We start from the raw sequence: 121014 nt of genomic DNA, 5'->3' as shown, positions 1-121014 counted from the left end.
CCTATTATTTTTTTGGGCTTAGGATAGTAGTACTGTTGGGTACTGTCACGGAAGTAGATTAGATACAGAGACAAGCAATGAGTACTAACACATTAAATACAGTACAATGAGGGGCAGTTTCCTCAGGAAACCTAAACATTATATACACATGTGCACACTACTTTGTTCAAAAAAGTAAGTACTTGCAGCTATAATTTTGCTTCTTCCTAACCGACAGGAGGGGGGAGGAACAACATCAACTCCAAGATGACCTGTTGGATCACATCACAAGCAAACATGGGACCAACAATCACCCCTCATGAAGTAAAACAAACTATATTGAATTAATTTTAATTTCATTCATCATCAAATATAAAGCAGGGCAATGTTTTACAAGTTACGTGACTACACAAAGTTACTTCCTAAGCCACAGCGCACACTGCAGACATCACACATTTTAGAACCATACTAAGTTAAAACATATGTGTCCTTAACCCAGAGTGATTTTTATTTAAAATTTTCGTACCATAATAGGGTGTGATAACATCACGCGGCAACATATACCACATGTAGATATTAAAAACAAAATATAGCAGCATTAAGGTGGCCATACACAGAGAGAATTGATCATTTGGCGATTGCAGATCTCTCCCCTATATGCTGATCTGATTGTGGGCCCTAGGGAAAGGTATATTGGCGGTCGGATTAACGAACAAATGCAGTCCGTGATTCAATGGGCTTTTAACCCCTGCCTGATCTACATCTGCCTGACTCTCGGCCAGATATCGATCGGGGATGCCGGTCGGAAGGCCCCATACACGGGCCAATAAGCTGCCGACCTGCTTATATTGGCCGTGTATGGCCACCTTTAGACATGCATATAAAGATATCCTAGCTTAAAATACATACAGTACATTTAGTATCAAGTCACAGTACAGTCAAACAATATGACCAAGGACCCAGACTACAGACAATTAAACCATGCGAAATTGTATATATCCAAATAATATATATGTGCAAAAGTGCAATCAGGATGATGAATATGGTAGCAAATTTATAAATAAATATGTAATCAAATCAACATAGGATCCCCAATGCAATCATATACGATATACAGAACAACCCACCTAAACTGAAAGGAGAAGAGGATTAGTCCACTCTTATATATGTATTACTGCTGTGGAATTAACATCACTCCACTGAACAATTCAATTTCCACTCACTGTTCAATCCTTTAAGTGAAATGGTGTCCAAAGTAAATATCCAGAAGGCCTTTCCTACTTATAAGGGAGAGACCTCTGTATCACCTTTCCTGATGCTAGGCACAATTCTATCAGTAATCTGGAAGAAAATGCACAACTTAACTTTATGATGTTCAACAAGTAGTGATGAGCGAATCTGTCCTGTTATGCTAAGCAAAAGATTTACGAAATGGCAAAAAATTCACAAACGCATTTAAGTCAATAGGCGTCAACATTTTTTTACGGACAACAATTATTTTTTCTCACTCCAAATGCATTAAAGTCAATGGGCATTTTTCTTGTGGTGACTTTTTTGTCTCTGCGATATTTTGCTGACATAATGTAGGACATATTCACATGTGGAGGCAGAGAACAACACTGATGTGATAAATACAGTATGTACATTTAAACTGCTGTCATTGTGCACTTCACCCGCTTGCTTGCAAGGTTATAAAGTAAGATACAGTGTTCCATTGCACCACTGCTGCACCACCAACCCCAGACCACTGGCCCAGAACATTAAAGATTTTCAATGAAATGACAACACACTACTCACCTCTTTTGTTGTTTCTTCTTGTCTGCTTTTTCTGTTCTTTCCCTTCTCTTATAACAATGATTGTTTTATTTCTTCAAGAATTATCCAATTTCTTTGTCAATTCTTAATCCTTTTTTTCTCCCCTCCTCAACTTTCACTTGAATCACACACCTTCCCTCAATCTACCCCTTGTGTCCTGTACTGGACACTGGACTAGATTTCCTCACTTTTTGCATTTTCCATCCTCTTCAACCATGCCTATTAGAAATTCACCATTATTTTCTGTTTAGTACTACCACCACCCCCCCACTATTCCACTTTTCTAATCAAATATTGGCTTCAAATACTAATTTATGCCTGAAATATTTCACAAGGTGGTGAAATACTGTCATATGGACAGACTGTGGTCCCACTTTTTAAAGTGATACTGGTACTAAAAAACTACTTTTTCAAATATGAATGTACATTAAAAGTTACCTATAAGTCATGTTGATCGTTTGTTGCTGAGAGATTTGCTTTTGTAGTTATTGTTAGTTGAAGTTTCTATATCTGACTGTTTTGCCAACCTAACTGCCCCATCTAATCCTGTCAATTAAAGTTTGTAATGCTACTGCTGCACAAATATGGTAGCCCTCTCATACAGGAATATGGGGCATCAGACAGGTAATGTAAAAGCATTGTGCAAATACTTTATGGCAAAGTTATAAGTTGCTTTCAAAGGCAATATAATGATAGATGTAATTTCTGGTGTCAGTATCTCTTTAAAATCAGTTATAAAAAGACTATGGAAGAAATGTAATAAAATCTGCAAAGAGAAGAACTTTGCAAATAAAAATATGCCTGTCGCAATGTGATATTCTTCGTTGGGATTTTATTGCTGTAATAAAATTACCTGGTGGTCTAGTGGTGCGGCAGCGTGGACGGCCGCCACGCCGCCGCGCTCCTGTTCCGGCCTCCAGCGCTGGCGCCATCTTGGTTCTCGAGGGCGCGCGCGGTGCGCCTGCACGCCTCTTAAAGGTACAGGCGCGCTGGCGCGATTACGCCAGCGCGCATTTGGCACGTTTTGGCGCGAAATTTGGAGGTATTTAAGGCCCATTCTTACTCCCAGCCAGTGCCCGTGATAGAAGCTTGATTCTGGTGGTTCCTGAAGCCTTGTGCTGTCTGTTCCTGTGAAATTTGTATCTGTTATTCCGGTTTTGATCCCAGCCTGTTCCTGACTATTCTGATATCCGAATCCTGACCTTTGCCTGCATCTCGACTACTCTTTCTGCCTGACCCCATCTGTTTGATTACCCGGTTTGACCCTTGCCTGCCTGACGATTCTTGATATCTGCCTGCCTCGACCCTGCCTGTCTGACGATTCTCTTGCCTGCTCCATTTGTACCGTGACCTTCGGCCCAAAAGACTATCTACCTGCCGTGCCCCTCTGCTAGCCAGAACATCTCGCCTTGTACCCCTCGTTAAGTCCAGGTGGCACCCAAGTAAGCTGAGGGCTCCTCCCAAAGCCCAACGGTGGTCACACTACTGGTGAAGCCGAGCCGAGACCAGGGTACTTGGCACCTGTTCTGGTATTGGGTGCCGGCCGTGACAATTGCATTGCGAATCTTAATTGCTCACTGCGGACCTTTAGTGCTCACTGCGGACCAACACCTGCTCTTGAGTTTTGTTAAATATTTTGTTGCAAAAAATTACATGCACATTTTTATTACATACACCGTAAACTTTCACAAAAGCAATTGGGTTGAAAACTTTGTGAGTAAGTTGTTCAGTCAAAAATGGCACAGACATGGTCACTAACATTTGCAAAGGTCTTTATAAACTTTTTTGCGCTAATGAAACATATTACATACCCCATTGTATTTTTAAATTGTCATATATGCACTGGCCTAAATATTGAATATGCAGTACAGGTTAGGGATCAGTTATCTAGAAACCCGTTTTCCGGAAAGCTCCGACTTACGGAAAGACTCTGTAATAATAAAACAGTAGCTTGTACATGATCCAAACTAAATTTAAAGTTTACATTATTTTCTAGTAGACTTTTAAGTCTTAGGGGCAAAGGGGCGAAGTGACTAACGCTGGCGTAAATTTGCTAGTGAAAAAAGATAGACTCTAGCGCTACTTCACACTCTAATGCCAGGCGAATAGAGTAGATAGGAGTTCCTCAAAAAAAAATTTAAAATTTTTCTAAGTCCCAAAAAACGCTGGCAACTTCAGTTTTTCAGGGTGATAAGCTGCAAAAGATCGTCAATTTTTTTTAGGGTACCCAGCTTCGCATTATAACAACTCTATTTTCTTTTATTAAGGTTCCCTGGGCTTATGTAGTGTAATGTATTTGCTGCAACATATACGTCTATTGAAATTTAACTTCCCGCCGTATGCAAATTAGCCAACGCTAGTGCAACTTCGCTTTGCTTGCTGAATTATCGCTAGCAAAACTTCGCCATCGTTCGGCGCCCTGGACACAACTTCGCATTATAGTGAATTTTCGCCTGGCAAAGTGTGGGGATGTGAGTGAAGACGTTGCTGGTGAATTTCCGGAGGGTAGTGAATTTGCCCCTGTAAGATCCGTTATATGGAAAGCCCGGCGTATCATACCTGTATATGCTTTGGTCGTAACTTATTGGACATTCTATAAGTAAATACACAAAAATAACAACCAATAATAAATATAATAACCAAATAAAAAAAATCATTTAGCACCTAATCCTGAGAACAGTGTATGTAAATATTAGCTTTAATCACAAAAAGCACCTAGCTGATGTTTTAGATGTTGTTCAGTTTATTAATTCCCAGCAGGGGCATTAAATATTCATACTTCAAAGGGCAGAGAAAAACAATTTGTCAGCACTTTAGTCAGGATAATAAAATATTATTATTATTATACAAATAAGACCTTCATATTAAAAGGTCACAGATAACACAGGGGACTAAAATAATTCCCAGTGTGTGCCGATAATGTCCCTGTGTGAGTTTAAAATTCTCACAATCTCATGCCATTAATTAGATGAGAACAAATATGAACAAGGTTATCCAGGGCAATATGTTATCTTTTTCTTGTTTTTTAGGCCGTTACATAAGATTCCAAAATATTCCCCAGCCAATGTCACCATGGGTGTTTTAATAAAAGACAAATAGAAAAGGTACTTGCCTAGCAGCACTTACTGTTGCACCCTATATACATGCCCATTCTGCCTACCCCTAGTTCCAGCCCTAATTCAAAGGACAAGCTTGTTAATTATTTAACTTTATTTTACATTAGACTGTGATTGTTCATGGATATGTTGTATAAGTCATCATACAGTAACTTTATTTAATAATAATCAAAATGTTTTCATTTATTCTTCTACAACACCTTTTCATGTAGGTTTAAGGGGGATAAATGAGAGCAGCTACCTGAAATGACTGCCAAGCCCCTTGTATGCTGCTTCAGGATTGGGTAGAATCTAGGCGTATGCATGTTTAACAAAGATATGATATCATTTGTAAGCTACTGTATTTTTAGCCTGCCAAAATAAAAAAATTGTTTACCGCACATGGGGAGGAACATTTATCAGAGGTCAAATTCATGTGAGTTTTTAAAAACTCCTATAAACTCCCATGAACTCGAAATGTATTTAAAATTTTTTTATTTTTTCAACTCGGATGAATTGGATCGACCCAAAAACTCAAGTCGAATTTGAATCGAATTCGATTCGAATTCTAAAAACTCGAAAAAAACTTGAATGTCAGGAATGCTGCAAACAACTCCAAATTGATCCCAGGACAGCGTATAGTCGAATTCGAGTTCTTAAATCGAATTCAAATTTTAAAAAAAACTTGAATCAAATTTGAATAATTCCCTAGTCAAATTTGACAGATTTGTCCATAAAAAAATCAAAAATTTGAATTTCGAGTTTTAGAAAAAAAATTGGGTGATGGAGAGATGGTATGGGTGCTGTGCATAGCGTGCTACAATTATAAACCACGCCCTCTGTTAAATTAAGCCTCTCTTACTTTTTAAAGCAAATCCATATTGCTATTTCCGTTCTCTTATCATCCCTCAATCTGCTACTGTTCTCTACCCTAATCTTATCTTTTTGATTCCCCTATTTTCTTATTCTACAATGTTTTGTATAACCTGATCTGATGCCTCCTCCTCCTTTATCCTGGCATATTATATATAAAATTCTTATTATGTCCTTCAGAGCCCTCTCTATGGGGAAGACTTACTAAAGGGCGAAGTGCCCATCGCTAGCGAAAATTCGCCAGAAATCCCATCTGCAGGCATGTCGCCAATTAACCAACAGGCGTAGAGGACAATTCACTAGTGAAAGAGATCGCCGCTAATGTTGTTTCGCACCCTATCACCAGGCGAACTATTGTTACTCCACAAATTCACTAAAGTGAGAATTTTATTCATCCTTTACCACCTTAGACCTGGCGAACTGATAAAATGAAGCTACATCCTCCTCAATCTTATGTCAGTGACATAATATCCTGTATGCCGGAAAGTCATAAAAGTTCTAAAAAACACTGGCGTTTTTTCATATTTGAAAGCTGGGTTGCTTTCAAAAGTTCTAACTTTTAAAGATTTTTAACCAATTTGAGGGGCATGCCACATTTGTTTTAGGGTGGGCTCACGTCTAGGTCATTAGAGGATCTCTTTAGTCTTTATATTGCTTCCTTTGACATTTGTTATAAGTGGCCACTTTAAGCATTTGCACCAACATCTCTATTAAAGACATACTGTATATATGGCCTATATGTACCCACCCTATTCAAATTGACCTAAGTGTAAGAATACTATTGAGTACTAGGCAGAACTGACCGCTAGGAAAGATCGATATAAAATGCCCGCACTGACAAATTAACAATAGCAAAACTTCACCAGCGTTCGGCTGCTGAGATGCAACTTTGCATTTTAATGAATTAGCGTAGTGGTAATGAATTTGCGCCTGACGAAGTGGCGCGAAGTTTGGCAGAGCGTTTAGTGAATTTGCCCCTATATCTTTGCTCTCGTTTACCCATACACTCCCTCCCGTCCCTGCATTTAACTTGGTACAATCTTTTGATAACATAGTTCACCCCAAGAGATGAGTAGTGCAGAAAACCTTTCTTGCCGATTGCACTTAACCTCTGGAATGCACAGCCACCTTGGGGTAAATTTATCAAAGAGTGAAGTTCCGCCACTAGAGTGAAATTCTGCAGCTCTCAATTCATTTCTATGGGATTTTGAAAGGCGTTTTTATCAATGGGAGAAGTGAAAGTTCACCCTTTGATAAATACGCCTATAAAAATCCCATAGAAATGAATGGAGAGTGGCGGAATTTCACTCTAGTGGCGGAACTTCACTATTAACTTCATTCTTTGATAAATATACCCCCTTGTGTCAATTAAGCTCCCTCACTAACATTTTTCTCAAAGCTTCTAAAGATCACTTTCTAGAGAAAGAATTTAGCTGGTCTTCATCTGTAGCAACAAGTCCTTGATTTATGCATTTGTTCCCACCCCAGTTTTTCCTGTCTCTTTTCCTCCTGATAGATAATGTAAGTTCTTTGGACAAGGACTTTATCCTAACTGTGCATTGAAACTGTTTACAGCAGACCTTCTGCACAAAACAACATGACCCCTGTTTACACATATTTACACAGAAGTACATGCATTAACATATACACAATACACATTTTTAAAATGATAGCTGCCCATTTCAGATTCGCAGAATGCATTATTTACAAAAATGTATGCTTTCCTGGAGTAAACCTACTGTTCATGGAATTTATGGCCTTGAAATCTAAAAACCACTAATTTCTGAAATGGTATATTGTGCTATTGGGAATTTTTGACCCATTCTATTCAGAAAGTCTATGAAACTATACAAGTTTGCATCTGACATGTTTACGAGACCCAATGACATACAGTTTTTCATGTGTAATATTAGCTCTATTAATATATTGTTTATTTAGGGTCTTGGCCAGGACAGTTTTTGCACATGTATCAGAATGCTTAAGTATTTGCTTTAATTGAATGCTGAGAGATAAGACTTTCCAAATCAGTTGTACTTGTACGCATAAAATATGGTTGTGTATATGTGTCTGTATTATGGAAATCACGTTTTTTAATTAATTAGGGATTAAGAAACCTACATTTTGTTACAAGATTGGAATTTACACAAAATTTCCATAATATTTAGAAAGCTTAGGTTGTCCTAATATATATATATTATATATAAATCTTTCCTTAGTAAACTAAAAGTGCTCTCAATGAAATGCCCTGGCAGTGAAAGGGTTAAAGAGTGATTCACCTCTCCCCCATACTGCACCATCTGTATTTCTCTAAACCTTTTCTTCTGGAAGTTGCACCTCTGAAGTTGTGGTTGGAGCAGCAGTAGTCTTGTTCTCTCCGAAATTGATCAAGTTCGAGCAAAACTATGACATGGCCAACCATGAACTACTTGACATTAAATTTGCTCTTGAGCAAAGATGTCTCCTAGAAGGCTCTATTCATCCTAAGGCTCTATTCATCCTACAATCATCTGCATGGATCATCTTGAATATCTGTGCTTGGCCAAGAGACTCAAACAAATCAAATAAGCCATATTTTTGGAATGCATTTTCACTTTACCTACTGACCTTGATCGAAAAAAACCTCAGTGATGCTCGTTCTTATCCAAACATAATTTTTTGACCAACTCAAAGAGTTTACTGCTTATTTTCAATCCTGTACCTGGCCTCACATGTAGATATAATTCATATGTTTAGATGATTACATGATTTTGCTTTCCGGAGCAACCCCATCTTGAAGCTTTCAAGACAGTTTATGGCTCAACAATAATCCTAGCAAAAGCTAGGCTTAAGTTTTCTGTTAACTGTGAGAAGCATGTCAAATCCTGTCAAGTGTGTGCCTGGGTTAAAAGCTCCCATGCAAACCAACTTGGCAGTCTTCAACATCTGCTGATCTCTCTAGGCTTTGGGTATCTGTATCTCTTTACTTTATTATAGATCTGCTTCCTTCTCAGAAGTAGCGTCGGACTGTGCATAGGGGGACCAACGGGGCTGGGATCCCAGGGGCCCTCCTGGTAACCACCAGGGCCTCCCTTCCAACCTCAAGAAATTTTGTAATATAAATGCAGCAAATGGCAATAATTTTAGATAAGCTTTGCGACTCACTAGTTCGGAGAAGAAAAAAATGCATGGATTGCTAGGGTAAACCTGTTATGGCCTTGAAATCTTAAGTATGCTGATTCATGAAGTAAAGCTTTGGAAATTTGAAAATACTGCTGGGTTTTTGACCTATTCAAAAATGTCCATAAAACTGCAGTAGAATCCCCATTTATGTTGCTCAGGGGACCAGACAAAAATGGTGTAAAATCCAAAAAAAAAAAAATTTAAATTAGGAAAATATATTTATTATGCGTAATATATGAGTGGGATCACATGAAACGATGTTAAATTAGGGGAAAACTTAAATCAGGGGATATCAAATTGAGGGTTCACTGTATACATATTTGGTGTTGGTGCATTTAGGAGACATGGGACTTTCTAAGTCAGTTGTATTTTCATGAATAAAATAGATTCTGATATGGATCTTCATATTGAGATTTTTTTCATCTTTTAGGCATTTACAGGCCTATATATTATTACAGGAGTTGATTTGCTCGTTTGGCGATTTCCCCAAACAAGTGGATCTCTCCCTGATATGCCCACCTTCAAGGTGGGTGAGGTCGGGCTGATCGGATCGTGTGCCCTAGTGCCCAACGATAGGATCATAATGAAAGCAATACGGTCAGTCGGATCGTGGGACTGCATCAACGAACAGATGTGGGCCTCGATTGGACAGGATTTTTACCCCTGCCCGATCAACATCTAGCCGACTCTCGGCCAGATATCGGTAGGGTTGCCACCTTTTCTAAAATATTTTACCGTCTGGTGGGGGGGACAGGAACAAAAAGGGGCGGTCCGTGCCGTTAAAGGGGGTGGATTCACACACAGTGCCGCAAAAGGGGGCAGAACAACATGCGCGATGCACAGAACCTGAAAAAAAAGGTAAGCGAATTGGGGGCGGGCCAAAGGCTTTTTCCTTAAGGGTATTACAAATTACCGGCAACTACAGTGCCGTTAAATTTGTAATACTGTCCCCGGCTTTGGCAGTTGTTTTACCAGCCAAGCCGGTAAAATACCTGCCGGGTGGCTATTGATCGCGGAAACCTGACGGAGGTCCCCACACATGGACCTATAAGCTGCCGACTCTGTCGGCAGCTTTTATTGGCCTGTGTATGGCCACCTTTACACGAAAATTTGAGAGTAATTTTGAGAAAAATACCAGCTATCCTTTAGCTTTAACTTTCCTGCTAACAGTGGCACCAAGAATCATTTCCACTCTGACAATGCAGCACTGGTGAAAGAGACAAATGAAAAAATCCAGTCTTGTAAGATCTAAACTTTTTAGCAAGTACAATTTCATTAAAATGTGACAGTCCAGACATTTCTAACTGTTGGCATTGTAGTTTCCTATTTCAAAAAACGTCAACACGTTCCTTGAACTGTGCCCCGTCTAAAATAACTGAGCACTCACTATTGAAGCGCTTTTTCTACCCTTGCGTTCGCTTTCCCACAGTCGCGGGAATGTGACGTCACCACGACATATAATGTATGCGCGAAGACGCTGTACGCGGCCTCCAGGGGAGAGACATATTGGCGTAACATCAATAATCAAGCTGTACGAGGTTGTTTGTGAGGGGTACGGAAGGCCTTACATTTTTTAATACATGCTCACATCTGCTACTTGTGCTAGGCGGCGGGAACTATTTCCTGTGATGGTTGCCGGCAATAGCCGCTACCACTAGATCTTCGTTTCCAAAATTTGACTAAAACACAGTAGTAATTATTTTTTTATCTGTTCGTAAGTGTACCAGGGAACTAGAAAACTACTTTATTTTATTTCCTGGCTGTTGGCAGTAGAACCTCTGCTTCAGAGATTTGACTAAAGGTAATTGTATTTTTTCCTCTGCTCATGAGTGCTCGTATTGGTGCCATGGAACTAAAATATTGTTTTCTTACTGGTTGCCTGCCATACCCTCACCCAGTCTTCACCCCTAAATGTTTTTTTTCTCTCTTCAGAACTCTTTAATTGTCCTAGGAAATAAAAAAAGCACATTTGTTTGTGACTACGAACAATACCTAAGTGAAATGAAGGAATTTTTTTCACCTACTCTGGTGTTAAAGGGTTGCATGGATTTTCAAGATTCTTCAAGGAAGATTTTAGGAGAAGTGGTTGAAATTGATAGAACTAAAGCATTTTTTAGACTGTATGTTGCCTTTTGTATCCGATGCCCTACATTTTTGTGTGCAGACTTTTCATAACCACTTAAAGGAATTGTTCAGTATAAAAATTCAAAACTGGCTGTGCAAAATAAAAAAAAAAATGTTCAATATAGTTAAATAGCCAAAAATGTAATGTATAAAGGCTGGAGTCACTGGATATCTAACATAATAGCCAGAACACTACTTCCTGCTTTGCAGCTCACATTGTTTCCACTGATTGGTTACCAGGCAGCAACCAATCAGTGACTTGAAGGTGGCCATATGGGTCATAACTGTTTGCTTTGGAATCTGAGCTGCATGCTAAGGAACAGTTGCAAACTGATCACTGAACAGGTGACTCCCCTTAAAGTTAATTAAATACAGTAAGATTGTTTAACTCTAATAAAGATAAAATTAATCTTAGTTGGAATCAAGTAAGAGGTACTGGAAGGTGGGAGATGACATCCCTCAATTTGGATCTTTCCAGATAACCGGTTTCTGCACTGGAACCCATAGCTATATTCTGCATTTGTATGGAACTTAATTGGAGGATTGCAAAAACAATTGTCTAATAGAACCCAAATATATTTATATTGTTACTTGAAATTTTTAAAGATGCTGCTGTTTTGATCTTGACATCTGTAAATAATTGCCATTGTTATTTTGCAGTTTTCTTATCAAGCCATTTCATGAGATTGATCACCGTAACCTTCATCCTGGAACATTAAAGGGGACGATGCAAGTACATTTCGAGAAGACTGGACCCGGGTTGCTGCAGCAGGCATTCAGTTTCTGTTCAGAGTGAGTGTGTAGTTTTTGTTTTGTTTACAGCATGTACCAGATGATACAGTTGCCCAATTAACCTACCTGTATGCTTTTGGTGCGAGCGAGATTGATATGCCCCAGTGCTGCAAGGCAGCAGTAAAAAGCACTTTGTCAGCATGTTTTTTTCTGTGGAGCAGACATTTTCATTGTCCTAGACCAAGTGTTGGCTTATTTTTAACTAAATAGAAAAAATTACCAAACATTAAGCAAAATGTGTGTCAACATGCCACTTGTTTTAACTTATCATTCTTCCCTTGTTCTCCATACTTTTTAAGCAAACACTTATCTTAAAGGGATACTGTCATGGAAAAAAAAAATCAAAATGAATCTGTTAATAGTGCTGTTCCAGCAGAATTCTGCACTGAAATCCATTTCTCAAAAGAGCAAACAGATTTTTTTTTTTATATTCAATTTTGAAATCTGACATGGGGCTAGACATTTTGTCAATTTCCCAGCTGCCCCAAGTCATGTGACTTGTGCTCTGATAAACTTCAATCACTCTTTACTGCTGTACTGCAAGTTGGAGTGATATCACCCCCAGCAGCCAAACAAAAGAACAACGGAAAGGTAACCAGATAACAGCTCCCTAACAAAAGATAACAGCTGCCTGGTAGATCTAAGAACAACACTAAATAGTAAAAACCCATGTCCCACTGAGACACATTCAGTTACATTGAGAAGGAAAAACAACAGCCTGCCAGAAAGCAGTTCCATCCTAAAGTGCAGGCACAAGTCACATGACCAGGGGCAGCTGGGAAATTGACAAAATGTCTAGCCCCATGTCAGATTTCAAAATTGAATATAAATAATCTGTTTGCTCTTTTGAGAAATGGATGTCAGTGCAGAATTCTGCTGGAGTAGCACTATTAATTGATGCGTTTTGAAAAAAAACATGTTTTCCGATGACAGGATCCCTTTAATGTTGCAACACAGCTATAGAACTTGTTATCCAAAATCGCAATATTTAAAAAAATCTCGAAGTTTTAAGTACAGGTAAGAGCCCTTATCCAGAAACCCCAAGGTCCCAAGCATTCCACATAATAGGATCAAGTACAGTTATGGGATCTAACTAAGCTTTCATTAATATATGCTGGTGGCAAAAAAAGTCTGGCTGACCTACTAACATACAAGAGAGGATTGATAAGAATATTACTAGCCCCTAGTTTCATTAGTTTTTCTTGTATGATTGTTACTACTTTGGCCTGATTAGTTGCACTTCCTTTGACTTATATATCTTATGTAGCTGCGGAGTGCCCCTGCAACCCTACCTTATCATTGTTTTGAAAGGTATTTATTACATTTCTACACATTTATTATGTTTTTTTTTATCTAGGCACCCCTGCTTCTGAGCAGAAAAGATACTGTATCTCTTATATACAGTAGTAGGTAAGTAAAATGTGGCTTCCTCCTGTGGTTTTAAGCAATAGTCATTGCACCAAGAATGGTAAAAGTTGTGAAAATATGTTCTACATTAGAAATAAATACAATTATCAGTAAAAAAAAAAAAAAAGATGATTAGTTCAGTCAATGTGTATGCCTGATCTAGTATTTCATTGTCTAATTGATTGGGCCAGTAAAAACTGACATCCGTTACCAAGATCCATCACTATATCTCCACTAAATGAAGTTTACTTGAATTTGAAAGTAGGAATTCTGCAAGGAGAGAGAATGTGATAACTCCAGCTACATTCAAAACATATGCTGCTGAATCTGCACATTTTATTTTGCAAGGATCTTCATGATATGCCTCACCTTTCTGTATCCTATTACACGACTGTTGAACTTCAGATGAACTTCAAACTTTAGTGTCAAGACATTGAGACATTTTGTGCTTTATGCTAAGAAAAAATGCCTTACCCTTTAAACAAAACAGGGATTGTTTGTCCATATATTGCAATATTTTTAAGATGGCCAACTATGTCGGCCAGTCCTACACTCAATTTTAATCTGATTTATTAAGAATTATATTTCTTCATTATATATTTTACACAGGGGACTGACTACGTTTTAACTTTAACTTACTTGCTGCAAAGGCATTTTTTGGTAGCTTAAAGGACCAGTAACATAAAAAAAAATGTTTAAAAATTCGTTAGACCACAACAAAAAATTAACACCAAGACAAATGAAACTTTTAAATAGCAAAGACTTTATTAAGAAATAATTTGCAGAAAGTCCACTTCCTGTCCTCTTCAGAAAAGGCGACCATCCACACTGCAGCGATCGATTTATCCTCCCTGGCCATTCACTGACATCTTCCTACCGGCATCCAGCAGCAGCAGTGTCTGTCACAGGCTCTTCTCTCCTTCACCGTAGATCGGCTTCCCTCCTCTGCTCGCCTCACCTCCCTCTTACAAAAGACGTCTGAAGAACCATCAGAAGTGGCGCCTGCTGAGGGATCCTGATCAGTTAGCAGCGATAGGGTTAATCCTTTGTCTCTGTGTTCATTTTTTGTTGTGCTCTAACGAATTTTTAAACATTTTTTTTTTATGTTACTGGTCCTTTAAGGCACACACCCCCATATGTAATAAAAGGCACTAAGTTTGCCCAGGAGCATTATCCCATTGCAACCAATAAGATATTTGCTTTTAAACAGGTGACCAGTGAATGCTATCTGGTTGCAATGGGTTACTGCTCCTGGACAAACTTAGTGCCTTTTATCACAGAACCCCTAAAATGCCTCAGTCTTAAACATATTGATAATGGGTTTAGTGCAGAGGACCTCTTGTATTTGTCTGTATGAATTTTGTGGTCACAGCCTCATTGCACCCCGCTTAATGTTTTAAAATTTAAGGTGAACACAACTTTCCCTTGTCTAGTGTGAAGATACCTAAACATAGTAAGTTCCCAAGTTGTAGGCAGATTGTTCAGAGGATCTAGGGAGTACCAAACTAATCTTTTATCATTTCTAAATGGTGAATAGATAACTTCTAACTGAAGTTTTCCTGGCCTAAGTATACAATAAGTGGCAAACTTGCACAGTTCATCTGTCTGGTGCCTCATAGTAATGCTTTGAGTGAGAGGTTTAGTGCAGTACAAGTTGCATGTAGCAGCAACTACAGAAATACACTGCAGTTTCTGCCTCAAAGGTGAATTGTTCTGCCAGATAAAGTTTCAGCAGTATCAGCCTCCCTTCTCCCTGTCTGCTTGTAAAGTGAAGAATCTGCCACTTTTCAGTCTTTCCAGCCAAAGACAGCCTTCCTCTGAATTTGGTTTGATCCCCCATCTGCTTGAAGTGAATGCTTATGAGTCTAGCATTGAACCAGCAACTCTTAATATCCACATCCATGTAGCAGAGAACCAACTGATGCTGCTAAGTGCATTTCAGCTGTATCTAGCAAGGAACCATATGCTTTGCTGTAAGGGAATCTTCATCTGGTTCTAGCAGGGAACCATTTTCTGTTTGGGGAAACCTTCAGCTAGATTTAGAAAGGAAACATCTGTTGCTGCTTCTGGAGTATCCAAACTTCAGTTTAGCAAAAGGTAAATAAATGTCCATAGCAGGATCTTCAAAATAGGGATGCACTTAATTCACTATTTTGGCATACACCCGTATTCAGAATCTTTTGGGAAGGATTCAGCCAAGTCCAGGACCAAATTTGTACCATAATTTTCATTCAAATTAGGGTAAGAACCATACATACAGCATTTAGAAAAAAAATCTTGATCTTGTATTGTGACAAAGTAATGGAAATACAATTTATTATTGCCATGTACTGGTAAAACTGGTGTGTTTGCTACAGAAATTGTACTATAGTTTTATATAAAACAAGTTGCTGTGTAGCCATGGGGGCAGCCATTCAGTGCTGAAAAGGAAGAAAATGCACGTTACACAGCAGATAACAAATAAGTTCCATAGTAACCAGCTGGACCCTACAAGGTTTATCTATTATTTACTGTGTGGTGCTAGGAATAAGGGTATGCCTACTGCAGCAAATGTTCCTGTGTTGTAGTGTACCTTATAGGGGTCTCTGGTCAGTAGAGGAAGCTGGTCCTTTAATCACCCCATCTTTATATAAGGCCTCAGATTTTTACTCTGTACAACTTGGCATTTAAACCATGCCTTTCAGTTTACGGTGATTTAATTTGGTTGACATTGCTAACTTGCTTTGTTAATGCCTGATTCAGAAAGAATCTTTCAATAACTGTATTATACTCCCAGACTTTTTGCCATTAAATTTTTTTCATTGTTGGGTATAAAAAAAAAATCGAATATTTGTGTTTGAACAAAAATGTACAGTGGCCCAGTTTCAGATTTTTTTTAAGATGTTTACACCATAATCACACGTTCCAATAACTTTCCTAAAAACATGAAATGTATTTCAAGCAAAATCACATCATGAATGTTGGTGTATGGTGATTTACCACAAAAGGTTAACAAAGTAAAACGAGCATTACCGTTTAGGAAAAAAATTATCAAAAAAAGGGCATGTGTATATCTAACTTCAACATGTCTAGTATAAGTAACTCTAAAACAACTGGGCTTGCTGAGTAATCATTGAACACTATTGGCTGGCAATAACATGTTGTATTTGAGGTACTTTGAAACATGTCATTAACACACTATTCACATTTTTTTTCCCAATTCACTTAGGTACTTCAATAAATCAAGTTGCACTGTAAAAGACTAGGTCAAGCTTGTGTCTCTTGTGCTGAGGTGCTGGGAGTTGTAACTCGTACAGATAAGCTTTTTATGTTTCCTACAATTGTAAGTGCAATACATCTTTAAAGGAGAAGGAAACCCCCTGGGTGCAAAACCCCTCCTCTGTGTTGCCCCCCCTCCCTCCTCCCCCCTGGCCTACCTGTCCCCCTTGGCAAATGCCCCTAACTTGTTACTCACCCCTCTGCGCAGGTCCTGTCCACGGAGTTCACAGTCGCCATCTTCTCCCACACGCGTCTTCTTCCTGCTTTGACCGGCGTCTTCTGGCTCATGCGCAGTAGGAACATTTACCGGTACGGCTCTACTGTGCATGCTCCGAATGTCACGAAGCATGCGCAGTAGATCCGTATCGGTAAATGTTCCTACTGCGCATGCGCCAGAGGACGCCGGTCAAAGCAAGAAGAAGACGCGCGTGGGAGAAGATGGCGACTGTGAACTCCGTGGACAGGACCTGCGCAGAGGGGTGAGTAACAAATTAGGGGCATTTGCCCAGGGGGGAGGAGGGAGGGGGGCAACACGGGGAGGGGTTTTGCGCCCAGGGGGTTTCCTTCTCCTTTAAGTTTATTTGACATAATGCATGTGGGGTGCTATTTTGTTTGTATCGATGGATTGTTCCATTTCTTTAACATTGGTTGGGGAAATGATCTAATTTACCATCTGTGCTGCAAATGATTTATACAATAAAAACTTAAATTCAGATCCCCATTAGATTACAATGTATGCTTGTATGTAGGTAAGGGCTCCCTTATCCAGATAGCTGTTAAGCAGAACGCTTCATATTACAGGATTTTTTTATATATTATTTATGATGGTTCTCTGTAATATTAAAACAATATTAAAACTTGATAGTTACTTGTATGTAACTAAGCAGCATAAATGCACACTGGTGGTAAAGCAATCCAAACGGGTTTATTTAATGTTGAATGTATTATAATTGTTGTTGTTATTTTGTTATGTATTTTTTTAGTAGACTTAAGGTATGGTGATCCAAATTATGAAAAAAAACGTATCTGGAAAATGCAGTTTTCAAGCATTCCAGATAGTAGATCCCATACCTGTACTAGCAATGAGGATTATAGACGAGAGATCTCTCTGTATCAGCAGTGCCAAAGGGGTAATTTAAAGAGAAAAAAACAATATGTATAGTTTTTTTTTTTTTTTTTTTTAAAGATAATTTTTATTGAGTTTATAAACATAACATAAAGTAAGAGAAGAAAAGTGAGGAAAGAATGGGAGATAGATAGAGGAATGTCATTAATAATTTTTATCCAGAATGCTAAGGTAGGAGGTTCCAGGGCTTTCCATGTAAGCAAAATAGCTTTCTTTGGATAGTGTAGAAGTTGCTGACACAACCTGTCAGAAGATCAAATGGTAAGTCCCTCAAGATGTCCCAGAAGGCAGAATGCTGGTGTCCGAATATCTGGGAGTCCCAGAGAAGCATTAAGAATTGCAGTCCAGTCCAGTACTGTTGAATTTTATGGCACTACCAAAATACATGCATATAAGTACCACTATCAGCTTTACATTTGAAACACAAGTCTGGGTACCCTTTGTATATTTGTGCCAGTCTGGGTGGGTCAGGTACACTCTATTTAGAAATTTGGTGTGTATGTAACGTCCCTTACAGATATATTGGTTTCTGGTATTTGTTCAAGAATGTCTGCCAAGATCCCATCTTGTGCCCATTTATGACAAATATGTTTTATAGGATCAAAGCTATCTTGTACCAGAATAGTGTATAACCAGCTTGGGGAGTTTTGGTTTACGTAGGTACCCTTCTAGGGTTGATTGGGTAATGTACGGGACGCCCTCCGGGAATTGGGAATAAAAGGCATGCCGCAATTGGAGGAGTCTGAAAAGCATATAGTTCTGTAGCCCATACTCCTCTTTCAGTTGTGCAAACTGTTACAGCTCCCCTGCACTCACCAAGTCACCCAGATGTTTGATTCTGGCCGTGGCCCAGACACTGACATCTGGAAGGGATTGAAACTGTGACCGAGATTTGTTGCCCCAAAGTGGGGACCAGTTGCCTATTGCCTTATAGGCAGACACTACCGTTTTGTGAAAAATTAGGGTGACTGTTCATGGGAGGTGTTAAGTTATAGAAGGGTGACCTCTATGCAACTGATTGGTCAGGGCTTCAAAGGATGTGGCCATTGCCGTTTTCGGGGTCATAACCACCAGACATACACCAATTAACTGGCATAATAGTAAAGTATAAATTTAGGAAGGGCCAGTCCCCCTGTTTTAACTGGCGCATGAAGCATCTGCATGCTAAATCTTGGGTGCTCACCCACCCAGAAGAACCCTTTGACACAGGCATCTAGCTGTTTGAAAAACACCTTGGGGAGTATACATGGTGCATTATGGAAAGCGTACAGGAATTAGGGTAGAAAGATAATTTTAAGGATATTTATTCGACCTGGAAGGGTTAGTGGCAGACTTAAACCAGTGTTGTATTTTCATTTTCAAAGAATGTACTACTGGGGCTAGATTCGATTCCAAAAATTGCCTGGGGTAAATATGAATCACAATACCTAAATAGGTAAAAGAGGACACCCACTGCAGTTGGGTTCCATGTAGTTGCTCCCTAGCATTCCCAGGGTCAATGGGAAAAACTACAGATTTTGCCCAGTTGATCCGGAGGCCTGAAAAGTTCCCACATTTCGTAACCTAAGTATGGCGCTCAGAGAGAGAGAGGCCTTGGCATTGGCTAGATATACCAACATGTCATCTGCATAAAGTGATATTTTTTCCTTCTGCCTCTGAATTAAGTCCCTCAATTCCTGGGTTTTTACGTATTTTGATGGCCAATGGTTCTATAGCTAGGGCGAATAAAAAAGGGGATAAGGGGCACCCCTGTCTGGTTCCCCTAGCTAGAGGGAATTCCTGAGACAGCTCTGTATTTACCAATAGTCTGGCTCTCGGAGAGTCATATAATGCTTTCACCCACTATATGTACTTATCACCAAGCACATATCGCTGTAGAAGGGTCCAGAGGAAGGGCCACTCCACAGTGTCAAAGGCATTCTCCATATCCAATGGTACACCACCCCTTCCCCTGTGGTACTATGGTTTGCCCAAATATTTGTAAAGAGACACCTGATGTGAATATCGGTGGTTCTACTGGGCATAAACCCCGTCTGGTCAGGGTGTATTAGGTGCTCAATTACTTTTTTGAGTCTGTTCGCCAGAGCTTTAGCTCGTATCTTGATGTCCGAATTTAGGAGTGAAATAGGTCTATAAGAGCCGCATCTATCGTGTGGTTTGCCATTTTTAAAAATTAGTTATGGTGGCAAGTTTGCTACTATCAGGGAGACGTGCTCCCTGTGGTATAGCATTGAATAATGAACTGAGCCTGGGCTCTAGGTCTTTATGTGTTTTGTACCATTCAATGGAAAGTCCCTCCGGATGCACAATTGAAGCAGTCTTCTGGTTTGAACTGACTGTGAATGCACCAAATGTGCGAGAAATTGCCGAAGAGTACCCAAAGAAATTTGAAGAGATGGCACCCACAAGCTCTGCTGCACTTAACTCTGCACTGATTTTCAGGGGGACTATCTAGGTTAGTAGGTAGGGGTTTTTCTTAAATTGGGGGTTTGAGTTCTTCTTTTAAAGGAACAGTAACAAAAAATTTTTACACTAAAAGTGTTTTTAAATAATGTAGTGTTGCCCTGCACTGTTAAAACTGGGGTGTTTGCTTCGGAAAGATTATTATAGTTTATATAAACAAACTGCTGTGTAGCTATGGGGGCAGCCATTCAAACACAAGACAAATAGTAGACAACAGATAAGCTATGTAGAATTGCATTGTATTCTTCAGAGCTTATTTGTTATCAGATGTGTATCCTGGGCCTTTTCTCCTTTTTCAGTTTTGAATCGCTGCACCCATGGCTACACAGCAGCATGTTTATAGAAACAATAGTTTTACTAGTGCAGGCCAACAGTGTATTATATTATCATTAATTGACATTGACATGACATTACTAGTCCTTTAATCTATGTATATTTATATCATTATAAATTATATGCTTGTCCTCCCTATTTGTACTTTTGTACAATGTAAGATTGTACATTGTATCTGTACACTGTGTATCCTTGCACTGCTTTATAAATACATACATGTATACATAAAGGGTAACCTGAGGCATTCGGTAAAAAGATGCCTGTGCCTTCTCGCTGTAACTAAGTAACTACAAACACTGGATTTCTGGACTGTTCCCACACTGCTTTAAGATGCTAAAATTTAGTTATTTTACTAAGCATCAAAGCACCCTTTAGTTATTTAATTTTTTTGTCTTCTTCAAATTACCCCTTTGTCCATTTTATCATTACACTGGCTTTTATATAGGTTTAGACCATTGCTTTAGAGCATTTTGTAGTTAAAATTAAGATGAAATCGGGAATTCACAAAAAGGCTTTTTGTTTATTGGGCTCTACAGTGTCTTGCTATAATCTTTCTTTATTTGTGTTCGTAGAGATCTTGTGCACGTGGGACTTCCACCCCTGCCGATAATTACATGTTGGCAAGACGCAGGACACTGCAGGTGGTGGTCAGTTCTCTGCTTACAGAAGCTGGATTTGATAGTGCAGAGAAAGCAGCTGTAGAAAGTTTAACTGAAATGCTACAGAGCTGTAAGTATGACTTGAGGGATCTTACACATGGGTGTTTCTCTGTATGTGTTGCATGCTGAATGTAAAATGCATATATTTTGTTTAAAATGCATCTCTATTCCACTGCACTATGAACCAGTCAGGTGCAAAAATGCAGCATGTTGTGCTTAAAGAACACAATGAAATTTGACTGCAATAAAGTGCATGAAAAATGCAATTTTTAAGTGACCTGAATACTGTGAATGTGACATGGATATGGGTAGAGTTTGAGATTAAGTGATCTGGGACATCCTATAAATGCAACTTGAAGTTTATTGCTCCAAAGAGGTTCACTAGTTCCTCAACCTGCTTTTTAGGGTAATCTAAAACTGGGAGATCCACTGTAGCATATTTTTACCACGGGCAACAAATCTCGCCCCACGGCACACAAAATATTTTCCCAACTGCAGTAATGTAAATCGCCAGTGAGTAAACATTCATATCTTTGTTTTCCAAATTCAACTTTGGTTGATCTAGGAAAGCCAAATGGTTTTGATGGTTTCCCACCAAAGATTTACATTATCGCCAGTGGAACAACATTTAGGGACATTTGTCACCCACATTAATGCAGATATAACCACGGGTGACAAATCTTCTCGTGTGCCATTGCCCATGCTCACACTTTAAATGTTATTTATACAAAACTAAATGAGCATTTACTCGCACATTGTCATTCTCATATATACATAAGTACACTATTCACACTTAGCTTCCTAGAAAGAGAGCTCTGCTACAGACATTAATTGACTCATTAATTGCAGCTCCTGCATTGGCTCCCCCAGCCTGATTAGCCACAACCTCTGTGATTTGTTTAATCCACCTTGCAGACATACCCTCTACAGTTTTCCAAATCACTATGCAACTACAGTTTTTTATTATTTTTTTTAACATATGTGGACATCTATAATGTCATCTTCCGTCAAACAGTGTATAAAGATAACAATGATGTGATTGAACAGAATAAGAAGTTAATTAGAAAACCTATATACAGCAAATAATTTAAAAAGTAAGTGCAAAGTAAGGTTTTTGCCTACTGTGGGTGTCTTGACTCTAGACTTGCCCTGATTTACTTCATGAATAGTAAAGGTTTTCTACTGGCACACCTCCCATGTAGATATAAATTGTGTAGCTTCTTTCTAGAGAGATCCAGGCTTTGACAGGTCCTAGGGTGAATAGATTCCCTAGACATTGATAGAACCGATATGGGTGCGGATTAAAGTTCTTTGGGTGAGGAATGCAAGAGGATTACAAGTCAGCATTCAAATTTGCAATGTTACCACCTCTGGTGAGAGCAGTTAAAGGGCACGAAGTCATCATGAAGATGATCTGCCTGTGGTCACAAAAAAGTCACCGACCTTCCCATTTATCAGGAACAGGGCCGCCATCAGGGGGGAACAGGGGTTACTGTTGTCCCAGGCCCGGGTGATTTCGAGTTCTATGGGGGGCGGCCGTTCTGCAGAAGCCGCAACAGCACTATTTGAAACTACAATGATGTCTTCTGTTTGGCATCTAACTTAAGACTGTATTCTTAGTGGTTGTCTGCCAAAAGTGGGTGAACTGCAGCTACTGAAAATATATTCCTTCCTGATAGAGTTGTCTTGAGGTTTGCACCTTCATTCAAAGATGGTTGCACAATATCAAGGAGCAGCCACAGGTCAAGAGCAGACTTCTTGATGTCTACATGTTGGTAGGAGCATCAAAGCCTATTTCAACCTATGAAGAGCTTTAGGAAGGTTCAGAAGTCGTTTGTACTCCCAAGAGATATTTAAAAGAGGGGAGAGTGGTTATAGTTGTACCATCTCCATGTTGATAAGGCTGGTCACCAGGTGAACAATACTTATGCTTCATACTTTTCATTTCCTGCTTTCTGTCCATATTGGGAAAACCTGGATAGTGCAGATATGGAGAGGTAACCGGAAAGAAAAGTAACAGAAGTATAAAGCAAATTTTCTTTATCTGAATGCTAAAAATATATGTTAAAAAAGTAAAATATTCATGAGTCGCAACACCTGAAAAAGTCAGAAGTTGCCATTGATCTTACTTTTTACATGGTTGTTTAAATGATCACTATAACTTTAAATGTCACCTTCTTTAAGTATATAGAGATCATTAAAGTACTGAAAATCAGGCAGAATAGAAAAGGTTATTTATATCCGTAAATGTTAGGATGTAAAAGTAAAACTTTAGTAAGGCTAAAGCAACATTTTTTGGTTGTTTTTTTTCTATTTATAGTTTTTCCTTTTTATCTTTTGATTTTTTTTTTGCCCTATCACAGATCTGTCAGAGATTGGACGAAGTGCAAAGTCATACTGTGAACACACTGCACGGACACAGCCCACATTGCCAGACATTGTGGTGACTCTGATAGAAATGGGTAAGAGGGGACATTGTTTAGTTGAGGAAAGGAGAAATGATTTACATTGCAATGTCATTCTGTTACTTTTTCTTTTTGCAGGGTTTAATGTAGACAGTTTGCCTGCCTATGCCAAGCGGTCCCAGCGGATGGTGATAACAGCACGTAGGTTGTATTGTGATCTGGTACACAAAACAAGATTGCACTCACTATAATAAATGTGTGTGTATATATGTGTGTGTGTGTGTGTGTGTGTGTCATGAATGTGGTTGGGGCAATACACAAACGTAAAAACAACAATAAAGTGGGTGAAATATACAAAAAACAGTTTGCAAACACAAAAGGTGACAGAAAACAACATTGCATGTACAGAAACTGAGGAGTAGTCAGTAAAGCTGCAATAATGTACAATGTTGCCAAAACAATGATAGTGACATGTAACAATGTATACATAGTAAAGATTAGAACTTCCTGTTCTAGTGAACTCTTTCTAGAAGTACTGATTAGTAGTGCAATGTATCAATCTTAGTACATAAACTCATCCTAAAATGTGCAGCCGCTAAATAGAGCTGATATGTGGCAGCATGTAAAGCTATTAATGGTATATAGCAAGAAAGGTTAAGATCGCTAAATCGTTAAACACAATAACCGCTAAGGAAACAGAGAAGCGGTAAAGTGTATCAATACGTATAAAATATATTAAAGGGAGTCTGCACTTACGTGTTGTTTGGCGAGGCAGCAGCTTGAAGGAGCAAGCAGTCAAGGCCCATTCATTTTGCCTGTAACTGTAACAGGAGGTGTGGCTTAGGAGGAGGATCATTAAAGGAGTATGGCCAGGAGAGGGCGCTTTAGAAATCAAGTATGTCCAGTGCTGGTTGCTAGGAAAACGCAGCATGGCAACGCTTTAGTTATCAAGTATGCCAAGTGCTGGTTACTAGGAAAATGCAGCATGGTAACTATGTACTGTAGGGGGCGCTTGTAGTATACAAAGGATGAATAAGGGCGTGGAAACAGAGAAATAGTGGGGATAATGGGGGGTAAAAAAGAGTAGACCGAGCCATTGTAAATACTAATACATAGCTCTGCACCCAGGCACCTTATACCAGTATACGTGCTGTGCCGCCATTTCCAGATATAGATATAGATATACACACACACACACACACACACTACATAAGTTCAGTGTGAGTATCTATTTTAAAGGTGCAGTATGTTGACCTTGAACTTTATCTTCAAAGAAACATCTTTCTTGCAGCTCCTGTAACAAACAATCCTGTGGTTCCTAAAGCTCTGAGTGCAGGAGATAACAAGCCACACCCTGCTCACATTCCAAGTCATTTTCCAGAGTTTCCAGATCCTCATACCTACATTAAAACACCGGTAAGGCCTCTTTCCTTCAAGAAGGAAGTGGTGTGCTTTTGCCTTAAATGAAGAGGCATTCAGGAGTTCTGAATGGGTTCTATAATATGAAATATTTTGTTTATCTCTAATTTCCTCTCATTAGACTTATCGTGAACCAGTGTGTGATTACCAGGTCTTGCGTGAGAAGGCAGCATCACAGCGTAGAGATGTGGAAAGGGCCCTCACTCGATTTATGGCTAAAACAGGCGAGACACAGAGCTTGTTCAAAGATGACACAAGCACTTTTCCATGTGAGTTACTTCTGTTTATATAAACCAAAAAGAACACAAGGGACTTCTCCCCACACTACATGTGTCTGAAAAAATCTATCAGCAAAATGATAATAATTAAATGTCAATGTAAAGTAAAAAGCAATTTTTATTCACCACCATGCCATATTGAAACAGTGAAATTAAAACCATTTAAAATAATAAGCAGCGCTGCATATAGAGCTGAAGGGATCCCTTCTAAGAGGACAGAAACCCAAAAGCTGGTTATATTAACCAACTCAGGGAAAAATTAGCATGCTATTAAGTATGGTAATAAATTTATGATAAGAAATGTAATGGAGAAGCTTAGGAACAAGATTGTGGGTGGACACTTGTAAACACAATGATTCGATAGGGTTCAGTTGAATGATTCCATCTTGATCCTAAACGAAAGAAAGGTTCCAAAGCTCTTGAATAAACAGCATGCGAATGTTCCCCTAATTCATATAATATGAAACAGATTTGCGGGGGGGGGGAACCCCTGAGTCTTTGATGTTTGTGGATCAGTATTAAGATAACTCCAATCCGTGGGTTAATGCTTGCTGGACGTGCTGGGGTCTGTATGGGTCTGGGGAAGGAGTTAACTCGCCTGCAGTAAGCAATGGCGATTAAACAGTCCAGGTAAGAGTTTCACCGCATGTATTCCCAAGGACATACCGAATGTTCACAAGTGCTAAATCCACCGCTCTCTATAGCGGTTCTGTAGCCCTCATAAGAAATGTTAGTTATACAGACCGTGTCACGGGTTATGCTCACGGATGATTCCCCCCCCCCCCGCAAATCTGTTTCATATTATATGAAGTAGGGGAACATTATTATCATTTTGCTCATAGATTTTTTCAGACACATGTAGTGTGGGGAGAAGTCCCTTGTGTTCTTTTTGGTTTATATATTGCTAATTTAGTGGACACCTCAACACTACAAGTCTGTTATTACCTCATTAAGCCTCATCTGAGTCTCTTTTGCACATATTACTTCTGTTTATAACTATAATCTTTAAAAAGCCAGCATATATTATAATGCTATATTTTATTATGCAAGTTCATTATTTTTCCCATTAAGATTTATCTGTTACTGGGGGGCGTGGCCAACGCTGTAAGGGAATGGTCGCATAGAGCAGAGCTCCGCTCTACAATCGGCCCACTGACACTCTTTTACAGCATTACCATGGAGAAATCACAAGGAGCCAAGCTGAATAAAGACAGCGGAAAGACCCCGAAGCATTCCGGGCACCATAAGGACATTCAGTCTCTCTTTTCCAAGAAAAGCCGCGAGGCAGCACAAGCCAAGCCAAGCACAAGCCAAGCCGATTCTTCTGATGTGGACAGTGAGACGGACAGCACGATGGATGTCCAAACGTATCTGAAAAGGTTACCTTCAAAAAGCGACATCAAAGAGATGCTGCACACGATGACGGATGAGATCCGCAACGAGCTCCATGGTATTAAGCAGGAACTGGAGAGCGTGGGAGCCAGGACCGACTCGCTAGAACGGAACCAAACGAAAGTGGTGAGCAATCATAAACTACACAGAGCAATAATACTTAAACAGTCAAAAGAGATTGAGGAATTGCATAGACAAGTGGAGGACTTACAAAATAGGGGCCGGAGAAATAATATTAGGGTAAGAGGTGTACCAGAAACCGTACAGAAAGAAGCAATATTACCCACACTTCTCCAGATTTTTAATGGCATCCTAGAAAGAGAAGCCCACACTATAATTCCTATTGATAGAGCGCACAGAGTGTACAAGCCGCGAAATGCGCCGCCTGATGCACCGAAAGACATACTGTGCTGTATAAGCGACTTCCCAACTAAAGAGGAAATTTTGCTAAAAGCGAGAAAGATAAAACAACTCACATTTGAAGACAATGCCATCATATTATTACAGGACTTATCTCTGACAACGCTAATTAAGAGAAAGCAACTTAAGCCACTAACAGACCAACTCAAGTCGAAGGGAATACAGTTCAGATGGGGCTATCCCTTTAGTCTGACGGCCACCAATGACGGGACCCAAGCAACATTGCGAATACCAGCCGACTTGAAAGACTTCATGAGAAAACTTCAATTAGAAGACGTCGCCATTGTGGGCTGGACTGACGAGGAGAAAGACCAAAGAGAACCAACCACGGAGATCGACAATACATGGCAGGAGGAGCCTCTGCTGCAGAGAACCCCAAAATCTTACCCAATAAGAGAACACCAAATAAAGACTGGTCGGAGTCGTGAGTATGTAATGATTGGACTGTGTATGTTTAATTATGCATGGACTATATATGAACACTCACTCATTGCTCCCATTAAAGAACATTACTAAAAAGTCAGTGGGCCACGAAACAATGACTGTTGTTCCTTAAAACTTGCTAACCACCCCCCCACAGTGGTATACCGCAACTACAGGCGGTTTGGACCCATTTTCATTTGAGGTTGTTTTAGAAAATAACTGTTTATTTACATTTCAATGTATGCTATGTTATGTATGTTATGGTTTTACCCCCACCCCCCTCTCCACTGGAAGCAGGTCATAAAGAGTAATTGTCAGGCTAAAGCACTTCAGGCATATTATTATGGGACGTAACATCTCTTTGACAATATGGTCACAAAATGTCAATGGGATCAATAATCCCAGGAAGAGAGCACAGATAATAAGTAACTGTAGAAAGTACGACGCGAAAATTATATATTTACAGGAAACCCACATTAAATCCGCTCACGCATCCGTAATTAAAAACAAGTGGTATGATAAAATATTTTCTAGTACGAATCCAGAAGCAAAAGTAAAGGGAACATCGATCCTCATACATAAAGATGTGCCATTTACTCTCCTCGACTCAAAGATTGATGCAGATGGCCACTATGTTATACTGAAAGCAAACATTTACAGTGTTAGAGTGACTCTGTGCTCGGTGTATATACCGAACAAAAACCAGCATAGTTATATTAGAAAAGTGGCGCAAATCTTATCCGATTTTGCAGAGGGTATCCTCCTAGTTGGAGGCGATTTTAATGTAGCCTTCAACCCCATCATGGACTGCTCATCCAAGAAATCAGCCATCGCATACAAAGCATTAAAGACTATTAAAGGACACCTAAACCGACTCAACCTAATTGATATTTGGAGGACACATAACCCTAAAGGTAGAGATTACACTTTTTTCTCCAACTCGCATAATAGCTACACGAGGATAGACCACATGTTCATAAATCAAAAATGGTTGCATACCATCAAGCACATACAAATTGAACCAATACTACTATCAGATCATGCTCCATATGTAACTAAAATAGACATTCCCAATACTATGAAGGCAGCCTTCACATGGAGGTTTAATGAGCGGCTTCTTCTGAACAAAACTAACAGAAACACTATACGAGAACGGTTAAACGAAACAATAATGTACAATAATTTACCAGGAACAGACCCATCTACATTGTGGGAAACAATAAAAGTTGTTACAAGAGGCAACCTAATAGCCTTAAGTTCCAAACTAAAAAGGGAACACAACTCTAAAACGCAAACATTAATACAGGCAATCAAACTTTTGGAAGATAAACACAAAGAATCTTTGGCAAAACAAGTACAAACAGAGCTGGACTTAAAACGAATGCAATTGAAACATCTTCTGGATTCCTATACAGAACAAGCATATCTGAAATGCAAAAGAGATTACTACGAATTCAGCAACAAATCATCCAAAACCTTAGCTCAGTTAATCAAAGCACAAAAAAATAGAACGTATATTGCGCAAATGAAGGACACTCATCAACAGTTACATCACAATTATCCAGATATAGCGAGATGCTTCCAGGAATTTTATCAAGATTTATATAACTTAAAACCAGCGACACCGATTGAAAACAAGAAAAAGAAGATAGAAAACTATTTAAAGCAACTAAAAAGGTACCAGAGAAGATGTATCAGCAATTGGAAGCACCGTTTTCCATGGCAGAATTAACTAAAGTGATTCATGGGCTGCCTTCCAACAAGAGTCCAGGCCCAGACGGTTATAGTGCAGGGTTCTATAAAGAGTTCCAACTTCAACTTGCACCCATCCTTCACCAGCACTTCAACTCAATTACAGCGGAAAAACATTTCTATAGACAGGCTCAAGAGGCGCAAATCACAGTTCTCTATAAGGCCAATAAAGACCCGGCGTCCTGTGGCAGCTACAGGCCAATATCATTGATTAACTTAGACCAAAAGCTGTTTGCGAAAATGATAGCGAATAGACTCCAGAATATCATTCCACTGCTGATCCACCCGGACCAAACGGGATTTGTGAAAGGGAGAGAGGGAAAAGACAACTCGGTCAAAATAATCAACTTAATATCATATGCTACTAAGAAAAATACACCAATGCTTTTGTTAACGACTGATGCGGAAAAAGCATTTGACAGAGTTGACTGGGCCTTCCTCGAAGCCACTTTGGGAGTGTTTGGCTTTGGTCCAGTGACTACAGCACAGATTATGGCTTTATACAATGCTCCATACGCACGCATAAAGGTGAATGGAATTCTTTCCTCACCCTTTGAAATATCTAATGGAACACGGCAGGGCTGCCCTCTATCTCCGATTTTGTTTGTTTTGGTGATGGAGACGTTAATAACTGCAATTCGGCAAAATGAGAACATATCTGGTCTAATTGTAGCCGCACAAGAACATAAAGCAGCCGCGTTTGCTGACGATTTATTGTTAGTGATAACGAAGCCTGAAATATCACTTCCAAATATAATACAAGAATTCACAAAATTTGGTACTGTATCCAACTTCAACATAAATTATTCTAAGTCTGAAGTATTGAATATCAATATTCCTCCCGTGAGAGCAAACAATATACAAACATCGTTCCCATTTAAATGGACGAACCAAGCTATCAAGTACTTGGGAATTAATCTACCAGCTCAGCTGGAGAGGATATATGAGATGAATCACATCCCACTACTTAAAGAAATCGGTTCTACCCTAATTCGATGGCAATCCAAGCCTATTTCGTGGATTGGAAGAGTAAACGTTCTGAAGATGGTAATGCCCAGGTTACTATACTTATTCCAAATGACCCCAATTAAACTGCCTAAAATATTCTTCAGCAACGTCAGAAGGGAATTTTCATCTTTTTTATGGGCAAAAAAACATCCGAGGATAAGTTATAAACAATTAACGAGACAAAAAATAGACGGCGGCTTAGCCCTCCCTTGCCCAGAACAATACTACGTAGCTACTCACCTGCACAGGATCTGGCTCTGGAAGAGAGACTCCATTGCCAAACTGTGGAAAGACATTGAACAAAATGAGATACAAGGTAGCTTGAGAAATATTATGAACATACAATATGTGGACTTACCTCAACCGACGAAGAAATACCCCACCATAGGGGCTACATTGGAGATCTGGAACCAGTTGCAAGAAGACATAAAGATTTCACCATTCCCATCTCCAGAATTGGAACTGTTAAACAATCCAGGCTTCCTGCCCAGCTGCGAAAAAGGATTGTTAGACAGATGGGCCACAACTAATGACGAACCCACAAAATTGTACCACTTTGTGGAAAATGGGGACATCATATCTTTAAGCAAGGTGAATGAACAATGGGGACACCATCCTAGAAACCATTGGAACTATTTACAAATATCCAGTTATATACAGTCTACGGGAACAACACAGAAGCTAAGACCATCAACTGATTGGGAAAAATTGCTACAGAAACCTGACTTGTTACGTCCTGTCTCACAGTTCTATAAAAAACTGGTTAAAGGGGAAAGAGAAGTCTTCATGAGACAATGGGAACAAGAACTCAGTATAGACTTACATTACGCCACCTGGAACAAGATTATGGAGAGAGCACACAAAGGTGCAAAATCGACAAGAGCACAGGAGGCAAATTACAAACTAATAAGCCGATGGTATAGAACACCCCAGAGTCTACATAAAATATATCACAATGTGTCAGCTAACTGCTGGAGATGTGATAGGGCGGAAGGCTCATTCAGCCATATCTGGTTCTCTTGTGACAGCATAAAAGAGTACTGGAAAGTAATATTTTCTTTTCTCCCCCACTTGTACGTTTACCCAGTATTCGATAGATGGCTGGCAATATGCATAACTAGAAGTCAGATGTTTATGTCTCAAAGGATAAGCATTGCCAGTTAGCAAAGTAGCAGTGATGTACTATAATCTGCTGAACATTTTATAGAAGAATATTGTTGGAATTTTGATGACTTATGTACGAATCTGACCCCCCCCTTTTTTTCTTCTTCTGTACCCCCAGTTAATATGAAAAGTAAAATAAAGACTTACAAAAAAAGATTTATCTGTTACCTACTAAAAGAATAACCCTCCCTTATACGCTTTCCTTTGTGGTTTATTGTACCTCATCCAACATGTTGCTTTATGTTAAATTTCAGGTTTTCTTTTCTCTTGCCAGTGATTGCAGCGCGTCCACTCTCAATACCTTATCTGAATGCCCTCCTACCATCAGAACTGGAACTGCAGCAGGTAGATGAGACTGATTCCTCGGAGCAAGATGATCAGACGGACACAGAGAATCTGTCTCTGCATCTGCAAGGGGTATGTGGATAAATTCCTTGTATTTCTATGTGCAACCTATTATTTTGGCTTTATATTTAAAGGAATACTATACCTTCAAAATGAATACTTGAGCAAAAGATTGTACAGTATATCAAAGTAAGGGGCATATTAAAGAATCTTGCCAAACTGGAATATATATTTAAGTAAATATTGCCTTGAACCACCATTCAGTGATGGTCTTTGTGCTGCCTCCGAAATCACCTAACCAGAAATACTGCAACTCTTTAACTGTAACAGGAAGAAGTGTGGAAGCAAAAGATAGAACTCTGTTAATTGGCTCAAGTGACCTAATATGTATGGTTTGTTTGTGTGCACCGTGAATCCTACGATCCGAGGGGGCGGCCCTTATTTTTTTAAAATGACCATTTTCTATTTATGATTATCCAATGGCACATACTACTAAAATTATTATGAAAATGGTTTATTTACATGAAGCAGGATTATACAGCTGTTTTATGCAATATCTTTTTTCGGGGGAGTGTAGTTTTCCTTTAACTGTGATATTCCCAGTTTTTGTTAATCCAATTTTATTTTGCTCAATACTGTAGTTTTTATTTAAAGTGATTCTATCATGATTTTTATGGTATAGCTTTTCTTACTAAATTACACCGTGTACATTGCATTTAATTAATTCTACCATTTAAAATTTAATTCTAATCATAAATTAAATTTTTTAGCTGTAACATTGGTGTGTAGGCATCCATCAATTTGCCTGGTCATGTGATTTCAGGAAGAGCCAGCACTTCACATTGGAACTACTTTCAGGCAGGCTATTGTTTGTCCTACTCAATGTAAAGGTGGCCATACACGGGTCGATAAAAGCTGCCGACAGACCGTGTCGGCAGCTTATTGGCCCGTGTATGGGGCCCCCCGACGGGCTTCACCGATCGAGATCTGGCCGAAAGTCGGCCAGATCTCGATCGGATGGGACAGAAAATACCGTCGGATCGCGGCCGCATCTATTCGTTGTTGCGGTCCCGCGATCCGACCGCCCGTTTGGGCATCGTTAGGATCCTATCGTTGGGCCCTAGGGCCCATGATCGGATCAGCCCGATATTGCCCACCTCAAGGTGGGCATATCGGAGGGAGATCCGCTCGTTTGGCGACATCGCCAAACGAGCGGATCTCTCCATGTATGGCCACCTTAACTACTACTCGAGTCTCACCTTGCAAGTGTCCGGGAGCTGTTATCTAGTAACTTTCCCGTTGTTTTGTTGATAGGCTTTTTTTGGGGAGAGGAAGGTTGTTAATATCTATCCAACTTGTAGTGCAGCAGTAAAGTGTGACTGAAGTTTATCAGAGCAAAAGTCACATGTATGGGTGCCCCTGGGAAACTGACATGTCTAGCCCCATGTCAGAATTCAATATGAAATATATAAAAACATCTTTTCTCCTTTTTGAAGAATGGATTTCAATGCCGGATTTTGCTGGAAGAGCACTATTAATGGATTCTTGTTGTAAAAAAATTCCATGACTGAATCCCTTAATTACTTCATCTGTTCATTCTTTTAACATGTTTCCACTCATCCACTACCTGCCTTAGAATGCTTTAGCCTTTTTTAACCTGAACCATTATCATTCTCAATGCCCTGTATTTTTTGATATTCTTCTTCTTGGCTTTCTATTGTACTTGTATCTCTCCTAGGATGAAGTGGGGATGGAGAAAGAAAATGCATCTGTATTACAGCAGAATTCAATGAAGGGTGGAGAGGAAACACTTATAGATAATCCCTATCTGCGACCCGTGAAAAAACCTAAATTAAGGCGTAAGAAATAGAACTACAAACCCTGAGATTCTTTATGGAAGCTGCAGAATATTGAATCGGAGTGACTCCATTTGCCAGAGCTTGAATTAGGATGCTGCTCTTGAAGATGGTTGCTCTGTTGGTTAAAAGTTATACTAACCTTTAAAATAAGAGTTTTATATGGGCTACTTTAGTTTGTCTTGACAGGCAATGTTTGAACCTTACAAGGATCCTTAAATACTGGAAAACATATCCTTTAATTTCATGCCCTGTTTTGATGACACTGTCCATCATGAGCTGTTTCATAATAAAAATAGATTTTTGAAAATATAAATGGTATAGTTTTGTTTGTTTTGCCAAATTTTGTTCACAATAACATATAAGACAAATGTATCCATGAAAAGTAGTAAATGTGCTTATCTGCAATATTCATTACAGGCAATTAGGTAGTAAAATAAGATTGACTGGTAAGTTAAAGAGATACTGACACCTGAAATTAAACTTTTTTTTACATCTATTATAATATTGGCTTTGCAAGCTACTTCTAACTTTGCCATAAAGTATTTGCATGATGCTTTTACATTACCTGTCTGATCCCCCATGTTCCTGTATGAGGGGGCTGCCATATTTGTGCAGCAGGAGTCCGTTCGTATTAGAAAATGTAACTAACAGGCTGAGATGGGACAGTCAGGTTGGCAAAGTCAGAGTGTCAGAGAGTCAGGCTTAGGAACTTCAACTAACAATTATATACAAAAACAAACCTCTCCGCAAAAAATGATCACCATGACCTATAGGTAACATTTAATGTACATTCATATGCTAAAATTCATTTTTTAGTGTCAGTATTACTTTAATACTATGCACAAACCTTGACAAAGAGATTGATTTTGAAATAGTCTTGTGATTGGTTGAGCACAAGCAAATTAATGTATGAATGGGTATACTGCTGATAGCAGGGTTTAAACAGTCAATGATACTCTTGCCCTTCAAAAAAGGCCAAGCCTGCTGTTAGCAGTCTAAAACTGCTACTAGCCCAATCCACGAAGAAAAGACCACTCTATGGGGGTTATTTACTAAAACTTTTTTTTCTCCTATTTTACCAGAAACAAAGTCAGCCTAACTCCCATCCACAAATTTGGCTTATTTACTAATATTTCAGGTCGAAAATTTATTTTTTTTCAACTTTACAAATAATAATAAAAAAAAACTCGAAAAATTTCAGTTTCAGCTCAAATTGCCACTGGAAAAACGTCAATCTATTGAGTAAAATCCAGAGTCAAGCACCCCAAAATTCATTAAGGTGAAAAACCTCTTCAAATGGTTAAAAGTATTTTTGGATTTTAGACTTTTGGCATAATAAATGTATTTTTTCACTAAAAATTAACTAATTTATTTTTGGGGGGTTTAGATTCCTTGTAAGACAATTAAAATGAATATGCTGTGTAAATATGCACACGTCATAACTAATTTGTAATCACTTGTCCAGAGTAATTCTATAGTAAGTTGAAGAGATCATATTGTCTAGGGACATGGATGAAGTGTAGTTGACTAAAACAGCTGACTAAAAGATTTTTGTATTCGTCTAGACAGTCTGTAGTACATGTGCTTTGCCTGTAAACAATGAAATTTAGATTTTCTTTCTACAATTGCAATTTCCCAAAGTCCCTTGTGTCAGATGTAACTTCACTTTGTGCTGATTTATAGCAACCAAGAGCTGACTGAGCATATGCTGTGCCTCCGCTAACAATGACGGGCAGCTACTGGGAAATTCAGTAGTCCAGATTCGCACATCTTGACTACTGAAGTTCTCAGATGGAATATCAAAAAAGAAGGTTGGTCTGCAACTGAAAAATGCTTTGTTGAAAGAGCCCACATTAAGATGGAAACCAGCCTTTCTCTAAATGGAATAATAACTTACAACATAGGGCAGGGCAGACCAACTGGCAGCCCCAGCATAGGACTGGGGGGCCCACCGGGCCACAGCCTCAGGGGCCCCCCACACAGTCCTCCGGGCCCCCCAGCCGCAAAGTCAATCTTCCGGCAAACCACCTCCCCTACCACCTCTCAAGCGCATGCACGCACATACCTACCATAGGTGAAAGGGCAGGGAGCAGGTCTGACCCGGGGTTGCCCCCCCCATGCGCGCGCTGCGCGCATACTATTTGCTGCCACCTGGTCCGGGAGGAAGTACAGGGAGCGGATCTGGACTGGCGGGGCCCAAAAGAGCTGGGGGACAACCAGGTTTGTACCTGCTGTGTTTGCTTACCATGTGTAAAACTTAATTGGTATCACTACAGAGATTAACTGACCCCACTGTCCTCCGGGCCCCCCCAGCCGCAAAGTCAATCTTCTGGCAAACCACCTCCCCTACCTCCTCTCAAGCGCATGCATGCACGCACATACCTACCATAGGGGAAAGGGCAGTGAGCAAATTCAGACTAATCCCCTGTATTGTTCACACCTGTGATCCCCCCTGCATTGTTCACACTTGTGACACCTCTATTGTTCACATCCTAAAGCCCTGTACTGTTCACACCTGAGACCCAGACTGAAACTGCCCACATTGTTCACCTGTTCACACTTTATACAAAATGCTAATGGGGCACCAGCCCTATGTCACTGTATGTAGTACATATTAGAGTGGTCCTGATAGATTCCCCGGTCTCTCGCTCTTTTCTGCCTTCCATATGCTCCCTGCGTGTGCCATGCTCTGCCTGCCCTATTATCCCTGTGTGCCATGCTCTACCTTGCCCTATGATCCCTGCGTGTGCCCTGCTCTTCCTGCATGTGCCCTGCTCTTCCTGTGTGCCCTACTCTGCCTATGGAACATAAGCCTGGTATTCTGGGGGTTTGTTAGCATTTGAAATTAAATTGTTAGGGGCCCTAATGAGCTTAATCATGTGCAGGGGTTGCAGTGTTATCTAAGGGGAAGAGGAGGCATATGGATTTAAGGGTATGTCTTAATATGACAACTTTTTTCACATAGGAGTGATGTAATATCACTGGATTGAGCATCAACCATTTAGTTTTTTGGTGTGCTACCACAATTAATGTGGACATGGTCTTGTGGTAACATGGTGTGGTTTAAAAAAAGGGAGTGGTCAACATTGGCTTCCATTATCGGCTCTCCACTATCTAGGCTGGAAAAATTTCGGTCCCCGGTACCACAGAAGTTGTATAGCAGGTCTAGCCAAGTTCATTTTGAACTTAAATTTCTCTTAAGATGAGTACGCATAGGCAGATGCAATTATAAAATACCCTCTCACACAGATTTTTCTGTCAATCATAGACCAGTTAATATGATGATAGATGTGTTTAGTCACTGATCAAATGAGCAGGTGTAAATCATTAATCGTAATTTCTATATTTCATAGCACAAAAAGCCCTAAACCTATATTCACAGATATAAACACAAGTTTACCATCTCTACAGTCTTGCACCACTTCAGGCCAAATCACTTACTTAAAGGAAAACTATACCCCCAAAATGAATACTTAAGCAACATATTGTTTATATCAAATTAAGTGGCATATTAAAGAATCTTACCAAGCTGGTATATATATTTGAGTAAATATTGCCCTTTTACATCTCTTGCCTCGTACCACCATTTCATGATGGTCTGTGTGCTGCCTCAGAGATCAACTGACCAGAAATACTGCAGCTCTAACTGTAACAGGAAGAAGTGTGGAAGCAAAAGACAGAACTCTATTAATTGTTAGTTCTTGTGACCTAACATGTATGTGTGCGCAACGAACCATAATTAATGGACTGTTTTTTTTTTTTTAATGATATATCCGAATTGTATTTTTAACATTATGCTACTAAAGGGTTAACTATGAAAACGAATGGGAGGGGTTAACTGGGGTTAAAACAGGGATTTGTCAGTAGGAAGTGAGGTCTCTGATGAAGTGCAGCGACACGAAACGCGTCAGACCTCATGGCGCAGGGTTTAACAGTTTGTTAAAGATGTTTGATATTTAATAAAATTCAAGTTTTTTACCAACAATATAATGACCAAGCGATTCCTTGACGTGAACCGAAGAGTGCGCTGTCCAGAAATTTTCGGTGTGTGCACAGTGAATACTAGGATCCCAGGGGACGGCCCTTATATTTTAAAATGGCACATACGACTTAAAAAGTATATTATGAAAATGGTTTATTTACATTAGGCAGGGTTTTACATATGAGCTATGTTATGCAATATATTTTTGTAGAGACTTGCATTGTTCAGGGGGGTATAGTTTTCCTTCAGTTGTGATCCAGATTTCTTTGAGTGCTTTATTGAAGATAGACAGGGATGCAAGGATTTTCCAGTACTGGATTTTTTGCTGTAAAATTAATAATAGGAATGCACCTAATCCACTATTTTAGGATTGATCTGAATCCAATTCCTAATTTGTGCATGCAAATTAGGGAAACGAGCAGGGGAAGAGAACTGCAAGAGAAAACATTTTCTTTACTTCCTGGTTGTGTGATGAAAAGTCAAAACTTTTAGGAGTCCGTTTGATCAGATGCTTGAATTTGGCAGAATCCTGCTGAAAAGGCAGAATCCTGGATTCGGTGCATCCCTAATTAATAAGGGTAGTGCAAAACCTGGATCAGTGGAAAGGCCACCAAAGGCCGGGCCTAGGGCAGCAGGATTTTAGGGGGCGACATGCTGCCCAACCACACCCACATTGGTTCAGAAACACAGCAGATACAATCATTTTAAAATTTCCTGTGCACCAATACCAATCGCTCCTGTCCCAATAATGAAAATTTGTGCGAATAAAGGGGAGAGGATGGGGGGTGATGAACGTCAGCAGGCCTAGGGGCACACGCTATGTAAATCTGGCCCTGAGAGGGGAATTTAATTTCAGAATGTATCTGCATGTGAATTTAAGTGATGTAATAAATACATATTGTGTAAATTAGTGCACATGAAGCACCTCCCACTGTTAGTTTCTTCTTTATACCCATGGTAATATGACTGCTGGTGTTGGTTAATATTATATAGTGAATAAAGTGCCCCTTATTGTAAAATATAAGGATATAAAAAGCCACAGAGGAGTTCCATGACCATATCAAGGCCAAAGGACAAGTGTTTTTATACAGGTCATGGAACGCCTTGGTTACTTCTAATATCCTCATATTTTCCAACAAGGTTACAGTATTTATTATAATACATAAGTTTTAGTGAGTCGTGTGACAAAAATGACATCATTAAGCTTCATTTATAACTGATAACATCACTTAGAGCTTTTTATAAGGACATAATTTACAGGATATTCATGGCTTTTGTGTATTATAAATTAGGGATGCACCGAATCCACTATTTTGGATTCGGCCGAACCCCCGAATCCTTTGTGAAAGATTCGGCCGAATACCGAACCGAATCCGAACCCTAATTTGCATATGCAAATTAGGGGTGGGAAGGGGAAAAAAATTGACTTCCTTGTTTTGTGAAGAAAAGTCACGTGATTTCCCTCCCTATCCCTAATTTGCATATGCAAATTAGGATTCGGATTCGGTTCGGCCGGGCAGAAGGATTCGGCCGAATCCGAATCCTGCTGAAAAAGGCCGAATCTTGGCCGAATCCCGAACCGAATCCTGGATTCGGTGCATCCCTATTATAAATATATGTATATACACGCACACACAGTATATATCTCAGCGATGGGCATCCAAGTGCAGTGTATTGAACATTTTTGTTTAAGATCTTGAACAGAAGAAACTTCCTGTGAGTTTTTCTTACTGGAATGTGTAACTATGTTATGCATCCTTTATGTCCAGCTTCATTAGCCAGTTATCTGGATCCAAAAATTGTGTGATGAAGTTTAAAGTTTCCATCTTGAAAGAATGGACTTTTAATTGTCAGGTTAGTCTTCTGAGATTGAGGATAACCCTGAATTCTCCTTTCTGTTATCGCCTGTGAAAAAGGTGGGAGTATATTCTCGAATAGTTTTGACCTCGAGGAACCCTTAAAATAACTTTGTTTTTAAATAGGTCTTGAATGATGGATTTCAGGAAATTAGATTTTTCTGTGGATCTAGGCTTGTCTGAAGATACAAACTGATTTTTTTTACAAACTGTTTTTTTTTCTGAAGGTCTATCCTGAAGCCTCTTGAGATGACATCCAAGACATATTTGTCCAAGCATACTCAAAATGCAAACAACCTTTTCTTCAATTGAAGAAAAGGTTGTTTGCATTTTGGTCGATCTGAGGGAGAACAGGTCATATACCGGCAAAGGGAGTGAACTGCAGAACCTTGGGATCTTGCCTTCCATTTACAAGCATACTCAAGCCCACATCGGACCGCATCTCGTTAATCTTCCCCCTCACGTGCAATGGGACACCAACACCTTAATGCTCTAGGCTTTTCAGATTTGTTATTATTGGTTCTTTTAGACTGAAAGGGCTGGTTCCTAGTCTCCCACTGTCTTGAAAAAGATTTCTCAGGCTTGTATTGTCTGCCATCTCTAAAGGATCCTTTAGAAATTCTAGTGGAGTTTCTCTTTTCTCTGCATTCTTGTATTGGCTCTAGTAACTGACATAATGGCAATTGCTACTTTGCAGGTTGCTCCACCAGCCACAGAGACTCATTGTAAGGCTCCATCCTGTCATCTTTCCATAGTATCCTTTAACGATGCTCCCTCAACTACAGGAAGAGCAGTTTTCATGGCCATTCTGGTTAAAGCCACATCTACTTGTGGGGGTTTCCCAGGGTTTAGAAAGCTCTGCTGGAAAGGGGAACATCTTTTTAAACTTTCTGGGAATTACTTGTTTTTTGTCTGGATTTTCCCATTCCACATGAATAGCTGATTTGGTGACATCATGAATCGGAAAGAGGTGATTATTTTTGGAGACAGATTTGAACATCTTGTCCTGCTTAACAGTGGATTTTCCCCGATCTTCATGATCCAAGGAATTCCTAATAGCCTTAATGAAAGATTCAATAACAGTACTGAAGGCTGAATCCCCATCTTCCCCCGAATCCTTATCTGAAACTTCTCCTTCGAATTTATCTGACTACAAATTTCTAGATAGAATGAGTCTATCTGGGCTAATTTTGCCCCCTGCAGAAGAAGATCTGCTAGCAACAGGACCTAAATTCTTCATAATATTGTCCGTAACTTGCGACACTTTAGTAGTCATGGATTGATTATATGTCTCCTTCATCCAGTTCATTAAATCAGACATTTGTGTTGGAACAGCTCCCGGAGCCTCCTGCAGGCATTTTGCACATAGCCTCTTGTCTGGAAGAGCATACAGGAAACACACTCTCTTCTAGCTGACTTTCTTCTGCTTTCTTCTCTATTTGGAGAACTCCTGTTAAGAAAGATACCACAATTAATTTGGTAGCAGTTCCCAAATGTAAAGATTTTTTTTTAAAATCTTCTACTTGCCCCAGCCGATCTACATTCCGTTTTTCACCTCTCATAAAAACACTTGTCCCCTTGCGCCCGAGTGAGACCTTCTCGCGCTCATCATGCAGATGGGGATACACTCCAACAGATGTAGTTATCCAGTCTAAAAGATTCCACAGTAGATTATTCCTGTCCCAGGAGGGTCCCTGTGGGCCTGTCCCAGCATTAGTAGTCAGGGAAACATACTTACAACAGTACCCTCCTGACAGCACAATGGCACAAAGACACCTTACCAGACACAATCTGCCAATCACAGTCTTTCTAAATCCAGGCGCCCAGCCTCAAGCCACATTTCCTTAGAGCGTGTCCACTTCCGGGTTTATGTAGTTTGCGCATGCTCAGACACGCCGGTGCCATCTTGGAGGCTCTTATGGTGCACAGTGTCTGGGGAGTCTTTTGTGACTTACAGCACTGGTGGGACACATGGCCCAAGCCTCCTCGGTCCTGGAGCTTCAGAAAGGAAAAGGCACCCATCTGGCACTACAGTGTGAGTGACAAGAGGGAAAAAATGGTGGGGGGGGGGAAGAAGCAGGTTTTTTTACTGGTATTTTGTGTCCCATTTGCATGGCAGGGGGGATTTACCCGTTGTTGTCCACTTCCATGTAAAAGGAACAGGAACAACATTAAGGAGTGACCGCCTATCCGCCGGACCTTAAGCCAGTAGAAAACGTGGGGTGACATAAAAAAAATGTTGTTTCTTAGGCAAAACCAAGAAATGCAGAGTAATTGTGGAAATTCCTTTGTTATGTCATAATCAATGAAACAGATAAAAGCCCTGGAGTTGATTTGGGGGGGGGGGGTTGTGTAAGATTTTGCTGTGAATAGACAACATGTGGTCAAAGGAGCTCTCCATGCAGGTAAAAAAAAAGCCATCTTTAAGCTGCAAAAAAATAAAAAAACATCCGAGAAATATTAGGAGTGGCAAAATCTACAGTTTGGTACATCCTGAGAAAGAAAGCACTGGTGAACTCAGCAATGCAAAAAGACCTGGACATTCACGTAAGACAACAGTGGTGGATGATCGCAGAATAATTTCCATGGTGAAGTGAAACCCCTTCACAACAGCCAAGTTAACAACACTATCCAGGAGGTAAGCGTATCAATATCCAAGTCTACCATAAAGAGAAGACTGCATGAAAGTAAATACAGAGGGTGCACTGCAAGGTGCAAGCCACTCATAAGCCTCAAGAATAGAAAGGCTAGATTGGACTTTGCTAAAAAAGAAAAAATCTAAAAAAGCCAGTACTGTTCTGGAAAAACAGGAGTTTATTAAAGCAAAGAAGTGGAATATTATTGAATGGTCAAGTCAGCCACCTGATCTGATCCCAATTGAACATGCATTTCACTTGTTGAAGACAAGACAACTTTGGACAGAAAAGCTCACAAACAAACAGCAACTGAAAGCCGCTGCAGTAAAGGCCTGGCAGAGCATTAAAAAGGAGGAAACCCAGAATCTGGTGATGCCCATGAGTTCAAGACTTCAGGCTGTCTTTGCCAGCAAAGGGTTTTCAACCAAGTATTAGAAATTAACTTCTTATTTTCAGTTTTTTAATTTGTCCACTTACCGTTGAGCCCCTGAAACTAAGTGATTGTGTTGAAAAAAGTTGTTTCTGTCCAACAAGCCCTCTGCACTCAACCCATTATCAATATATTTAAGACATTTTGTGCCTTAAGCTACCAGAAATGCCCTCTCCTTTAAACAACTCAGGAATTTTTTGTCCATATATTGCAAAATATTTAAACTAGCTAACCATGTCAAAGTCACCCCTGATCTGGCCAGTCCTTCACTTAACTTTTATTTGATTTATTTAGAATTATATTGCTTCATTATACATTTTTTACATGCAACTCACTTGCATGTTTCGGTGAAAACTCCGAAACATGATTGGCCACCACTGGAATCACCTAATGGTAGCGGGAAAGGGTGGGAGCTACAACATGCAGTTAACCACTGTTTAAATGTATACATATTTTGCATATATTATAAGTAGTGATGCACCAAATCCAGGATTCAGTTTAGGATTCAGCCGTTTCCAGCAGGAACCAAATCCTAATCATCTGTCTATTCGTGACACAACAAGGTAGTATGCTCGCAGATCTTTTACCCCTCATTTTCCTAATCCGCATATGTAAATTATTATTCAGACTCAGTTCAGTATTCAGCCAAATCTTTTGTGAAGGATGCAGGATTCAAGCGAATCCTAAAACAGTGGATTTGGTGCATCCCTTATTATAACCAGAAAGTCCATAGAGGTCCACTCCCTTCAAATCAAATAGTATACACTTGCCTTGGTGCAGAAACTAAACAGCAAAACATAAGCACTGCACTCTGTAGGACTTAAAGGAAAAAAAAACTATTATTTGTGAAAAATTTGTGGTCCAACTAGGTAGTGGGACCACAGCAGACTCACTCATTGGACTTGTGATGGTAAGCAGAATGTTAAATAATAAACAATTAATAATACAATAACTTTGCTCACAATTACAAGCCTCATAAATGCTCCTATTGTTATTATATAATAGACAGATAGAAGTGGATCCTGATCGCACAGTTTCATTGAGTGCACACTTGGTAAGCAGAAGTTAATAACAACCAGAAATGTTTGACGTTACAACATTACCGGTTCACGGGTTGCGTGACTATGCAGAACTCCTACAGGGGTGCATGATTAAGCACTGGTCTTGCATACTTTGGAAAGTCCCATTTTTCAGAATATAAAATAGAGTTTCCTGGTAATCTGGGGAAGGCACATGCTGAGACTCAATGACTAGAGCATCTTCAGAGGTAAAAAGAAACACAAGTGAGATTTTAAACATCTTTATATCCAATGTTTAACAAATTAATTTGCCTTTCTTTTGACACTGCTAAGTAATTTATATGATATTTATCAAAACTGAAATGTTTACCTAATTTTTATTCTGACACTGAACTGTTCCTTTAAGTTCTATTGCATGGACAGCAAAGTGTAAGCTACAAGCTTATATTTATTCAAAAACGTTTCTGCCTGATGCTTTTATTTCTACAATTATTATTTATTAAGTAGCTGGCATGGTGCTTGCTTCAGTTGAGGCATTCTCACCAGACTGACTTAGCTTAGCAGCACAATATGGTAATTATTATGCTTTATGTTATATACTGTAGCTACAAATGCAAAGATATGATGGCTTTTTTAAAAAATAAACATTTTATTTTGTTTATAAATTTACGGAGGTAGCGGCCTTCTATCCTCACAGTAACTTATTACCTACAAAAGGAAACAGAAATGAATGATGAACACATTTAATTACCTTTAAATGTGTAATTGTTAAGAGTTTAAAGTACTGATCATTCTCTGTTAATGGGATTATTGAACCCATCTTGCTGTTCTATAAGGCTGGTGCCACACACAACCATTGTCGGCTCGAGTTCAGTCACATGCAGCGGATTTTGGTGCTGAAACTTTTCAAGCTGCAGATTGGTAATAAGCAGAAAAGAGATATGTTTGGTATGTTTGCATACAAATGCAAACAGAATAAATAAAGAATTACTTGCTTTTAATACATACATTAATTTAATACATTTAAAAGTTGACCTCTCCTTTAAATGAGCATTTTCTCTGTAGCTGCCAGGATTCAGTTGGACTGAGGTACCAGCTTTTCTTTCCCAGCCCTGCATATCTGTTATATCTGTTATCTCACAGCTGCCCTAGTCCCACACTGATAACTGTCAATTTTGCATTATAAAGGCGCATATTGAACTGGGCGCAGTGCTGAGACGGACATAGACATGGGGAAAATGTTGCTTTGGGCGGGTGAGTCCACTGTCTTTTCTGACAGTTCTTCCAATTTTTATATAAAATTGACATATATTTGAAATGTTATGTTTAATCAGTTTTATCAGACTGACTAGGAACCATATAAACAACTCAATGGTTTTAAAATGGTTATTCATTTCAGACCAGGAACATTGGGTTACATATGTATAAATGTAACGGACAGGAATATGAGGGTTATGTAAGTGTCAGTGGCGTAACTATAGAGGAAGCAGGAGGATGGCCCAGACTCCGGGGTATGATTTCTCTATAGCTAATAAGAAAAAAAAGCCTCCCCAGTCGCTGTCTTACCTGCGGCATGGAAGGGGGGCGCAAGTCGGGTTCGGGAAGTGTTTGGGAGGGTTGGGGGTCTGAGTGCGCCAGGCCCCTCTGAAGATTCTTTCGCAGGGGGACCGGCACACTCTAGTTACGCCACTGGTAAGTGTCACAAAGGAGCAAATATTTAGGCATGGTTAGGAATTTTATGGGTCTTGTCCAATGGTCAGGCAACAAGGACAAGTAACAGAATTGTAAAATGCAGATATTTCAGGGCCAGAAAACGCAAGCCTGAGCATGGGTGTGCTAGAATGGTGTTTTTCAAACTGCGAGACTCTTAAACATTCATTGAGCCTTACTTTTTTTTCCAGATGAAAATGTAACTATAAGCAGGGCTGTGTTAAGGGCTTGTTGGGCCCTGGGCAAAGAGCCAAATGGTGTACCCGCATTATTGTACTGTGCATGGTGCGGCAACATTTTTGAAACAGCACAACTCAGATAAGTAGTATAATTGCTATATAAAATGCATGGTGAGGATATAAACCTCAGATGTGCCAATTTAATCCCTAAGGAAAATGGATAATGGGCAAATTAACTATATATTAGCTATGAAATTATGCAAATTATACCTAGACGTGCCAGTATAATAATATAGAAATTTAATATTCAGCAGATTTACTCCAGGAGTGTCAGTATAAACACTACAGAAGATAAATAATCAGCATAATTACCCCAGACATGCTAGTACAATTATTACAGAAAATAGATAACATACAGTATTAACCCCAGCTGTGCCAGTATAATCACTGTAGAACTGGCAAATAAACAATCCAAGACATGCCAGTATGATCAAAGAAAACATGGCCAATTGTTATTAACTCCATACATGCTAGTAAGATCAGTGGGTAGTTTGAAAGCATTACTTTACTCTTGCATAAGCAAAATACCACTAAAGCAAAGTTTTCTTCTTTCCTTGTTTTCCCACAGTTGCTTGGTTGCTCTCTGTCTGCCTGCTCAATATGCTCCAGAAAGACAGAAGAGTAGCAGGGGTAAGGAGGGCAGTGAGAGGGAAATACATTTTAAAACAACTTTCTAGCACAGTGTGCCCTTGCAGATGCCCAATTGGCCCTGTGGTTAAAGTAATAAGCACGAATAATTCCACCGGCACACAGGTCTTTAGTTGCAAGCAGGGATAACCCTTGCTAAATTTTTATTTGCGTGATGCATCACGCAAATAAAAATTTAGCAAGGGTTATTTGGAATTATTCATGCTGGAAGTTTGTGGGTTTCCGAAGCCCTCTCGGCCGGGCACCGGGCAATACACGTTTTGGAGAGCCAGGGTGTGCAAGCTGGTAACTATATTTGTGTCTATAAAGTAATAAGCAACCTTCCAATATGCATTTAAAAATATTATGTAATTGTAATTGCAAACAGAATCTTGTTTTGAGGAGAGCTGGCTTCTGTTACATTATTTTAACAGTCAGAACTACATCTGGAAAAAAGGACAAACTGCTCTCAGCTGCAATTACATTTGCAAATACTAAAACTAAATAACAAGCCTGACTTTTTCAACTTTTTGGAAAGTTGTTTTAACTAACATTAATGGGCATTGCAGATATGTTTGAAGGCACTTCTAACTCAGATTGTTATATACTAATGGTACCTGCAGCTAAGCGATAGGCATTAATCTGAGTGCTGCCCTGAGATGTTTGTAATCTCTGCACTGGAAGAGCCGAAATTAAATTTCTAGTCTCAAAGTTACCAAAAGCAGCTTCCCCCCCCCCCCGTAACTTGCAGTGTGCCACAGCTCAAGGAAAGTTTCCACTCCGGATATTTTGAGTCCTTATTTCATATTACTGTTTTATGTGAAACTGAATTAGGTTTCAGAACTGTAAGCTCAGTGTGACACAAATGTTTGTTCTTCCACAGGTCTGTTCCTGCTGTTGCATTTCCATCATGGTAAGGAAGGCTTTGTATTCAATGAAAATATAAAAAAATGGAAACTTAAACAGCCTAACTGCTATTCATTTAATTTTTCTCCAATTTAGAAAAAAGTACTGAACAGGGGGAGAGAGAAACTGAATTAAAGGGGAACTGTCACTCAGACATAAAGAAACTGTATAATAAAAGGCCTTTTACATTAAAAAAAACCAACCAAAATTCTTTTTATAGGTAAATAGTCCATACCTGTTGTTAATGTAGTTAAAATTTTCAGCTGTCAATCATATACTGCCTGCTCTGCCTCTATGCCGAAGGCAGTCAATTACTTTCACTTTTCATTCTGCACTTGCTAGATGTCACTGCACTACTCGCATTTCCCCTCCCTTCCCACTAACTAATTGTGTAGCTAATGCAGGGTCGGACTGGGCCAGCAGAACACTGGGAAAAAACCCGGTGGGCCCCAGTCCTCATCGCTCCCCACTGGCCAAGAACCTCTCCCCGATCAGCTTGCCTCCCCCCAAAAAAGCTATATGTGGCCCAGCGTGCCGGCGTTCACGCATGCGCTGGGACCCGGCAGTTTTGAAACCCCATGGGCCCCCAATGCTCCAATCTGACCCTTAGCCCATGTATGGAGATGGTCAAGTTTGTCCTAATAACAGTGTCCACAGAATGGCTCCAGCCTTCTTGCTGTGATTTTATAATTCCAAGACTGAAGAAAACACCATTTAAAAATCTATATAGTGTAAGCAAAGTTTATTTTGCTTGATGAACCCAATTATTTCTTAGGGTGACAGGTCCTCTTTAAGCTCAGTTCACACAGTGCATTTGTCCACTGGTGTTTAATTTGCCCCGTGTGTGCTGTGACAGATGGATCTCATCCATTCCTGCCACTTTGCATACACAACGAGGCATATTTGTCAAATGTCGGATTTTGAATTCATGGGAGCTTTTCAAAACGCCCATAAACTCCCATGAACTTGAAATTCAACCAAAAATCAAAATGTATTTAAAAAAAATCTAATTTTCTGAACTAGGGTGAATAGGATCGATCCAAATCGAATTCCATTTGAGTTTTAAAAACTCAATTCAAATTTTTTTCTCTGAAAAAAACTCAAATGTCAGGAAGGCTCCAAATTGATCGCAAGATGTCTCCCATTGACTAAAACAGCTATTTGACATGTTTTCGGTGGCGAATAGTCAAATTTGAGTTCTTAAAGGGTCAGAGTATGATAAATCTAAAAAATTTAATTTACATCTTTTAAAATACTAGAATCTAATTTTAATAATTCCCTAGTCTAATTTTATAATAGTTTTGTTCATAAAAAAATTTGAAAATTCGATTTCAAAATTTGAATTTTCAATTTGACCCTTGATAAATATGCCCCAACATATCAGTCTGTTCTCTAGCACAGCAAATCTACATTAGCTTTATAGTGACAAGATTAAAACTTGTTCCTTTTATCACATCCTTAGGATTTGCCTACAAACTGGTATGCTACTTCACAAACTGGTCCCAGTACCGGCCTGAGCCTGCTAAGTACATGCCAGGGAATATTGACCCGAAGCTCTGCACACACCTCGTCTATGCCTTTGCCACCATGAGCAGCAACAAGATCGCACCTTATGAATGGAATGATGATGTTCTCTACAAGCAGTACAATGCCCTGAAACAACAGTCAGTATTCTATGTTACCATATACCTTTAAAATACCAAAAGTTACAATTTAAAAACATAGCAGAAAAAAGACAATATTAGACTAAAAATTCAGTACTTTGCAGACCAGTTTAACCTACGCTGTGGCATGACAGAATACACAGATATACATTTACATTACATTACAAAATACCATTTGTAAGACACTTTTAGCAACATGTTCAGTGTTATGATATTTTAATACAATAGAATTATATGTATTTAAACATTTAACCTTTCCCACCAGTATTAACTTGCCAACCAGATTGTTAAAGGAAAACTATACCTCCAAAATGAACACTTAAGCAACAGATAGTTCATATCATATTAAGTGGCATATTAAAGAATCTTACAAAACTGGTATATATATTTTAAGTAAATATTGCCCTTTTACATCTCTTGCCTTGAGCCACTATTTCGTGATGGTCTCTGTGCTGCCTCAGAGATCACCTGACCAGAAATACTACAACTCTTAACTGTAACAGGAAGAAGTGTGGAAGCAAAAGACACAACTCTGTCTGTTAATTGGCTCATGTGACCTAACATGTATGGTTTGTTGGTATGTTTGTGAGAACAGTGAATCTTACGATCCCAGGGGGCAGCCCTTATTTTTTAAAATGGCAATTTTCTATTTATGATTACCCAATGGCACATACTACTAGAAAAGTATATTATTATGAAAATGGTTTATTTACATGAAGCAGGATTTTACATATGAGCTGTTTTATGCAATATCTTTTTATAGAGACCTACATTGTTTGGGGGGGTATAGTTTTCCTTTAATCTGAATGACTACCTTGTTTAAATTTTTAACTGTTGCACCTTCTACAACTACTTGCATCATTCCTGACACTGCTCTTGTTCTTTCATCCCAGAAATCCAAATCTGGTGACATTATTAGCTATTGGTGGCTGGAACTTTGGAACACAGAAGTAAGTGCAACATTCTATATTCTACAGTGGTTATAGAGAATATTCTACTGGCCTTTTAGGAAAAATTCAAAATAAACCTTTTTACTTTTCCTTTCACTTTAGGTTCACAGAGATGGTCTCCAGCGCTGCCAACCGTAAAACATTCATTGACTCTGTGATTTCATATCTCCGGCTCTATGGGTTTGATGGCATTGACCTAGACTTTGAGTATCCAGGATCTCGAGGCAGTCCCCCTGAGGACAAACGCAGATTTACTATCTTAACTCAGGTCAGGACAGACAACTGGAGAGTTTGGCTAATGTTTAAATATTAATATTGGTCAAAGTTATTGGTCAATATTAAGACACAAGATATATATATATATATATATATATATATATATATATATAGATATATATATATATATATAGATATATATATAGATAGATAGATACAGTATATGACCTATTTTTGTTGGAGCTCTGTATTGCTTAATTTATCTTGCCCTTGAATTTCATAGGAAATGCTTAAGGCATTTGAAGAGGAAGGAGCAACCACAAATCAGTCACGTCTCCTAATGACTGCAGCTGTGTCTGCAGGAAAAGGAACCATTGATGCAGGATATGAAATTGCTGAAATTGGAAAGTAAGTAAAGCATTTGAGAATGGGAATAAAGAGATATACCAAAATTGGTGTACTTGGTGTATATCCCCTTGCCCATAATGCATTTTGTCCCTTTTTGCTTCTCAGGACCCTGGACTTCATTAGCATTATGACCTATGATTTTCATGGTGGCTGGGATTCTGTGTCTGGACACAACAGCCCTCTGTGCAAGGGATCCAAGGACTTTGGAGACTTTCAGTATTTCAACATAGTAAGAGAGCTTTAACACCACTAACCCATACTAATGAAACGTATCATATCGGCTAAAATATTTCCATATTTTCACCATTGTTGCTTAGTGCAGCTCACATAACTGCTTGTGAGAAAATATTTTATTGAGCATTGGTCGGCATTCTTCAACTGTTAGATTGCCAACTTTCTTGGAAACCTTTGTCGAAATTTAAAGGGGAACTATCGTGAAGATGAAAATTTAATACGAGCTTCCACATAGTGAAATACGAAACTTTCGCATTTATTTCTTATTTCAGTATGATTTAAGATCATATTACATTTAATTCTGAATTCTTATTACGTAATCTTTAGATTGGAGAAGGTATCTGTACTATGTAAGATGAAAAATCTAAGCAAAAGACTTTTCAGAGGTGCTCTGTAGCATCATTCCGAACATTTTTGAATAAAGTGGAGGATATCAATAAAACATTTACTGCATGGACATAAGCATAAATACATATGCACAATATTTTTTAGTCCGTGTTTTCATTTGTTGCATCCGTGTGTGTCCATGTATGTGACTTTTCCCCTCCTGTCCCACAGAGATATGCTATGAATTACTGGAAAGATAATGGAGTCCCTGCACAGAAGCTTCTTATAGGTTTCCCAACTTATGGACGGACATTCAGAAACCCAAATCCTAGCAACTGCGATGTGGGGATCCCTGTATCTGGAGCAGGCTCTGCTGGGCAATACACTCGCGAGGCTGGCTTCTGGGCCTACTATGAGGTAACAATTGATACAGTAACCGGAACAGTAACACCAAAAATGAAAGTGTATTAAAGTAATGAATATAAAATGTACTGATCTGAATTAACTGGTACGACTAGTGTGTTTCTTTCAGGAAGTTTGTATAAACAAGCTGTTGTGTAGCCATGTGGGCAGCCATTTAAAGCTGAAAAAGGAGAAAAGGCACAGTATACACAACAGATTATATATATTCTCTCTAGTATACAAAGGGATTCTTCAGAACTTATCTGTTGTCTACTACATCTCCTGTACGTGAATGGCTGCCCCCATGGCTGCACAGCAGCTTGTTTATATAAAATATAGTTGTGCTTCTGTACCAAACACACCAGTTTTACCAGTTCAGGGCAACACTACATTATATCATCATTCCATTAAAAAACTTTCATTTTTTGGTGTGTTAAAATGCCTAATAAATGCCAAAGAAATGTTAATTTTGTGATTTGATTTGGATTGTAACATTGATCACTGTACTAATTACTTTTTACATGAAAAAGAGTTTATATAGCATGTGCACAGTATATGTATGTCAGTTATAATGCAAACGCCAGAGTAGAAATTGCCAAACTGTATTAAAAATACATAGCAATGTGAATTACAGTACCTGCTACCTAAAGGTTAAGTCAAAGTCGTTTTTGATGTACTATTTTACTCTTTAATACTGATATAGATTTAGAGAGAGACATTTCTGCAAGTATAAAGAATTTGGTATTCACACTCATCCTGGTCATAAATTCTCTACAATTAAAATAAGTAAAAAAAAAATATTAAATGCAGCTCATAGACAAGCACGGTGAGTTAGATGGGTAATGTAAAAGCTTTGAGAAAATACTTTATGGCAAAAATATAAGTAGCAAACAAAGCCAATACTATGATAGATTAAAAAATTGTTTAATTTCTGGTGTCAGTATCTCTTTAACAATAATTACACATTTTGCTGTATTGCGATATAGTGAAAAAAGTGTATCTTTTTTTGTCATAGAAAAATTAAAGGGGTAGTTTAGCTTTAAATTAACTTTTAGTATGGTGCATACATTATTATTATGAGACAATCTGCATGTGGTCTTCATTTGTTTATTTTTTGTGTTTTTTCTTTTATTTAGCTTTTTGTGCAGTAGCTGTATATGGTTTGCTATGGTGTTCAATAGACTGGAATATGAATAGGGAATTTTCAATAAATTTGAATGTACTCACAACACGAATGGGAGGTTAGTTAAGAAAAAACTCGAATATCTACTTTTCGATCGAATAGTGTCGACCCAAAAATTTTAATCGTATTCGAAATTTATTCGAATTGAGTTCTCTGAAAAAAAACCCTCAAATGTCAGGAAGGCAATTAACATATTCAAATGGTTCAACAGACCTCTGCCAATTGACCATGAACTCGGCAGGTTTTAGGTGCCGAATATTTGAATTAGAACTGTTGCGATGGTCGAGGTGTGATAAATCTCACATTCTAATTTACAATCTAATAAAATTTAAAATTTGAATTTGTGTGTTTTGACACAAAAAATTAAAAAATTCAAATTTACCATTTAAACCTTAAGAAATCTGCCCCTAAAAGTTAACTTCAAGGTGAACCCTTTTATATACTTCTGTGCAGCTGTAAAGTTTTATAATTAAAAAAAACGTTTTTTGAAGGTAAAAGTTACTGGGACAGATACAGTTAAGGAATATACCCTGCCGTCAATTTTATATTCACTTATTTTAAAGGTTTACTTATCCTTTAATGTTCCTGTCTCTAATGTTTCAGTTGTCTGGAGGAAGAAAGAGGCTGCTCTGATGTTCTTTTGCATAGGAATAAAATTAGAAACCTTGCTCAAATCTTTCCTAAGAAGAACATCAGAGCAGCCACTTTCTTCCTCCAGACAACTTCCTTGACTACTAGGTGGTCAGACTGGAGGGAAAATGACCAGCAGGTGGAGCTGTTGTAACACAATTCATTCATATTAACAGTACATGTATCCCTTAAATACAGGGCTGTCCAACAGGCAGCCCGCGGGCCGACCCCCCCCTCCCCCGTGTGTGGCCCCACCTTCCTGTTGTGTTTGATTCCAATGTGTAAGATTTAAATGGTATCACTACAGAGATTAACTGGCCCCTGTATTGTTTAAACCTCACATTCAGACTAATCCCCTGTATTGTTCACACCTGTGATCCCCCTACATTGTTCACACTTGTGACACCTCTATTGTTCACACCCCCACAGCCCTGTACTGTTCACAGCTGAGACCCAGACTGAAACTGCCCACATTGTTCACCTGTTCACACTTTATACAAAATGCTTATGGGGCACCAGCACTGTGTCACTGTATGTAGAGTGGTTCTGCTAGGTTTCCCTGTCTTTTGCTCTGTTCTGCCTTCCATATGCTCCCTGTGTGTGTCATACTCTGCCTGTGTGTGACATACTCTGCCCGTGTGTGATATACTCTGCCTGTGTGTGACATGCTCTGCCTGTGTGTGCCCTGCTCTGCATGTGTGTGACATACTCTGCCTAGAGAATATTCGGACAAGCAGCCTTTAGAAGAGCTATTTATTTTAAATGTTTTTCTGACTTAGTTAAGACCTCTTTATTTTGACTGCTTATAGCATTAACTCTTTTCTTCTAGATCTGCACATGGCTCAGTGGCACTACAGTTAACTGGATTAAAGACCAGAAGGTGCCATATGCCTGCAAGGGAAATGAATGGGTTGGATTTGACAACCAAGAAAGTTATGAATGCAAAGTAAGAAGATAAAATGTTTATTATTGTATATGCAGCTTTTTGGATTGTAATATCATATAATATATATATATGTGTATTAGTGATGAATCATCCAGGATTTGGTTCGGGATTCGGCCAGGATTCGGCCAATTCCTCTGCCAGGCAGAACCGAATACACATATGCAAATTAGGGACTTTTTGTCACAAAACAAGGAAGTAAAAAATGTTTTCCCCCCTCCTTTGCATATGCAAATTAGGATTCAGTTCAGTATTGGGCCAAATCTTTCGCAAAGGATTCAGAGTGTGGCCGAATACAAAATAGTGGATTCCGTGCACCCCTAATATGGTTTTAAAAATTAGTGGTGAGCACAACTTTCCCTTGTTTGTGTATACAGGAGCAGTGACCAGCTCCATGTTGTAGCTCCCACCCTTCCCAACTATAGTCAGGTGATACCACTGGTGTCTAATAAAAGGGCAGCCAAGTTTGGGAGTTTTACTTTGAAAGCAGCTAGTAAGTTGCAGGTAAAATTTGGTCTTCCCTTTGTAAAATGTATAATGAAGAAATAGAATTCTTAATGAATCAGATGAAAATTGAGCATAGGACTGGCCAGATATGGGATGACTTTGACGTAGTTGGCCAGCTTAAATATATTGCAATATATGGACAAACAATCCTTGTTTTGTTTAAAGGGTAAGGCATTTTTTAGTAGCAGTATGCACAAAATGTCTCTGTCTTAAATATATTGATAATGGGTTGAGTGCAGAGGACTCTTGTATTTGTCTATATATATAAATATATATATATATATATATATATATATATATATATATATATATGCGTCCTGTGGGTATCAGCACTCGATACTTATATGAGTTTGAGGTGCAGGATCAAATTAATGATACAGGTGATGCAAGGATCAGCACACTCATTTGTAGAAAAGCAAAGTGTATTTTATTTCAACACAGCATTGTGTCCAACGTTTCGGTTCCTCCTTGATAAAGGTTCCCAGGAGGAACCGAAACGTTGGACACAATGCTGTGTTGAAATAAAATACACTTTGCTTTTCTACAAATGAGTGTGCTGATCCTTGCATCACCTATATATATATATATATATATATATATATATATATATATAATCATATATAAGCATCAAATAATCTAGTAGAAAGATCCAGCAAGATTATGTCAACTTGCAAGCACCAATGATTTCAATAGTGTGTCCATCATTTCCCTGGTGGCCTATGTTAGATACATTATTTGATGGCATATTTTGCTCCTTAGGTTAAGTTCTTGAAGGAAAGTGGCTTTGGTGGTGCCATGGTCTGGGCTATTGATCTGGATGATTTCTCAGGAACCTTCTGCAACCAAGGAAAATATCCTCTCATCAGTCACTTAAAATCCATCCTCAACGGTAAAAGGTTTTTAATTATCCTGTCAGCATCTAAACCCTCTATTTTATTACAAATTTTTTATTTAGGTTCTAATTAGAACATAGCATCGCAGTGGCATAACTGGATGTTACTGGGCCCCAGTGCAAAATTCATTTTAAGGCCCCCGACATATCCAGAGGTTGCACTGTTTTACTAATATATGTTGAAATTGCTCATTAAGGCCTCATGGGCCCCCCTGTACTTCCTGGGTCCCATGTGTTTGCTTCCTCTGTAGTTACACTAAAGAACATAGATAGGCATAAAAAATTGTAACTAAAGCTGACTTAAACAAATGTATAAGGTACCCATATGATTGTTGCCATGTTTCCTCATTTTCTTGAAGACAAATGTAAAGGAAATAAAAAAGAGTTTGTTGTCAACAGCAAATACCTTTTGCTGATAAGTTATTTAATGCTCATGATGGTACACATTAGTCAAAACCTATGCATCGCTTTGTTCTTCCAGAGTTGCCCAAAGTTGCCTTACGAGGAAACTTTGGGAAACTTTGGAATGCGTAGGTTTTACCACCAGCACTTTCAATTATTCCCGGTGGAGAAGCATTTTGGGAAATTTGTCACCTGCAGTCGTGCAGAGTTAGAATATAATGGGTGACAAATCTACCTGTCGGCCATCACCCTTAGTAGCTAAATTCCCAAAGAAAACTGTAGTAAATGCATTTCAGTGAAAGAGAATCCAAAAATGCTACAATTCTCCAATTTAATTAATTCAGTCATGTAGTTATCATCTATGAATTTGTAGGTAGCACACATGATGTAGGTGGGAATTAAACACCACTTTACTGGTATGTCTCCACTTGTATGGAATGAAATGCAGAGACTTAGACCATACTAGGAAGAATGCTGTAGTACTATTGGCTGATGGATGCACTTCTATCTATAGCAATGTCAATACATATGCTATCATAAAATGTTATATTATGAAATAAAAATATTCATTTACTCCCGCATTTTGAATCGTTCCTGGGACATGAGTATTTTTTTGTAGGGCATAGTTTGCTTGGCACCATTTGTGTGATTTGTATGTGTTCAGCCTGGCCAACTAATCATCACTTTTTCTGAGACAAGAAAATGACATGAGGTGATTCACTGCGCACAGATTTACTTCACAGATAACCTTTTTCCTTGAACACACTAATGTATGTGTCTGGCTGCATAAGTTGCCTGTAAAGTGCAGATCTACAGTGCCACAATTACAGTGTAACAAAAAGTATTGTATTTCATTGTTTTAGGCTCAGTCACAAAGTGTCCCGGAAATCCTTGTGGAATCGATCCAACTGTAGCCCCAACAAGTCCAACAAACCCTGAAGAAACAACTACATCTCAAACAACCTCCACACCTGCGTCTACAACTACAACTACAACCCCCTCTGGCGATGAAGTTGACCCTAACTTTTGTGCAGGAAAAAGTGACGGACTGCATGTAAATCTTGTGAATTCTAACCGTTTCTACATATGTGCTGGAGGAAATACATATCCAATGCAGTGTGCAGATGGGTTGGTGTTTGATAAGGCATGCAACTGCTGCAACTGGCCATAAGCCAATCTGTTTTAGTCTTAGGGCTTTCTAAATAAACACCTTCTATTAAACTGCATATAAGTCTTTATGTGATGGGGATGTTACAAGTACAATTTTTTTAAACACAGCATAAAAGAAAAGTGTTGAAATACCAGTGTATGGAAATGTCATTTGATTGGACAACTTTTGTGGTCAGCTGTAATGCTATATGAACACCTTCACTACAAGTTGTTTCAAACACTGTTTTTTAGTTTAGTTTAGGCCGAGAAAGATGAGGGTTGGGGGGGAAAACTAACTTAGTACCTCAACGCATTTGTTTCAGATTTGTTTGAGAAAATTCCACAAATTTAAAGGGATACTGTCATCAGAAAACATGTTTTTTTCAAAACACATCAGTTAATAGTGCTACTCCAGCAGACTTCTGCACTGAAATCCATTTCTCAAAAGAGCAAACAGATTTTTTTATATTCAATTTTGAGATCTGACATGGGGCTAGACATTTTGTCAATTTCCAAGCTGCCCCTGGTCATGTGACTTGTGCCTGCACTTTAGGAGAGAAATGCTTTCTGTCAGGCTGCTGTTTTTCCTTCTCAATGTAACTGAATGTGTCCCAGTGAGACATGGGTTTTTACTATTGAGTGCTGTTCTTAGATCTACCAGGCAGCTGTTATCTTGTGTTAGGGAGCTGCTATATGGTTACCTTCCCATTGTTCTTTTGTTTGGCTGCTGGGGGGGGGAAAGGGAGGGGGTGATATCATTTCAACTTGCATTACAGCAGTAAAGAGTGATTGAAGTTTTTCAGAGCACAAGTCACATGACTTGGGGCAGCTGGGAAATTGACAATATGTCTAGCCCCATGTCAGATTTCAAAATTGAATATAAAAAAATCTGTTTGCTCTTTTGAGAAATAGATTTCAGTGGCAAATTCTGCTGGAGCAGCACTATTAACTGATTCATTTTGAAAAAATTTTTTTCCCCATGACAGTATCCCTTTAATGGCACAAATCGGGGGCAAAATTGTTTCCCACAACAGAGGCACATGCTAAAAAGCCAATACTGAGGGAAATGATACTGTTTTGTGCAAAAAATGCTAGAGGGGTATGATATCCACAATGGGAGGAGGCTCCCAGTGTAGGCAACCATTACCACACAGACATCAGAAACACAGTGATTTATTTCCCCTCTCTCTTAGGATACTGACTCAGTAGTAGTAATTTAGTTCAAGACATCTCCATTGAGTTCAATGGTTGAAACCTCCTCCCTCAACCCTAGTCCTGCAACCATTGACAACTATCCTATTTACAGTATCCTTTAGCCAGTTTGCTATCTGTTTGTAAACAACATTATTAAGACCAACAGACTTCAGTTTAGGAATCAGTTGTTTATGCTGCACTATATAGTACAGTCTTCTCATTGCTTGGACCCAGAGAAAAACCCCAAGGTGTGCCCACCCCCATTTAAGTGCTACAGCTCTACATCCACCTGAAATGTAACTACCTGGTAGAGTTACCACCTGAACTGTATGTGCAACCATGCAGAATGCATCTAAATGAATTGCTAACTAGTCGTGCAGGGTGTGGATTTGATATGTGGCTGGTATTAAAGGTGTGAGGAACTCTGTTACCTGGCAACAGCGAAAATGAACCATTCATTGTCTCTTACGTGGGATACAGACACATTTCTCTACTTGCCAAACTTTTCCCCATGTAGTGGGCCAGAATATTGCTATTACAGAAAAGTCATGGGTTCATTTTAAACTTCAAGGTTTAGTGATTCCACCTAAACATTTGCTTCCATTCCTGTAGTGACACTGTGCTAACAAATGCTGCAAATCGTTACATCCCAGTCAGGATACCTTTGACCAACAGTTCCTTCTGGAGTTTTTTCAGTTAGGAATGCCCATAGCATTTGGTATGTTGGACGTTTATTCCTATTTGAAGTGGTTCTGAAAGGGAATTACACTCATTGATCCAGCACATGACAATGTCTCTTTAGTGCTCCTGGATACCTGACAGGGCATCAAATGTGTGTTTACATGTGTTTGTAGTAGGGCATGTCTCTTTGTACTAGCTTTTTGGGTTTTATTGCAGCAGATAAGTATGCCTTTCTTTCTACCGAATCTAAGCCAACATTTTATAAACAGTCTAGCTCTCATAATGGTCCCAATAATCACTTTTGGGGAAAATGTCATTATGATAATTATTGTTATTATAATATACCTTTTTACTGCAGACACCGCCAAGGGTTAGTCTTCCCTTGCTATCTGGTTGCTAGTTTCACTCACACTAGCAATCAACCAACTATTATTTTTCTGAATGTCAGAATAAGGATGAATAGAATATAAAAAAAAATACAAATGAATTTAAAAAAAAACAAGGTATAAAAGATGGGCACCTGTAAAGTTGTTTAGCCACTCCCAACTCACTGGCAATATATTAATAAACACCACAATAATAACATAATGTCCGGTAATGTACAGAGCATTTATTTGCATCCTTTATTATCTTTGCTGAGATCTTATTATCATGCTGAGATCCAATTAGCTGTAGTACAAGCTTAGATATGCCATACGGTTTCTTTTTTTCCGAAATTCTTTATCAGTTTCAAGCTGTAAAAGTTACACAATAACGTATTAATATTAAAAGGTACAAACAATGTTTACAAGTATTTTCCATTGCATTATACACCTCTAATGATGGAAGCAATGTGCTAAACTTTATTTTTTGTGTTACTCAAAAGTTTGCATAAAACTGGGCACTTCTGTACTAGCACTACCCAGCTTTTCCACTTTGTGCAGACTGTTCAGGAAATCTGTGGCTCACTGTACCTTTCACTGTGGTATGTGAGTCAATCCACAGCTAGACAGACCTGACAGAGTACTGCAGCCTATACTTCTCAGTGAAGAAGCAGACTGGCTGCCTCCCTGCTACTGTGGCCCTGGGCAAGGATAATTAGCAAATAGCCACCACTCATTTGTAACAAGCTCCAATAAAGGTGTCATTTTAAAAGTTTCAGCTTTGTTTAACACTAATTATATATATTTTTCATCACATCCTACATGATGAGTGGTTTTAATAAATGCTATGTGTTTCTCAAAGTAACATACATACAAAAAACACACATCCTTCAAGTTCAACCGTTTAAGACTATATATAACCTGCCTAACACAGAAGTATATGTGTATCTATAACTGAGAGCAAAGTATTGCACCCAGCAGGATTGAGCAGCAAGAAAAGGTATGCATATAGGAGAAACAATCAATAAAATTCTGTTTCACTGTTTGATTCCTGACTAAACGATGAGCAAAATAAACCTTTGGAAGATTGATTCAGCAAGTCCTGTGAGTGCCGTTCTTCTGCATTGCTTATATATATATATATATATATATATATCTCTATATATATATATATATATATATATATATATATATATATATATATATATAGGTAATGTAAGGATCAGCACACTCATTTGTAGAAAAGCAAAGTGTATTTTATTTCAACACAGCATTGTGGACACAATGCTGTGTTGAAATAAAATACACTTTGCTTTTCTACAAATGAGTGTGCTGATCCTTACATTACCTGTATCATTAATTTGATCCTGCACCTCAAACTCATCCAAGTATCGAGTGCTGATACCCACAGGACGCATATATATATATATATATATATATATATATATATATATATATATATATATATATATATATATATATATAGACAAATACAAGAGTCCTCTGCACTCAACCCATTATCAATATATTTAAGACACAGACATTTTGTGCATACTGCTACTGAAAAATGCTTTACCCTTTAAACAAAACAGGGATTGTTTGTCCATATATTATTGCAATATATTTAAGCTGGCCAACTACGTCAAAGTCATCCCATATCTGGCCAGTCCTATGCTCAATTTTCATCTGATTCATTAAGAATTCTATTGCTTCATTATACATTTTACAAAGGGACTAATTTTTACCTGCAACTTACTAGCTGTTTCAAAGTAAAACTCCCATACTTGGCTGCCCTTTTATTAGACACCAGTGGGATCACCTGACTATAGCTGGGAAGGGTGGGAGCTAGAACATGGAGCTGGTCACTGCTCCTGTATAAACTATAACAAACAAGGGAAAGTTGTGCTCACCACTAGCACAACTTTCCCTTGTTTTATATATATATATATATATATATATATATATATATATATATATATATATATATATATAGTTGCAATTAGGAGCACTCACGGTTATGATAATAAAGGAATGTCTTTTATTGGAGTGTTACAAACTACCCCACATCAACGCGGTTCTGAGAGAGCTGAAACGCGTTGATGTGGGGTAGTTTGTAACACTCCAATAAAAGACATTCCTTTATTATCATAACCGTGAGTGCTCCTAATTGCAACTATTTGTTTCCCCTTGAGGAGCACCCGGGACTCGATTTACTGAGGGTGAGTGCCGGTGAAGCATCTGTCTATATATATATATATATATACAATATCAAAACAGGGGGGTTGTGGGAGCACTCTAAAGGCTTTAAAGTATATATAAGTATAATACATGCTATTGCATATGTACCCAAAACAGGGGTTATTTTGTTACAAAGTTATGATCATAAAATTGATAAGCCACCATACCACGTCAAGGTAAACCCCGAATGGCGGTCCCTAACTTGTTTTATATTTTATGTGCATTTTAGCATTACCTGTAATCAATGTCCGTTGAACACGGTTTTTTCACTAAGGGCTAAATCTATATATATATATTTATTTTTTTTAAAACACTGCCATATCTAAATCTAGAGCCATTTGAGTCTATCTACATTCCCCAAGCGTCAAGGAGTCTGCCAGTGAGAGTATCTCTGATGAAATAGCCATCTTGTAAAGCTCATGGAGTTGTACATACCGCCCTTTATGGTATTTGTAATTGTGATTATATGGAATGGTTGATAGATTTTTCTTATGTGCTAATATTGAAACACAAAAAAACAAAACAAAATAAAGCCTTGTTACCTCTGATCTAAATGCCCTCTTCTCCAAAGCTGGCACCAGTGACCAGTCAGGGGAACCAAATCTGCCAGGCCAAGACACCTTTCGGCTCTGAGTTGAGACAATGTTATATGTTCCAGGGCTATAGATGAAAAAAAATGAAAATCTATAAAGCAGGATCCAAAAATTTGCTATATAATAAAATCAAAAAGGTTTTGTTTAACTCATTCACATTATAGGATTTCAGGAAACTGGAATTCCCCCCAGTAAATAAAATTGTTTACCCTTAGCCCTGGCCCGGCAATTATTTTCAATGAAACACCGACCCTGGGTATATGCCTAGAACTGCTGTGCCAATATCTTCTTTTTCCTCACAGCATGTGCAGTAGAGTAAAGTTGGAAATTTTGTTCTATTTCACATGCCCACTTTCCATGATGCATGGAAAGGACTGCAAGGATGAGAAAGAAGATGGCAATGTGGCACTTCTAGGTTAGCAAATGGATTCACAGGGGAATGCCTAACAGGTTGGCAACCGCTAGTGAATTTTCTTGTTCTATTATTATACACGTGATGATGATTAAAATTTCTGTGCAGCCAGGTAAAAAAGTTACATTAAACAATTCAAACCACAAAACATATATATTCATGCATTTATATTTGTAAAATCGCATTTATTTAAACATGTTAAAATCTATTAGTCCCCCCCAAAAAAACGCATCTCATGCTTACCCAGCAATTAGTCAAAGGCATCCAGAAAGCAAGTGTATAGGCTTACATATATATATATATATATTCTCAAGAAGACCCAGGCAAGGCCACAACGGCGGCACGATTTCAGGGGCGGCATGCCGCTCAGCTGCACCATCTGCCAATGCACTGAGGACTGCACACATGGAAAATTGCCTACAGTTTCTTACAGTAAATAACAAAAATGTATTATCAAAAGTCAAATACCAATAAATATCTCACCACATTGAAGCATACAAAACACATCAAAAGTAAAATTCAAACCTAATGGCAAACGTGTCTGTATATGAAATCACTCCCTGCAATTAATAAATTGTTTTATTTTATATCTGTAACCATAGATTGGAACACCCATGATAAAGTAAAAAAATGGGTTTGCTTCACAGGTTCACTAGCATACAGACTGGGCGATAATAAATCGGGCAGTGTGTATGCCCTTCTAGTCACTTTGCTCACACCTTGATTAAGGGTACCAAGGAAATCCTCATCGGCATACAAAATGGGCAGAAATTTCTTAACTATAAGCACTATTTTGTTGTAATGTCTACTATATATTGCAATAGAAGACACTCTGTTGCTAAACTTTTTCTCTTGTTTCTTACTTTCAGGCACTTGTAGCAAGTGACACTGGCGTGTGACGTCAGGTGCCTAGAAGCTGGCGTTGTGACACTGGGCGTCATTACATCACCTCTCAGCGCCGGTTTTGAATCTTTTGGCGCCAAAGCTCCTTTAAAAGCTTGTTCCACCTTTCTGTGACTGCCCAAGCTAGGCTTCAGTTTACTGTTCCTGCTCAAGCGTATTTTAATATTTGGTTATCTGTTTGGTTTTTTTATCCTGCCTGACTTTTGTTTACGAATTCTGCTGCCAGCCTTGAATTCTTCACCTGTTTGACTACGTCTCTCTCTAAATCATTGCCGGTACCTCGTCTACGAACTTGTTAAACTCTGCACCTTCCTTGTTGGTTTTTCGCAGCAGAAAGCCGGGGCCCCAAAAGGTCGTCGGAGACCTCAGGGTTACCCTGTGGGACCGAGTAGCCTCCTCACTATGCAAGGTTCTCATTGAAACTAATTTCTTTTACCAAAATAAAGAATTCCCTATCAATGTAGAAACTGTCCCACCGGTATGCCACTTATCAAACTCTTAGGATGGCACGGACTGGCATGTATCACTACATGTTTTATAATAAATAGTAGAATGGAGTTCCCTTAGATGTAAATTTACATCCAGAAATTCAATCTCTGTATGTGAAAATGTATCAGTAAATGTAAATCAGTCCATTATTATTTATCTCCTCTACAAAATCACCAAAGTTTTCTCTTCCACCCTGCCAAATACAAAGTAGATCATCAATATAGTGAATATATAATTTCAACTGTTTCCGCCTATCTGCAGAGATGTGGGTCTCGTCCCACCAACCCAAATACAGGTTGGCGAAGGAAGGGGGCAAATTTATCCCCCATTTCCGTCCCTCGTCTCTGCAAATAAAACTGGTCTCCCAATGGGTGGTATCTGCTCCTTATGCACCTTTGGCAGGTTGGAATTGGAATTTCCGGGACTTAGGTACAAGAAACTCCTTTTCCGTAGTACTAATTAGTCCCTTCTCTAAGCTACATCTATGAGTGCCCCAGTTCACTAAGGAACTTCCTAGTAGAATCCGAACTCAGGAGCATATATCAATATCAATACCTTCTAACTGTCTCAGGGCTTCCTTTCTATACATATCCGAGTCTGTGAAGTTTATTTACAGACACTTTTGCAAATCAAGACTTGGTAAATAGGGAAACCTTAATTACCAAGTCTTGATTGGATTCTTGTTGAACATGTTTTACATAACAGGTGTGTTAATGAATAACCTTTAAATAGGATGTGATGTTATTATGATGTATAGTGCTTGAGAAAGAAGCGGGAGCTTCGAAATGTTGGAAGTCTTTCAGATAAAGAATTTTACTATTTTTCACGCAAGTCTAAGACAGGTACACTGCTCCACTCCAGTTTGTACGTATATATATATATATATATATATATATATATATGTGGGCCTAAACACTTGCTTTTTGGATGCCTATGACTAAGTGTAAGCATGAAACATGTTAGGCTTTTTTGGGGGGGGGGGACGAATGGATTTTAACTTGTTTAAATAAATGTGATTTTCTAAATATACTGTAAATGCAAGAGTATATACACAATACTGCTCTGAAGCCAGTTAAATTAATTGATTATTTGATGTGCCTCCGTCACCTTATTTAGTATAAGTGATCATTTGAAGTTTAAACTTTTAATTGGCAATCATTAAAGAAGAAAAGGTTAAAGGTAAGTACGCTTTATCAGAAATTACTGTGAGTCCTCTGTGAAAGGAACCACTGCATTCCTTTCCTATTTTTTAAACATGGGCTTTGGTTTCCTGATTTCCTTCTCTTAACAATAACCTTCCCTCCCTGGGCAGAAATCTGTATAGCTTCCAACGCTCGCCCTCCCTTCTTCCTCTCCCCCTTCCTTTTTCCTCTTGTAATCTGAGCAGAGAGGGGAGCCAGTAGCGAAAGACACAAGGCGGCAGCAGAGATGCAGGCAGGGAAGTTATGTCACACCAAATTAATATGGCAGATGCTATCTTACACAAACAGTCTATATGGCTGTTTACTCAGGTATGGTAAAGCATTCTACAGAATACATATAGCATTCTACCTTACAATAAACTGAGTCAATAGCTTTCCTTCTCCTTTAAAACTACATCCATGACCAATTAAAAATAGCATGGTAATTGCGTCTATCCTAAATGGTACAGAGTGGTATTTGTAGAGTCATAATAGGTGATGGACAAATCTGCCCCATTTCGCTTTGCTGAAAACATGCAAAACAGTGAAAATTCACAAAATGCATTGAAGTCAATGGGCATTTTTGTGGCAACTTTGTCCAAGCTGTGAAACATTTTCTTTTCAATACATTGGGGTTTATATGCCAATGCGGTCCTCAATTTGACAAGAGAATCAAACCTGTGCAATCTGCATCTGGCCTATTTCTGGTTAGATATTGGTTGGGTGGGCCCATCAGAGGCCCCACACGGGAAGATAGGCCAAATTGTCATCTTAAATCTGCCCCTGTATGGCCACCTTTAGCCATGACGTCATCAAATTCGGTCTGCATATTACTTTGGCCGGGGATACCTGTTATCATAAATTGGTCCACTTTAGGGATTATATAGGAACATTGCTAATATGGCAGTAGACGTTAACCAGCAAAACTGAAGATTGTTCATAACAGAGACAAGAATGCGGAGTGCATGACATCTTAGTTGGAAGTGTCTACTATCATCTGTCTTGTACGTAAGCATTTTATGATAAAGTTGCACAATACAGGGATGCCCATAATATCTATCATAAGATCTGTTTATTTTCATATGAAAACACGCGTCAAATATTCTGACAAGAATGTACAGTATAGTGGAACCACAGAGAATAAGCTATTGTACATTAAAATGCTTGACAAAAGGAACACATTTATTTAGTATTTAAAAAGGCTTTGGAAATAACAATAACATGTGTATTAATAGGAGACGTGTATCTCATCTGGGAATAACATTAGAATTCAGCCAAGGCACTTAAAGCCATACTTTAAAAGAGAACTAAACTCTAAAGATGAATATGGCTAGAAATGCCATATTTTACATACTGAACTTATTGTACCAGCCTAAATGTTCAGCTTCTCAATAGCAGCAATGATTCAGGATTTCAAACTTGTTACGGGGTCACCATCATGGAAAGTGTCTGCAACACTCAGTGGGCTCTGAGCAGCTGTTGAAAAGCTAACCTTATGGATTGTCACAAATTATCAAGCAGAAAGTGAGGTTTACCTGCCACATAAGCTGATGCTAAAAGCTGATTATTAAATTCTGATGCTAGCTGCACGGGTTTCTGTGCTGCCATGTAGAAATTACCTGTATTAATCAGTCCTATTTTGTAAGATATGTTTTATATATAGTCTGTATATTGTGAGTCGGACCCTAAGCTCAGTAAGTGACAGCAGCACAGAGCTGTTGCAGTGAATCTGCAGAAAATAAGATAAGGAGCTACTTTACTAGGGCCATGGTTGCCTTGGGAAGGTAAAGAAACCCAAAACATATTGTACAACATTTCTAGCCTACTTCTTTAGTTAAGCAAGCTTTAGTTTTAAGCTTTAAGGAATGGAGTAAAATATCACTTTTCTTATGTAATAATGCAGTATCCTAATCAATACCCTTTAAACCCAGTGTGAACTTAGATAAACAGGATGACTTCATGTTACTGCTTTTCCTGTCATGATGTTAAAAAATGGCAACCACCAGATATCAATTGCCTGATCTTAAAGGGATACTGTCATGGGAAAAATGAAATCCATTTCTCAAAAGAGCAAACAGATTTTTTTATATTCAATTTTGAAATCTGACATGGGGCTAGACATATTGTCAATTTCCCAGCTGCCCCAAGTCATGTGACTTGTGCTCTGATAAACTTCAATCACTCTTTACTGCTGTACTGCAAGTTAGAGTGATATCAACCCCCTCCATTTTTTTCCCCAGCAGCCAAACAAAAGAACAATGGGAAGGTAACCAGATAACAGCTCCCTAACACAAGATAACAGCTGCCTGGTAGATCTAAGAACAACACTCAATAGTAAAAACCCATGTCCCACTGAGACACATTCAGTTACATTGAGAAGGAAAAACAGCAGCCTGCCAGAAAGCATTTCTCTCCTAAAGTGCAGGTACAAGTCACATGACTGGGGGCAGCTGGGAAATTGACAAAATGTCTAGCCCCATGTCAGATTTTAAAATTGAATATAAAAAAATCTGTTTGCTCTTTTGAGAAATGGATTTCAGTGCAGAATTCTGCTGGAGCAGCACTATTAACCGATTCATTTTGAAGAATTTTTTTTTCAGATGACAGTATACCTTTAAAGGAACAGTAACACCAAAAAATGAAAGTGTTTTAATGGAATCATGATATAATGTAGTGTTGCCCTGAACTGGTAAAACTGGTTTGCTGTGTAGCCATGGGGGCAGCCATTCATGTACAGCAGATATAGTAGACAACAGATAGGTTCTGAAGAATCCCTTTATATACCACAGAGAATATATATTATCTGCTGTGTATGCTGTGCCTTTTCTCCTTTTTCAGCTTTAAATGGCTGCCCCCATAGCTACACAACAGCTTGTTTATATATATTTCCTGAAAGAAACACACTAGTTGTACCATTAAATTCAGATCAGTACATTTAATTTTCATTACTTTAATACACTTTCATTTTTAGTGTTACGGTTCCTTTAAATCTTGCAACAGTGTTCAAAGTTTTGCACATGTTCAAAAAGTCTGGCTCCATATAGGTGGCTTTTCCTACATAAAACTTGTTGCAGGGGACACATTAATTAATAAATAACCTGCAATTGAAGACATTTCTAATGCAGTGTTTGCTATGGAATCTGTCATATATTTAAAGTTATGAGTTTGCAAGTTTTACAGGTGCCACACATGTATGTGGCAACTATGCTATTGGATTTAGAATGATCTGCAAAATCCTTGTATAGCATTACCTAGGGTAAAGAGCAGCTTCTGTCATCCTGTTTGGGAAGCGCGCAGCACTGACAGAGAAAGCGGTATAAGCTTCAGAATCTATGCTTTCTTTTGTCCAAAAAGACTGATAGTCTCCTGGACCTGGTGTCTGCATCTGGAAAAGAAACAAAATGAGCTTTCATATGTAGTCACACAAGATCAATATAAAAAAGGCATATTTGTTCAAAAATTCTCTGAAATTAAAAACATGCTAGCATAAAATGTCACTGAACATGAAACTCTGTGATACAGCCTTACCAACTGTGTAGTGAAGAAAATTGCAACAGACATACAAATAGTACTTTCAGTTTCTATCACAGTGATTTAAAATCACTTTACATTTTAATGAAGTTATATAACAAAGTTGCTAGCATTGCATTTTTTTTTGTTATGCAAACCATTTTAGTGCTGGTTATCACAAGACAGCAAAGATCAAATAGAAACCTAGAAACAGAATCTACTTCTTTGGTATAATTTATTTATTAACTTTCTATTATGGATTCTGTCATGGTTTTTATGGTGTCATTTTTATTAGGCATGCTCCGAATCCACTATTTTGGATTTGGCCGAACCCCCGAATCCTTCGCTAGATATTCGCCGAATACCAAACCGAATCCTAATTTGCATATGCAAATTAGAGATGGAAAGGGGAAAATATTTTTTACTTCCTTGTTTTGTGACAAAAAGTCATTTGTTTTCCATCCCCACCCTAATTTGCATATGCAAATTAGGATTTGGCCCAGCCCAGAATCCTGCTGAAAAAGGCCGAATCCCGAACCGAATCCTGGATTCAGTGTATCCCTAATTTTAATTTGTAAATTACTCTGTTTACATTACAAATAATTCACTCTACCATATTATATTTTTTTTATTATATAAAATATTATTTTAGTTGTAATATTGCTGTGTGGGCAGCCACCTCAGTTCATTTTGCCTGATTCTGTGCGTTCAGAAAGAGCCAGCACTTTACAATGCAACTTATAGCATAGAGTGAGCCCCTCAGTTATGATAAATAACTATAACGTTGACAAACAAGCTGATAGCTTGAATAGATATAACATAGTGAACAGTAATGGACAGATAACAATGATTGCAATATTAGTCTACAACGAAGTGAGGGGGTTAACTTTAGTTGGTCGCCAAGGGTCTTAGTAAAAGGGCTGGGATGGGCCTTTGGTTCTCCAACTGGGTTATTCAAAGGGGTGGTTTACCTTTAAGGTAACATTTAGTATGTAATAGTATGGCAAATTCAAAGCAACTTTTCAATTGGTATTTATTATTTATTTTTTATAGTTTGATAATTATTTCCCTTTTTCTTTTGACTCTTTGCGTCGCTGACCCCTTCTAAAAAGCAAATGCTCTGTAAGGCTACAAATGTATTGTTATTGCTACTTTTATTTCTCATCTTTCTAGTAAGGTCCTCTCCTATTCATATTTCAGTCTCAGAATATCACTCTCTACTTCATACTAAAAGTTATCTCCAAGATGAACAACCCCTTTAAGATACAAGGACAGAGTATTCTAGAGATTCTGCAAACTGTAACCAGTGATACCATTTCTGAGTAAATTTCTCTTGTTGCTTTGGTTTACTTACAAATATTTTATATTGCTGGTATATAACTGGTATATCTAATGTACCCTGAGTGTATGAGTAATGTTCAATTTCCAAAAAAGCAGTATCAATTGGATATTAGGGAATTGCCACATGATGTGAGAGAGATTGTCATCTGATTATCCACACCTCCAACAGTTATCCGGGAAATTTGGGAACATTTTGGACAGTTTATTTGCCACTCTATACCATTGTAAAAGTATTTTATAGTTATTGTCCTGTAATCTAATACATAAGATTTGTCACTGGCTTTTTTTTCATACTTGATGGAATGTCCAATGATTCAGAAACTTTGGTCCACTATATTTTCTATTGCTAACACACCAATTTAAATCTTAATTTTAAACCATATGACTTTCCTTTCTGTTTTCCATATAAGACGCTCTCTTGAACATTCTTTCAGGTCTGTGGAGCTGGTAAATGGTCCATTTATTCAAATGAGTTGCATCACCTATGACCTACTTGCTGTTGAGTGTTACAGATGATCCCTGTAATATTAGCTAGAGTGGGCCTCCTCATACTAACCGTTAATGTATTTTCTTATTTTTGTTTGTTTTTTCGAACATCTTTAAATAAGACATTTTTAGAAAATATATAAAATGTACAGGTTTTCAAGTTATGTTTAGCTTGATTTACCACACAAACTGTTAGCATATTTCTCCAAATAGTTGGTAGATCCTTGAAATAAATGTGGCAGTAGTTTATGATGTGGTCTGGAGAATGATTTAAGATTTACTACACTAGCATATACTGTTAAAAAGTAATTAAAAAAATGTTTTTGTTTTTGTATCTGGCCTTGTGCTCTGATTTTGTTCTGAATATATAACACTATAATTTCATCTGACTGAAAGCAATGGCTACTATTGTTTTCTTAGATCAGCTGTGTTTATCATCTGAATAATTTAAAGATACTGGTACCTTTTTGTCAGGGGGAAAGCGTGGTGCTGTTCTGGCTCCCAAAACATATCCTTTAATACTGATTGGCTTCCTGTCCAGAAGATGCTGTATGCTGGTAACCTAGGCAAATAATGTATAAAGCATGAACATAAACATCAGTATATCCATTTACTGCACAAGTTTTTTTTTGTTTTTTTTATTTAATAGAAATTTTACAGAGAAATTTGTTGACAGTGATATAAAAAGTAGATTGAAAAAGTAGATTAAAAAAATATAAGACAAGTGCTACATATGTTTTAACAAGTCCATTGTTCCATATTAACACGTTACCAAAAACTTTGACAGAAAAACCCTGCATAATGTTATTACAATATTGTTATTCTGGCTGTTACGCTTGCCTGGGACATCCATAGTTTCTTATTTTGCGAAGTTAGATCCTCCATTAATCCTCATTTAGCCTGTCCCCTAGTTAAGGTTACTTATTTAGAAACCTGACCCATGGTTCCCAAATTTTCCAATATTTTTTACTTTTGTTATGGATAATATGTGTTATTTCTTCCATCTTCCTAGTGTCTTCTACTACCTGTTGCCACTCAAAGTAACTAGGAGGGGCCAACTCCTTCCAATGTCTTGGAATTATCGACCTGGCCGCATTCAATAAATGCAAGGTAAGAGGTTCCCTCAATATTACGTTTTTATCCATGTGTAGGCTTAACAGGATTAATGGAGCATCCACCACCGCCAGGTTTGAGTTCGTTACTTCTGTTATTGCTTTTACTATTTTACCCCAATAAACATTCAAATCTTTACAATTGAACCAAATATGAACATGGGTTCCCTTATCTTGCCCACATATCCAACAAATATCTGTATGTTCTGGAAACATCCTTTTCAACTTAACTGGTGTGAGGTGCCATCTAGTAACTATTTTATAATTCATTTCCCTCACTCTTACCGCTCTAGATGAATTATGAACTAATGCCTGAATCTTATTCCATGTTGAGGTGGAGATATTGATATTTAATTCCTTTTCTCACTCCCTGCGTGCTGTCTCCTTACCAAAAGAGATGTTTGATAGTTATAGTTTGTATATACTGGAGATTGCTTTATTAAGGGTTTCTTTGCATTCCAGTATGTTTTCCCATTTGGTTTGCTCTCTATTCCATTCCATCTGCATCTTTAAATTTAGAGATAAAATGACACAATTGATAGTAATTCCATGGATCTCTCGAATATTTGCCCCATTTCTTTTGAATTTCTTGTAATGATATTATTCTGTTATTCTCCAATAAATCACTGATTCTTGTGGGTCTGCCCTCTAATATTTGCCATTCCTTAAAAGCTCCTTGCTCTAGGCTAGGGATAAATTAAATATTATTCACTAGGGGTTGTAAAATGAATGGGGTTTCAGAAAAGTGCATCTTTGTTCTATTACTATACCATATCTTAAATGTGGGAGCTATTAGTGGGTGGTCCTTCACCCTTTTCGGTAAACAGTTGGGATCACTCCAAAGAAAATTTAACAAATGTTTCCCGACCCACTGTTGTTCCAGAACTACGAACTCTTTCTTCCTGTCCTCTACGGACCATTGTTTTATACGTGCTAGATGAACTGAAATATAGTAAAGCAGTACATCAGGTAGAGCTAATCCTTCTCTTTCTTTTGGTAGTATCAATTGTCTATACTGGATCCTGGCCCGTTTGCCATTCCAAATGAATTTTGTGAACAAAGATTTAAGTTTCTTAAAGAAAACTACAGGTAACGTAATTGGCAAAACTTGTAAGTAATAATTCAATTCAGGCATCAAAAACATTTTCAAAGCTTGTACTCTACCCAACCGAGAGAGATTTATTTTATTCCAATTATTTATCTTTTCTTGAAGTAATGACAGTAAGGGGACGAAGTTTAAGTTATAAAGGTCAGACATATTTGGAGCAATATTTACTCCCAAGTATCTAATACTGTGGTTTACCTTTCTAAAGGAGAAGCTTTTTATTATTATTTCCATTATATCCATAGGGGGTATTAATGTTTAAGATTTGGGATTTTGTTAAATTAACCTTAAAATTTGATAGCGTACCAAATTGTTTTAGGAGTGTTAGAAGACTTGATAAGGAGGACACATCGGACTGGAAACAAAGATTAGCATATCATCTGCAAAGGCGATTGTCTTATATTCCTTCTCTCCTATCTTAACCCCCCCTTATTTTTGTTTCTAGTGTAATATGAGATAGTAGTGTCTCTATTACCAGCACAAAGAGCAATGGAGATAGCAGACATCCCTGCCTGGTGCCATTGCAGATATTTACTGGGTCCGATAATTTACCATTCACTTTAACTCTTGCGTATGGATCTTTATATAAAGCTAATATATGGTTTATAGCAGTGATCCCCAACCAGTAGCTCGCGAGCAACATGTTGCTCTCCAACCCCTTGGATGTTGCTCCCAGTGTCCTCAAAGGAGGTGCTTATTTCTTGAATTCCAGGCTTGGAGGAAAGTTTTGGTTGTATAAAAACCAGGTTTACTGCCAAACAGAGCCTCAATGTAGGTTGACAATCCACATAGGGGCTACTAAATGGCCAATCAAAGCCCTTATTTGGCACCCCAAGAACATTTTTTATGCTAGCGTTGCTCCCCAACTCCTTTTACTTCTGAATGTTGCTCACGGGTTCAAAAGGTTGGGGATCCCTGGTTTATAGTGACCTCCCCAATTCCATTTACTGCACAAGTTAAAAAAAAAACATACATTTTTATTATGAAAATGTCAGGGCCACATGACCTTTTGAGTGAAAGTCAGGATCAAAATCCAAATAACAGTATCTGGTGGTTTAATGTAACTCATATTCAGAAAACAGGAAATGATCAGGACTGGCAGACAGACACAGAGCAATAACTTTTCACAAAAGACCTACAATCAGGCTATAACAAGAGTGGTGTGGAAGAAGTTGCTGACTGATGGCAACAGGGTTGCCCAATTTGTACTTGCTGCTGAAATCAAAATTCCAGTGACTTTCTCTACATGTGCACAACACCTTTGTGCTAGATACACCCTGGGTACCCTCATTGGCACTGTGAAGTCCTGCCAGTCTGTAATGGGCCCAAAATATCTTTCATCCCCACATATAATGAAAAATGTATGAATTTTGATAATGTGATGAATACTTGTATTGGTGACATTTTAGAAATGATTGAAAAGTCTATTAAACTTGTCTCCCTCCAGCCAGGTTTAAAAGAACAGTTCAGTGTAAAAATAAAAACTGTATAAATAGATAGGCTGTGCAAAATAAAACATGTTTCTAATATAGTTAGTTAGCCAAAAATTTAATGTATAAAGGCTGGAATGACTGGATGTCTAACATAACAGAACAGCACACTACTTCCTGCTTTTCAGCTCTCATGGTTTTCACGGATTGGTTACTAGGCACTAACCAATTTTGAGACTTAAGGGGGGCCACATGGGTCATAACTGTTTGCTTTTTAATCTGAGCTGTATACTAAGTATCAATCACAAACTCACTAAACAGTTATGTCCCATGTCGCTGACTAACTCAGAATTATATAGCTGAAAAGTAGGAAGTTGTGTTCTGTTCTGTTAGACATCCAGTCACTCCAGCCTTTATACATTATATTTTTGGCTAACTAACCATAAAAGAAACATTTTTTATTTTGCACAGCCTATCTATTTACCTAGTTTTTATTTTTATACTGAACTAAATTAGTAGGCTAGAAATTATACACATAATGTTTTGGGCTTCTGTACCAACCCACAGCAACCACAGTTCTTTAGCAGTGAAGATCTGTGTCCCCAAAGATGCCCCAGTAGCCCCCCATCTTCTTTTCTGCCCATTCACTGCACATACTCTGTGCTGCTTTCACTTACTGAGCTTAGAGACCCACTCACAATATACAGTACACATAAAATATAAATGTCACAATATAAGGCTGATTAATAATTCATGCAGATAATTACTACATGGCAGCACATAAACCAGTGCAACTAGCATCAGAATGTAATAATTAGCCCTGTAGCAACAGCTTATATTACAGGCTAATTTACTGCTACATGATTTACGATGGCCCCTAAGCTTAGATTCTCAACAGCCGCTCAGTGCCCACTGAGCATGTGAGTGTCGCAGACACTTTGCAAGATGGTGACCTCCTGTGACATGTTTGTAGTCCAGGCTCATTTCTGCTACTGAGAAGCTGAAACTTTAGGCTGGTGCAATAAGTTTAATATATAAAATATGGCATTTTTCACCATATTCATTTTTACGGTTTAGTTCTCCTTTAAATAGTAAATCAAAAAATAATAGTGTACTGCAGAAAATACTGTATAAGCAACATAAATACAGTATTTTAGAATTTAGAGTTGAAAAGCCAATTACTGTGGTTTTTCTCACCTCATCAATGTTGTAACACCCAGGACCAAGGTTTGGGGTACCTCTTATAGGAGTCAAATCATTACCCAAACGGTCTGGTGCACAGTAATATGGGAACTGCTTCCTGTCCTGAGTAGTTCCAAAGCAGATCCCTTTTACCGTATCTGCAAGTAAAGGAAAGAAAAAAAATATTTTCATCTGTAATGCTGAGAATTGTACATTCCTGAGGCTAACTTGTAAAGTTTTAGATCTTTGTTTTTTTGAAAGTTAAAATGCAGCAGATGAAATGCTGCATGTGTTATAAGCCTTAGAAACAATGCAGCCTTGTGCATTCGACCACATGTATCTATGAGCTACTGTTTCCAACACTCACAAATGTTTTCAGGCATTAGTATTACACCACCACATACTGTCGATTCTCCTCATGGTGAGGGCAGTGAGGTTGTGGAATATGGTGGGAGATGTTTTGATGGCAGATTCCAGATGACTTCTCGGGCAAGCATAATATCCAGGGCTACACATAGGCGAAGGGTGATTTCTGTGCTTGGGAAGGCTACTTAACCCAACCCTAGTGTCAGGGCCCGAAGGCTCTGTTGTAGTGTGGACCAAGGAGGAGACAACAACACCAAGTTCGCGGTACAAAAGGATTTATCAGAAGAATAGTCGTAAGCAGGCAAATGGTCAATACAGGCAGCAAGGATCAGAATCGTTAAACAGGCAAGAAGTCGGTACACGGATAATCAGAATAGCAAGAAATCGCACCCAGGAACTATACAAGATAGACCTATAATTGGGCAAAGACGGAAAGGGCAATTGGGAATAAATAGTCCAAGGTTGGCGCCAAAACTTGACGCGATGACGTCATGACGCCGACGTCCTCACGTTGGCGTCCTGACGCCGACGCACATTCTGACGCCGGTGTCCATTCCGTCGCCGGCGACCAATCCTGAGGCGACACGTTTCTGACGCAGTCATATTACGACCAGGAAGAGCCGCATGGTGGGGCAGGAGGTCGCCATCTTGGATGTCCCGTGGGGTAAGTTCTACACTTTCCATTACAGTACCCCCCTCCTTAGGGGGGGCCTCAGGACCACCGAGGTTAGGGGAAGAAGGAAAAAGTCTGTGGAACTTACGAACCAGGACAGGTGCATGTACGTCAGAGCTTCTCACCCAAGAACACTCCTCTGGACCGAACCCCTTCCACTCGATAAGATATTGAAGAAAGCCCCTGGAAATACGAGAGTCCAAGATTCTTTTGACTTCAAATTCCTTATGATCGTCAACCAAAACAGGAGCTGGAGAGGAAGAAGAAGAGGGGCAAGACAAAGCAGGTTTAAGCAGGGAGACATGAAAAACATTGGGTATTCGCAGCTCAGGAGGAAGTTGAAGACGAACAGCCACAGGGTTGATGATTTCGATGATAGGGAAGGGGCCGATGAATTTAGGACCAAGCTTGGGTGTAGGAATCTTGAGACGAATGTTGCGTGTGGAAAGAAAAACTTTATCACCAGAAATATATGGAGGGGAAGAAATCCTTCTTTTATCAGCAAACTTTTTCTGCACCAGGGAACTCTTCTCTAAGTTTGCCGCAGTAGCATGCCAAATAGCCAACATGTGAGCAGCTTGGTCATTGGCCGCAGACACATTGGTAAGAAGAAAATCCTGGGAAAAAGCCAAAGGATTGAGACCATAAACACAGAAGAAAGGAGACTTCTGGGAAGAAGAGTGCAGAGCATTGTTGTGGGCAAATTCAGCCCAGGGAAGAAGATCCGACCAATCATCCTGGCACAAGGACACATGACAACGAAGAAACTGTTCCAAGGCCTGATTGACCCGTTCTGCGGCTCCATTAGACTGTGGGTGGTAGGCAGAAGAAAATTGAAGAGAAATGTTAAGAGCTTTGCAAAGAGATCTCCAGAACTTGGAAATAAACTGGGAACCCCGATCAGACACAATCTCGGCAGGAAAACCATGGAGACGAAATATATGTTTGATGAAAAGTTCAGAGAGTTCAGGAGCAGAAGGCAGTTTCCGAAGAGGCGTGAAGTGAGCCATTTTGCTGAATCTGTCGATCACCACCCAGATGATAGTGTGACCAGATGAAACAGGGAGATCGACAATGAAATCCATCGCCAAGTGAGTCCAAGGTCGAGATGGAATGGGAAGTGGTAAGAGTAAACCCTTGGGGGGGGAATGCCCGGACTTGGAAACAGCACAAGTGGAACAGGACAAAACAAAGTCTTTGACATCTTTCCTTAGGGTCGGCCACCAGACCAAACGAGACAGGAGCTCGGTTGTCTTCTTAATCCCTGGATGACCGGCCTGTTTGGAACTGTGAGATTGGGATAAAATGGCATGACGAAATTCCGGAGGGACAAAGGCAACACCAAGAGGAGTCTCTACAGGAGCCGAAGACTGAGCAGAAAGTAACTGAGAGGCACATGAGGGAAACAAGGCAGCAATAATCTTGGTAGAGGGCACAATGGGTACAGGATCTTCGGGGCAGGAATCTTCAGGAGCAAAGCTTCTGGACAAAGCGTCAGGCTTCCTGTTCCTGGAGCCAGGACGAAAGGTGATAATAAAATTAAAACGAGAAAAGAAAAGTGCCCACCTGGCTTGCCGGGGATTGAGGCGCTTGAGGGATTGAATAAATTCAAGGTTCTTGTGGTCGGTAAAGATTGTCACCGGAATAGATGAACCTTCAAGCAAATGTCTCCATTCTTCCAAGGCCAACTTAACGGCAAGTAGCTCCCGATTGCCCACATCGTAGTTCTGCTCAGGGGAAGAAAATTTTTTGGAAAAAAAAGCACAAGGGTGGAGTTTACCGTCAGAAGAAGATCTTTGAGACAGAACTGCTCCAGCTCCTACATCAGAGGCATCGACTTCAATGAAGAAGGGTTGAAGGGGTTCAGGGTGTCTAAGAATTGGAGCAGAAGAAAAGGCTTCCTTGAGGGTCTTGAAGGCTTCAAGAGCTTGAGGGGGCCAGAGTTGAGGTTTACTCCCTTTACGGATCAGGGCAAGAATTGGATGGATCTTGGAAGAAAAGTTTTTGATAAATTGTCTATAATAGTTGGCGAAGCCAATAAATCTCTGAACTGCCTTGACGCTGGTAGGAAGGGGCCAATCCAAAATTGCAGAAACTTTGGCGGGATCCATCTTAAAACCTTGTGGAGAAATGATGTAGCCAAGAAAAGGAATGGAAGAAACTTCGAAGGTGCATTTTTCCAATTTGGCAAAGAGATTGTTTTTCCTCAACCTGGAAAGAACTTCAAGCACTTGGCAACGATGATCAAAAAGGTTTTTGGAAAAAATAAGAATGTCGTCTAAGTACACGACCACACACTGTCCCAAAAGATCACGAAAAATGTCATTGACTAATTCTTGGAAGACCGCAGGAGCATTGCAAAGACCGAATGGCATGACAAGATACTCGTAATGGCCATCACGAGTATTGAAAGCGGTCTTCCATTCGTCTCCCTCACGAATCCGAATAAGATTGTAGGCCCCACGTAGATCCAGCTTAGTAAAGAAACTAGCCCCCTTGAGCTGATCAAAAAGTTCAGAGATGAGAGGAAGAGGATATCTGTTCTTTACGGTGATTTTATTTAACCCCCTGTAGTCAATGCAGGGCCGCAAACTACCGTCTTTTTTTTCAACAAAGAAGAACCCTGCTCCAGCAGGGGAGGTAGAAGGACGAATAAAACCTCTTTGAAGATTCTCCTGGATATAAGACTTCATAGCAGAAGTTTCGGAGGGAGAAAGCGGATAAGTGCGGCCTCGGGGAGGCATAGAGCCGGGTAAAAGTTCGATAGGACAATCATAGGGACGATGAGGTGGGAGAGTCTCAGCGGACTTCTTATCAAAGACATCGGAAAAGGCTTGGTACACAGGAGGGAGAGAAGAACTTGAAGACACTGAAGAAACTTTGACAACAGGAACAGCAGGTAAACAGTTGTGTACACAAAATGGACTCCAACGGGAAATTTGTGAGAAGGACCAGTCAATGACCGGATTATGAACACACAGCCAAGGCAATCCCAGGACAACGGGAGTTGAAGGGCAATCGATAAGAAGAAAAGACAGTCTTTCCAAATGCATAGTGCCCACCTTGAAGGAAAGTTCCTGAGTAGACTGCGAGATGATGGCAGAAGAAAGAGGACGATCATCAATCGCCAGGACTCGAAGAGGGGTTGCCAAGGGTTGGAGCGGAATGGCATGGTTATCAGCAAAGGCACGATCCATGAAGTTGCCTGCAGCACCAGAATCGAGGAAGGCCTGAGAAGAGATCTTCTTGGAGCCGAACTGGATTTGAACAGGAAGAAGAAAACGTTGAGCAGAGGAATGGGGAGGAGAACAAATTCCACCCAGGTAAGTCTCCCCAAGCTTACCTAGGTTTTGGAGTTTCCCGGCTTCACTGGGCATTCCTGGGCGAAGTGGGCTTTTCCCCCACAGTAGAGGCATAACCCAGCAGCCCTTCTCCGGAGCTTCTCCTGTTCGGAAAGGCGTGCCCGACCGATCTGCATTGGTTCTTCAGGTGGTAAAGAAGAAGTAGCAGGTGCCGCAGGAGGAGGAGGAAAAAGGTTGGAAGCCGGACTGGGGAGTAAGGGTCTTTGGAAGCGTGGAGCCAGGGTGGGTTGGAACCTGGAAAACTTCCTAGCACGTTCCCTGTCAAGTTCGACTTGGAACTCCCTCTGTCGGGTGTCAACCTTCACAGCCAACGCAACAAGGTCCTCCCATCGAGAAGGAATCTCACGAGATACAAGATCATTCTTGATGCGCATCGCCAGGCCGTTGTAGAAGGCAGCATGGTATCCATCATTATTCCACGAAGTTTCTGCCACGAGAGTTCGGAATTCGATGGCATATTCAGGAACAGAACGAGTCCCTTGCTGCAGCTGGAAGTAGCCCGACCTGGAGCATCGAACACTGTGCGAAGGTCCCGGATGAAGGCCTTGGCATCGTCGATTACCGGATCCTCCTTCTCCCAAAGAGGAGAAGCCCACTCCAGAGCTTTCCCTTGCAGGCGGGTGATAATATAGCCCACTTTTGCTCGCTCCGAGACAAACTGACCTGGAAGCAGGGTGAATTGGATCTCACACTGGTTGATGAAACCACGGCATGATTCCGGATCACCGCTTACAGAGGAGGTGCAGGGATGCGAGGTTCGGAAACCTGGAGCGGAGTTGCAGGAACCGGCATAGGGACTGGAGCCACAGGAGATAAAGCAGATAATTTCTCCAGGATTGCTTAAAGTGCCTGGCCGAAGTGGGTTTGCTGGGCTTCATAGGTGTGCATGCGGGAAGCCAATCCACGAACGGCTCTGCCGACATCAGTAGGAACTTGAGGCTCCTCAGAGGGGTCCATGGCCCAATTATACTGTCAGGGCCCGAAGGCTCTGTTGTAGTATGGACCAAGGAGGAGACAACAACACCAAGTTCACGGTACAAAAGGATTTATCAGAAGAATAGTCGTAAGCAGGCAAATGGTCAATACAGGCAGCAAGGATCAGAATCGATAAACAGGCAAGAAGTCGGTACACGGATAATCAGAATAGCAAGAAATCACACCCAGGAACTATACAAGATAGACCTATAATTGGGCAAAGACAGAAAGGGCAATTGGGAATAAATAGTCCAAGGTTGGCGCCAAAACTTGACGCGATGACGTCATGACGCCGACGCCGGCGTCCTCACGTTGGCGTCCTGATGCCGACGCACATTCTGACGCCGGCATCCATTCCGTCGCCGGCGACCAATCCCGAGGCGACACGTTTCTGACGCAGTCATATTACGACCAGGAAGAGCCGCATGGTGGGGCAGGAGGTCGCCATCTTGGATGTCACGTGGGGTAAGTTCTACACTTTCCATTACACCTAGCCATCATACTTTGATTTTACCTATTTGCTTATATCCTATAAACAAAGGGCCTGTCATAGAAGAAAGACAAAATTACTGTTTTTTTCTGCTGTCCCATGTACCCTCCTATTTATCCCTTTGCTCACTAGTTTCTCATCTGCAGGTGCCACTACTGTATTCCTCATTTTCGATTTGTCTCTCTTTTTTTTACTGCTTTCCACCATCACCTATACAGTCTATTTTTACCCCCTTTTCGCTTGTTTCGTCTCATTTACCTAATCCATCTTCTTTTCTATCACTTCACAGGTCCCTTTGCCTATTTTTACTAGTAACCTTGCATTTTGGACCCCCCTCCATATTTGTGTGCTCTGACTTCATGTTCCCCTTACTTGATATGCATGCTATACTATTTTTACTGTTTCCAGGCTGGTGGGGAAAGGGAAAGGAGGGAATTAAAGCAAAATAATAAAGAAAAAAGGTACATGGGTGCTGGCTCTGACACACATAACACAGGAACAGCTAGGGTAGGACTACATGGACACATGCGACAGAGATAAGGTAAGAGATAGAAATGTTGGATGAAGTTGCGGCGTTGATCCGACGTGACACGACTGTCGGATGCAGACGCTGCACGTTGCGTCTGCATCCAACAGTCGTGCCAGATCAACGCTGCGACTTCATCTGACATTTCTATCTCTTACCTTATTTCTGTCGCATGCGACTTGTCACAGGCGTTTTGTCGCAGCGCGTCGGATCGTGCCGAAAACGTCCATGTAGTCCTACCCTTAATCATGGCAGCAGACAGATTAACTTTAGCTTTTTTCCACTTAAAGTGCAAGTCCCGGTCCTACCACTAGGGGATTGAATAGGCTGCAGGAACCTTCAAATTTCTTCCACAAGCCTAGGCAATCCTCTTGAGGCTGGACTCCCATTGGCGGAACTACCGGGAGAGCAGGGGGTGGGAGCGGGCCAGGGCCCGCACCCCCTCAGGGCCCCCCGGCAGCCTGTGCGCCACTGACAAATGCGGCCAAACGGAGGGGGGAGGGGCCCGGTTGCGCGTCACGCACCAGGGCCCGCCCCCTCTAGTGACGCTACTGCGGACTCACGAGGCAATTTGGGAAATTCGTCAGCGATTCATATTCTTGCCGGCGGGAAGGCAGTGTGGGAAGATTAGTCGTCCGCAGTAGAGAAGATTTGTCGCTGGGCAACTAATCTCCCCGTCTGCCACCACCCTTAGCCTTCCCTAGCCTTAGTGAAAATCCGCCCATGGGACTACAACAATCTCAAGATCTACATTTAATTTTACATATATATGTTTTATAATATATATTGTGAACTGGTAACTGGAGAACAGTTTGAAGGGAGATGACCCTAAAAACATACCCAGAATTTACACAGTTTTTTTCATAGTTCTATATAAGCAAGTGGCATTTTTTTTAACCAGGTTTCACAGTTTCCCTGAATTTATGCAGTTAAACGTTAAAACGTTAAATTGGGGTTCTACTGTATGTGAAATTACAATGGGGTTCTACTGTATGTGAATATAGTGATAGGTCAGCATATGTATGTGTAATAAATGATAAATGTATACACATGTATATATACACACACACTGGGGATAATTTGAAAGGGTTGAACTATTGTCTTTTTTCAACCCAAATAAACTCAGTAAAAGAATCGAATGGTTTGGGAGCCTACAAAAGATATACCACAACTTTAAAAAAAATCAACAATCAGAAAAGGCAGGGCTGTAGAGTGAGCGTCTACACGCCCAGCAATGCATTCTTCAACTTATAATCGAGAGATAAAGCATTGTGGGAATTGAAGTCCATAAACATTTGGTAACCAAAGAAAAAGCGACCTAGTGCACAGTCATTGTAAAACATCTAAAGCAAGTGTTTTTCAACACCTTTTAGGCTGTGGATTGTATTGACATGGAAAATTATATATCAAATTGGGCAGCAAAACACTGACAAAGACAAAAGTACAGACAAAGAGAGTGCCTCATAACAGCTTAAAAGATTTGTATATATAAGCTTTGAATTACATTGTTTTTTTTTCTCCTTGAATATATAGTAAATCTATCATACCCCGCTTATTTGAATAAATGTCTGCAAAATAGTGCTGTATGTACATTAAAATATAATCAAACTTCTGGATGAAGTGCCTCACCTGTGTTATGCTGCTCCATATTCCAAGCAGGTTTGTTTATAGCCAGTTGCTAAGGTGACACTGGCTGACTATGCCCAATAGTGATGACAAACAACTACACTTTTCAGAAACCTAGCAGCAAAGGGAACTAAGAAATATTTTTAGAAACACATAGATATACTTATGTATATGTAAAAAAAACATATCTTGGCTGTGTCTTTAACATTGTAACTTGATGTGCCTGCAAGAGATTTTATTAAAGCAGTGGTTCACGTTTTAATGAACTTTAAATGTGATGTATACTCTTAAGACTATTTGGAATTATTTGTTGTGGTTTTTGAATGATTTAGTTTAGTGTAGTTTTATTGCACAGCAGCCCTCCATTGTGGGATTTAATCAGCTATCTGTTTACTATATTCTTACCAGGAAGTGAGAGACTGGAAGATGAATAGGAGAGGGTCTGAATGGTAAGATACATATTAAAAAGTAACAATAAAAATTATAGAGCAGTACTTTTGGCTGATGGGGTCAGTGATCCCCATCTGAGACTGGAAAGAGATAGAAGACAAATAATTCAAAATCTATTAAATTGCTAAGAACAGGGCATTCTAGAACATACTAAAAGTTAAGTTAAAGGGCACTTCTCAACCCAAAAATAGAACCGAGACTCCAGGTGGGGAAAACTATATTATATATATATATATATATAATATATATATATATTTATAATATATATATATATATATATATATATATATATATATATATATATATATATATAGATAGATATATATATATATATTTTTTTTTTTAAATACCCCATGACAGTGCTAGGCAGCACACACTCACATTTTTCTCCCTCTTGATGCAGGTAGCTTAATCCTGGGGGGCATTTACAGAAAAAATTCTTTCCACCTACAAGAGTGCAGGCTCTATTAGTCATACCTCTGGTGGGGAAACAATTTAGGGGTAACAGGTGCCTTTTAAATGTGAACTGCCTCTTTGAGAACCAATAATATAATAAGGGGCCATGTCACACAACTAGTTTGGGTTGTAATTGAGCCTTAGCTACGTTCGCAGTGAAATAACAAGGGAATTGATCTGTCCAACGGAAGATATCAAATGGTGAACAGCCAACTTATAACTGGTGATAAACAGTGGATTGTTTTCTATCTGAAAAAGCAGGTTGAAGAATGTTTGTGAAATGATGGCGAATGAGGGGAGATTTACCTAGTTGTAAAGTAGCAAAAATAATTATACTATACTATAATTATACTATCAATTATACTATCAATTTTCTTCTCTGAGCCTATGTAACCCCTCTTTCTTAAAGCTACAAAACAAATTTTCGTTTGATATTCAGTGCGGGTATGGGTGGGAGACTAGCCGACCAATATCAGAATACTGAACATCAGTCGGCTCTTTGATCAGGCTGGCCCGAAAATTTTGATTGGGCGTCTTTGAAGTCAGATGCAGGTAGAATTATATTGTTTCTACCCGTATATATGACGATTCAGCTCTACGTGTGTATGTGAAACGAATGATCTTTACTTGAAAGATCTTTTCCAGGAAAGATCCTAATTGTAAGGTCTATGGCTACCTTTAGCTGCCTGTGGCCCTCATGGAACTTAAAAGACCAGTAGCACCGAATCCAGGATTCGGTTCAGGATTCGGCAAGGATTCAGCCTTTTTCAGCAGGATTTGGCCGAACCCGAATTTGCATATGCAAATTAGGGGCGGGAGGGAAATTGCGTGGCTTTTTGTCACAAAAAGGAAGAAAAAAATGTTTTCCCCTTCCCACCCCTAATTTGCATATGCAAATTAGGATTCGGTTCGGCCGAATCCTTTGCAAAGGATTCGGCCAAATCCAAAATAGTGGATTTGGTGCATCCCTATTTCTTTTTAACGAAAAAAATAACACCAAGACAGTTTTCGCTTTTAATTCGCAAAGCTTTTATTAAGAAATTACTTACCAATTCTCTGCTTGCGCTCCTCTTCAAAAATGGTGACAGGGCGACGATCCATCGTGCGGCGCTTGATTTCTCCTCCCTGGCTATCTCCTATAGAAGGCAGGGAGGAGAAATTGAGCACCGCACCATGGATCATCGCCCTGTTTCTGAAGAGGAGCGCAAGCAGTGAATCAGTAAGTAATTTCTTAATAAAAGCTTTGCGAATTAAAAGTGAAAACTGTCTTGGTGTAATTTTTTCGTTAAAAAAGAAATTTTTTTTTTAATGTTACTGGTCCTTTAAGAGCAATGCAGCTACAAAATAGACAATAGTCAAAGCCCTTAGGGTCCTGGTGCCAGTGAACATGGCTAGCCAGTGCCACCGTAAAAAAAAAAACGTTTTTTTTTTTTTTCATCATTGTTCCAAGATAACAGTGGAAGCTCCGAACCGAAGGGGGAAATCCCCTACAACCCGTGAGCGGAGGCCAGTACCCTGATGTGACTTGTACCGACTACCGTGACCTATCTTCAACCCACAATGCTCATTAACAGCGAGATACTTGAATCGTCACTCCTCAAAGGTCACTGAGTTTATATACATGTAGTCATGACGCCACAGTCTCGCGAGATGCGACTTGTGACGTCGGGTTTAGTTGTCCGGCAGGAGCCAAGTAGCTGGATATTAACGGCGTTGCGGGATGTTTAAGCAGCGGTACGGGAATGCAGGCTGTGTTCAGAAAATCGGAACTGCTCCGCGTAAAGAGGGACTGCTGGGTGGTATGTCTAAGATTTCTTTCAAAACTAGGCCTCATTGTCTTTGTAAGTAGCTCATTTCATGGAATTTATTGATTGATCACAGGTAAGCAGCCCAATTGTTAAGGTTTAGGCACGATACAGCTACAAAGAAGGAAGCGCACAGTGAATAGTGTTTAATGCTTATTTATTTGACTACTGCCTGTAGCAAACAAAGTATCCAAGGCATTCCTGAGCTGGAACTGCGTGGTTTTAATTCCGTCTATCTGACTATTGTCTTCTTCAAACATTTCCCCTTAATTAAAAAAAAATAATTAAGTTAATGTATTTTTGATATTTTCCCAACCTGTGGCTGTTTGGCATAAGCATTACAAATTCTGCAGCAGTTGTAGAACTTAACCAGACAAGCCTTTTTTTATATGATGGTATATATAGATTTTTAATTGCTTTGTTTAGCCTGAGTTTTTGTGTTGCACTTCAGTTTATCTGACCAATAGCATTTCTTAATATTGGAATATTTTTTAATTTCCAATATATTGGCCTGCCAATAGTACTGCCAACACAGTTAATGGGTACCAGTTTATAAAATTTCAACATGGCCACAGATTGTTGAGGACCAAACCAGAAATTCTGCCTTGCTGGAGATAGTGATCTGTAACAATCTGGCGTGCATAGCAAAAATGCAAGTACTAAAACAACTGTGTAAAAGTACTTCTAATATTATACAATTTAAAGGGCACTTGTTGCCAAAAAATATCCAACTAAAGGTGTGGGCTAATAGAGCCCACACTCTGGTAGCAGTAGTTTTGTTTTTTCTTTAAATTACCTCCCGCCTGCTCTATGACAGTGAGAGGGAGCTCCCAGTGCGAGTGGCCATGTTGGTTAGAGCATATATAATGCGCTTCTGACGTAATGTGCATAATGACCAACTTGAGGCATTCGCTCCTTATGCGTGTGCCCCAACATGGCCATGCAAATCAGGAACTCCCTCGTGCGGGTGGCCTGGAACTGGCAGGGGACACTTTTTTTTTTTTAAAGAAAATCACCGTTACTCCCAACCAGAATTAAGGCTCTATCAGCTCCGCACCTTTGGTTGGGGATAATATCTTGGTGCCCTTTTATGTTTGTTGAAAAAAAAATAAATGTAAACTGGGTGAACAAAGACTAAATTGCCGGAAAGCAAATGAGTTTTGCCACCGATATGGATGCTTGCTTAGTTACTACCAACTAAAAATGCTGCTGCTTTATTATTACATAGAAAAAGCAAATTATTAAACTTAAAACCGTATGCTTAAAGGGATACTGTCATGGAAAAACATGTTTTTTTCAAAACACATCAGTTAATAGTGCTGCTCTAGCAGAATTTTACACTGAAATCCATTTCTCAAAAGAGCAAACAGATTTTTTATATTCAATTTTGAAATCTGACATGGGGCTAGACATTTTGTCCATTTCCCAGCTGCTCCTGGTCATGTGACTTGTGCCTGCATTTTAGGAGAGAAATGCTTTCTGGCAGGCTGCTGTTTTTCCTTCTCAATGTAACTGAATGTGTCTCAGTGAGACATGGGTTTTTACTATTGAGTGTTGTTCTTAGATCTACCAGGCAGCTGTTAGGGAGCTGTTATCTGGTTACCTTCCCATTGTTCTTTTGTTTGGCTGCTGGGGGGGGGGAAAGGGAGGGGGGTGATATCACTCCAACTTGCAGTACAGCAGTAAAGAGTGATTGAAGTTTATCAGAGCACAAGTCACATGGCTTGGGGCAGCTGGGAAATTGACAATATGTCTAGCCCCATGTCAGATTTCAAAATTGAATATAAAAAAATCTGTTTGCTCTTTTGAGAAATGGATTTCAGTGAAGAATTCTTCTGCTGGAGCAGCACTATTAACTGATTCATTTTGAAAAAAAATTAAAATTACCTTAATGGGACATGGCCTTTTGCTTTAGTTATTTGTTTAACATAATAAACAGAGTAGAAAAATAATGTATTTTACATGAGAAGCAAAACATAAGACAAAGAGAGAGGTCTTGGTTGGCTTTCTGTTCATGGCTGTAGTACACAAAGTAAATAGTTATCAATAAACTTCTAAAAATGGAAAGTGAAAAGAGAGTAATTGATGTAGTACACCAAATTTTCCTGAAGTTGCTGTTGGACAGATGACAAATTGAACTTGAAGACAATATTAAGAGGTTTTTGAAACATCTTTCACTTATCTTCTAGAAATGTAACCCTCCCTCTATTTGATCAAACTTCCATACTAGTTATGTGCGGATCGGCCAGCTCTCACATGAAATATTCGGCCCATTCAGATGGGTTTTTTGCCTTCCTCTGGATCAACTGGCAGTTAGGGAGATAAAAAAAAAAACCTAAAAGGTTGAACTTGATGGACGTGTGTCTTTTTTCAACCTTGTGTACTATGTCAACTATGTTAACTCTCACATGAAATATTCGGGCCGGCTCTTCCTGTTGTGACTGGTTGCACCTATTTATAGACACTCTCCACTCCCTCTGTGTGGTGGCGGGTCAGGTGCAGGTATATAAGTAAAAGTGGGACTGAGGGCCTAAAGATTTGGGTTAGGGTCGGTTTGGGCTGAGAATTTGTCAACCAACACATCACTACAGTATACCCCTTTTTCAATATGAGTGTAATGAATAGCGTTTGTGCTGAGCATTCTTTTTATCTTTTGTTTTTACCATGAAAATGTCATGTTTTTTTTTGTCATCTTTTGACATTGGGCCACTTATTGCCCTCACATTTGCTAACATTGTCTGACTTCCTGCAAGGGACATTCCTGAATGCCACAAGCTCTCCTCCTTCACAGTTTTGGGGATATGTATTACATTTTGTACAATGATCTAATTGAAGTTGAATTTAAAATTCCAGCATTTAGCTACAACCATAGCTTGTACATCTGCTAGCAAACCATAGGTAGCCTAGAAAGTGGAGAGTGAATTGTAATTTACTTGTGCTTTGAGCTTGGATGTTTGTTTTTGTGTTACAGTAAGCTTAAAGGGACAGTATTCATTGATTTAGTCTATAGGGCTTGTGCTGAACATACTTTAGGGCTCTTCCACACGAGTTGTATTCCTTGAGCTCACTGCCGTTCAGTTTAAATGCATTTTGCTGCAGGGGAGCACAGGAAGAAACACATTCTATTTATTTAAAGAGGTCCCTACTCACACAGGCGCATGTAAGTGCTGAACACAGCTGGTACACAGCATGTTGCATTCCACCTGTGTTTGGTGCTTACATGAGTACAGGCCCAAAAGGAAGAGCAGATTACGTTTATTCCTGCACTTCCCTGCAGCTAAACACATTTTAACTGAATGCAGGGAAGTGCAAGGAAAGCCACCCATGTGAAAGAGCCCTTATGGCTATTGTTGTAATTAGGAAATATTTATAGTATTTGTTCTTGCACTAAACAGTGCAAACTTGAAAATGGAACAAAAGTCACATTCTGCTTCCTGCTCCAAATGAGCAAAGTCAGAAGCCTACCATTAAACTAATGTTAAAAAGGAGAATCACTCTAACGATTGCAGTAAACTACTGTTAAATGCCATGGCTGGGTTGCTTGCAGTTAGGTTAAAACATCACACTAATAAACAAATTATGTTGCACAAACTAGATGTAAAAATGTATAAAACCAATTTCTGAAAAGCTGTTAATGCGGTTGTTCACCTTCCAAACACTTTTTCAGTTGAGTTTTTTCAGGTAGAAATAGACTTTTTCAATTGCTTTCCTTTTTTTTATCTTTTATTGTTTTTCCCAAAAGTGAAGTTTACAGTTTAATGTTTGTCTCTCTGGCGTTTCAGTCTGGCAGCTCAGTGATCCAGGAGCAGATTCTGAACTGTTACAAATTGCTATATCTAGTTGATACAATTAATTGATAGATTTCTCATCTGTGGAATATTAGCAACTATTGTATCAACAGTTGCCTTTAATGAAACGCCAGGATTCTGCTCAGCAAGGACAAAGATAAGAGATGTATCAAGTAAATGTATCAATTTAGAACACTTAAAGATTCGGCACCCCCCTCCCTCTGATCTGCTTTAGAAGGTGAGAATTGGTTGTTCCATTCTCTGCTTGCCCAGTGCTGCTTGTTTGTGCCACTCTCTGCTTGCCCAGTGCTGCTTGTGTGTGCCATTCTCTGCTTTCCTAGTGCTGCTTGGTTGTGTCCTTCTCTGCTTTCCCAGTGCTGCTTGGGTGTGCCATTCTCTGCTTTCCCAGTGCTGCTTGAGTGTGTCATACTCTGCTTTCCCAGTGCTGCTTGTGTGTGCCATACTCTGCTTTCCCAGTGCTGCTTGTGTGTGCCCTTCTCTGCTTGCCCAGTGCTGCTTGTGTGTGCCCTTCTCTGCTTGCCCAGTGCTGCTTGGATGTGCACTTCTCTGCTTGCCCAGTGCTGCTTGGGTGTGCACTTCTCTGCTTGCCCAGTGCTGCTTGGGTGTGCACTTCTCTGCTTGCCCAGTGCTGCTTGGGTGTGCCCTTCTCCGCTTGCCCAGTGCTGCTTGGGTGTGCCCTTCTCCGCTTGCCCAGTGCTGCTTGGGTGTGCCCTTCTCCGCTTGCCCAGTGCTGCTTGGGTGTGCCCTTCTCCGCTTGCCCAGTGCTGCTTGGGTGTGCCCTTCTCCGCTTGCCCAGTGCTGCTTGGGTGTGCCCTTCTCCGCTTGCCCAGTGCTGCTTGGGTGTGCCCTTCTCTGCTTGCCCAGTGCTGCTTGGGTGTGCCATTCTTTGCTTGCCCAGTGCTGCTTGGGTGTGCCATTCTCTGTTTGCCCAGAGCTGCTTGGGTGTGCCATTCTCTGCTTGCCCAGTGCTGCTCGGGTGTGCCATTCTCTGTTTGCCCAGTGCTGCTTGGGTGTGCCATTCTCTGCTTGCCCTGCGCTACATGTGGGATGTAAGCCTGGTAGGGGTTTGTTCTGGGGGTTTGTTAGCATTTGGAAATTGTTGTTAGGGGCCTCGAAGGTGTTTAATCATGTGTTGGGGGGGTTGTTGTATTATCCACAGAGGAGAAGGAGACATATGGATTTAAAGGAGAATTCAACCTTGTATATAAAAAAAATAAAACCCTGTACCCCCCACCCCAGGTAGACCCCCCCCAGGCTTACTGCCCCCCCCAGGGAAATGCCCCATACTTTATTCTTACCCCTCGGTGCAGATTCTGCCAGCGGAGTTCCAGGCATCCATCTTCCAGGTCCTCGGTAAGCTGACTGGGGGGGGGGCAGTTAGCCTGGAGGGAGGGGGGTCTACCTGAGGTGGGGGGTACTGTTTTTTTTTATACAGGGTTGAATTCTCCTTTAAGGGTGTGTTTTAACATGACTTAAATTTTTCACATATGAGTGATGAGGGATATCCCTGCAGTAAGCACCAACCTTTTAGTTTTTTGGTGTGCTACCACCGTTAATGTGGATATGATCTTAAAAGTTCTTGTGGTAACATGGGTGTGGTTTAAGAGGGGGAGTGGACAACACTGACTTCCATTATCGGCCCTCCACCACGTAGGCCAGTAAAATTTCGGCCCTTGGTACCACAAAAAGTTGGACAGCACTGATCTACATCCATAAAAGCATTGTTAGCATTCTGTTACATGTAAAATATTACTTAAATATTATATTGATTTATGAGAGAATTTATATTTCTAGATCTAATAAATAACTATTTATTATGTAACCTTAATAGAATAAATATCTGAAATAAAGCATTGTTGTCTTCAAGTCTGATGTAAAAATTTGTTTGCATACACCATATATTCACTACAGGAAATACCTTCCTTGCAGATTTGCTGTGGCTGACATGGGGCAATATAAGACTCTTCTGTCTTCATCTATAAGAGCATTTCATCAGTATAGTACCTACAGGTAAGCTGTGTAGATACTTAAAAGAAAACTATACCCCAAAATGAATACTTAAGCAACAGTTTAAAAAATCTTACCAAACTGTCAATTTTGCTCATGTCTTTTTACCTTGGGCCACGATTTTGTGATGGTATGTCTGCTTCGTAATGAGAAATCTTTTTATCAATTCACATATGCAAATTAGGATTCGGTTCGGCCAGGCAGAAGGATTCGGCCGAATTCGAATCCTGCTTAAAAAGGCAGAATCCTGGCCGAATCCCGAACCGAATCCTGGATTCGGTGCATCCCTTTTAGAAATGTATTTACTTAGAAAAATGCGATAAGCTAATTTTTTCACAGCAAAAAATGTCTTCCATAGAATCTGATGGGTGAAAAAAATTGTTGCGTTTCAAAAAATAAATTGTCACCCAATGCATTTCGGTGAATCTTCTGTGTTTTGCGAATTTTTGTCGAAACTGTCAGATTGATCCATCGCTAATGTTAATGTGTTCAATACTAATTTTCACTGCTGTATCTGACTCTAAAACAATGTTATAAATTAGGTCTCCTTTACTTTTTAAGTAAATTTTTTTTTACCCTGGTCATTTCATTAGGTATTTTTTGGACTCAAATGCAACAACACCTTATCTCTAAAATTGGGTTTTGCGTAGTGCTATTTTTTAGAAGGTACAGCATAGGTCTATGGTATACCAGGCAGAATGACAATTGTGGTAGTCTTGGCAAAAACCACTTCAACCAAAACATCATTCCTTTCATATATTGTTTTCCCACATTAATTTGACACGTTATATCTACTACAGGTTAACGGCAAGGTTGTGACCACTTGGAAATGGTAGGTTTGATGGTCCCAGCATTACTCATAGTTAAAGTATTTCCTATTCTTTAGAATAAAAAAGAATGATGAGGGAGGAAGGAAATTAAATACCATGACACGCAGTGCAGGTATATCTTAAGCCAGTGATCCCCCAACCAGTGGCTTGCTCACCCATTGATGTTGCTCCAAGTGGCCTCAAACAGATGCTTATTTTTAAATGTCTGACTTGGAGGCAAGTTTTGGGTGCAGAAAACCATGTGTACTGCCAGAGTACACATGGCTGTCAGTCAACATAGGGGCTACCAAATGGCCAATCACAGCCCTTATTTGGTACTCCCAGGAACTTTTTTCATGTGTTGCTCTCCAACTATTTTTGTATTTGAATGTGGCTCACTTTCTTATTCCATAAAGTGAAACCTGCTGTAAACTTCAAAAACAAGTCAAGACTGTTATCTTCCCAAACAGAAAATGCTTTTATCAAATAATCTCCTATTCATTTATTCACAGTTTATTCTATGAGGCCCTTCTGTAAAACATGGATCGATGCAAGCATGTTGGACGTCTGCGCCTTGCACAGGATCATTCTATTCTAAACCCGCAAAAGTGGCATTGTGTAGATTGTGACACAAGAGAGTCTGTGTGGGCCTGCCTTAAATGCTCTCATGTGGCCTGTGGCCGATACATTGAAGAACATTCTCTTCGTCACTTTCAGGAGAGCAGCCATCCTCTTGTGATGGAAGTTCATGAACTATATGTTTTCTGCTACCTGTGCCAGGATTATGTCTTAAATGATAACCCAGAAGGTGATTTGAAGCTACTAAGAAGTGCACTTTCTGCTGTACGGACTCAGAAGCAGGAAGCATCCAGTCGAAGGAGCTTAAGGTCTCAAGTGACTGCCAGAGAGGGGGCTGGATGTCACAAGACATCACAAGGGCAACCACTGATGCTCACTGCCTTGTGGCACAGGCGCCAGGCTCTACTAGCCAAGGCTCTGAGACTGTGGTTTGAGAGAAGTTCAAGAGGACAGTTAAAGCTTGAAGAAAAAAGGCAACGAGTTGAGCTAGAAAGAAGGAAAGAGGAGGCAAGGCTTAGGCGTCAGGAAGTAAAAAGGCGCCTTTTGGAAGAACTTGCAAACACTCCTCCAAGAAAAAGTGCTCGTCTTTTGTCACACGCATACACAGACAGCCTAATTCCCCAGAAATTCAGGGATATAACAGCTAGCAGCTCAGCGTCACAACGGGAAGCCCGAAGGCGCTTCAACCAGCTTTATTCAATCAGGCCCACTGTGACCCCAGGCGTGACAGGTCTGCGCAACCTTGGTAACACCTGCTATATGAACTCTATCTTGCAAGTGTTAAGCCACTTACAGAAGTTCAGAGAGTGTTTTCTTACTCTTGACCCTAATGAAAAGGAAGAACTTTTGGCCAGAACAGGAACCAATGGCAATCGCCGTGTAGGAGATGCTGGTGGAGGCCTTCCAGTTGGTGGAATCGGGCTAAATGGGGGGTCATCTATTACTAAAAGCATGGAGCTGATCCAACCCAAAGAACCTAGCACTAAACAGCTTTCCTTATGCCATGAACTGCACACCTTATTTCGAGTGATGTGGTCAGGAAAGTGGGCGCTGGTTTCGCCCTTTGCAATGCTACACTCTGTGTGGAGCTTAATACCAGCATTCCGTGGCTATGATCAACAGGATGCTCAGGAGTTTCTATGTGAGCTTTTAGACAAAGTGCAGCAGGAACTTGAATCTGAGGGCAGCAAACGTAGGATCCTCATACCCATTTCCCAGAGAAAGCTCACCAAACAGGTGTTGAAAGTGGTGAATACAATATTTCATGGGCAGCTCCTTAGCCAGGTGAGAAGCTATCAGCACCATAATTTCTTAGACAAAATTTTTATGGCGTATGCACTTGTTCTCGCTTTAATAGTCTGGAAGGTATGGGAGCATCATATTATATGATTTGCAGTTATGTTGCTCATATTTATATGCAATTTAGCAGAGGGCAAGGGACGTTAATTTAGTTAATCTAATTATTAATCTATTATAATATTAGTTAATCTATTTGTTGTCTTCATAAGATTCATATAGCCTCGTAGCTCCGGTACCATTTCAATAAATGGATGTTCATAAGGTTTTCTTTTACTAGGTCACCTGCTTGAAATGCAGCTATAAGTCTGACACAGTGGAGCCTTTTTGGGATTTGTCCCTGGAGTTCCCTGAGCGCTACCACTCTCAGGAAAAGGGAATTGCTCCAGTCACCACTACTGAGTGTACACTTACTGAAATGCTAGCCAAGTTTACAGAGACTGAAGCTCTAGAAGGAAGAATATATGCGTGTGATCAGTGTAACAGTAAGTGGGGGAAAAAGTGCTTCCAGGGGTCTCTTGATCAAATATATTTGTGTTTTAACCGCTCGACACATTCATGTATTGCTCTATAAATGTAAATTTAAAGCAGTTAAACTGTGGCGTGAGAATGTACAGACACTACAGATTTAAGGCATATTGTGGAATAAGTTTAAAGAAACTGCGATACCCCTAGCAGAGGAGGCATTGTAATATGAAGCAATTCAAGACAGACAAGCCTGTCTTCCGCAGTCGTTCATGGTAGAGAATTTGATTTATTATATAAAGTTAATTCGTTAGACCGTTTATGGTGTATTCTTGCTGTGGTGTACAGTGGTGCTTGAAAGTTTGTGAACACATCAAATACTGGGCGCAAGGAAGTGAATACTGATTCACTTACTTTTGCCACAGGCAGATATGTGATTGAATATTTTTTTTCAATAAATACATGACCAAATATAATCATTTTTGTTTCATTTGTTTAACTAGGTCTTCATCTACTTTTAGGACTTGATTGAAAATCAGATGATGCTTTAGGTCACATTCATATAAATATAAAGTTCACAAACATTCAAGCACCACTGTAAGTTTTGCTTTTTTTAAGCATTGCTTAATTGTGCACCTTTAAAAGGTGGTGCCCTTATGGTAATAAGTAATACATATACATTCATATACTAAAATACATTTTATGCACTGTATTGTATATAGAGCTATAGTTTTTTAGATATTTTAAAACATAAAAATAAATTTTCATAAGCCTTTATGTGTATTTAAGAATATAGTTTACAGTGAAACCTCATTTTACATCCACTGATTTAAATTTTTCCCACCAATATAATATGGAAATGAATTATGCATTATATATTTTCTCTCCATAAGCAAATAGTGTTGAATAGTTTGGTGTTGAAGATGGTAAGACTGTGTGCTGTATTTGCTGAAAATAGGGATGCACTGAATCCAGGATTCGGCCTTTTTCAGCAGGATTCAGCGAATCCTTGTGCCTGGCCTAACCAAATCCTAATTTGCATATGTAAATTAGGGGCGGCTAGGGAAATTTCATGACAAAAGAACAATTTTTCCACTTTTAACATTCCTGCCCCTAATTTGGATATGCAAAATAGGATTTGTTTCGGTATTTGGCCAAATCTTTCACCAAGGATTCGGGGATCCAGCCAAATACAAAATACTGGATTTGGTGCATCTCTAGCTGAAAAGCACAGCGCTATCGGTGTGTGAGAACTAAACCCCCTTGCTAATAAAAACCCCTACACTCCATAGTCTCCACTCCCTGCTCCCCCCGCATAGGAGTTGACATCTGTAAACGCCCCTAAGCCTGTAATTACCCATCGTTGCAGAGTCAACGCAGCAGAGCTCAGGGGGGCCATCTTCAGCAATTCGGTAATCTTCGTTAAGTAAGTGCCGTATTGGCGCATGCACAGCTGGAGCAGTCTTCCGTCATGTGATAACTTGTGTATGCACCGAAAGTGACGGAAATTACCGATTACCAGAAGATTAGTAAGAAATGTAAGAGACATACGTTTTCAACATGTGCAATTAGCATTTATGTTCAGATTTAGCAATGGGTTACAAAAGTGCATGACATTTGTTATATTTACTTTATCAATATCTGTGGCGTACTGGCAACTTGTTAGCAGTCATGACTGCTGACTGATCTCACTCAACCTTTTCTCGGTAACTGCATATTGCAGATATTTTTTTTTTGTTCTTTTTCATGTTTCTTGCCCTCTTCTTTGAACTCATCTGTTGTTTTTTCTCTTTATTACCACCTTTCCTCTTTATTGTTTTTCGAGTTGTGGAATAGTTATTCTTGTATAGGATATTGCCTAGGTAAATGCAAAATAGATCTAAATAAACTATGCAATAGCTCCTTTTATATCATTTTAATTTTAATATATAAGGAGGAAATTAAAAATGGACTGGTGCTCACAAAAATGTCAATGTATGCCAAGTGTGAAGAGTAGCTTCCTCCTGGTGTGGGGGCACAGCACTCACTACAAGCAATTTATAGAAAAGTAGTGCACAGATTACATAGCACAGTGCTGTCAACTGGCGGCCTGCATGCATCTGGCCCGCAACCTCCCCGTTGTGTGAACCCCAGTACTGAGATAAACTGGCCCCTGCATTGTTTACACCTCAAATTCAGACTTTAAACTCCTGCATTGTTCACATCTGTAATACCTCTACTGTTCACACCCCTAAAGCGCTGTAGTGTCCACACCTCAGACCCAGACTGAAAGTGTGTTCACACTTCCTACAAACTGCTGAAGAGGCACCAGCATTGTGTCACTGTATGAAGCACAGTGTGAACTGTACATCTGAGTCATGATAGGTTTCCCTGTCTCCTGCTCTATTCTGCCTTCCCTATGCTCCCTGGGTGTGTCATTCTTTCCTTGCCCTATGCTCCCTGTGTGTGCGAAATGCTGCCTTCCCTATTAAGGGCATAGCTGCAGAGGAAGCAGACCCTGCAGTTGCAGGGGGCCCAGGAGGTATAGGGGGCCCAGTGAGGCCCTAAGTAATTAACCATTTTAACTTATATCAGTAAAACAGGACAGCCTCTGGATATGTTGTGGGGCCCAGTAATATCTAGTTACGCCACTGTGTGCGGGGATTTGCTGTGTTATCCACAGGGGAGGAGGCAGCAAATGGATTTAAGGGTATATTTAAGGGTATGACTTACATTTTTCACATATGGGTGATGAGTGATATTCCTGCAGTGAGCACCAACCATTTGTTTTTTTTTTTGGTGTGTTACCACTATTAATGTTGACATGAACTTAAAAGTGTGATAACATGGGTGTAGTTTAAAGAGGGGGAGTGGTCAACACTGGCTTCCATTATTGGCCCTCTACCACGTAGGCCCTCGTTGCCACAGAATTTGGACAGCACTGGCATAGCCCATAACAAATACAACACAATTGTATTGGACATGGCATATCTGTTCTGTACTATGTAACCTGTGATTTCTTTTTCCTATCTTGAATGGCTGCCCCCATGGCTACACACAACTTGTTTAAACTTATACTAGTCTTTCTGAAGCAAACTCAGCTTTTACCAGTGCATGCTAACAGTATATTATATGATAATTACTTTAAAACACTTTCATTTTCTGGTGTTACAGTTCCTAATGTATTTTCCATGCTGATTAAAAGTACACAACATACAAGGCATTTTATCACTGCCAAAGCTCAAACATATAAATCACATCCTGTGGTAATTCTAAACTAAAATCAAAGTTAAACGACATAAACCAAAAACCAAAATTAACGTAAGTATTTTTCTTAGAAACAGAATTGCTTCTGCCATATTCTTCTTCATAGAAGCAGTTACATCTGATTTGCTTATTTTCAGTGCTTGTATTTAAAATTATTCAGAGTTGGAACATTTTTGGCAACTCCGACTTCAGATACCCTAAATTGCTTCCAACTCCACAGCTCTGCCATTGATTCATATTTCTGCGATTTTCTGACAGTGAGAATAAATAAGGGAGTCCTGATAGAATTGCCTGACATGTATTCTGTTGGTTTTTAGGTATAGTAAACATAGGGTATATACCCATTATTTTCCCATACTACTAGATTCTGCTATTGTTGAGTAAAGGTTTATATATCTCTTGCAGGCAAGAGGAGGAAGTCCTCTCCAAAGCCATTGGTGCTGAGTGAGGCAAAGAAACAACTTATGATTTTCAGGCTACCTCAAGTATTGCGGCTGCATCTCAAACGATTCAGGTGAATTGTATTAGTTGGTTTGAAACCGCTTTGTTTACATCACCCATTTGTATGATAGGTGAAAAAAACTGTATGAGGGTAGTGGGTATTAAATGACTTAAACATTTGGAAGTGAGCAGCAGTATTGAAATCAATTTTGCAAAAAAGGACAAACAATTCTTCATGGGGAATTGAAGGAAATGAGTAAAGATTATTTGTTCTTGAAAAGTGGAGGAACTTATTCTTTTGTTTTTAATATATATAGGTGGTCTGGACGAAATCATCGTGAAAAGATTGGCGTCCATGTATTTTTTGATCAAGTTTTAAACATGGAGCCATACTGTAGAAATGTGCTGCCACCATCTAACCCAGAGGCATACCTTTATGACCTCTCTGCAGTAGTGATGCACCATGGGAAAGGCTTTGGCTCTGGACACTACACAGCCTACTGTTACAATACCGAGGGGGGTAAGTTTCTTTTGTTTGCACAGTGAATATTTTGTTTCAGGAGATTTGCAGTTTTACTGTGGGTGACAAATCTCCACGTGTGCCATGCTGTTGTTAACTTTTGCATTTTCCCACAGGTGTTTTTACTTGCGGTGATTTGATGCTTGCAGAATGCAGATTTACTGCTGGTGACAAATCTCCTCATATGCCAGTCCCCTAAGGGAGATTTTCAATCTCTGGTTGTGGTTGTTTGCATTGACAAAAGCCTACCTCTGTGCAACTGGGTTTTAGCTGGTTGTGCTATTAAGGTGCACTGATATTATTAGTATTGACTCTAGAAGAGACACGGGACCATGTGATTCACACCCAGCCGACAGAAATGAGTAGTGCACTGGCAATCATCACCTGGGAAATATGCCAATGCCTGCCCAAGTAAATGTAGCAGCTTTCAAAGTGCTATATGTGCAACTGCACATTATCACTAAATGTAATGCTGGGTGCCTAGGACTGTGCGGATACCACGTTGTGCTAGTAAGACACAGGAGCAGTAGGATCCAAACTGTATATAATGCAGTGCAAGTCAAAACATTTGGAACTGCAAAGATTTGAGAGGATCAGTGGCTCTTAATTACGCGTCTGCTGATGCATCATACACTTGCCAGCATGGAGAACAGACAGATTAAATCTTCAAACATTATAGATCTGAGATCTGAAAACATCAAAGGATGGTCTATCAAAAAAACAGGCTGGGGCCATTTGTTTTAATGTTTCATCATATATAAATGATGTTGCCACATCTCGCTTACTATTTAACAAGGAATAAAAACAAGGCACACTCCACTTATTCTCTCCTCTTTTAAGTACTTTTCCTGTATATACTTTATAAGAGCACTTGATGAAGGGGCTTGGCCCTTAATCGTTTGCTAGGATCTCACCTTAAAGAAGAATTAGAGTTTTTGTGTAGAGTGTGCCTTGTTCTTATTTTTTATTAAATAGTAAGCAGGCTTGTTTTGCGACAGAGCAAAAACATTGTGCACCTTCCTACATTTATTTCAGTATAATATATTAACATTATAAAAGAAAGGAGTTTATTTTCTGATTGTTGCCACATCTCTTTAGATTAGATTTATTTTTAGAAATAATGGAAATCATTTTAATATTTATATTCCAGATAATATTTTAAACTTCTAAGTATGTTGTATACCTCCGCTTTTACATACTGTACTTCAGTCTGTCAGTTGCAGTAAGACTAAAACGCAAAATTATGATTAATAGCGATGGTTAACTTCAGAATAGAATTACTTTTTGAATGTCCCTCATAGTTTTATGTTTCAAATTAAAAAAAAATCTTTTGTTGTATCCTAGTTAACTGGGTGATTAAACTGATCATACACCTCATTTCAAATAAATCAGTATATATTTAATCAAACCTTATAAATGTATGTCCTCACCCAAAACCTGGTCACCAGCAGTGATTAGCCACACTGTAAAAATTGGACTGACTGATGATCCAGTAAGGCACATATGCAGAGTCTATTGTGATGTAGCTATGGGCTGACAAGTCAAATGAGTACAATTTGGCCTTTGGCAGGTGTAGACAAATTGTGTTACTAAGCAACTGTTTTAACATCTAAAATGCTTTTATTAAAATATCACGTAACTACAATTTTCTCTTTATACAGGTTTCTGGGTTCACTGCAATGATTCCAAACTTAATATGTGTTCAGTGGAGGAAGTATGCAGGACACAGGCCTATATCTTGTTTTACACTCAGAGGAGTAACACGCAAAGCAGTGTGCATGGCAACAATACACAAACCAATGCAGGGATTCCTGAACTCAACATTCCACCTCAGGCTCCGTCCAGTCCCCATGAGCGCAGTCGGAGGATTACAGTCCCTTGAATTGGCAGCACAGATGTTGGCACCGGCACTTAAAATACCCCAGTCACTTTTTTCTACTGAATATTTGCTGTTTTTATTCATTATGTCAGAATAGTAATACAATAAATGATGTAAAACTAGTCCTCATCATAGGGACATAACAGGTCCTAGGGCATCAGTGTGTCAGTGCAAGAAATTAATTTTGGAGGGATTTTAATGGGCAGTATACACCCTCTTTCACCATGAGCTGATTTTTGTTATTTCTTGGACAAAACAAAAAAAACTGAAATATCTTTGAACAAATGAGCCTATTTATAGGGGAAAAAATGAAGACTATTCAATGGAAACAAAAAGTTATATGTACTGGGCTCATTTTTAGCAAAGTTGTTTTTAGGTTTATACTGCCCATTTAAAAGTAAAGATCAGCAATGTCCTTTTTTTTTTTTTAATCCAAACTGTTTGAAGTTGCTTTTAGAATGTGCAGGAGAGACAGAACCATCTCTTCATTCCAGATCAACTCGCCAGTATAAAACGTTTTCCTTTAAATACAGCAACCACATATGTTAAGTACTAGGTGAATTCTTTATATCCAGTAAGTCAGCAGTATATTTCTTATAAATAGAAGTCTTAATTGTTTTTACATCTTTTGTTTCAAAACCAAAGTAATTCACCCTCTCCAGTGAATTAGCTATATAATCTGCAGCTTGCTGTTTTTTCAGTCACTCTGAATAATTAACAGTTGGACAGATTAAAAGGTATTACATGCAAGAACGAAGCTCTGATTGCTTCCCAGTTAATGCAGGACTTTCATACAGTCATTCAGTATCTTTGTTACCTAGGTTTAGAATCTATCGGCATTACCTAGTTTGGAAACTCCATCTTTCATGTTGTGCTATTTTGTTAAGTCTTATAACCTGATGCAGTGGTTCAAGCCCGTTTGTCTTCTGACTTCAAGTACAGAAGAAAAATGCAGCTTGAATGGGACCGTGACAAAATGCTATCGGGAGACATAAAGTCAGGGTTCTACTGTAATTTAATCAGTACCTTGATCAAAATGAGGAGGTCTCAAGGATAAGGAATCTTTTTATTTTGTCTTTATGGGGTCATTTTATTCTGTATATATTTATATGGGGCACACCAAAGACCAGATTTAGTTTGGATTCATACAAATATTGAATACCTGGTTGAACTGAAACATTAATAACATTGACCAATTAAAGGTGACTTTTTTTTTAATGCTGGAATTTTTGGGGGAATTTAGCTGATTTGCATAAACATATTTTTCAGCCAATTCTTGGATTTATTTGTCCAAGTCCTAAAATTTTGGATCCGGTACACCCCTATCTTTAGTAAAATAATTTATTGTAACATCCTTGCACACCAACATTTTGTGGGTTGTCCCTTTCTTGTGTACCTGTTTATAGTTTGCAGTGCTCTCCCCTTCATTTTCAGTTTCTCTGATGCCAAGCACAGAGAGTGGGCATTACATTAAAGTAAATCAGTGGTCTACTATTAACACTGCTTAGGGTACTGGAATATCTGTATTTTACGAAGTCTTACCTTATTGTGATGGATTGGAGGGAACAAGGTTTGAACCTTCCTTTCTGACTTTTTGAGGTCTCTGCATTATTTGCTTTATTTAAAAGCAGTGATGTAAATGTTTGATGCTAATCTGTTAATATAGTTTAAATAGTTTTTCTTTAACTACAAGTTAACTGTCTTTAAACCAGCATTTTATGCTGCAGGAGACTGCATTTTCTCAGGGCCTTATCAGTCTCTCCATAGGCTCTTATTTTGCAAGGCATTCTACATATTTGTTACTGACATGCCTTTTAGTTTATATAGGAATTGTGGTAGTATCCTATAAAACACAGCCTGGAGTGGAGGTTTTATTGGATTTGTGATTTCAAATTCTGTTTCCTTGCCCTCCTGGTCCTTTATTGCTCTCATGGGTGCATTATGCATTCTGCCTCAAACATACTGACAGAACAATTTATACATTGTTTAATTCCTACTTGAGGGTCATTACAGGAGGTTTGAGATACAAAGCTTTTCAACCTTTTCCATCAAAATCAACTGATAAAAGTGCTCATGGTAAGTATATTTACTTTTATTTCATTTAAGGCTTTGAATCCCTTTTAAGTACATCAAAAATGTATATAAAACAGGCTGTGTTTTGGATTGTAGACTATTCCTTTATAATACAAAACGTGTCCGTATTCCTTCAAAATTTGTGCACCTTTTTTATCGCTACATCTGTCAACATCTTATAAACTCTGGTGGAATCATAAATGTTTGCATTTATGTTAATATTTCTGTTCTTCCACTTAGGTAATTTAGGGGTCATTTATTTAAAGGGGACCTGTCGCCTTAAAAAAAATTATTCCAAATCCTTTTTTAGTGATGTTGGTCAAGCAAAATAAACTTCACTTACGCTACAAAAATTATCTAAATCTTGGGGGGGGGGTTTGTCTTAAAATTCATAATCACAGCAAACAGGCAGGTTCAATTTTCTTATTAAGGCAAGCTTTGCATCATTCCAGAATCTTGTTTTATGTGCCAGAATGTACTGGCTACACAAATAAGTGGTTAGGAAGGAGGGGGAATATGGAAGAATGCAGAATGAAAAGTGAAAGTAATTGCCTACCTCGCACCTATGCGTAAGGCGTAGAGGAGGGGCACACAATATATGATTGAATCTGAGGTTCCATGTTTAATTTAAAAATGACTTTTATTATACAGCTTTTTATATTTGGGTGACAGGTCCCCTTTAAAGGAGCAACAAACCCTTTACCAAAAAAACCCTACCCCCCACCCCACATAGCCCCCCTTGCTCCTCCCCCCAGCCTAGCTGCCCCCCCAGGGAAATGCCCCTAACTTACTTACCCCTTGGTGCAGAGTCACAGCATTGGAGTTCACCGCAGCCATCTTCCTGGTCTTCGGTAAGGTGAGACGGAGACCGGCGGCGCATGCGCAGTTGGAGCAATTTACCGGTTTGCAACAACTGCGCATGTGCAGACGTAAATTTCCGAAGCGCCTGAAGAAGACACAAAGACCCAAAAGATGGCTGCTGTGAACTCCGATGCTGTGACTCTGCACTGAGGAGTAAGTAAAAGGTTATGGCCATTGGCCCAGGGGGGGGGAGCTAGGCGAGGGGGGTCTATGGGGGTAGGGTTTTTTTTTTTTTGGTAAAGGGTTTGTTTCTCCTTTAAGAGCTGTGGCACATTAGGAGTTGTCCATGCTAAATCTGCGCTACCACAGGCACCTTATATCCTGTAAATACTTTCCTATTAGCAATAATGGAAAACCCCGATGTTGCATTGCAAGGATACTTCAAGCTACTTTGCGAATGTTTTCCCACCAGCAACTTACATTATTGCCAGTGGGAAAGCATTTAAAGGAGTTAAGTTGCCTGCGGTAGTACAGATTTATCATAAGCACCTAATCATCTAGTATGCCATCAGCTTTAAGGGTGGTGGCACAAGTTCAGATTCGGGGAGATTAGTCGCCCATCGAACAAAATCTCCTCTGCTTGGTGTGACTTATCGCCCTGAAATGCCTTCCCGCCGGCAAGAATAAATCCCTGGCGGGATGGCACTGGGATCGGTTTAGTTTTCCGAAGCAACTTCAGACGACTTCGGAAAACTGAGTAATCCAAGTATCATCCCGTAGGCGATTCACATTCTTGACGGCGGGAAGGCATTCCGGGGAGATTAGTCACCAGAAGAAGAGGAGATTTTTCGCTGGGTGACTAATCTCCACGAATCTGCCACCACCCTAAAAGTCACAGTATGTGTGCTGTTAACATCATTTGTAAACAAGACACTTTTGTTTACAAACAACTAATATGACTGACAATTGTCATGTTAACCAGATAAGATCAAGGGATTTTGTTGCAGGACTGACTACTCTTAGGCTAGTGCCAGACAGGGATGAAATACGCAGGCCAAGAATCAACCACTACAATGGCATTGGCATACTCAGCTGTGTGTGCCTGCACCCAGCCCGACACAGTTGTCCCAGATGCAGACAGGAGAGGATGCTAATGTCGGCATAAGGGCTGATTTTCAGCCTGCATATTTTCGCAGGCCAATTTTCATCTCTGTCTGGCATTAGCCTTACTCCCAATTGACATTGCTGCATTAGAATGTTGTGGCCATTTCATAAATGACCCTTCCCAATTTTGTGTGCTTCAGTGATAATAATGATTACAGTAAAGAGAAACTGCTGTAAAAGTATATACTGATAAGCCTGCGTATTTCTAATACTGTAATTATTTTTTGTGTAGATAATTTGTTTTCTATAAAATACGTTATTGTTCATGCATTCTAAATATACCCACTGGCACATGAAGGATGTTTTAACGTGGAAATTTATTATTTGTGCCTTTAAATGCCTTTGTAGTATTTTGCTATGATTTTTAAAAAACAAAAAAACAAAAAAAAAGACCTAAATGTTTTATGTTCCTATGGTGTGTTGTGTATCTCCTCCATGTATTCTCAAGATGACAGAAGACAATGTGTAATGGCATTAGGAGAGCAATGTGAAGGGACAGTATTCTCTCTTTTTTTTTACTAGTTTACATAAAACTCTATTTTCAAGTACTGTAGTTTTGTTTGCTTTCCATTTATTGAGTCCCTTGACACTATTACACTCAATCTTATGACTTGATTTAGGCCAGTTTTATGATTTGTAAATCTGAACCAAACAACACAGCTAGATATTTTGGGGTAATGTGCAGTTTTTTGCAGTGGTAACCCTTTACAACCAATATCATGTTTGCATATATAGTTACCTAGTAACATTGTAGAATTCAACCCTAAACTTAAAAACCCCTCTCCTTCCCCCAGCCTAAATGTTACCCTGGGCAAATGCTCCTAACGTTTTACTTACCCCTTGGTGCAGATTCAGACATTGGGGTTTATGGGCGCCATCTTGAGCCACTTAGGTAATCTTTGCAATGAGACCGGCACTTTGAAAATTTTCGTCAGTTTTGGCGTATGCGCAGGTGTCTCGAAGCAGAAAATTGCTCCAACTGTGCATGTGCCGACATGCTGGTCTCAATTCGAAGATTACCGAAGCGGCTCAAGATGGCGCTCGTGAAAGCCAATGCCTGAATCTGCACCGAGGAGTAAGAAAAAAGTTAGGGGCATTTGCCAGAGGTAAAACTTAGGCTGGAGGGAGGGGGTCTATGTATGGTAGGGGTTTTTTTAAGTTAAGGGTTGAATTCTCCTTTTAAGTGATTGTCATGATTTTTATGATGTCGTTTTTATTCCGAAATTAAAATGTTTACACGGCAAATAATTCACTCTAACATATAAAATTTGATTCCTGAACCAGCAAGTGTTTTTTTTTTTTTTTAGTTGTAATATTGGTGTGTAGGCAGCCATTTCAGGTCATTTTGCCTGGTCATGTGCTTTCAGAAAGAGCCAGCGCTTTAGGATGGAACTGCTTTCTGGCAGGCTGTCATTTCTCCTACTCAATGTAACTGAATGTGCCTTGTGGGACCTGGATTTTACCATTGAGTGCTGTTCTTCCATCTACCAGGTAGCTGTTATCTTGTGTTAGGTAGCTGCTATCTGATTACCTTCCCATTGTTCTGCTGATGTGCTGCTGGGGGAGGGAGGGGTGATATCACTCCAACTTGCAGTACAGCAGTAAAGAGTGACTGAAGTTTATCAGTGCACAAGTCACATGACTGGGGACAGCTGGGAAACTGACAGTATGTCTAGCTCCATGTCAGATTTCAAAATTAAATCTAAAAAGAATCTGTTTGCTGTTTTGATAAATGGATTTCAGTGCAGAATTCTGCTGGAGCAGCACTATTAACTGATGCAATTCGAAAGAAAATGTTTTTTCCCATGACAGTATCCCTTTAAGTCTACTAGAAAATCATGTAAATATTATATAAACCCAATAGACTGGTTTTGCTACAAATAAGCATTAATTATATCTTAGTTTCGAGCAACTACAAGGTACTTTTTTATTATTACAAAGGAAATGGAAATAATACCGGATAATGGATCACAAAAGGGTACATCTCCATCAAGTTATGTTAGGGGGGAAAAAAGGTACATCTCCATCAAGGTTATTTTTTTCCCCATTAAAATTGTCCATAAATGAATTTTAAATTCCATATATTCCATAGATTTGCCTTATGATTTCTCCATTATTTCTATAACTGTGTTTGTTTCAGTGGTTAAAGGAACAAATAATAACAGCAAAAAAATTAAATATTTTAAAGGAATGACAATATATTGTTGCCTTGCACTGGTAAAACTGGTGTGTTTGCTTCAGAAACTCTAGTATAGTTTATATAAACAAGCTGCTGTGTAGCCATGGGGGCAGCCCTTCAAGTACAGGATACTCTGTAGATAACCGGTAGAAGAAGAATCCTATTGTATACTACAGCGCTTATCTGTTATCTACTGTGTATCCTGTGCCTTTTCTCTTTTTTCAGCTTTGAATGCTGAAATTGTGAGTTAAAGTGGAGCATGTTGTCAGAAAATCAAAAATGTCTTTAAAGAGAATGAAGGTGTAAATTACTGGGGGGGGGGGGGGGGCAGGGTGTTAGGCACCCACAAGTGATTTTAATAATTTACCTGATGCTGCTCCTTTTAGCAGAAAACTAGCCAGCCTGCAGGAATGACTTATGAGACCTCAGTGTCTCTATTGTGCTCTTTGCACGTGCATGAGAAGACAAGGGAAAGTTCCACAAGTAGGTGGTATTTTGATGTTGAGTAACAAAATAATTCATACATTTCATTTTTGACAATAGCACCCTTTTAACTAGTTTTCTTATCTGTCTATCAAAACATAAAAGCATGGGAACTGCAGCAGGCGCTTTTAATTCTACATTTAATCTGGATATTCCCTATTACTGGAATTGTTTTAGCAGACAACCCTTAATATATAAAGATATACTATTTATTATGTAACATTGCCACAATAAGTAGACTGCTGATTTGTTTTAATTGTGCAAACAGGATCCTGTTTAGTGCAAAAAAAAAAAACAAAAAACCATACATACAAACATTAATCTTAAAGTATCTTCAGGACAAGCCCTATTTATTAAGCCAATGGGGGGGGGGGGTACACAGCCTCTTTAAAAGGGGGCAAGTGGAAAACAGGAAAAACCCTTGAGCATGTACAATAAATTATCATGGTAAACGTTACTGAACATGCAAAACCTCTATTACCTCAGACTCCGTAACTTAAACACATTATAGGCCACAGACTAAAGGAACACAATGTTACTGAAGCTTTATAAACACTAGTAGATAAGGTGTGAACCTGGGGGTATAAAGATGCATTTGCATTGGTTTGTAATCTAGCAGCTCTTATTGGTGTGCATGAATACAAAAGATAGTATTTCATTTCAAATCCAGGCAGAACTTACTTTAATAAAAAAGTTCTGCTTAGTTTGAGCAATGTAATAGTTTAAGTGAACTTAAGAGAAGGCTGTAAGGAGAAAAAAAAGGAGCAGGCAGCTAGAACAGAGTTTCTATGGCAGCGATGCCCATCCAGGTACTTGTGAGTAACTTTGCTCATCAACCTCTTGGATATTGCTCCCAGTGACTGTTTGTTTAGGATACCAGCTGCCATATTATCTTGGCGTGACATCACTTCCTGCCTTTGTCTCTCCCTGCTCACTCATAGCTCTGGGCTCAGATTACAGCAGTTAGGGGGTAAAAGGGAGGTGGAGAGGAGCAAACTGAGCATGCTCAAGCCCTAGCCCTGGAGGTTTAAGCTGAAAACCGGAATTCCATGTGTCCCCAAAAGAAGGAAAAAAATGCTGTGTTCGTTTTGAGAGAGCATTACTTTGAGGGTTTACGTGTGTATTTATATAGACCTTTCTGATAAAGCTGACTTTCCTTCTCCTTTAAGGATTTCAAAGAGGCTGTTCCGATTAAATAATTTTTTATCTTTTAACCCCAGATAAGGATTTATTTGCAGAAATGCTGAATTATGAAAATCCAACACATTAACAAAAATGTGCAGTTTGAAGGATGTTAATAAGTACTGTTTCCACACCAAAGTTAATATGTAAATACTGTAAAACCCTCTAAGGATTAGTCAAGTAATATGTAATAGCAAATGCATAAATACTAACATATTTATAGGGAGACTGGCAAATGCAAGAAAATGTTCAAGCTGTTTAAAGCAATACTGACATAAAAATCATAGGAACGTGTCCGTATCAAAGAAGTGCTGCACGCTAAATATTTACTTACAAAAGCCCCCCCCAACCTTCGTGAAGCTGACCCTCCGACACTGCAAATGGTTCTTAAGCAGTTGTTTCAGTCACGCTGAAGCGGTTTTCATTTGTAATTAGCCTATGGATGGATAGCGCTGCCCCAGCCCAGCGTGACAAACAACCACAGAAGAACAATTAGCAGTGTGGGAGGGTCAGCTTGACGAAGGTTCACTGGGCTGGGGCGGCTTTTGCAAGGTCCACTCCTTTCAGGTTTGCATTTGGATACAGTGTAAACAAGCATCACACGGACTATATTTGACAGGAGAAACAGAGCTGACCATCAGGAAAAGTTGCTTGTTTTATTTATGTGCATATCTTTCAGATAAACACTTCAGTCACGTTAATGATAGTTCCTGTTTGATCATCAGTTCATAATGCATCCACACACATTGCCGTTTGCATACAGGCAAAACAGTGTGCCAACAGTCAAGTGTAAATGTTTGCATTGATATTTTTACCCTATTTATACAAAATTTGGTATTAAGAATATTTTTTCTGGTCTATATAATTTGTACAATTATCTTAGAATTAGAAACTTTTATAGCTTTGCATACATGTACATTACATGTGTTTGTTGTGCAGTTTACTTATGTGATGCAGTGAATCTGGGGATGTAGACGAATGCTGAACATGAAAGAAAGGAAACAAAAATATAATTTTTTTGGTCAGAGACTCTTCATGGGTTTGCAATTATATAAGAAAACATGTGTGAGATACAACTTCTAAAATGTTTTTTTTGTGTGCAGAGACCTAAATTAAACAACAGCACAACACTGGCCCTCAACAGTAGCAGAGTGTAAAAACTCTACAAATGTATACATAAGCTTGCTATAGTACGATTTAATAATTAAGAACGTTATAGCAATATTTAAATAAGCATGTACATCTGCTTAAATAACAGTATAGTTGCTTCCATTCAAGGCATAGTTATTCATTTGAAAACAAAACTGAAGCAGTTTTCCTTTGTGTTGGAAAATGAAAACCGAGGCATTTTTTTCTGTGTAGTGCATAGGTACTGTATTGCTTTTGTTCAAGACAAAGTAGAACTGGTACAATAGTGTGCATCAAAACAAATGACATTTTTTTACTAAATGGGACGTGTTATAAGGGATTTTCATTTAGAACATGATCACATATTCTCCTGTCAAATGGCATTCTGTGGGGTGGTGCAAATCTCATCACCGATCTTTGATTTTCTTGTAAGTCTGCAACTGTCAGGACTATAAATTAATGGATATGTGCTTGTGAGTTTACCTTCTATTAAGAGGAGGGGATAGTTTAAGGACGGGGAGGAGCAGGAATCACATTTTTATGAGTTTTGTAAATCTCTACTTTTTACATTGTTTTTTGTAATGAAAAATTTCATAATAAAAATGAAAACAAATTACTGTGTACATGTATTTAATTTATACAATGTCCATATTAAATCCAAAATTAAATTACACAAAAAAGATAGCTATCTATAAACGAAATGACATGCAACATCTTCAGAAGACCAGAAGCCATGCTCCATCTATGTATTTCGTAAACCATGGTCCATACTGCACCATCCAGACATTGTTGCGTTGAACCAAGCTGCGGGTTTGAATCCAGACTAGTGGAAAGCTGAAATAGTACCCATCTTCCGTTTGTACAGCAGATTTTCACTCCGTATAAAAAAAATCCTTTTATCTTTTTTCAATAATAATGCATTTTAAAAGCCATCTTTGTTCTGTAGGGGTATTAAGAAAATATAGCTGTTTCAAAATGTACAAATAATAAAACATTCATCTTAAAATAGAATAATTAAAGGTTTTGAAAACATGTCACTATACCCATATTACAAAAAACATATAATTCAGTCTGAAAATACATGTAGAGACTTTAGGTCACAGACTTTGACCAATATTGTTGGAACTGTTTTTTTTTTTTACTTGGATTTGTCTCTTTTGCCAATTTAAAGGGGTGGTTCACCTTTCAGTATGTTATAGAATGACTAATTACATAAGCACCTTTTTAAATGGCTTTTTGAAATAGTTTTTGAATTATTTGCCTTCTGACATATTCCAGCCTTTTTACCATCTAAAAATCAAATGCCATGTAAATTTGTTTTTATTATTTCTCAATGCAGAGTAGCACACCAAAACTCGTAGGCGCAATCTTTTGTATTTGTATTTTTTGTATTTAGCTGCTGCTTAATCACCCCTTTTCATCCTACTCAACTGAAATGGCTACCATTTCCTAACCCTTATTAGTATGTCTCATTCAACCTCTACCTGACCTTGTTCAATTGTGAAATGATAGATTCCCTTTGCACCCAAGATAATCTGTGCAGCACTCACGATGAAAACGCAGAGGAATATTTTTGTTTCTGCTTCAAATCTGAACATTATGAATAGAAATTATTAATGAATAAGCTATAAGTGATGAGTTTTTTGTATATTATATTAGAATACTCCATGTCCCTAAAGAAGCTGAATTACAACTGTATTTATTCTAGGGATGCACCGAATCCACTATTTGGGATTCGGCCAAATACCGAACCGAATTCTAATTTGCATATGCAAATTAGGGACAGGAAAGGAAAAAGTGGGAAAAAAATAGTCTTGTGATGTGATTTCCCTACCCGCCCTTAATTTACATATGCAAATTAGGATTCAGATTTGGCCAGACAGAAGGATTCGGCTGAATCCCGAACTAAATCCTGGATTAGGTGCATCCCTAATTTATTCTATGTGCTCTTTGGACAATTCAGTACTACAAATCAACCATAGGAAAATATCATGGGGTAATTGAGTTTTGAAAAGCACCAGCTGCAGGCCCTATGATATATATTATACCGACTTCTCACCATGATGAAACCTTGTCTGTCTCACAGCCCTGGTTGCGGAGCCATCAAATCAAAGTCAGTCAGATTTCTGGCAACCCACACGCCTGCGGCAAAAAGACCCAGATTGACAAGAAGGTTTCTGTAAAAAATAACAGGCATTATAGTCACATCACAGACCACTGCACAAATGGGTGTAATTACAATACAAGGTTATAGTAAGGACGCGGTGACCTTCCCTAACAGTATAAAGAGCATAGACAATTTATTTATAGAAGATAGCGTTGCGCTCTGGAACTGAATCACATCATAACCACAGCAGCATTTGGAATTGCTTTGTTTCACTGTTGTCACCCAGCGGCTTATTCTTTGCGTGCAGACTCCTGCGTGTTCCATTGCGTGGGTTCGTACCCACGTGTTAGATGGTCTAGACAATGTCGAACTGGATATATATCGATATATACGCTCCTACCTGCGAAAATCATTACGGTCTGTGATGAAACGGTAGGCGCCCTTTACCCAGCCCCGAGATCCAGGTCCAGAAGGAGCCACCTGTCCCTTTTCTGCTCCGCCAGCCGCCATTACGGTTGCACTACTTCCGGGTACCTTAGCTTCCATCTCCTGCCTGTGCTAGAAAGCCAACCTAAGATGGAAACAACGCGAGAGTGAGAAGACAAAGCGGTTGGTCAATAGGAAGGAAGGCGGGACGATAGAGTGATCTTGAAACTAGAGCTGCATTGGTATGGGACATATAAAGTCTCTATTTAATACTGTCCGGCCGCAATCACTGGTATACGTCCAGCCTAGCTTTTGGTTGCACACAAAGCTTCTATCCTAAGTAAAAGCCACGGAACATATTTCCAAACTGCTGATTTATGTTCCTAAACTTTTTTCATTTTGTCTTGTATCTCTCATGTGTCCCCAATATGCAGGGCAGTCCCACAGTGGGACATTGAAAGGAAAACTAAACCCCTTGAAGAATGTAGGTCTCAATAGAAATATATTGAATAAAACAGCACGTATGTAAATAAACCATTTCCATAATACAGTAGAACCCCCATTTTACGTTTTTCAAGGGACCAGAAAAAAATGATATAAAATCCAGGAAAATGTAAAATCAGGGAAATGCATTGTGCATTGTATATAGGTGGGACCACAGAACAACAATGTAAAATGAGGGAAAACTTAAAATCAGGGGATGTAAAATGGGGGTTCTACTGTAATTTACTTTTTTAGTACTATGTGCCATTGGGCAATCATAAATAGAAAATAATCATTTTAAAAAATATGTCCCTTGGGACATACCTCCCAACAATTTTTGACTACGCCCATTTTGTGGCCACACCCGCTATGCACCAAGTTAATTTTACAAAATTTGTCGGGTTATGATAGTTTTAACACATTTCTGTGGTTTTTATGTGTTATTACAGTTTTGCTAATGAAGATAAATTGCCATTTAGGCTGCAAGTCAGTTTCCCCAAGAGATGTGCTTATCTTAAATTGTTACAATTGCTTCTTTGCATATCTCAAATTCTTACAAAAGTATCCAAGTGCACCTGGCACATACATTTAGGTCCATAAATATTTGGACAAACTATTCATTTTTGGGGTATAGTTTTCTTTTAAGGTACATAACTAGATACAGCACTCTTGATGAGTGATAGGAATATTTACCTTGTATTCAGTGTTCCCCATGGGAATGTGGCATGTACCCTTCTTCTGTGTCCTTCAAGGGAACTCCTCATAATAAACTGCTTATACATTTTGCAGTCTCAAATCTGAATTCTGTAGTGGGCAAGGTATTTGAAAGTTTAAGAGATCAAATTCTAAACTAAGGTCTGTTGGTCTTAGTAATGATTGTAAATGGATAGGGAACTGTCTATAGCAGGGGTGCCCAGACTTTGTCCCCTCACGATCTACTGTTGCCACCTGGCGCCATCATGAGATCTACCTTAAGAATTCAGCAGGATGGCACAGAGGCAATTCCATGTACTGTATAAATACCCCAGAACTTATATCAGGATGGCAGAGAGGCAATACCATATATAATACCCCCAGAACTCGACATATTAACCATAGAAAGTAATCCATTAAAGAATGTTTAAGAAATATTTTGCTGCAATTTTTAAGTAAGGACTCAGAACAGAAATAATCAACGCTAGTTAGGCTGCAAGGCAAAATAGACTGTCCTTTAATTTAATCCTATAGCTTCAGGTTTGAGTAGATATTCCCTAGCAGCTGCCAGCTTGGACCAGGGAGAAGACACTAACTGCCTGCCAGAGTTTTATGCAGAATTCACTTAAATCCTTGCCCCGGTGAGTTTACTTGCCAAGTGTTAAAGAACCCACATATTGATTGAAATTGACATTTGTAATCCCTCCACACAGCATGCCCCTGTTTTTGTTAAGTCTGTCCAGCTATAAACAATATAGCTGAAACTGGATATATGCATTAAATCATTTCACAGAAGCAATAGATTTTACCACAGCACCATCTTGTGGGTGTTAACTGTAATTTATTTTTGTCCCCTACTTTTTTTTAAGCTCCAAAAAAACGATGCAGGCAAAACCACAGAATTTATAAAATTTGTGCAACAGAAAACAGCCAGAGAAAAAGGGGAGGAGAGCAAAAGAAAAAATAAGGTAGCTGGGAAAGCTAATGGTTAAACTTATGTGCAAGCTCAACTTCCAGTGTACATGGTTCTTCTCAGTGATCATCGCCATGCACCCTGGGATTGGGCTACCAGGTATGAGGAAATGTTCAGTCAGGGAGGGGGCCGACAAAGTTTTAGACACTCTAAGGGGAGTTTACAGTATGTACAATTAGCACTTTTATTCTTTTGTTGTATGCTTTACATTCCTTGTTTATAGAGGACCTGTGGTTTCCAATAAGCTTAATATTTTTGTAAGGGAATACAAAATCTAATATGTTCATCTTCTCATCTGCCATTCTACTCAAAGAGTACTCTTACGCTTCTTGATAGTATGTTACACAATGATAGCTATTTGTCAAGAATAAAATAAAAAGGAATGAAGAAAAATGTAAAAGTTTATATATATATATATAACCAAAGGAATGGTGCACTCCGTAGACAAAATTAATACCTGGGTGCCAGCATGGGAAATAAGCAGTGAAAAAGGATTGCGGCACTCACAGGGTTTTAGTGAAAAAACAAAAAATGTTTTATTATTAAGCCTCAACGTTTTGATCCCCCACAGGGATCTTCGTCAGGAGCAAAATGTTTGCTTGTTTTTGCTCCTGACGAAGCTTATTTCACTATATATATATATATATATATATATATATATATATATATATATAATATATCAAACTGCAGAAAAAATCCGCACTCACAGGACTTGTGCAAAAAAAAGTTGTTTATTACAATGTTTCGGCTCTGATACTAGAGCCTTCCTCATGTGGTGTGCAGTTTGATTTACATAATTTCATTAACCTGCACCCAGGCAGTTGCTTTTTGTTATAACAGTGCTCCAGTTTGACGAACAATATATATATATATATTTATATATATATATATATATATATATATATATATATATATATATATATATATATATATATATATATATATATATACACCTTCACAAGACATATCTTTCAAGTTACCACAGGCAGAAATTCATACCATGAAGATTTACAATTAATAACATACCAATAATTGGGAGTAACAATCCTGAGTAGGGATGGACGAATTTTTTCGCCTTGTTTCGCCGAAATGATGCCCATAGACTTTTATGGCGTTGTGCATCAAAAAAAGCCGTCCATAGATTTTAATGTGCGTCGGCGACATTTCACCAGCGGCAAATTTTTGACAAAACGGGTCAAATTCGCCCATCCCTAATCCTGAGTTTTGCAGCAAGTGGTGTGGTATTCTTAATCGCTTTTCATTTGATCTTATCTTACTGGTAGAGCAAGTGGGCAGGGACTCAGGGTCCAAATAAAGAGACTGAAGACAGATATCTGGAGACAGGGCTGATAAGACAACTGACTGGTTAGAAAAATATACTGTAACTGCATATTAGAAAAACACAAACAGGATGTGACTAACTTAGAAAAGTATCAGATGATTACAAACATATAAGGGTTTATGGGTGGCTACTCACCATAATCGTCCTCAAAACATCAGAAGGAGACACAAACCTAGGTCCCTGCAAATAGTTCATAGTTCAGACCAATGCACTGACTCTGACTCTGGGAACCCCATTAATTCTAATTTTTTTAGAGGTCAAACCCCACTCCTAAATAGAAAGAGAAAAAAATTAAACGATCGACCAGGAGGGGGGGGGGCGTAACTGTAAAAGAGAAACCCCCAGAAGAACGTAATCTTTAACTTAAGCCAACATATTCTCACCCCGGGTGATGAATCCTTGCTATCTAAGGGTCTTTCATTTGTTCCCATCAAACCACAGACAAGTCTGGGTTGTTGCTTAGAAAAAGGTTTAAAATTACACATCGACTTACATGCACCTCCACTTATGTTATATAAATAATAACCTGTCCATGTGGACTATATTATGTAGGCAAAATAACCACTATGCTTTCCTTAAGGACAAGGACAGTCTAAAATAGAATAAGCCTAGAAATGCTGTATTTTGTGTACTAAACATAAGCATGAACTTACTGCACCACAAAGCCTAATCAAACAAATGATTTATGCTTTCAAAGTTGGCTACAGGGGGCTGTCATCTTGTAACTTTGTTAAACATTTTTGCAAGACGCAGGGGCCCATTCACTAAGTTCGAGTGAAGGAATAGAGGAAAAATAGTTCGAATTTCGAATGTCTTTTTTGGCTACTTCGACCATCGAATTGGCTACTTCGACCTTCGACTACGACCATCGACTTCGAATCGAACTATTTGAACTAAAAATCGTTTGACTATCTTTAAAAATTTCTTCGACCCCCTAGTTCGCCACCTAAAACCTACCGAGGCCAATGTTAGCCTATGGGGAAGGTCCCCACAGGCTTGCTAACAATTTTGTGATCGAAGGATAATCCTTCGATCGATGGATTAAAATCCTTCGAATCGTTCGATATTCGAAGTCGAAAGATTTTAATTCGGCAGTCGAATATCGAGGGTTAATTAACCCTCGATATTCGACCCTTGATACATCTGCCCCTAAGACTGTGCACATGCTCAGTGTGGTCTGGGCTACTTAGGGATCGTCATAAAGAAAGCTGCTTGAATTCTGCATGGCTGGTAAGTAAGGCGGGGGCTACCCCTGCAGTTCATAAGTATGATTGTTTCCCTGCTCAGCAGTTAGGGACCATCTGACAATTCCTATCCACAGCAGTAAATGAAGGGAGAATTTCACTGCATACAGTCAGGTTTCTTATAAAAACCGTACACATTTTTTAATTAAAGTATATTGGAGATAGGTTTCTTTTTCATTAAAGAAAGTAAAAATGGGATTTTATTTTTTTGCCTTTCTAGTAGCCACCCATAAACCTTTTTATGTTTGTAATCATCTGATACTTTCCTAAGTTAGTAAAATCCTGTTTGTGTTTTTCTAATATGCAGTTACAGTATATTTTTCTAACCAGTCAGTTGTCTTATCAGCCCTGTCTCCAGATATCTGTCTTCAGTCTCTTTATTTGGACCCTGAGTCCCTGCCCACTTGCTCTACCAGTAAGATAAGATCAAATGAACAGCGATTAAGAATACCACACCACTTGTTGCAAAACTCAGGATTAGGGATGGGTGAAATTGACCCGTTTCGTTTCGCCAAAAATTTGCCGCCGGCGAAACAAGGCAAAAAAAATTGCCCATCCCTACTCAGGATTGTTACGCCCAAAATTATTTTTTGGGTTGGCAGTCCTTTAAAATGTTTAAAATGGTTACTTTTTTCTCTGTAAAATTAAAACAGTCCCTTGTACCTGATCCCAGCTAAGAGATACAGTAGTTACTCCTTATTGGAGGCAAAACAATTATATTGAGTTTATTTGGGGGCTAATTTATTAAACCTCCATTTTTTTTTTGAATTTTATTAGCCCCCTTAATGTTTATTTTTTTTAGCAGACAGAAGTATGAAGATCCAAAAAGATCCCTTATCCAGAAAACCCCAGGTCCCAAGTATTTTGGATAACAGGTCCCATACTTGTATCACAAATTCCACTATGACTTTCATGAGATCCAGACCTCCTTGACTAATTTACTTTACTCTGTTTGTATTATGTATTTCCATTGTGGCATATCTTTTGGCAGCACACCTTTATACACATAATGGTTTCGATCAAAGTAGGTAAAACAATAGGTCACTGTTTGATTGTGTTATTATTTCCACTGTAAAATTTGTTAAATTGCCATCTTGTACTGCACTGTTTGATCTTGTTATCCAATAACTATGAAGGAATATGGGTGATTTTATCTTTGTCTTTATGAGATTTCAAATAACTACGAAATAATAAGTGTTTACTAAAAGAAATAAACGTTGGTCAGGTCTTTACAGTGCCAAAGTAACAAACTGATAAAGCAACTTTGCGATATTAGAAAAGTATAAAAGCTCAAAAATTAATAGCTCAATTCAGTACAGAGGCAAAGATGGCAAAACTTATCCTCCTCACCGGTAAGTGTTTTCTGACAGCTAATGGTAAACTAATATGCTTTTAGTGATATGTTATTATTATATGGGAACTGAACATTAAGACTTTTAAATGTGAAGCATCCATAATCACATTGCTTTCTTTTGTAGAACAGTACAATTTCTGCTACATGGCTTGAACGGTGTTAATCTTTCCAATTAGTGCCAATTTGCTTGTTCATCATTTGAGTCAAGCAAGTTTATGTCCAGTTTTGTCAAGCATTGGATTAGATTTGGGTTAGAAATACTTGCCAGAAATTATTTTAAAAACATGTATTTATAATGAGCCGAGCCAACACATACTGCAGTGTTGCACAATAAATATTATAGTATTATAGTATATTATACATATATATTCACATATAAAAACAACCAATAACAGTACAATAAGTTAAGGACTGATATCCAAATATTAATATGGAAAGTGAAAACGTGGACTCTCATGATGAAATGAAGACAAACGAACTGTAATTAAACAAAATCTGAACGAATGCAAATTTTAATGAAAAAATTTAGCCATCACCTACTTTCAGTTATTTTTTAAGCCTTTATTTATAATCAGCTGCCATATACTATTATGGGTGACCAAAATATCAATCTCTAATGTGCCACATCAGGGGCATATCTAAGGTGGCAGCATCTGGTGCATACCTGGGGCACACCAATTGGGTGTGATGTGTCGGGATCACTAGTTCAGAAAGCACAACTGCTCTATATACATTGGGAAAGTCAAAATTACTGTTCAGAGAACAGTTTAGTGTAAAAATAAAACTGGGTAAATAGGCTGTGCAAAATAAAAATGTTTATAATATCCTTAGCACGCAAGTCAGACTTAAAAGCAAACTAACCTAACAGTTATCACTATTACTTACGGACTGGTAACAGGTTAGAGAGCTGAAAAGAAGTAGTGCTGTGGCTATTATGTTGGATATCTGTTCACTCCAGCCTTTATATATTACATTTCTTGGCTCAATAATATGTAAAGGTAAATGCAACAGTACAGTAGCCTAGGGGCAAAATGTAATGAAATTTGTAAACGGAAAAAAACATTTGCAAAAATAATAAAGAGGTTTGCATTTCACAATGTAATATTGCATTGCAACTTTTAAATGTACAAAGCACAATTTTAAGGCCTGCATAAAGGCAGCTGACCCTTGTGGTGCAAAAACAAAAACATTATGGGGCAGATTTATCAAAGGTCGAAGTGAAAATTCAATTTAAAGCTAATTTTTATGTACTTCGACTAGGGAATAGTCCAAATTCGATTAAAATTTGAAGAAAAAAAATCAAAAATTCGAATTTCTAAATATCTAAGAGATATACTGTCTCTTTAAAAATTTGACTTCGACCATTCGCCATCTAAAACCTGCCAAATTGCTTTTTTAGCCTATTGGGGACCTCCTAGAACCTATTTGGAGTCAATTGGTGGACTTTGAAAAATCAAAGGTTTTTATTGGGGGGGGAAATCGCTATTACTTTGATTTGTACAATTCGAATTCAATGAAAACGGACCTATTCGATCAAAAACGGTCCTATTCGTCCAAAAAAACCCTTGATTTAATTTCAGTTGGTCTTTTTGAATTAGAATTTCAAAGTTTTTCAAATTCGAAATTCAACCCTTGATAAATCTGCCCCTATGAGTAAGAATTTTATTACATACCCTGTGCCTGGTGCAAAACCTTTTTTGATTTGATGTGCTCAATAATAATAATAATTTATGTGCCATAAACACAGTATTGTATGTACTTTTTTTTTTTTAAAGTTTTTATTTTGCATTTTAAACATAAACAAAATGAACAGTCTTGACACTTACTTGACTACTGTTTACTGTTTACTATTCTGTTTGTACCATGGCAATTTCAACACATAGAGGAGCATGTAACATATTTGGTGGTTATCATCTTATATGTCAGAACAGACCTACAATTCGGTCCTCTTAGAGGGATGCATGTTGGTTACAATATTTTCCACGTGTTCCCCTTAGGGGCAGCATACCATTTATTAATTCAATCCATTGCTGAAGTGTGGGATGGCTAGGGCTCATCCATTTCATTATTAATAACTTTTTTGCTAAAAATAAAATAGACCTTAGAAGTGATCTGTACTTTTGTAGGGGGGCTACTTCATTGATTGTATATACTTACCTGACACCCGGGCCGGTGCTTCTATCAACAGAAAACTGCACCGGCCGGGGTTCTTCCAGCGAGCATCACAGAGCGATCCTCTTCCTGCTTCTTCTTTCTTTGCGCGGGTATGCATGCGCAGTAGCAAGAAAAGCTGAACTTTAATGAAGAAGTCGGCTATTTTGTTCTACTTCGCATGTGTCTGTCCTGGGAAATTTGAAGAAAGAAGAAGGAAGCTCCGTTATGCTCTCTGGCCGAACCCCTGGACTGGTGCATTTTTCTCCTGATAGAAGCACCGGCCCGGGGTGTGAGGTAAGTATATACAATCACTTGGGGGGCCTAACTTTTGGCACCCCCAAGTAAATAGACATTTTCTTCTCCTTTAAT

General features: G+C 39.0%; 6 protein-coding genes across 10 annotated transcripts in view; 4 read left to right on the top strand and 2 right to left on the bottom strand.

The window, feature by feature from the left end:
* Positions 1 to 10393: 10393 nt before the first annotated feature.
* On the top strand, positions 10394 to 33861 carry taf8.S (TATA-box binding protein associated factor 8 S homeolog; the record flags this gene model as incomplete). The annotated part of the gene is given in 11 exon segments (NM_001087040.1): positions 10394 to 10473; positions 11706 to 11837; positions 13195 to 13247; positions 16453 to 16566; positions 20997 to 21153; positions 23447 to 23545; positions 23627 to 23689; positions 24780 to 24904; positions 25029 to 25176; positions 31619 to 31761; positions 33428 to 33861. Coding segments are annotated over 8 exon segments (882 nt in total). The 3' UTR covers positions 33560 to 33861.
* Positions 33862 to 43689: 9828 nt separating this feature from the next.
* On the top strand, positions 43690 to 56937 carry chit1.S (chitinase 1 (chitotriosidase) S homeolog). 3 transcript variants are annotated; one of them, XM_018248255.2, is made up of 12 exons: positions 43690 to 43719; positions 44660 to 44725; positions 46931 to 46960; positions 48416 to 48617; positions 49511 to 49567; positions 49670 to 49835; positions 50067 to 50191; positions 50297 to 50420; positions 50984 to 51169; positions 53797 to 53913; positions 55177 to 55306; positions 56575 to 56937. In XM_018248255.2, the coding sequence occupies exons 2-12, from the start codon at positions 44701 to 44703 to the stop codon at positions 56880 to 56882; spliced, it is 1470 nt and encodes a 489-aa protein (XP_018103744.1). In that variant the 5' UTR covers positions 43690 to 43719; positions 44660 to 44700; the 3' UTR covers positions 56883 to 56937.
* Positions 56938 to 59330: 2393 nt separating this feature from the next.
* On the bottom strand, positions 59331 to 83556 carry pifo.S (primary cilia formation S homeolog). Its single transcript, XM_018249312.2, has 6 exons — positions 83101 to 83556; positions 75095 to 75237; positions 70714 to 70812; positions 68165 to 68298; positions 61878 to 61995; positions 59331 to 59469 (listed from the first exon to the last, which is right to left on the bottom strand). Exons 1-6 carry the CDS (start codon positions 83117 to 83119, stop codon positions 59401 to 59403), a joined length of 582 nt encoding a protein of 193 aa, XP_018104801.1. The 5' UTR covers positions 83120 to 83556; the 3' UTR covers positions 59331 to 59400.
* Positions 83557 to 85198: 1642 nt separating this feature from the next.
* usp49.S (ubiquitin specific peptidase 49 S homeolog) lies at positions 85199 to 102741 on the top strand. Of its 3 annotated transcripts, none has more exons than XM_041583850.1 (7): positions 85199 to 85222; positions 91547 to 91627; positions 92946 to 94296; positions 94589 to 94793; positions 98425 to 98533; positions 98778 to 98980; positions 100642 to 102741. In XM_041583850.1, the coding sequence occupies exons 3-7, from the start codon at positions 92974 to 92976 to the stop codon at positions 100860 to 100862; spliced, it is 2061 nt and encodes a 686-aa protein (XP_041439784.1). In that variant the 5' UTR covers positions 85199 to 85222; positions 91547 to 91627; positions 92946 to 92973; the 3' UTR covers positions 100863 to 102741. The 3 variants fall into 3 exon arrangements, with proteins under 3 accessions (XP_041439784.1, XP_018104798.1, XP_018104800.1); XM_018249309.2 differs by lacking the exon at positions 85199 to 85222 and adding an exon at positions 85642 to 85802; XM_018249311.2 differs by lacking the exon at positions 85199 to 85222 and adding an exon at positions 85642 to 85802 and having other exon boundaries at positions 91529 to 91627.
* A 9187-nt stretch (positions 102742 to 111928) lies between these two features.
* tomm6.S (translocase of outer mitochondrial membrane 6 S homeolog) lies at positions 111929 to 112572 on the bottom strand. Its single transcript, XM_018249308.2, has 2 exons — positions 112377 to 112572; positions 111929 to 112046 (listed from the first exon to the last, which is right to left on the bottom strand). The coding sequence occupies exons 1-2, from the start codon at positions 112520 to 112522 to the stop codon at positions 111950 to 111952; spliced, it is 243 nt and encodes an 80-aa protein (XP_018104797.1). The 5' UTR covers positions 112523 to 112572; the 3' UTR covers positions 111929 to 111949.
* A 5839-nt stretch (positions 112573 to 118411) lies between these two features.
* The window catches only part of chia.S (chitinase, acidic S homeolog), an 8517-nt gene continuing 5914 nt past the window's right edge, over positions 118412 to 121014 (top strand). The window contains exon 1 of the mRNA XM_041583849.1: positions 118412 to 118489. Within this exon, the coding sequence (XP_041439783.1) occupies positions 118465 to 118489 (25 nt within the window). The 5' untranslated portion in view covers positions 118412 to 118464. The remainder of the gene's footprint in view (positions 118490 to 121014) is intronic.

The sequence above is a fragment of the Xenopus laevis genome, chromosome 2S (assembly GCF_017654675.1).
Source record: "Xenopus laevis strain J_2021 chromosome 2S, Xenopus_laevis_v10.1, whole genome shotgun sequence".
In the NCBI taxonomy this organism is placed as follows: Eukaryota; Metazoa; Chordata; class Amphibia; order Anura; family Pipidae; genus Xenopus; species Xenopus laevis.
This window is presented reverse-complemented; position numbering and strand designations above follow the sequence as displayed.

Bases quoted from the DNA above. Each gene is read 5' to 3' on its own strand.
- usp49.S (XM_041583850.1), top strand. From the start codon at position 92,974: ATGGATCGATGCAAGCATGTTGGACGTCTGCGCCTTGCACAGGATCAT. The intron at 94,794-98,424 runs GTAAGTGGGGGA...TATCTCTTGCAG, and splicing joins TGCGTGTGATCAGTGTAACA to GCAAGAGGAGGAAGTCCTCT. The intron at 98,981-100,641 runs GTAAGTTTCTTT...CTCTTTATACAG, and splicing joins CTGTTACAATACCGAGGGGG to GTTTCTGGGTTCACTGCAAT.
- tomm6.S (XM_018249308.2), bottom strand. From the start codon at position 112,522: ATGGAAGCTAAGGTACCCGGAAGTAGTGCAACCGTAATGGCGGCTGGC. The intron at 112,047-112,376 runs GTAGGAGCGTAT...TATTTTTTACAG, and splicing joins GACCGTAATGATTTTCGCAG to AAACCTTCTTGTCAATCTGG.
- chit1.S (XM_018248255.2), top strand. From the start codon at position 44,701: ATGGGGAAAATGTTGCTTTGGGCGG. The intron at 50,421-50,983 runs GTAAGAGAGCTT...CCTGTCCCACAG, and splicing joins ACTTTCAGTATTTCAACATA to AGATATGCTATGAATTACTG. The intron at 55,307-56,574 runs GTAAAAGGTTTT...TCATTGTTTTAG, and splicing joins CTTAAAATCCATCCTCAACG to GCTCAGTCACAAAGTGTCCC.
- pifo.S (XM_018249312.2), bottom strand. The intron at 68,299-70,713 runs GTACCAGTATCT...TTTCTTTTCCAG, and splicing joins GCTTTCCCCCTGACAAAAAG to ATGCAGACACCAGGTCCAGG. The intron at 61,996-68,164 runs GTAATGCTATAC...TTTCATCTATAG, and splicing joins GAAGCTGCTCTTTACCCTAG to CCCTGGAACATATAACATTG.